This window comes from Mauremys mutica, chromosome 23 (genome assembly GCF_020497125.1).
Source record: "Mauremys mutica isolate MM-2020 ecotype Southern chromosome 23, ASM2049712v1, whole genome shotgun sequence".
Taxonomy (NCBI): Eukaryota; Metazoa; Chordata; order Testudines; family Geoemydidae; genus Mauremys; species Mauremys mutica.
In genome coordinates, this window is record NC_059094.1 from 20,495,843 (window position 1) to 20,637,139 (window position 141,297).

Here is a 141,297-nt window from a genome sequence, read left to right on the forward strand (position 1 = left end):
CGCCCCAGGCAGCTGCTTCCTTCGCTGGTGCCTGGAGCCCGCCCTGAGCACACAGGTACACAGGTAGGGCCACACCCAGCTGCAAACACAGACTGAAGTCAGCTCTGTGTGAGAGGATTAACCCAGCATTCACATGCACCCCCCCTTTGGGGAATAACACAAAATAATACTGTCTTGCGTTGTACAGCACAAGCTCATAAAAATTCGCCCTCTCCCTCAATGTGAAGAGAAATATGCACAACTTCTCCCCCCCCCGCAGTTAGAAATTGCACAAACTGGGTTTAATAAACAGAACAATTTTATTATATTATAAAAGGCGGATTTTAAGTGATGATAAGGGATAGCAAACAGAGCCAAGCAGATTACTAAGCAAATAAAACAAAACACGCAAACTAAGCTTAAGATCTTAAAGAGCCTGCTTTCAAGACATAATCTCTCACCCGAAATGTTATTTTAGGCAAGTTGCAAAGTTTCTGTAGCTTAGAGTTCCAGTTATCTCCTCTCACAGGCTGGACCTCTGCCTCAGCCCTGCCTTTCCCTGCAGGTTCGTTCCTTTGTCTCTTCAAGTATTTTCAACAGTCTTTCTTTTTGGGTAGGCAATGGAGAAGAGAGTCCAGATTAACCCCCTTCCCAGCCTTAAAAAGGATTTTCCTAAGGCAGGAAACCTTTGTTTGATCCCCATCCCCTTACAGAGGAAAAGTACCAGCAGTGTCCAAGGCATTTTGTATCAGGTGATTTTATCACCCAGAAATGATACATGCACACAAATTGGATAATCACATTCAGCAAATCATAACCTTTCCAATGATATCTTACATGAGCCATCTTGCATAAAGTGTATCTTGGTCATACCATATTCATATCATAATCATATTTCTATGAAGAATATGGGGTGTAACGTCACACTTGCTGAACCAACTGGCTCAGAGGGACACACTCACTGCACCTGAAAGAGATTGCAGGATGGAAATTAGATTAAAAGGCCTTCCCATTTCTAGCAAATAACTGCAAGCCAGACAGGGAGGGGAAAGCCACATATACCCCTAAAGGAGCCCAAGCAAATGGCGGCTGATGAATAAACACACAGCACTGCAGACCCCAAGCATTCAAAAACTATGAGTCAGGGCCCCCAAATCATGAGATTGACCTAAAAATAATGAGACTTGGGAGGGGAATTGAAAGGGCGGGAGGTCTTTTGATTCGCTTTCTGGTTTCCGAGTGAGGGTGCACTCGGGTCACATGTTCAAGCTTTTCTTTCTCTGCAACCATGAGGGCTAGAAACTTACTTTAAAAAGAAATTGAAGCTGGTATTCTCTTCGACCCACATGACTTCAGAAGCTGGGACTTTGAGAAAAGCCCCAGGTACTGCAAGACATGCTATAAAATCACACAAGTCTTGGCAGCACTGAATATGTCATAACATTGCACACATTTATTTCTCTCCTTCCTGTGAAAGTTAAATGCTGCCTTTTGATGCGACCCAAACTCGTGTCTCTGTAACTGTAATCGAGAGGTCACTTGTCTCTGTAGATGTCCTCCTCATTGAACTGAAGGAGGGATTCACCTCTAGGATGATGCTGACATGAATGAATGCCACATGCTCAGAGCACAGACAGCTGCTAGTAACCAGAGCATTGGTCTAGCTCCTGTTCAATGAACCTATGGCACTGGGACGTGTATCTGTACCACAAGCTCAGGGGATAGCCAGGTCTGTAAAGGGGTAGCAGCCAGAAGTGCTGACTGGATGGTGAAAGCCTGAAACTACTGTACCATGTTCTTTCCCTTCCATAGATGACACCTTTACAGATAACCCAAACTGATAACGCCCTGCATACCCAAGGGACCTGCTAGGTATAGAGCCACAGAACAGAACAGAACTTAATTGGGTCCATTTGATTCCCAAGATCAGTCTGATTATGTCTTTATTTTTGTTTAAGGAAAGGAGCCTGGCCTTTGATTCCAGAAGCCATCGTGGAAGCCTCTTGATAGCTTTGTAAAGGCCTCTTGCCTAGGGCTTGTCTGTGCAGCTGTGCCGCTCTAGCACTTTGGTGAAGTCACTACGGACAGGAGAGCGTCTCCCATTGGCGTAGGCACTCCACCTCCCCGCAAGGCAGTAGCTCCATTGACAGGAGAAGCCCTCCTGCCGACAGAGCGCTGTCGACACCAGGAGTTAGGGCGGTAACCGTCGCTCAGTGGTGTGGCTTTTCCACACATTGCTAGTGTGGAGCATGCCTTAGGGAACGTGCAGTACTTGATTAACTTCACCTGTGGGGGGAGGCAAATGATTTTATAATACATAGGCCCAAAGCTCTGAATCAAGATTGAAAGTTAAAGTCTCACCCGGGCAGAGAGAATTCTGATTAGATTCTAAACCATTCAGCTCTCTCAAAGGCAAGCTGACAAACTCCTTGCTGTTACTCCAGCTCGCTAACACTTAGCCAAACACTTAATAAAGAATGTCATTCTGCATGGACAGATTCTGTGAGCAAACCTTGGCCAGAAACCTCCATCACTTTGGAGAAAGTGTCAGCCTCAATTAAGCAAAGTAATGTCATTGGCAGAGCCAAACCTACTGGGAAGCTACGAAACGCCGGCTCTGGCTTTGTAGGCGATTTGTTCCCTTGACAGGTTTATCTCATTACCCAGTTTCCATTTAGCAGGAGTTTTATCGTCTGTAACATTTGTGCATAACAGAGTCACCCAATTAAAATGTTATTCCCGTTAATGGCTCTGATAGTCACATTTCAGTGTTTGCTGGAGCGTGTTTTCGTTTTCTTCAATACATTTAATCTTTTATCAGCTGTTTATTTAGAATTGTTTCACTTGAGACTCCAGTGCAAATGGCAGCAGGCTTCATTCTCCACCACTGGACCCTCCCTCTGCTCCCACTGCCATTCAAGGACCCAAAGACCACAGGCCAACAAGATCATGATTATCATTCAAAGCTATGAGCTTGCTCCAGAAACGAGATGAGCATCTTCTGTTCCTACTGACTGCAATCAGAGTTAGCTCAGCACTCCACAGAATCGGCCCTTTATCGCAAATACATCTCACTATAAAGGTATTGTTAGGGAGCCAAGCGCCATGGGATCTATCACCAAACACATTTCAGACTTTCTTCCTGGTGAGACACGTTCTGTACCTGGCGCTGCCCATGAGGGTCCAAGTGCTCAGAGGAAATGGGTCAAGTTTCCCCTTGAAATTAGACCTGGCTTGATTTTAAATTCTCCTGGAAAGCCCCTCTGCATTGGATACCAGCAAATCACTTTGAACATATTCGAGGTTTATCAGCTTTTTATTGCAGAACCATATTCCTTACACAATGAACACACACATGCCATATGCACGCATGTACTATAGGTACACATGCACACACACACACACTTCATAATCAAACGACTCTCTCAGAATTACCTGGCACTGCCTGCCGCCATCACTGTTAGAATACACAAGTTAAGCAAAGACAACCATGGTCTGTGTTTAGCTCAGAGACCTCCAAAGACTGCTTCAGTGCTCCAGGAACTGGTGTTATGGATTCTCTACATGGCCCCCTTCATTCTGAGTCAGCAGTGAACTAGTATACCAGATCAGTGTTGGGGGGCTCTGTGCTGCTGGAGCTGTTACCTTTAGAACAAAGCCCAAGCTTCAGGCAAAGACAGCACAAGCCAGCCATCTATGGTGCACTGGGGGAAAGTGCAGGCTTCCTAGGCTGGAGCTGTTGAGGGGTCACTACTCCATCACTGAGGAGGAGAAGGGTGCTTTTCAGAGGAGAGGGCTGTTATCTGGTGCATGAGAAGGCATCACCTCTGAGGAAGGGAATACAGAGTGAAAGTGTACTGATGGGAGTGGAGAGAAAATAAGTGTGGCACTTTGCATATCAGTGAGTTGAGATAGGAGACAAAGAGTTTAAATGTGACTGACAAGGCCTTCATCTCTTGCAAAAGGTTTCTATTGCACCTCATAATCTGAAACAGCATTGGGTCTTCAGTGCTCAAAGAAAGGATATAACCTGTGTGGGCAGAGTTTGGTTTGGGCCCTAGTTTGGCAATTGGCTGTGCATGCCAAACCCCTGCAGGCTTCACTGGGACTCCATGCAGCACACGGGCTGCCCAAACAGCATCAATAATGCAGGGCTTAGGCTGGGCCCTTCCGTATGTTAAGTGCTATCTCTGCTAAGTGCCATCGTGTGCTCCAGAATCTTCATTATAAAGTCTCTAGCTATAATATTTGCAAAGAACCCTCAGTAACATGAATGATGTGTAACTGATGTAGCAATGTCTGCCTGAGTCTGAAGAGAGCCTGAAACAAGAGCTCTAAGTGTGACCCGCCCCATTCATTTTAATGAAAGCTTAGCACGGATGTCCAGGGATGATTGCGTTAACACTGACATTGCCGACATCATTGCTCCTGTGATACAAGAACATGAGGGTCCCGAAAGTGACCTCTCATCCCACGGCCACAAGCGGGTGGCATTACAGACCAAGCCATGGCAAGTGGGCCTCAGCCTGGGTCACAGGTGTGCTAGCAGGCAGCTTATCCAGCCCACGGTCGGACCCTGTTTAAAGCACAGACCACGCCCCTGCAGGCCGGAATAATGCCCAGCCCCGCCCCTCGACAGCACAATCCCATCTGAGGAACAATAATGGGAGGCGTGCAGCATGGAAGGAGTTAATTCAGAGCAGGTCCCCACGCGTCCATGGTGCTGCTGGGACTGTACCATCCAACGGGGGGAGGGGTAACAGCCCCTCACTCTGCACAGCAAGGAGGCCTCTCTAGCCCTCTCCCCCTCCCCCCGGCGTATGTAGACTGTTCCAGGACTCCTCGGCCCACCGGTGGATGGGCTGCCCCAGGCTGGTTGATTCTGCGTGTGTAGGGCCTGCCCGCACCAATTCCGGCCGGAGCGCTTCCGCCCTCTGCGGGGACGTTTCTGTGGGATTCGCTCAGGCTGTGGAAGCGCAACGCCGCGGGCGGGCGTAGTGCGGCGCTGCAGCCCCGGCGGAAGCCAGCAGGGGTCCCCACCGCCCCGGTTGGCGGGCGGGGACGGCTCGGAGCCGGGCCCGCAGCGCAGAGCGGAGCCGCCGCCCCGCTGGCCGGAGCGTGGAGCGGCCTCGGCCGGGCCCTGGCGCCTGCGGCCGGGCCGGGAGCCGCGCCTGAGCGGGGGGGCGGGGCCGCTGCTCCCCTGACCGCGCTTCGCCGCGTCTCTGCAGGGGCCGCCCGGGCCGGGCCCCGGGGGGAGACCGACCGACCCCCCCCCCGGGCCCGCCCGACTGACCGACGTCCCCCCGTGACCAACCCCCCCCCCCGACTGATCGACCCCCCCCCATGACCGACCTGCCTGACTAACCAACCCCCCTCCCGCGCTGGGTCTGACCGACACCCCCCCTCGTGACCGACCGACCGACCGACTCCCCCCTCCCCCTCCCTGGGCACGACTGACTGATCGCCCCGACCCCTCTTACGGGCACAGCCACTGGCCAGCGCTGGCCCTGACCCCAGCCCATCCGCTAGCCAGGGGCTGGCTGCCAGCCCTGCCCCCTCCCCTGGTGCAGCCCCTGGCGCCATGGCCCGGCTGAGGCGCAGAGCCTGCATTGCCCTCTTCCTCTTCACCCTCTTCATCTTCGGCACCATGATGGGCCTACGGACTCTGAAACCCTCTGACGGCTTCTCAGACCTGGCCCCAGGGCTGGAGCTGGCGCCCATCGCAGAGCGAGGGGAGAGGCGCTCTGTCTCCCATGAGGCCATCTCCCGGCCTCAGGCGGCTACCAGCAGTGACGCCAAGGCACCAACGCCACCCGTGTACTACGACCTGCACATCTTCTACTACATGTGGTACGGGAACACCCACTTCGAAGGAAAGTACCTGCACTGGGACCATGTCATGGTGCCACACTGGGACCCCAAGATATCTGCCAGCTACCCCAAAGGGCGGCACAGCCCCCCAGAGGACATTGGCTCTAGCTTCTACCCTGAGCTGGGGCCTTACAGCTCCAGGGACCCTGAAGTGCTGGAGGAGCACATGAACCAGCTGAGAGCAGCAGCAATTGGTAAGGATGCCCTGACATATGTTTCATCATTGTCTCGTCAGTGCACCCTAACACTTTCATAGATGTTGGGTACCAAACAAGGTCCCAGTCCTACAAGCTGACCTGTGCAGGTGAGTCTCTGCATCCATGCAGCACCCCAGCGAAGCCACTGCTGTTCCAGATGCAGACCTGCTTGCTGGAGCTGAGCATTAGACTTTAAATCCATCGGGGTAAACACGGTAATATTTTTAAAATACTGGAAAAATAACTCAAACTGCTTTAACCCCAATTCAGAGAGGCTAGCATCACAACTTTCAGTGTTCAGGTGCATATATCTGAATTTTCATCCACAGTGAAGTTTCCTGACAAAGACTCAGTTGCTTTTTACCTTTAACCCATGGTGAAGGCCAGATGGTGACAAGGGGGTTAAGTTAACAAGGATGTAAACACCAAGGTGGGAGAGGAGACATTGAGGGTGGTACAGGACAAAGCAGTTGCAGTAGGAATAATGGGAATAATTTAAAGGAAAATTTAGGCTGAATGTCAAGGAAAATGTACCTTTTAGTAAGTGTTTCTCCAAATACTTACCTGCATGGGATTGGCTCTGTTCAATATCTTCATCAACGACTTAGATATTGGCATAGAAAGTACGCTTATTAAGTTTGCAGATTATACCAAACTGGGGGGATTGCAACTGCTTTGGAGGACAGGGTCATAATTCAAAATGATCTGGACAAATTGGAGAAATAGTCTGAGGTAAACAGGATGAAGTTTAACAAAGACAAATGCAAAGTGCTCCACTTAGGAAGGAACAATCAGCTTCACACATACAGAATGGGAAGAGACTGTCTAGGAAGGAGTACGGCAGAAAGGGATCTAGGGATTATAGTGGACCACAAGCTAAATGAGTCAACAGTGTGATGCTGTTGCAAAAAAAGCAAACGTGATTCTGGGATGCATTAACAGGTGTGTTGTGAGCAAGACACGAGAAGTCATTCTTCCGCTCTACTCTGCGCTCAACTGGAGTATTGTGTCCTGTTCCGGGCACCGCATTTCAAGAAAGATGTGGAGAAATTGGAGAGGGTCCAGAGAAGAGCAACAAGAATGATTAAAGGTCTAGAGAACATGACTATGAAGGAAGGCTGAAGGAATTTGGGTTTGTTTAGTTTGGAAAAGAGAAGACTGAGAGGGGACATGATAGCAGTTTTCAGGTGTCTAAAAGGGTGTCGTCAGGAGGAGGGAGAGAGCTTGTTCACCTTAGCCTCTAAGGATAGAACAAGAAGCAATGGGCTTAAACTGCAGCAAGGGAGGTTTAGGTTGGACATTAGGAAAAAGTTCCTAACTGTCAGGGTGGTTAAACACTGGAATAAACTGCCTAGGGAGGTTGTGGAATCTCCATCTCTGGAGATATTTAAGAGTAGGTTAGATAAATGTCTATCAGGGATGGTCTAGACAGTATTTGGTCCTGCCATGAGGGCAGGGGACTGGACTCGATGACCTCTCGAGGTCCCTTCCAGCCCTACAATTTATGAATCTGTGCTTAATTTTACTCATGTGAGCACTCACAGTGAAGTTAAGGGGGCTGCTTGCATGACTCAAGTTAAGCAGGTGAGTGTTTGCAGGACGGGGATGCATAGTTACAAACCCCAGGACATTAAAAGGGCCTTTGGCTGAGTGCAAGGATCTGAGAAACTTTCATTCTACAAACCAGAGTAAAACTTCTACACGAAGACTTAAAAAGCACTGGTTAAAACTGATCAAAAATGCAGCTTGTAGCAAAGCTATTCAAACTTGACTTTTAAAAATTGGCAAACTATGCCTTTTGCCTTCAAAAAAAGGGAAAGAAAGTTATTTAAGACCGCTAGAAGGTGTTGCTGGAATGAAAATAGTACTGATAGGTTAGGTTTATTCTGTGCTTGCCTTAAAGGCTAAGTGTTTTCTTTTTAACTTGCATATTTTGCTGTGTAGCTTGCAAAGTGTAGTAGTTTAAATACAGCAGAGCAATTATGTACTGTATTGAACAGCCTCATGAGCACTGGTACCAAAGTGTATATTATGAAGAGATCAGCTCATTCCAATTTCTGTGCTATACAGGATCACACAGGACAAGTGAATTCCAAAATTAAACAAATGCTGTAAATTGCCAAAGCTGACTCTTGAATGGGGCAAACATCCTAGCTCTCATGAGACTTTGATTCTAAGAGTTCAGGACCTTTTGGCTCCATTTCAGTGAGTCAGTTAATGACACCTTTATGTTATCATTAATCAAAGAGTGAGCAATAGGAAGTCAGTTTGTGCCAGTTCATCCTAATTTGGCCTGGTATTAAAGTGGCTTTGTTTGCCCAGGATTCAGTCTCACAATCACCTGAGAAGCAGCTTGCTAGCTTGGGACTGTTAAGCACAAATGACATTTCAGCACCCCGGGCTGTGGACAGCTCCATTATTAAATTACAGGGACAAAAACCTCCTTTAAAGCCAGATGCTTTTCCTTTGAGAAAGGTCAAGGTGTAGTGTTGAGCAGTGTTTTGTCAATTAACCCTTTCCTTTCCAAATGCAGTGTCTTTGTGGTATAACAGGATTTAAAACACCTATGCTGCTGATCTTCCACATAACTAAACGGGAACCTATTATTAATACAGACTAGTGTCTTTCTACTATGCACTAGCTAAGGCACTTAAAATTGCTCCTCCTGTAGCACTCTGCCATGGATGGTGCTATTGAGAAGAGGATTGAGACTTTAACTTCATCCTGAGGAATTCTCAAGTTGTTACCCTGCTATTAATTATACCTAATGGTGCCGACATCCTGCAAATGCTTAAGGACAATTATAACCATCTCCATGCACCTGGGTATCAAAACAGAGGAGCCAGGCTGGGTAGAGCTGGTGGTTCAGACCCTCCTATTTTAAGGGGTTTCCTTCCTAAATCTGAGGTTTAGCTGCTTTGACAACTAAGCTTAGAGGACTCTGTGCAATTGTTAGACTGACTAGAAATAAGTTTGAGTTCTGGTGTTGCATGGGAGAGGCAGAAGGCAGGATTTAAATATCAATGCATTTGCTTGGTCCTGATCTCCTTCTGCAACTTCTTGCAGGAGTCCTGGTTTTGTCTTGGTACCCACCTGGCCTGGCAGATGACAATGGGGAGCCATCAGACAGTCTTGTGCCATTTATCCTGGATGCCGCACACAGATATGCCATAAAGGTAAGGCTGCTCTCTCTTGTTGTTTGAAGCTATTAAACTAATTGCTCAGATTAACCAGGAATTGCTGCTGTGCTTCTTCAGCAGGAGCCTGCTCTGCAGTCTCAGTTGCTTTGTATTATTTTTAACTGCTCATTATGGGAGGCAGTGGGGAGTCTTTATTTTGCAACAGCTGAGCACAAACTAGCATCACTTCATGAGAGGGATTTACAGCTTGTTCTCACAAATATTAAAACTAATTTGGGCAAAGCTACTATAAAAACCGTTTTTGCACCGGCTCCCAGGGATAGGTTACATGCCCTATTATGATGGACCAGACCCGTAGTCTGTTTCCTGCAAGGGGGCTGCTGAGGCAGCTTCTGGGTGGACACTGTGACCTCTTCAAAGGGTCTGGGACTTACTGTCACCAGGAAAGCATGTACTGTAAGATTGCTGTCACCATGTCTCCATGATTTATTTTGAAGGTTGCTTTCCACATCCAGCCATACAAAGGGCGCGATGACCACACTGTGCATGAGAACATTAAATACATCATAGACAAGTAAGTGCTTGCCCTTCAGTAGCTGCCATAAGCGCATATTTCAGGCCCAACTCTGTGCTGAGATATAGTGTGTCAGGCCAACCATATCTTACTTGCACTAAACTTCTTACTTAGCTCACATACAGAGCGAGCAAGTTATGCCACAGGGTGCTGTAGCAGAGAAGTTCAACAGCATCACACAAAGGCTTATAAATAGCCCTTTACCTATATGTGATCCTCAACAACCCTTGTAAAGTGAGTATATTAGCCCCAGAGTCTGTCGAAAAGACCATTGCCAGAGATGTTAACAAGAAAATAAGATTTAAATGCTGGGGGATAAAGAGCATTTCACTGTGGGTCACTAACTGGAATGCAGGCGAGCCTGGCAGTAACCAAAAGCTATTCCCATCCACTGGTGGATCTCTCGCCAGTTTGTAAGTGGGCACATGTCCACGGGGCATTTATTGGCATGTCGATGGTGATCATGACTGCCGTGTGTCTCAAGTATAAGTTAGTCTGACGGAGTCACTTAGGGAATACAACAAAGCTCTCCTGTTCCTCCAGCCATTCCCTCAGCGTGGTAAAGTGGGTCTGAAATGTTCATCAGTCCAGTGCAACATCCTCCCCTTTGTTGGTCTAACCATGGGCAATGCAGCTGAACCATTCTGGTAAACGGTGACACAGGGAGCATGCAAAGGCCTAAACTGAAACAACCAGGGCATGCAATTGAGCTGGGCTTCAGGCTGCATTTGCCTTGTAATGGGCATACTTGCCTGCTAGTCAGCATGGGGCTTGCTCCCCAGGCTCCTCTCACTCACTGAAATGGTCTGTGCTTTCTCTGTAGGTATGGAGCACATGCAGCTTTTTATAAGTACAAGACCAGTACAGGACAGAGCCTCCCATTATTTTACATTTATGATTCTTACCTGACACCCCCTGAATCCTGGGCCAACCTCTTCACCCAGTCAGGCTCTCACTCCCTCCGCAATACCCCGTACGATGCAGTGTTCATAGCACTGCTAGTGGAAGAAGGACACAAGCATGATATTCTCGCTGCAGGATATGATGGCATGTACACGTATTTTGCATCCAATGGCTTCTCTTTCGGCTCATCCCACCAGAACTGGAAAGGTATCAAAGCCTTCTGTGACTCAAACAACCTGCTGTTCATTCCCAGCGTTGGCCCAGGCTACATCGATACTAGTATCCGCCCGTGGAACAACCACAACACTCGCAACAGAGTCAATGGAAAATATTATGAAACGGCTCTGCAGGCTGCACTCATGGTGAGGCCGGAGATAGTCTCCATCACTTCCTTCAACGAGTGGCATGAAGGCACTCAGATCGAGAAAGCAGTGCCCAAGAAGACACTAACACGCCTGTATCTGGACTACCTGCCTCATCAGCCCAACATGTATCTGGAGCTGACCCGCAGGTGGGCAGAACACTTCAGCAAGGAGAAGGAGCAATGGCTGATGTGATTATTCTGCACAGGAAGCCTTCAGCCAGCCTGTCTTTGCTTTATGAAAAAGGTCACAATCAGTTGTGGGGTGCTTAAGGTGCAGTTGGGAAAAGCATCTTATGGGTCACAGTCTCTGGTCAGGGCTGGTGGGTTTGTTCAGTTGGCTCCAGCCCTAAGGCTGGTTTGAGCACTAACTCCACACTCACAGGAGGAAATGTTAGTGAGCAGAGGGGTCTCTAAGCAGCAGTCTGGTCCATTGCTGCTGTGAATTTGGTACAGATGTCCCTTTTTAAAGCCCTTCTGGAGCTGAACTGGCCTGTAAATGACCAGGCCAGGGAGGGAATGAGCAAGAGATCAGTTTTTCTTACAGTGCATATGTGCAGTGTGGTATTTTAGATATTAGCTGGGCTCCTACCCCCAGCATGCATTTTATCCTATGCCCTTCACCAGTTGCCTGCTGATTACACTCCACTAGCAGCTCTGACAGTGCACTTCCATTATTAGCTGATTAAAGCAAGGAGTTAATTGTTCCTCAAAATTGTTTATTGTAGAAGAAACAAAACCATACAGTTAGCTACCTTTTGGGTGGTCTCAGTGAGCCACTGCATCCAAATAACTAAAAACAATTAGAGCTGGAATGTAACCTATTCTGTGTATTGGCAACCAATGAACTGAAATGATCTGTACTAAATGCTCTTTTAGTGTTTCACATGTTCAAAACCTAGCCTTAACTTTGTTTTATCTCCTCTCTAGAATCAAATCAAGTGCAGCCACTTGCAATAAAATGCACCTACAAACACTCATGTGTCCTACCAGAAGGAAGTTACATCACTATAGAATAAATACTGGTTTTTGTAACTACAGTACATGCAGGCCCTTCTAAATTTGTTGTTTTAAGAACTCATTTCTACTTGTCTTTTTATCAATAAAGTGAGATGTGGCAGCTTTAGATTGGAGTTAGTGCACAAGGCTCTACCTTGTCACATTCATTATGCTTAATTTATACAAATCCTGACTTTTGCTGCACAGTTAAAGTACTAGTGGTTTCATTTTTCTCTGTTTAATGCAAGTGATTGAAAATGCTCTATCCAGCATATCACTCTAGGTAAAGAAAAGTATTAAAATCATAGATCTGTAGGGCTGTAAGGGAGCTCAAGAGGTCATCTAGTCCCATGGTTCTGGCCCCCATTTTAATGGGAGTGCCAGGGCTGGTATTAGACTTGCTGGGGCCCAAGGGCTTCAGCCCTGGGTGGAGGGTGAGCATTTAGTCTGAGCCTCTATTCTGGTGTCCATAAGACATTTCCATACAGCTTGCAGGCATTTCACTCTTGTGACTGTTCCTTTTAATTTCTATTTAATTAGCTTCCTCATTTTTGGGTAGTTCCCCTTTTGAAGTTAAATGCTACTCTGGTTGGATTCTTTGGTATTTTTCCCCCTACAAGTTAAACTTAATCACATTATAGTTGCTATTACTAAGAGGTTCAGCTATATTCATATCTTGAATCAAATCCTGTGTTCCACTGAGGACTAAATCAATGTGGGTTCCAGGACTAGCTGCTCCAAGGATCAGTCATTTATGGTGTCTAGAAATTTCATCTCTAGATCCTGTCCTGAGGCCACATGTACCCAGTCAGAGGGTAGTTGGAGCTCCCATTATTATTTTTTTATAACCTCTGCACGTTGCACAATCACTGGCACTAGCCTGCTCCCACGATCAGTGGTGTGTTCCTACTTTACACTCTTACTAGTCAAGCATAGAATCTCTTTGGATAGAAATTCCATGGTAGAGTTTGACTCTTACAGTTTTTTGTATGAATCTGTGTTTTCTTTCACAACCTACTCTGTTTGTATAGATTTTGTACCCTGGTATTACCATGTCCCATTGAATATCATCATTCCACCACATTGCTATGATACCTATTATATGAATATCCTATTTAATACTAGGTACTCAAATACACCCATCTTTGTATTTAAACTCTTGATGCTCATAGAACCTCTGCTTATTACCTTTGATATCCCTTACCAGGTGTAACTCCTCCTGTCCCTTATCCTTGCAATTAGAATCATAGAATCTCAGGGTTGGAGGGGACCTCAGGAGGTCATCTAGTCCAACCCCCTGCTCAAAGCAGGACCAAACCCAACTAAATCATCCCAGCCAGGGCTTTGTCAAGCCTGACCTTAAAAACCTCTAAGGAAGGAGATTCCACTACCTCCCTAGGTAACCCATTCCAGTTCTTCACCACCCTACTAGTGAAAAAGTTTTTCCTAATATCCAACCTAAACCTCCCCCTCTGCAACTTGAGACCATTACTCCTTGTTCTGTCATCTTCTACCACTGAGAACAGTCTAGATCCATCCTCTTTGGAACCCCCTTTCAGGTAGTTGAAAGCAGCTATCAAATCCCCCCTCATTCTTCTCTTCTGCAGACTAAACAATCCCAGTTCCCTCAGCCTCTCCTCATAAGTCATGTGCTCCAGCCCCCTGTCCCTCCATACTTGCACTATTCTTTTGTATTCCTGCACAGCACTTTGTCCATATTTCCACTTTAATGACCTGACAATCAAAAAGGAATCTTATATAAAGAGCTCCTGATGCAAAGTTCAGTGCATGGTAACACCCCATTTAGTGCAAGAGTGGAATAAGTGAAAACCTATCCCCATGGTTGTGTCTCACTCACAATAGCATCTGGGTTCTAAAGCCCTTGTTCATCTTTTTCAAGATTTGGTAAGAGTCCAGCTGCTCCATGCCTTGCTGCATGATGGGCCTTGTTTAGCAGGGTAGTTGCTAGTCAAACCCTCAACTCTACAAAGAGACAGTAGGCTGCACAGAGATTAGTCTTAGAAAGATGAAAAGCCACCACCTCCAAAGGTAACTGTGTATGTACAAAATTCACACTTTAATGGCACTAACACAAACATTGCAGAGATCCAAACACCTTAAATCTAAGCATTTATAACAGAGAATTGTTTCAAAAACTAACAGTTTGGTCACCAGTTTTTAAACACTAGTAAATATCCTCATGAACAGATTAATTTCATTTTAGTGTTCCCAGAAGAATAAATACTGGCTCAGACCCTTTTGGCCTTCTCCTGTTGTTCTAACAATCTCACTGAATTAAGATTTATAAAAACTACAGACTGATCCTTGTCCACGGGTCACCTAAGTAAAGCAACAACTTCATGGGCGATGAAGGGAACAGTTCATGAGGGACTCAAAAGACTGCACTTTAGGGTCTATCCTGTCTTCTTTTACAAGGAAAAAAAAGGAATAATTTAGTCTAGTATCAGGATTAGCAACCATCACTTAAAAGTAAAACTTAGATGACTTGCAAAAGGGATGCTTTTCTGATAACTAAAAAGCAGCTGAAAGGTTTCTCCTGTTTGGCACCATTAGAAATATCAGGTCTAGACTCACTACTTTTTGCTGGAGAACAGTAAGATTATGGCATCACAAGAAAGTGATTACACCAAAATAAAAAGCCATTTTCCTTTCAGTTGCTCTGCTATTTAAGTCAAACACTCAGACAGGTGGAAGAAGGATTCTCTCTACTAAAGGAGTCAAAGCTCACTCCTGCAAAACAAAGCAAGAGGAGACTGTGCATTCCTGATATTTTTAAGTAAAACAGAAGAAACCTTAAAAAAAAAAAAACACACCATACACTGTGGTGTGTTTTTAAGTCAAAACAGCAATTGGTTGCCTTTAAATCTGAATCAAACCCAAGTGCTGTACACAGGTATTTCAGTAAAACACTATCCTCTGTCCCATGCCAGAGGCAGCGGTTTGCCAAGATATCGCAAATAGACATTTGTTTATTTCAAATCCTAGTAAACCCCATTGCGCAAGGCAAATGATCCCTTGTATGGTAATCAGGGATATTACACTTGCACAAGGAGGTCAGAAGTACTTGGTTTGTTTCTTACCATGCACAGCAGACCAAATACCCATTACACACAAATGATGGAGACCCAGGGTGAGACATGAGGACTGATACAACCATTGACCTTATTAAACAAGGCCATGGACACTGGCTTCCTGAAGAGGCGGGCACATGGTGCCCAGTTTTACCGACTGCACGGCTTCCAGAGTTTGGTATCTCACGAACAGGAAGGTTCTGATGTCAAGCCATATTTCTTCCCCAGGATTTCAACTGTCGGTGTCAGTGCACTATGGAAAAAAAAGGCAAGTGGAGTGGTGACTAGAAAGGAGTTCCCATTTGCAGGACTCGGGTCCACAGTTTTGTATTTTGCAGTTAAGGGAAAATACGAGAACCAGCTAAGCAAGGTCATCTTCAGCCCAGCAGTGAAAGAGAGGGATATACTATGAACTAGCAAGTTATATCCTGCTGAACCTAGTATCTCTGGGCAGGCACATTAGTCAGGAGATAGAAAATGCTGCACTTTGACAACATTATACACTAACCACTGTAGGGAAATGGGCAAAACCAGCCCCATGTTTTAACTTTCAATTGCATTTTGTTTTACTTAAAGTGGAAACTGCAGCTATGGCCAGCAATGAGTGCTTACCAGCCAGGCCGAATAATGGTATATTTCCCAGATACAGACAAGTCGACCACAGTTGACCCCAGACGACACTCTGGACTCTGGATATCTCCAATTGCACCTCCATCAATGACCAAGGATAACTGAGGCCAAAGGTCTTGGAATTCCTGAGGCAAGAAGGGAAAATTGGGTTCAGCCAACTAAACTTTTGAGGGGTTTTTGTTTTAGTTTTTAAATAGATGTCACAAGTGAAGCTCTGTAGGACTCCAGTGTCAGGGAAGACATTCCTTTCTCTGAGCTTCTGATCTGAACATGTCAAACATTGGAACACAAACTCTCACTATTTTAGGAGCTACAAGTGCCCTCTAAGGATTCTCAGGTTCAGGACCATTTGCTGCATAATCATGTTTAGTAAAGTACACAGGAAGCCTTTAAACAGTCTGCATTTTAAACTCTGCCCTTCCGCAGTCTTTAGGGAGACTCCCAGCCCAGCAGCGGGGATCTGTAGTCTATCATGAAGGGGGTTTGTAGCAGAAATAGCACGGTTCAGGATGAGGAACAACCACCGTGGGAAAGGCCCTGGGGCTTACTGTACAGACAGGTTAGTAGCTTCTCCCCGCTCCTATCTCAGCAGTTCTCCCCAGTGACGAAACCACCCTTACCGAGACGGTCAGCGTGCTCGCCCGAGTACTGATGTTAGCACTCGTTAAAGCCAGTGGTCCTGAGCAAGCCTGTGCCACCTCCCTTATAAAAGCGTGATTTGGAATACGAACACCAACCAACTACAAGAGAAGAGAGTTGGGTTTATATGCAACAGCCAAAGAGCGGATGCATTTACAGGCAATAGTCACAGAGCTACAGGTCAATCACATATCACATTACGTGTAGGAAGCCCTGTTGACTTAAAGAAGTGTGGTCCGACTGGCAGCCTGAGGGCTGGATTTGGCCCACATAATGATTCCATCTAGCTGCTGCCCCGGCCACTTAACAATTTTCAGTTGTGCTGGGACATAACCCAGACAGTGCAGGGGGAGCTGGTACCATTCAGCCCCACAGGCCCCCAGTGGAAAGCCCATAAGGGCTCTAGCTTCCCCCCTCCTGCAGGAGGCTTGGGAAAGTACCAGGGCCTCCAGTTTCCTGCCAGTCCACAGTGCCAGGTCTCTGGCAGGGGCTCTCCCATTGGGAGGTACTAAGGGCGCCCCAGCCTGTTACCTCCTGTGCGGTTGGTGGGTCCCTGGCCGCTGTCTCAGGCATGGCTGGAAGGGGGATGGTAGTGGCTGCTGGGTCTCTACAGCCCCCGAGTCAGCTAAGTGGGGGGCTGGGTCTGCTGTCCCTGCCTCCCTATGGTCAGTGCAGCTGGCATCTCCCACTCCAAGGAAGGGTGAGGGGGATCTCTTTACTGCTGCACTGGCCCAAGGGTCTGAGCACACACACTGAGTACAGCGAAGCCACTGCCAGTCTCCTCCCTGAGATGGGGGTATGGAAGGGGGACGGGGGCCCGCATACCAGTTCAAAACTGTCTGGGGGCACATCTGCCTTGATAGGTCACTGAAGTTCAACTTCTGATCTTCAGACTGTCAGGGAGGGAACTAAGCCAGGGGTCTGAACTATGGACAGCCTGTGGCCCTACTGAGGGAGTTTCTCAGCTGGACAGCAACACCCTCAGCTGCTGCTTCCAATGTTCTGTTACAAATTCTAATGTTGACATTGGGAGTCAAGTGCTAGAAACTTTTTCCAGTTTTATTACTTCTCAACTCCCATTAACACCTTAATGGTACATTCTAAATCCATTAAAACAAGTGACCTGATTCTAGAATCTGGAATTCTATTTCTGGATGTGGCCCACAGTATAAAGTTTGGACAACAAAAAAGGAAGGATCAGTCTTTCTACCAGCTTCATAAGCTGTCTTGAGGTAAGCACCCAGCACATCAAAAACTATGACATTCAGACATTCAGGTGACAAATATATCCATCTTGGCTCATATTCGTTATTGACAGGGCAGGACCTAGCCTCAAGAAGATGTCAATCAATGCTGAATGCCGTGAACACCCAACGAACGCCAGTGGGAAGGCCAAGGAACTACACACAAAGGAGAAGATTGTCACCTGTCAAATAGCAGAGATAGGTGTCATGTCCCATAGACTTACCGACGTGAAAGGGTTCAGGTCTTTATTGAGTCCTTCTGAGCGTTGCAATACCAGGGTCACAGGTCCTGGGAGGAGGTCCTGGAGCAGCTCTTCTGGCACATTGACATGGCAGTACCTATAAAGTATGTTGAGATGTAACTGCTGTAAGATACAGTCACAAGAGACTAACCATCACTGGGAGTGCTGCCACGCTCCCAGCTACCGCCACTCCCTCCCCTGAATTTTTACATTTTTGCTATTGCACAGTTGAGGCAGGTAGCAAAATGCAACAAAAACAGGCTGGCCTTCCCTGACCAAAGCACCACTCAGTGAGAATTTTAGCAGTCCCAGACCCTTCTCTGAGGGAATTTCCCTTCCCTGGGCTCTCTAGGTACATCTGTCCCCGTTTCAATATACGGCACAAGGTACCTGCTCTACTGTAAACTTGTGCTGGACACAGACTTGAGATGTTTAGAGAGGACACAAATTAAAATCTATATTGCAAACTCATCTTTTTCCCCAATGTCACCAACACGTTAGAATAGGGGTCGAAAACCTTTCAGAAGTGACGGGCCGAGTCTTCATTTATTCACTCTAATTTAAGGTTTCACGTGCCAGTAATAATTTTAATGTTTTCAGAAGGTCTCTTTCTACAAGTCTATAATATATAACTAAACTATTGTTGTATGTAAAGTAAATAAGGTTTTTAAAATGTTTAAGAAGCTTCATTTAAAATTAAATTAAAATGCAGAGCCCCCCGGACCAGTGGCCAGGACCTGGGCAGGGTGAGTGCCACTGAACATCAGCTTGCGTGGCGCCTTCGGCCCACGTGCCATGGGTTGCCTACCCCTTGGTTAGATATTAAAACTGAATTCTGAGCATTCCATTTACGTTTGTGATTGAAGCTGCTTGCATTTCTCTCAGCACAAACCATGATGTCACATTAATCCAATTCACTTTTGCTTTTGTTATACACCTCATGAAAACAAAGCCAACTGTAGCTACCTGGAAAGTGCTCAAGGGCTGCAAAGGAAAACTTGCTGAAAAACAACTTCCCACTGCAATGTTCGCAGCGCGTGTTATTTCTGACGGTTTCACAAAAGCTATTTATAAAGATCAAGTGACCCTGCAGTGCCCGGGAGGCTCGTGTCCCGGCACGGCACATGCTCACCTGTAAATATGCTCCACGTCTCCCAGGCAGATCGCCAGCGGTTTGCCCCCGTTGCGCCCCTTCAGGCTGTAGATCTTCCGAACCGCCGGAGAACTCTGGGCCAGACACGCGATCCCGTAGACGGTGTCGGTCGGGACCGCTACCAGGCCGCCCTCCCGCAGCGCGGCCACGGCGGCAGCGAGCGCCTCCTGCCAGCCTGTCGGGCAGCCACAGCGTTAGATCGCGGGGGGCGCCCGGCTCCGCCCCGGGCCGGCTCCTGCCCCGTCCGGCCCGGGCCGGGGGGTCCCGGGCAGGCGCCCGGCTCCGCCCCGGGCCACCTCCTGCCCCGTCCGGCCCGGGCCGGGGGGTCCCGGGCAGGCGCTCGCTCGCCTTTGCCGCGGGTGCAGCTGGGCGCCGCGGATCCAGTGAAGGCACCGCCCGGCCCAGGCTCCTGGGGGCTCCCGCCGCTCTGCGGAGACGAGCCCCGCCCAGGCCGCGATAACACACCGGGCCCCCGACCCCGGGGCCCCCGGCCCGGATCCCCGCCTCCCCCTCCCCCGATCCGGCCCCCGGCTCCCCCCCCGACCCCCCCTGGCCCAGCTCCCCGCCTCCCCCCCCCCAGCCTCTGACACACACCCAGCTCCCCGCCTCCCCCTCCCAGCCCCGGCCCGGATCCGGCCCCCCCCGACCCCCACCTGCCCCGCGGCCCGGCCCCCGACACACACACCCCGGCCCGGCCCCCGGCCCCGACTCACCCCGCGGGTCGCGCTGCGCCGCGCTGCGCCCGGGCCCGGGCAGCGGCAGCGGGCGGTGAAGGCTCCGCAGCCCCGCGGCCCATCCCGGCCCCGCGCCCCCCAGGGTCCCCTCCGCCGCCCGGGCCCAGCCAGCCAGCGCGGCCCCGCGCGCACCCAGCATGGAAGGAACTTCCGCAAGGAAGAGCCGCGATGACGTTATTCCGGTCACGCCCCTTCTTAAAGAGACAGGCCCCTCCGACTGCAGGCTCTGCCCCGGCTCTGGGAGGGGAGCGGGGCCTAGTGGTTAGAGCAGGGGGTGCTGGGAGCCAGGACTCCTGGGTTCTCTCCCTGGCTCTGGGAGGGGAGGGGGGGCTGGTGGCTTGGAGCAGGAGCCAGGACTCCTGGGTTCTCTCCCCGGCTCTGGGAGGGGAGCGGGGGCTGGGAGCCAGGACTCCTGGGTTCTCTCCCTGGCTCTGGGAGGGGAGTGGGGCCTAGTAAAACACAGATGGGCACTGAATTTAGAACGACCCTGGTGCTTTATGGCAATAAAATTCTTGCAGAAGAAACTCATGGAATTTACTTATTGCATCTGCATCAGAGAGCCATAGGATCTGTGCCAACCCCCAGCTTTTCAACAGTCCCTCAGAGGAATCCTTTCAGTGTGCCAGACCCCCAGGAGGTCTCACTCTCTTTGGGGTAGGCCACGAGGCCGCACTGCCTTTGAGTCTGACTGCCTGGACTCCAGCACGCCTGCTTCACACTGTGAGCTCTGCCCAGCAAGTCAACTGAGACAGACTCCTGGTCAGAAGCTTTACACTCTTCAGGGACCAATGCACCTCAGCAAGTATTTGCAGTGACCTCTGGCTGCCTTTCCAAAATGGAGTAGGGTTTACTAGTCAACTGGAACACATCACTGGCAAATCCCTGGGTTAGCCGAGAGAAGTAAAGATGAAGACATAGTCCATTCTGGCCAAGACAGTGCAATCAGCAGCTAAGCTGCTTTGGAATCCATTTCAGCTTTCTCCCTGGACCTTGTCTCTGTGTCTTTCAGTCCCAGGTGAGAGCCCTGTGTCTCACCAAAGGCCAGTTTTTGTCCTAGCCTCTCGTCAGTTTTTGGCCCCCTGTTCTCCTCTAGACCCATGCTGCGATCATGTGTTCTGCTTGCCGTAGTGTCTCAGGGATGTGGCTATGGTTGCACAGTAGGGGCTCCCCTTGTCTTTCCAGACCCTCCACTGATATGGGTCAGTTTCAGCCAGTCTTTTAATGACCCAGTTGTACCAACCCAGACAGTTAGTGACACACACACTCCTCACGTCTCCTGCTCTGCCCCAAGAGCACCTTTTTAACCTCTTTGCATCCACTGGATCGCAAGCTCTAGTCAAGTAAGTCACGGCCCAGCACATCATTCATACAACGATTACAGAACATTCCAGGTTGTCTCAGCATGTGAGGCAGGTGAATGAATTGTTCTTTGCACCCTGTGCTGTTCATACAAGAGGAAACAGAGCGAGTAGACAGCCATGGAGATACACTATCCCCTGACCATGCCAAAGGGTTCGCCGTGGGATGGCAGTGCAGGTTGGGGGTGGGGCACAACACCCCAGAGTGTAGTTCTTGTCTACTCTGCTAGACCTGCATTCCCCAGCCCACTCTCTGGTTAACACCCATCCCTGGCTCCGGTTTCCACAGTGCTTGATTTGCACAGCTGAGTGCTGCCTTTTTCTAGTGAATGCACCAAGCCACCATGCCTCTCAGATCTGCTTTTTCTGAAGCTCTTGAGAAGCTAATATGTAGTTCCAGTCTCTTTTTTCCCTGCCCTGGTAAGTCCAAACATTAAGCCACCTTTGCTTAGTGCACTTCCCAATCTCTCTTGTTATTATACAAGCACAGAAATCATTCAGCATGATCCAAAGGGTCCTGTGACAGCACCATTTAATCTCACGGGACCAGTCACAAAAGTCCTTCCTGGCTTGACCGAGTGACTGTTGTCCCAGACTGGCACAGCGCTGCCTGCTGTCTTTGGAGAGGACACATCAAGGCGGGTGCCACTTTCTCTTCTGGCACCCACCATAGGGACCTTCGATTTTACTACAGCTGACAGCAAAGAACAAAGACCTGTAGAAGATAATTTAGCAAACCCTGAATGAAGGAAAGCAAAAAACAGATTTCTTACAAAGACTAGAGTTCTGCTTGAAGCCTTAAGAACAAGATATAATTAGAGGTGTGGCCTGTTTAAAAATGGAACAAGCTGAGGTTTCAAGGAAAACAGGTGGTAGCAATTGGCTCAGAGAGGCTAAAGAGATTAGTTCTCATTTTCTAGTTAACAGGACCTGCTCCAGCACCACCCTGGGATTTTAATTTGTGATTGGGAGCAGGGGAGAGAAACCCCTTATAACTGATTTTTTTCTTCAGTGTTACTGATCTACTCCAAGAACTTGGTGATATTGGATGTCATCTCCCACACCCAACTGTCCTGATCCTAAGATTAAAACAATCTGCTCTCAACTCTAGCTTGGCAATGGATGCAGAGGAAGCTATGAAACAGGATACTGAGCAGTCCCCAGACACTGAGTCACTGGTTTGTATGGCTGTATGAATGGGTCTGGTTTATGGCATGAGGAGATGGAGGCTGGCGGTAGGGATGAGGTTAGGTTTACATGTAAGAATAATTCAGATTTCTATGTGCTGTTTGTCTCTAGACTTTGTCAAAGCCCTAAAGCAGCATTTTAACATGGACTCAAAGAAAGAGACTGAGCTGGCTCAAGCTCACCACCATGCTTGAGTTAAGGGGTTGTGTGTAGACACAATTCAGGTTAGAGGCAACACTTGAATTAACTCAGTGGTGAGGACAAGCCCTGTGCATGGCTCAGCTGCTGCCCTCTCCAGAGGGTTTATTGCAACACTGATTCAATTTTCATGTTCAAGACCAAGTGTAATTAATGTAACTGCTCCAGTCCTGTGGATTTTACAGGAAGACTTCTGGGCACTGTAGGTAGTTGCCAGGGAGATTCCCACCGGTACTGATGCTGTTTGCCAGGCCTGGTGCAGATTGCAAGACCCTCACTGGCTCTGGATGACAGAGAGACCAGAGGGGTCCCTAGTTACTCTTCCCCAGGCCCTGGAGAACGTATTGTGATGACTCCTCTCCTCTCCAGGTTGAAGGTGTGAGAACCCTGTTACGATCCCTTGAGGTCCGGCAGCAGCGCCTCCTGGCAAACATTGCCAGCTGCGACGAGCTGATGGCAGAGATCACCAGTCTTCAGGCCGCTCTCTGTGTTGAGTATTGTGATCTTCCCCACTTTCCTTGCAGCAGCAGGGCCATGACAAGGTTTCTGTAAAGGGGGCCAACAAGGGCTTTTCCTTTAACATCACACAACTGGTCTGCTCAAGATGGAGCAACTCCTGTAGGGTGCCCTGGTTTCCACAGGCTGTATCACCACATGAATGGCAAGACTGGGGTGGGTAGGTGGGTGTTGCTCCATTTTTTTTTTTCAATTACTAAGTTCATTAGACAATGTTATGAGCTCTGGAAAGCAGCAACTTGACCCTAGTGCTGTGAGGTCTATAGCATCCTTAAATTCTGTGTTAAAGCGCTCCTGGGAGTTATTGGGTTGATGCGTGTGTGTGTTTATTTGCTAGGCACCTGCCAGAACAGAGGGCAGCTCCTTGCCTGTGCAAGAGGAGAACAAGCATTCCTGACATGCTTAATGAGCAGCTCACCTGAGGGCTACTGATGGAGGAAGCCACTACAACTCTCCTTGGCTGTTCCCTACAAAATATACTTGCCCTCTATTCCCTGAACTCTTGACATGTGTTTGGGGTAAGTGCATAGTGCTGTGACCTGCACTCCCAATCTCATGGTCTAGAAATAAATGACAACTCTTTGCTGTAACTCTGAAAAAGCTGCAGCCTGTCACAAGTTAATGCCTGAGGAAAAGAAACAGTCTGACAAGCCCAGCTCCGATCAGTGCACAGGAGCAGTTGCACTGCAGAGGCTGCATCTCACCCTTTGTCCTGCTGATCTGTGTCCTTCATCCCCTCACAACCTTCAGCAGAGGATGGCTCCAGCTTGTAAATTCCTTTCCCCTCATTCCTAGGTATGGTCCTATCTGTATTTTGAATGGGGGAGGAATATTACTATGGAGCAGTGATGCCTTTGACAGCAGGTCAAACTGCTGCTGCTTTCTGCTCCATGAATCAGGCTTCTTTTGGGGATGGAGGAGATGCAGAAGCCCAGCAGCTTCTGGTTCCTGTGTCCCAGCTGCCCTGGTTTGACAGTAGCCATTTCACTTTAGGAGTTTGAGGGAGCTGCTGCCAGGACCAATATGCTTTGATTTACTTCAGTCTGAGACTGGGTGAAAGAGGGTCCCTAAAATAGTCCTGGAAGAATTGACCCACTTGGTGCCTCATACCGCCCCTCAAGAGTTATGCTCCTGGAAAGGCAGGGCCAGGGCTCTGGCTGGAGTGAGATGAACCTTGAGTGTGGCAGCTGGTGTGCTCTGACCACTGCTTTGTACGTAAAGTGTGATCATCTCCCAGGCCTTGTCCTCCCCCATCTGTTTGTTGTATCCAGCTATTTTCTCATCATCCTGGACTTGGTCCCTGTCCTGAAGAGCTTGATTCTCTCTTCAGTTTGTGTGTCAAGCACAATGGGGTCTCAATCCTGGAGCAGAGTTCCTTCATGCTCCCATAACACAAATCCTAGACCACTGACAGTATAAGAGGGCAGAATGCAGTCAGCCCAGCTGCATGGGAGAGACTTGCCCAAACACTTCAGACCTAAATTATTAGGGGCTTTAGGACCCCCTGGTGGCCTTAAATTGGCTCACCAGGAACTTGTTCAGAGGCCAGCAGCCATTACTGATTCCCCTGCCTCTAAAGCAAATAGGTGCCCTCTTTTGGCAGCTTCTGGATCATTTTTGAGAGGCCACTCACTGTGAATGAGCCAGGCTCTCACTTATTTGAGGCTTTTCATTAACATGCAATGCGCTTAGGACCTTATCCCTGGGTCACTGCTAGCTGACAGTTACAAAGGGGTGGCAGGCCAGGCAGCAGCATGGTACAATGGTTAGGGCACTAGCCTATGACTGAGGAGACCTGGGTTGAAGTCCATGCACCACCACAGACTTCCTGGGTAGCCTTCAGCAAGTCCCAGCCTCTCTACCTGTCAAATTACAAGCACCTCCCCAGGGTGGTGGGAGCTCAGCTGCTACAGAAATGGACATACAGAATAAGTACATAAGATAGATAATGCCAAGGCTGGGCAAAGAAGCCTTTCCTACTCGTTCTTCCTCAATCCTTACTAACAGCCCCTGGTCTAGAGCAGGGGTGGGCAAACTAGGGCCTGCGGGCTGCATCTGACCCACCAGCCGGTTTAAGTTGGCCCTTGAGCTCCGGCGCTCCAGTCAGGGAGCAGGGCTGGGGGCCGCTCGATGCAGCTCGCGGAAGCAGCCCTGTGGTCCTGTTCCTATGCGCTCCAATGGGAGCTGCAGGGGCAGTGCCTGCGGATGGGGCAGCCTGCAGAGCCACCTGTCCGCACCTCCATGTAGGAGCCAGAGAAGGGACATGCCGCTGCTTCCGGGAGTTGCTTGCGGTATGTGCTGCCCGGAGCCTCTCCCCATGACCCAGCCCTGATCCCCCTCCCACGCTCCAAACCCCTTGATCCCAGCCCAGAACACCCTCTTACCCCAAACTCCTCATCCCCAGCCAGAGCCCTCACTCTCCTGCCACAGTCCCCTCCCACACCCTGAACTCATTTCTGGCCCCACCCCAGAGCCCTCACCCCCTCCCACCGCCAGTGTTGTGAGCATTCATGGCCTGCCATATTATTTCTATTCCCAGATGTGGCCCTCGGACCAAAAAGTTTGCCCACCCCTGGTCTAGATCCTCTTATGTACCTGAAATTCTAAGAAAGGAAATTTCATTTTCCAAGCTCAATTTGTTTAAAATTCTTTGTGCCATGGCTGGTTGTGTAGCGGCCAATCCATTCTCCTTATCACTTGCCTCTTGTTCTACTTTTATTGCCACTTAGTATTACTGGTTAAAGGTGCTTACCTAACATGAGTGCCCTACCGAACAATTCTATTTTACCTTCCTCATTCCTTCTGCAGTTTCAAATGGATGAAGATATTCATTCCTCAATTCCTGGAAGGTGGGAGTGTGCACTGCTGAACAACTGCTGCATTTCAGGGGTGAATGAAGTGTCTGTGAGGTATTTTAGGGTCTTTGGACAAACACTGTCCCTTAGGATTATTTTGGGGGGAAATACAGCATAAGTATTTACAACAGCCGGTCTTACTCCTTTGCATGCCTCAAACTATTCCACCGTTCCACCTGCCGGAAAGTACCTTTATGGACATGAAGGTCCTGAATCTAAAAACTTTAGTATGGGGGCAGGAGGGGCCGTGGAGAAATCCAATTGCATAGGAAAACTATTCTCTCTCAAACTCCAAAGTCTCAGTGCCCTGTTCTGATGGAAAGGAGAGCAGAGTGCTCAGACTCACATTCCAAAGAAACTGATCAATCCCTTGAGGAATGACTCCAGTACCACAATGTTTAAATAAGCATTTAATTAGGATTCCATTAGTATTAATATTGCTTTCAATTCCAAAAAATGTTAATTTCCCACTTCTTAGCAGATATTTCAAAGTACAATATTAACTTTATACAAAATGAGCAATTAAGCAAACACCATTATTTCACATTTTACATTCTTCAAAAATACAAATTCATATTTACTCTTTTTGGGTTTTGGAGATGCTCTTCCTTTGGAAGTACTGTACCTGTAACTAACATCTTCATGTTGCTCAATGCAAGTACATTTGTTCCCATGTTTCATAGTTAAATAAATTCCTTTAATACCATACACACATACACACTCTTGAGAAATTGATGTGTTTGTTTTTTAAAATCATCTCCAAGACCATTGCCCGGCTCCCAGTACGTGTAAAACACAAGCAGTAAATAAACATCCTAAACTTTTCCTAGATTTGCTGGTCTGAAGATTATGCAGCGATCAAAGCTGAAGCAAATGCTCACCAACTAACCAGCAGCTACCTGCCCTGCTAACTGATGCGAGTCTGTGTAAATAAAGCAAAATGTCAGCTATTATTTTCTCTTCAAAATAAGGGTCAAGTGAATAGCTTCACTTTATAAGCAGGTGGAAGGACACAAAGCTACAGAGCAAGGAAACCTCTGACTGCCAGCTACTGTAGCTACGATACTGCAAAAACACCCTTGATTTTGCTGAAAAAGATCATATGAAAAAAATTTATTGTAAGAAAAAGTAGAAACTGCATTTAGTTGAGAAAGTGTACACCGCATAATGAACCAAATTTTGGCCAGCTTGCACACCATCAAAAGCATGGTGTGGGATTTTTAAACTAGTTCCAAGAACACACACATTTAGACTATGTATGCTACTACATAAATATCCAGTTTAGTTTGCATTTCTCAGTGCAGACACAGAATCCAACTTCTAGGACATATGATTTATATCAAGACAAGATGCAAAAAAGTTAAAAGTTCAGCCCTGTCCATGAGTATTGACTACAGTAACATTTATAGAAACTTGACATTATTTCCAAAATATATTGAGGAAAAAGACAATTAAAAACAATGCAATCAGAAATGTGTTGTGTTCAAGGGATGGTTATTTTTGCCTCAAAGTCCAATTGACTCTATTAACGGCTCTGCCCAGCTAGCTCATATTGGTAAATACTCCGCACTTCGCTCTTTTCATTCATACACTTCAGAGCATTTACAAAGGTGAACGAGCATCACTCTCCTCATTTTATGGATGAGGGAACTGAGGCATAGAGAGGTTAAGTGACTTGCCCATGGTCACACAGCCAGTCAGTGGCAGAGTCGCGACTAGATTACCTGGCTCCCCGTCCACTGCCCTATACAATGGACTGTGCTGCCTCCCATTTCAGTTGCCACCTGCATAATATTGTCCATAAGAGACTAGTTTTTCCATCTCCTATGAGCTCCGAGGCCAATTACACCTTAACGAACTAACAGTGGCCCCCGCCCTCAAGCAGTTCCAGACCCTCAGGCCAGCCATGAGTTCATTTGCCAATGCTTACTTCTAACTGGTACAGGAAGAGTATTGTAAACAGGTTAACAATGTTGCTGCAGTTGCAAAAACAATATTTGATGATTCTGCTGGAGAGTTATTCTCAGCAAAGTAAGGCAGATAACATGACATCGAAAATGATTGTGAAGACAAACTCTAAAAGGTGCAACATGCCTGTCTCGGAACAGTTTGTCACGTCTGTTCATGTTCATTCTGAAATAAGATTGAGGGGGGACATACAGATGAACACAACAAATAAAAACAACCTATTACTTCTAACAGAAGTGACAAGCAGCTTATCCGAAAGCTTGAGAGGACAGGGCTGCTAAAGCACTGTGCTCTCAGTGGAAGTTTTGCATAGATTGGACATTTGCTAAGGATGCATAATTTTGTGTGTGTATAGACAGGGTAGGGTGATAGGTCACAGAGCTAGTTACTACACAAATTCAGTTAGACAGACATAGACCAAACACATGGGACAATGATCTTTAGCGACAAGTATTGCACCAGGATAAGTGCTCATCTTCGCACACCCCTGTTAACTTTTAATCAGAGCAAAAATAAACTTTCTGAAAGTATATACAAAAGAAATTGCAGCAATTGGGTTAAAGATAAAATAACCTAAAGTGCATTTTAGATACTGTTTTGAGGTTCTGCAAACTAGTCTTTCTGGACACAGTCAGCATTACAGAAGTCCCCAATTTGTACATTGTTCTATGTAATTCAGTACCAGCCCTGAACAAATGCTGACTTTCTGTCCCTAGCAGCCTCTACCATCTACAAGCATGAAGAGTGAGTTCTCCTACCTGCAGCTGCATGTTCCGTCAGATCACTGGGGTTACTTACTTGGCCTTCCAGAACTACCAATGTTGGTATTTAGATCAGTTCTGTACTTAAGTTTTGTGTCCATCTAGAAGCCATAGGAACCAAGTAAACCTCCATTAGCCATCGAACAGTAAATGCTTAAACACAGAGCTATATGGAGCAGTGCAGTTCTGCTGTGAAGACTGATATGGAAAAGAATTCACAAATTGTATACATTGTACAGGGCATTCACAACAATCTCAGGGGCCTGACAGCGCACACTCTGGGAGTCTGATGTCAGACTTGGCATTTGCAGGTCCCAAAAGGTAGAAACTTTCCCTTCCGTTTGTCATACTGCTGTGAATTTATTGAGCCAGGGAAAAGCCTCCAGCTGGGGTCAGGGGCTCAGATGGGTCAGCTGTAACTGCAAAGACTGCACTTCCCTGCCAGGCACTCGCAGGCTCCTCCACCAGTCTGCAGGTGATCCCCTCAGCTGGGCTTTTGACTGTGCAGCGTCTCAGGCAGTACAGGAACCGGCGGGGCACGGCAGGGCGCTGGGAGTGCTTAGACACATGCAGCATAATTTAACATTCAGACAAATAGAGCACAAGTGAAAAAAGCAAAGAACATTAACAAAGCAACTGCCTAAGGGACACGTGTCTTTGTGCTGGGACAGGCAAGGTGCTGATTAAAGCCAACTATTCTGCCATCCTTAGGAGCCCTTCTTAGCCTCACCTAAACTGAGAATATTATAAACCATTCCCGAAGCACACCAGGTCGGCTGCACATATTCACACAAGCGAGTAACTGCACACCCAGTGTCCCTGAAGGAAGGGCTGCCAGGTCCGGCGGGTGCCCAAGGTTTCCGATTTAGGGCCAAATCCTGGTCCTTCTGCACTCAATGGCAAAACTCCCATGACCCCAGCAGGACCTGGGATTTTACACTTTTACTTTCTCTCTCTCTCCCTCTCTCTCAAATGCTTTTTAAAAAGCCAAATACCTAAGCAGAGCCAGAGACAAAGGTGCAAGTGCCCCACTGCTGCCAGATTGCTGCCCTGACCCCACACCTCCCACTTCCAAGCTACTTCAAAGCAGAATTTGAAACTGGACAATTGTCAAAAGTTCTTGCAAAGATTCTCAGCTAAACGGATTCAAACCTATTTCATGTGTGTTCAACAGCCCCCCTCACTGCTGCCAGCTGGCCTGCCTGTGTCCCGAGTGAAGGCTGTGAGATGCCAGCCCAGGTCAATCCCTTTGCAGTACTGCCCAGCAGGGTGGGGTGGTGTCACAGAGAGAAGAAAATACTGCAATGCTTTGCCAGTTCATATTTTACAGATGCAAATCTGAGTTCTACAGCAACAGTAGGAGGAACCCATACGCACCCCGGCCCCGCGGTACATCCCACACAACTGCACTAGGAGCCAGCACTTGCTGGAAAGGAAAAGCAGCCAGGGAATTTCCAGTCCTATTGCCGTCCCATAAGCCCTTGTCATTAGGCTAGCCAGGACACAGAGTGTACTGTGCTAGTATTGTCACTGCTCTTCACAGTCACCCATTTCACTGCCCCTACGCCTTCATCCTCACCCCATCCTCCATCTTCCCACATTGTATAACTGGGGGAGATCTACAGACTGCCTGGAAGCCTGCTCCCTTACATCAATTCTGTCTGCACCTAGGCAGTGAGTTTGCAATTGGACAGAACGAGAGATGAAGTCATGGTCCCAGCCTCAGAAGATGGCAGATGTTGGTAAGGCTGCACAGCTCTCCGGAGGGTTTTAGAAGCCAACACCCCAATGTAGTTCATTAAGAAGGAAGGTTTGGCTGCTCTATCAGGATCCTCCCCAAGAACAGATGCTGAGCACAGCTTTGATAAGATGTGAGTAAACAGGAAGAAAACCAAAGGGAGAGAAGGGAAGGGCCTCCACCTTCCAGGAGTTTGTATCCTTAAATCTAATGAACACAGTTGCTCAGCATTATTTGGCCTATGGTCATATCACTACACCTAACACCGTAAACTGAATAAAGAATATTTCATATTCTTTCCTCCAACACAAAAAGACTCACAGCCAAAGCCAGACAGATGGATAAAATACTATAAAATTACATCTTTTAAAATAATGCAGCATAAATAAACCATTTAAAATGAGACTGCATTTATTGCAACATTACAGGCTTTTTGGTGGAAGGGGAGTTTGTGGTTTTTTTTTACCCTGAGTCAGTTAGAATATAGAGTTTCAGCTTGATATGAAAAACTACTAAGTTGTGTAATGCATTTTAGTCAAGAAATAGCCCCATGCACAGAGAGCTGACACTACAGCAGGTTGGAGGCCGATTCAGGCAGGGATTATAGAGTTTAACAGAAAAGAGGAAGCATTTCTGGACTGTTACAGGACATGCTCACTGAATTCTAGTTTACTATATGCTGACAAGGAATCATTGTCAACAAAAGAAGAGATTTACCTGCAAAGTTGCTGAGCTCCTGATGAATTAGATGTGGATTTTTAAAGCTTGACTCATGTTTCTACAGAAAGTCAGATGTTGATCAGATTGGTCAAAACAACAACAGGCACCAATATCACCACATGTGAAACCCACTGCATTCTGCAAGAAGAGGCAAACAGAGCAGGTTCTACACAGGCAGAGGCTCCGACCACATTTCTAAATTAGGAAGCAATGGGCCTGACATGTACTCTCTGCCCTGATTTAAATCAAATGAATGAACACAGCAGGAGCACAAGTACCTCATGTTCTTCTTTAGGAACTCCCCAAAGGTTTCAGTTGGCTTTGCTATTAGTGTTAGCATAATACAAACAGCCAACTCCTCCCACGAACGGGGTGATCGGACAAGTATCCCATGAATAACAAAAGCATCTTAAAGTATCATTCCAGAAAAGCTCCAGATCAGACAACTCCTACTACAATACTACTATCTTCTGCTAGAGAAACGTCATTCTCTGGGCCTCTTCTATAGTGCATGGTCAGTATCAGACACAGAGGGAGACAGAAGGAGATTATAGACCCAAGAAGTTGTAACAAAAGACCCACTCGCTGCCAGTACCAAAAACCCCAAACATAAAAGTGATGTGCAACAGGAGACTGACTGAAACTAAAACCCCCTTTCTTTTTATAATCTTTATGCAGACGAGTAACCTTAACTTCCATGTTCACATATGACAACAAGCAAAAGTGACAGACAGTGCAGCCAAAACAGTTCATATATAATTTAGCTTTTTTTTTTCCATCCTTTTTTTTTTCTTTAAAGATTCAACTCCCAAAGATGGATGTTCCTGGGATGTGACTAAAATGACATCCGAGAAGCAGAAGTAGGCCACAAAACTTCAAAACAAGAAAAAACTCTTGAGCCTTCAGTGTCTGCTTCTAAGGAGGAGGATTTTAGCCTCCAAGTGCAAGGGAGAAGAATCTGGATCATCTTTACTTGGAGAAGCTGCTATTCAAACCAATTTCTTCCTCCCCCTGTAGTAGTGCTTCAATTGGAATCAGATTGGATGGGGTTTCAGGGCTTTGGAGGGACAGGAAGTCGGATACATATATGGCACTTAATGTTTCAGTCTGAGAGTCTGAAGGGTTAGCTATCTGACCGGTGGGCTCACAGGAAGAAGAGGAGGAAGGAAAAGTCTGAGGCTGCAGCTGAAGAGTCGGCTGCTCCAAAGTTTTCGGGTCAGGCGAGGAACATCCCTTCTTACTAGTTGCTTTCTCCTTGGCAGAGTCTCGGCAGGCACACTGACACTGGCAGGCCTCCTCTTGCTTTATAATGATAACAGGAACGCTGAGACCAATCTGCTGAACAGAGTTTCCTGAAGGTGAAATAGACACAAATAGGCTCAGAAGTGAGAGAACTGCATCATCTCAGTGCAGTGAGACAAGTAATTTTTTAGGTTTAATTCAGATGTAAGCTCCTCATAGCAAGAAACGTTCATTTTTGTTTGTCTCAAGTAACATGCATGCCTATGGCGTCACATAAACAACAACAACTATGAGATCAAGAAAAAGGGAAACAGCATTTCAAATGACCCTAACTAAAAGCTAGGAGACCTGTGGAAGCCCAAGTCGCCATTAACCTATGAGCTAAAGCACGTAACTATAAATCTGCTCAGCCCCATAAGAGGCAATGAAGGTAACAGGCAGTCAGAGCTGTGTCAAGATGCATTAGTCCAGCACTGATCACATGAACACACCAAGCTCTTTGCAGCTAGTTACTATTAAGTAGAGGAGCAACATTCAGTCTGCCTAGGTTTCAGTCATTAACTCCTCTTCTTCTAATACAGGACTTGACCCATAGTCACAGGATGAAGTGGGGCCATTTCTTACCTTGCTCAGTTCCTGTGTGGCATTTCACAAGAACGTTGGTGTTTCCCAGCCAATAGCCAGGAGAACCCGTTCAGTGCAAAGGTTACCTGTTCTGTGACACTAGTGTTTAGGAGTCCCAATGTCAATATCTATATTTTTATACAGCACTCAACACCAGCTACCCGAGTGCCAACTTCATGTTTTAAGCCAGCTTTAAGGGGTTTAAGCAGAGTAGTGTTTAAAAATTAAAACCCTTTTCTGTTTAAATGCCTCTGTCCCTTTAAAACAGACAATCCCAAGGGCCTCACACCAGCCTCCCTTTCTCATCACCTCAAAGTCAGCTATTTTCCTGTTCATTCTCATTGCTCTGCTTTCCTGACTAGTGACTGCAGGGAGGGTACTTTCACTTGTGCTCCTCCGTTTATTTAACACTGTCTCCTTTCCACTTTTTAAATCTCATCTTCAAGCCTCTTTAGCCTACGACTGACTTTGTGAAGCATCTGATACTCTGTATGAAAGATGCTAGATAAAAACAAAATATATGTGACTGTATATTTTATTAGATGCAGCTCAGAGGTGGTCAGCCAACAAACGGTTGATGCTGGATGGATTAAACAATGTAAATTATCAGCTACTCCCTCTCCCCTCATGTAAGGATTTAAGGTTGGAAGTGCTCTCAAATCTCAGCGAACACATTAATTATCTAACTTAAGGAGTTACTTTGACTTTTTCCATCTCATACACACATAACATTACAATACCATATGATTTTTAATACAAGAGATAATTAATCAAGACAATATATTTTTCAAATTTCTCCCCAGTATCTTTGCTATTATCTTTAAGAAGGAAACAATGTTATAATGCAAGAACCCCCAATAAGGTCAAACATGAGTCTAAAGTGGACTAGGCTTAAACCAGTACCTTTTAAGAGTGTAAAAAGCTGAAAGTTTTCTTGGACTTTTTAACTAGCAATTAAAACACCCCAACAAGTACTATTCAGGGAGATGTCACCTATTACCAAGGGAATGTCACCGGGACTATAAAAGGGTAAGAAGTTGCATTTCAAATGCACATACCTGTGTTGCCAGCCACTGGTAATGTGGTGGTAAAAAAGACTTTCTCCACTTTTGGAACTTGTGGCTTTAAAAAAATAAAAACACATTTGATGCAGTTAAAATCAGATCTCTACTAAGCAACAGCAAACTCCAAACAGCTGTGAGCAAGAGAAACGTGTATCCCAGAGAAATGACTAGAAAACTGGATTACAAATTAAATAGTTTGGTTTGATATGGGGACTTCCATGTTCTGGATATCACAAAACTGGGACAATGACATAGGTAGTCCTGAGATGCTGAACTGAGGTACTGTGGATTTGCCAGCACACACTGTTCACACTTCCAACAAAATTAATTAATACTTAACCAATAATCCATCTTTTCCATTCATATCAATGGCTCTTTCTTTGTTGGCATTCACAACAGAGGAAGCTTTAGAGACAGCATTGGCTCATTACTTAAAAGCACAACACAAGCTATTCTTGAGGTCACAAACCCACAGATTCACTTAGCATCAGACACATCCTTGTTTTGCAGAAGATTTTTCATTATCCTTATATACAAGGCTCCTCCGATTTATGAGGCAATAGGATTAAGCTACAGAAATGTACAGACTATGAAACGCCTCAATGCTGAAAACACTAGAGAGTTTTTGTGCTTCTATTTTGTCACAAAGATGGACATAAAAATTAAAAATACAAGCTACTCTCAGGCCTCACACTGCAATGCCACAGGTGAAGCAAGTCCATGTCCGCTGTGAGGCCTATACAAGGGAGTTTGTCAGACAATAAGAAGAAAACAACCACTAAACCGTCCTCATCTCTGGGTTTTCCAGACATTTTCTCCTTTGTAAACACCTTTTAAGTTCTTCAGGGCAGGAATTGTCAATTTGTGATCTGTACCGAGCCATTCAAATCACCACTACCCAAAACTGAAGCAGACACACCTGGGATGGGATTGAATCCTGTACCTCTCCAATATACTAAAGTTAGACATTTTTCCATTAAAAAACAGGCCCTGCACTATGTGAGGAACATGAATGTTTTGAACAGTCGTTCAGCGATGTTATGGTAAATACTAACCATTTGTTCTTGATTTTGGGGAGATCCATTGGCACCATTTAAAATCCATTGTAAGTTCTGTTCTCCCATGACTATGCTGGACTGCAGAATAGCAGTGCTCTGAGATGGAGTAATTGTTATAGTTGGATTACTTGTCAGAACAGAGTTCGCACCCACAGGCACAGACTGAACCACACCCGGCAGAGGCTCAGTGGCACTCGATGCTGCTGGAGCAGAGGCTCCAGCAACCACTGAAAGTCCTTGTACAATGGGCTGTGGTGGTGTCGGAGTGTGCGGTAGAAAGTCTTGGTGACTGGCTGCAAACTGTGTGCTGTGAGGAACAGGCACTTCTGGGGACTGTAAAATAGTCGCAGGATTTCCAAACGCAGCTTGCTGTGAACTGGTTCCTATGGAGGTGGGAGCTGGAGGGGGTGTGGAGGTTTGTAGTGCTGGGTGAGAAGGCTCGGAGATGCCAAGCTGCAGTACAAGTGGGAGAGATAAAGATGCTGAATCTCCTACAGAAGGCTGAACAGTAGTTACTGAGTCTGCATCACCGTTAAAACTTTCAATCAAGGCAGCTGCCAAAGGAAACAAAGTAAAGAAGAAATATGAATACACCAAGTCTCACATGGTCCAGAAAAACTACTATTCACTGAACCCTGAGAAACTAAGGCTGACTTGCCCTCAAGCTAATAGAATGCCAATAGCAATGCTTTTCACAGTCAAAGCCCTGTACAAAACTCATTAACACAAGCCAATTAAATAGGGACATTTTAGGGAGCCAGGCCAGGGACTTTTCTATATCTAAATTTAGGAAGCCAATAACATTGTACTCCTGTTAGAGTCATTAGCTCTCAGAAGCTGAAAGTATTTCTATTATAAACCCCCTTCTACAGATGGTTTCATTCATTCAGCCATAAATACCTGCTCCAAGAGAAAACCTAGTACAGAGGAGTTTATAAGGAACATAAGCCCAGCAGCACCATTTTCAGTGCCATAGGACGACACATGCTGCTGCAAATATGATCTCAGTTCTAGTGACACAGTCTCAACACTTCACAGACTAAGAATACTATTTACTTTAAAAATCAAAATAAATTAAACTGGCAATGCTCCCCACCAGCCCTTTCAAAGAGACACCTGTCTGGTTTCTACTAAGGCTTTATATTATCCAGTAGGCAATAATTCTCAGTCTGAGATGCATAAATGGAATTAGCTGTCTGCACGGATAGGCGGGAAGGTCTCTCAAAGAGCACAGATACAAAGTGTACCTGTCTGTTGAGAATCTTCCTGATTTGCTGTATGATCTGGGCTCTGGAACATAGATTCAAAAATGCTTGCTGATGAGATTGTGCTAAGATCTCGTCCATGTGTCTGGGGAGGAGAAAAAGGAGAGAGAAAAGTGTTAGATAACAACAGCTCCCCAATCTTAATAAACTATTTGCATAAATGCCAGTCATCTAGCATATGTATGTTGCAATCGTTTGCTCAGTTATTTTAATGGGCCACCCTCAGAAAGGGCAGGGTACTTTGTACTTTATGCAACTAGCACACAGCATGAAAGATGCAAGTTAGCTAGCACTAGCCATGACGCAAATTCACCAATCAAATGAACAAGCCTTTATAGAGAACTTAAGTATAACCCTGAACTTGACAAACCCCTTAAAAGGGCACAGCTATTCTTCTGTAGCTGTATTTCATTTTAACCCATTGTTTGTAATACTTGGGTAGAATCTGAAACATTAGAATTGTTTATATCAGTTTTACCCCTATCATTTGGGAAACTTTTTCTTATGCACAAGCCAACACAGCTCTGCTTAGTTTACCTCCTAGTCTGTGCACCAGTGTTACCTGTAATGTCAGAACTGTTCTTAGAACAGGATTTGTTAAATGGCTCCCTGAGCTAGCGCCACTAAAAGATACCAGCCCCTCAATAATGTCTAATTCTTCTCTATGCAAGATTTAGTTATGGCCACATTCCTCACTAGATGAGAACAGTTTTAAAGGAATACTGCTAGTTCTGGAGAAAAATCCTTCCTTCTCACTCTGCTGAATTAGCAAGTCTGTTTTCAAGTTACAGGGACATTTACAACAACCAACCAAAAGTCTGTGCTTGAGATGCCAGCAAGGTAGAATTACTTCCTGTACAGACTCCTACAAGTACCTACAAGTCTCTTCCCAGATGAACTTGCCAAAGGATGCAATCTCTTTCAGCAACACCTGGAGGCAACCTAATTAAGTGATTGCATCACAGCCAGTTATAGCCTTCCCACCAATAGATGCAAAATGCAAGTCACAGAAATGGCTGGGGAGGAAAAGCCAAATGGTAGAGACTAGGGCAGTACAAGCAAATGGTGCTAATTCTGACTCCAACATACGGCTCTTTTAACTAGCTGCAAGTGCCAAAAGGACACACTTTTAAAGGAATTGTCCCCGCTTAACAGAAACAACATTGTGAAGAAAAAGTTAAAATCCTATGTAGTATTACAATTACTGGCATCTGCCTCGGTAGTCAGAATCAGATGCATTGTATATGCCAAATTCACCCAATAGGATTGCAGCAATATTTCATAATGACAGATGGTGAAATCCAACTGTAGGAAAGGAATCAGAAGGGCTGTGTACGAAGTGCATGCATTTGTCAGCACATGATGTAATGCATTCTGCCAAAAAAAATCCACTGAACTGCACTGGCATCGTTCCTAGAGCAAGTCGTTGCAATGCCCCTCTCACTAGAGAGGGGCCGTGCCCAGACAACAGGAACAAAATGGGGACCAAAAGCAGATAATACCAAAGGACAGAGCAAGTGAAACAAAACCAACCAATTTTTAATACTTAAACCCTGTGTTCCTCTGGGAGAGGCATGGTTACTTACTGTATTAGAGTTTTCCCGCAGTTCCGAATCTGTGGATATGAGGCTTAAGTCGCTCAGACAAAGTGAGTGGTTTGTATCCTGAAGAGAAATACAACTGCAGTTATGTATTTAAATCAGTATCAGCAATATTGGACATTCCACAGTATTTTAGATCACTTTCTTTAGAGGTACAGGCATCTACACAGCTAGTCCGGCTATTCTGTTCAGGGTAGATAAAAATCAGTGATTTAAAAAAAAAAGAATTGATTTTTAATTTTTTATTTAAATTAAATATTTTAAAAAATTTAAAATTAAATCTGAAATTGACAACTTATCTCAAAGCCAAAACTTATTATAATCTATTTAAATTATTTAAATTGAATGCAATAAATAATATTTAGTACATATTTCCTGCCAAGTTTTAAAGAAAGTCCAAGCCACTGAACTAGTGAAAGTCACTGGCTAAGCACCTGGAATCAGAGTTTGCTGAAGTGTTAAACCAGCTTTTGAGAGCAGTAGCCTCTTCTGCTGGTACAGAGAGAATGTTTTCTTCACCTCAGTGTATTCAACTATCCGTTCAATGACTAGTTCATTCAAAGTTAAGAAACCAATTAAGAGTTGAAAAAGCAGGAAACCTTGTTTTCCTCTTCCAATCTATGACTAAAAACTAGGTGTGAGACAATGAGGTCTACTCATTCTAAACTCCTGAAGGACATAGTGACCAGAAACAATCAGTTTAATTCACTAACTACAGATAATATTTCCTTTGTTTAATAAATCAGGTCATTTTAAATGCAAAAAAGATTTGGTACATTTTTTGATATACTTTGTTTATGTTTCAAGTGCATTTAAGGTAGTTTTATTAAATAAAAAAATTAAAATGCTGCTTTTATTCATTTTTAATTGAATTTGAATTTCTATCCAATTAAAGCTTGACACAAATCACAAGTAAAAATTAATCTAGTAAATAAGAAATGCATAAGCCACCATTTCCTAAATTAAAAAATAAAAATTTAAGAATTTGAATAAATGTAAGTTAAGCTATATATAATTACATAAACAAATGTGTACACATACACCATATCCTAGTTTGCAAAAAGCAGCCCAAATTTAGTGTAAAGGCTATATTTAGTTGCAAATCAACATGTTTTAATGGTTACCAACCAATGAAAATTAACCTTTATTTAGGAAAATAACTAAAAATTATAAATGCAAAAACACAATTAAAAATAGTATTTAAATCAAGGTTTCCTGCTTGCTGATTTTAATCATAACTAAAAATCAGTGACAAACAGCTCTGATTTAAATCAATCCACCCTGATTTTGTTCCTTGATAAGGCACGATCTCTTTTGAAGTGTAAGGCTGGGAATTTCAGAGGTGCCTGAAGAAGTTAAGCACTAAAATCCCACAGATTTCCAGTGGGAGCAGTGCACCAAATACGCTTAGCACAATGTTGCACACACTTTATTGCCTCAGGAACTTCTCCCCAAAATATGGTTTTGTTTCAATCTACCACAAACGCTCTAAAGAAAAAAAGAGAGAAAGCTACTGACCTCAGATACATTGTTATTGGGAAGTGCATTATACAAGTGTCCTTTCTCGTGACCTTTCATGTGACTCTTGAGACTATACTGAGTACTAAAAGTCTTCTCACAGCCATTACTGGGACAGAAGAAGGGTCTCTCTCCTAGAGCAAGCACAAAACACCACACTGATTTGTACAAAACTTTAGACATCTCTTTACAATACATAAGTCACCAAAGCCATTTTGCTTAAGTCAGAATCATCCTCCAAGATATGGCACTAGTTAAAATATGGGAAAACAAACCAGTAAGCTGGCAAGAGTATTTTAAGTGCTCTAACTGCTTCAGCTCTTCTCCCACTATTCTGTACATCTCACTTCAACCACCGTTGTATTACGTTAGATGGAATATATAGGCCAAAGGTGTTAACACAACCCACTCACTGTCCAACACTGAACAGTTTTAAACAAGATTTGGTATAAAGAAACCTCTGCCTGCTCAGTCCCATGGCAAACACACCATTAATAATCCTTTGTAACATTTTATTAAAGATACAGAAAATAATGGCAAACAGTTAAAGCATCTGAAACGTAAAGTAAGGCTTTCATTTTAACAACATCCCTTGTTCCCTTTCCCTTTAGCTGGAGAGAGTTTCTAGAAGGAAACACCTCCCACCCCCGACAGTCTCTCAGATGGCATCAAAGATGATGATAACTGTCCTTTTGGGAAAAAGAGAAGAAGTTAGTTGAAATGGGCTGGAGCTGTTATTGCTGCTGCTGTTAAAGTCCAATTCCGTTTCCTAGAAGACAAAACAAGACAAACACACACAAAAGGGGAACAAAAAGAACAGCAAAGACAGAAAATGCAGCTTTTGTCTTTGATGTTGACTTTCACTTTCAATTTCATTGCTGAAAAACAGGCATGGCCACACGATCTTACCAGCCACTCCGAGACCTGGCAAATTTGTATCAGCATCAGGCTGTTTAGCATATTGCATTTAGCTGCCGTTTTCTGATCACGGGCTCACAGCAGTGTTGGGTGGCTAAGCCAGACTTTTATTACAGAGAAGACAAAAGGAGAGACATCGCAAAGAAAAGAAATCAGGTGAGGCAAGGAACAGGCAGAGGAGTCTCCCATCCCAGGTGGTTTGGCCTTTTGCCAGAGATGCTGGAGAAGCCATCTGGATACCCCTCTCTCAGGCCCAGTCTGGTCAGGTTTAGGATGAAGAGGGTCCAGGACTCCAGCAGACGACATGGATCACAAGTATCAGAGGGGTATCGTGCATCCAACGAAGTGGGTATTCACCCATGAAAGCTCATGCTCCAATACGTCTGTTAGTCTATAAGGTTCCACAGGACTCTGTCACTTTTAACATGGATCACAGGCATTATGGTGACGCTTGCTCCAGTAGCCAATTTCTCACCCCAAAGTCTCTTTCTTTAAGGACTCAAAAAGAGAGTGATGCATGGAATAAAGCATCCCCTTGTTATTTTGTCCACCAATTAGACCGACTAGCCAAAATAAGGTTCCACACACTTCTTGTTTACCATGCATCATTTTAACACAGTCCTTGAATTATATTAGGCCTTTTTGTTTGGACTAACTCAGTCTGTCTCCCTTTCCTACCTTTTCCCATCAACATTTGTTGTTATAGGTTACTGTGACGACATTATGAACTTACACACATTTTTTACAGTTGAGTTAAAAATTAGGGTAAATTTGTAGGCCCAATTATCACAACCCCCCCCCCCCCCCATAACTCGATAAGGAAAGAAGGACATCGCCTCCCATAAAGACATACTCAAGTTTGAATGTCTTGTACAGGTTGCCGCATAGAGACAAGCTTGCAACAGCAACTCAGAGAATTTCCATAACATACCCACATTACAATGGTCCAAGGTGAATTCCACCACATAAAGAACCTCACACTAAATGTTATGCTGAAAAGAGTAAACAATGAATGTAGGACCTGTGGAAACATGTCTGAACAGCCTACTAAACAGTTTTAGTGTCACTTCCTGGGTGCGGCATAATAGCCTTAGAAATAGAAGTCTCCAAATGTGTCAAGTGAGTTGGTGAATATTTAAATTTTACACGTCATTGCTGCATTTGTGAGGTGTGCTGGTGAAATTCAATAGCTGCCAAATTCCTGAGATAGGAAACAAGAAAGGCAGCTAATTAAAATATTAACTGAATTATTAATTGCTCACCACTTTTGGTACAGTACTGGTTTATTTGCTATGGTTTCTGGAGAAGGTTGAGAATTTGTTCTAGGAGACAACAGGAACTGGAAAGATGTCTTTTGTAGTGGATTCACTGGCTGGCTGAGTTGAGTTAATTTGTTCCCATTTGAATGTTTGTTTTTATTAAATGCTGCTGAATGAATTATGATGTTGAAAGATTAAATGTCAGGGTGCCTAGACATCTTTTTTATTGTTCCTTACATCTGAATAAATAAAACAAATAAATAACTGAAACCTGACTGGCAGATCATGCCATTCAATGTCCTTGCTATGCTGCTCTGTAGACTACAGGTATAGGCATTATTAGGCTTATGAAAGTTTGTAATATATGGAGATATACCTATCTCATAGAACTGGAAGGGACCCCAAAAGGTCATCGAGTCCAGTCCCCTGCCTTCACTAGCAGGACCAAGTACTGATTTTGCCCCTAAGTGGTGCCCTCAAGGATTGAACTCACAACCCCGGGTTTAGCAGGCCAATGCTCAAACCACTGAGCCATCCCTCCCCCCAAAACAAAAGAGGCTCAGTTAGAGAAGAGATCCCAGACTTACCAGTATGTGTCCTAACATGTGTTTTAAGGTGGTGGCTTGCAGCAAAAGCCTTTCCACAGCCGTCGTGATCACACCTGAGTGAAGCACCAAATAGAGAAACGTTAGCAGCAGACTTCTTGGATATATCAGGTATAATGCGAAGTCATGCTTCCCATTGGGTGCTTGACTGAACTGCAGGATGCTCCAGATTTAAACTCTGTTAATAGCAGCTATTGGGAGGTATCTGGCTACACATGCTGCACAGATTACAATGTGACAGCAAAATATAAAAGAGTGAATCACCATTTTTTATGGATTACACTTTCCACCATAGCAGGGAAAAAAACAGATTTTGCAGATGTGCTACTCCTCACAGCAGCTTAGCCAGCCTGATCTATCTGGCAACAGAGTAATTCAGTGCAAGTAACTGCAACGCCGTACTCTTCTCACCAACTGAAAAAGCGGCAGTACAGATATGCTTATGTATCTAGCCTCCCTCACTGGACTAAAAGTGAAAATATTTCAGGCAGTTTGTCTCTAGATTCTTACAATGAGCCTCTTCTTTGTAGTGACTTCACTAATTTGCACAGACTGTCAGTTACCAAACTCACCTGCCATTCTCCCCACAGAAGAGGGGAAACTGCCCTCTAGCGACTTACCTAAATGGCTTTTCTCCTGTGTGTGTTCGAATGTGCTTCCTCAAATCGCTGAGCGTCGTGAAGTATTTACTGCAGCCTTCACTTTCACAGTTGAACGTTTTTCCTGTGTGAAGCCTCTGATGTGCTTTCAACCTGCAAAGCATTCCAAAGAAATCCCTCTTACCACATGCAGCACAGCAAGGCTAATGAGCCATATAACAAGGACCACAAGACAGGTTCAAAGGCTTAACAAATTCTGTTTGTTCATTAAATTTATCACTATCAGTGTTTATAAAGTGACAAAGAGTCCTGTGGCACCTTATAGACTAACAGAGTGTTTATAAAGGAGTGCCGTATGTTGTACTCAAAGTACTATACAGAAGCTTTTCAGGGGGATTAAGGCAAAACGCCACCAAGTACACAGGTCAAAAACGTCGGAAAGCACTAGGTGTTTGAACAACGCTGAGCACAAAGGGGACCACACAACTACTTCTACTGCAACACAAATAATTAACGATAATGTCACAAGTGCTGCTCTCCCAGTTCTTGGTTTTGATGGAAGAGGATCTTTTGGCTGATTTGAGATTCTATAGCAGGATTGGGTCTGGAGCTGGGAGAAGGATCCACTCCCAAAACTGCAGCCAGGGTGATCAAACAAGAACTGAATTTGATATGAAAAACAGTGGTAACCATCTGCCATGGAAGACAACAGAGCTGCACGGAAGGGCTCTTACCTGTACAGTGTATTGAAGGCCTTTTCGCAGCCCTGCACATCACACTCAAACGGCTTTTCCTTAGTGTGCACTCGGACATGGATTTTGAGACTATAGGAGGTAAGGAAGGCCTTGCCACAACCTTGTTGATTGCAGACAAATGTGTATTCCCCACGATGTGTCTTCTGATGAGTGCGCAGATTCCCAGCAGTGCTATAGGTGCGAGGGCAGCCCTCAAAGGTGCACTGGTATCTCTTAACCTATGAGAAAAATGCCGCAGAGTTTAAGTACAAAATGTACAATTCAGCTGAACCAAGTTTCTAGCACTTCTGGGATCTAATCCACAGCATGGGCTCCGATAGGCTTTTGCTCTAATTAAAGACAATAAGCTGGCTTCTGACCCCAGAATGATACCAATGTATTTTTTTTTAATTAACAGATGAAGTATCAAATTACTTTGCCCTCCTATTGTGTTATGGGGGAAACTCAGGCAAATCTACAGAAACAGAAGTTTACAGAGTTTAGCTAGTACAGGAACATGAGTCTAGTGGGATAATAAATCAAAGCAAAGATCTAAGTCCCCATATGCATTCCAAATTAATAAACTTAGCCGTTAGCAATGGGCATTCAACTGTGCTGGTATGTTCAGAGGAAGAGGCAAACTGATACATACTTTTCTAACCTGATCCACCAAAGTGCTGAACCCCCTTAACTTCCATAGACCTGCACAGTGTGAAGTACAGTTGCTCAGCATTTCACAAGACTACGAGTCTAATGAAATATTGCTCTATGCTCTCGCTCTCTCTCTCATTTTTAATTTAAAAAGAGTGTCTGAACTTAAATTCAAAATATTCTAAAATGTTCGGCTATTGACCAAGATAATTGTCTAGTTTCAAACACACATTAACGAGTCTACAAAGAGCAGCCTTGCAATCCGTACAAATTCCAAACTCACACCGACATCCCCCAAGAAGGGGCACAAGACCAGGCCCTAGAGGGATAACTGCACTATGCTGCTCCAATACACTGATAGGGAGTGGATCTCTTTCAAGTTACTGTGGATTATACATTGCTTTGTTCCAGCTAGTCTGTATTTTTTTTTTTAACATATCAATATAATTTATAGCACCAACATAGTAAAATTGGGGCATTTTCTTTGCATACATATATAATGTGATGATACTGCCCAAAGATACCACACTAACTGGGAATATCAGCTCAACAAAGCAAAGGTTTGCAGAGATATAACTGGAAAGAAGCTCATGCCAATACAACAGCTTTTAATTCTTCCCACGCAGATTGTTTTGTGAACCAAAATGAGATTATAAACATGGAGCTTTAAGGCGCTAGGCAAGTAACCCAGAATTCCCAACCAGCTGCTTGGATCACCTAACTCACGTCAGACTAGAACTGATAGAAATTCTGCCAAGCTTCAGCACCAAACAGGGAGAGGGTGCATTAGAGGCACATAGTATGGAAGTCAGAATGTTTCATTGAATTGGACTCTCTCTCCACATGGAATAAATCAATTTGCTACGCTAGACTGGATTTCTCTTCAATGGTAATTATTAGACTGACAGCTTTAATTTGAATGCAATGGCTGAGATCTCCCATCAGTCACAAAATGATTCCAGAGCCCCAGTGCAGAGTGGGTGACCGGCAAGTGGAAATGCAGTATTCCAGCAGAGCTTTAGAAACATTTATAAAGACAGAGCAAAGCCACAATACAGTAGGAAGAACTTGCTGCTTTTTCTCTGAAGATTAGTTTAATCACTGGATATAGGAAGATAACTAGGGAAGGACACAAGCAAGCAACCTTCTTATATTTCCCAAAGTGCTACTTTTCCTAAAGCACCCAGTACTATTGCTACGAGAAGAGGCTTTGGGATAATTTCCAAATACAAGGTACCAAACTGTGCAATGAAATTGGGGAGACTGGCTGAACCAGTACAGCCACACCACTTATAGCTTCCTGTCTACACTGGGGAGAAACCAATACCGATTTCACCAGTTCAGCTGGATTCACGTGGATTCCAGGTATCACAACCCGCACATGTAGAACACTTAGGATGGCTGTTATGGGTAGACACAAGGACTGTATGTGCATTGCAAACTCATGGTTTTCTAACAAATTTTTGAAAGCCTTTTCTCTTAGACCAGACAGCACAGCCTGAGACCACACCCATACTAGCTGCTTCCTTTCCCTAAAATCCTGGGAAAGACAAGAGAAAGAAATTTTAATCCTCTCAGTGATTCATCACTTGTCCCTACCCCTTTTCTTTACTACAGTAGATAGATGCAAGAATATTTGAGAATCAGCATTCTTCAGTGTCACTGGGGGGTTAAGGAAGGAAGGAAAAGGGAGCAGGGGCAGATTTCTGAGTATATTATCAGGCTGTAAATGTATTTTGGTGCTACTTAAAGTGATGCAAGGTGACAAACACCGGAAGTTAGGTGAATATGACAAACAGCACAATATCAGCATCAAGAATACTTCACCAATAGCACATCTGGTCAAGAACCTACTGAAAGCCCCTTGCAGTCCTGCCAGGAATGGAAGCATCTGGTTAATGCTTTGCATTGTATCTGGTATAAATTGAATGAGCAGTGAGTCTTCAGTACAGTAGGTAGGGGCTCTTTTTGGTAAAAGCCTTTTAGCTAGTCTTTATTTGGAGATGAGCTTGACATTCTTATGTAATAATGTTTATGGTACCTCCCTCTGCCCTTTTAAAAGCATCACTTTGATGTGTTAAAAAATCTTTATCAGAAAAGGAAATAGATTTGCAGCAGATTCATACACATGCAGAATTAGTGCACACACTCCCTCCCTCCCCTGTACCTTTCAGAATGTCTGTATACAATATTAGGATCAGAGAGAGAAAATTAAAATCAGTCTCTGCTTAAAAAAGATTCTGTAAATGGTGCCTCCTATGCAAAGGTTGCAATAGAGCTAGGAAAGAGCTTGTTATACGCAGTGTGTTGATCTTCTGGAAATTGTATGAGTTATTTTAAACAGAAGTTTGGGGTGGGATTTTCAAAAACATGCAGCACTGGCCTAACTCTGCTCCCACTGAATTGGGGAGAGTCTTATTACTGCATGCAATGAGAGCATTTAGGCTAGTGCTGAAAAACTTTGAAAAGCCCAATTGGATTTTAGAAGCTGGATTTTCCTACAGACTCTAGCATTAGATTCCGAAACATTCAAGACATTTCTCTACTACAGCTTTTAAACAGTTCTATTTCTTTGACAGTTTGAGAACTAAACATTTCGTCCCCAAACTGTTCTTTGAACCAGACCTGTATTTTGCCAAAGTGGTCCCTCCATGTGCTGCATGGATGTATGGAAAACAGGATGGAAAGGCGTGAGATTTTATGTAATAACATTTACTAATATTGTTAAAGAAAAGACAAGACTCTAGCCCAGGGATCAGCAACCTTTGGCACGCGGCCCCCCAGGGTAAGCACCTTGGCAGGCTGGGCTGTTTACCTGCTGCATCCACAGATTCGGCCGATCGCGGCTCCCACTGGCCACAGTTCGCTGTTCTTGGCCAATGGGGGTGGCGGGAAGTGGCGGCCAGCACATCCCTCAGCCCGCACCACTTCCCACAGCCCCCATTGGCCTGGAGCGGCGAACCACGGCCAGTGGGAGCCACGATCGGCCGAACCTGCAGACGCAGCAGGTAAACAGCCCAGCCCACCAAGGTGCTTACCCTGGCGGGCCACGTGCCAAAGGTTGCTGATCCCTGGGCTAGCCACTAAGACTACCATATTCAAAAGTGACCACTGATTTTGCAAGCATCAGGTTTCAATTGTCCCACAAGAGATATACTAGGACTGATTTTTCAGAGAGACAGAGTAGCCAGAATGCCTATAGAGACCTCTGGGAGCTGTAGATGTTCAACACCTCTAAAATGCCATGGGTGTCTCAAGCTGGGCACCCAAAAACTGACATACACCCATTAAAACTAGTGGCCACTTTTGAAAGTGTTCTTGGTTTCCCTCCTTTCCGAGGGCTCTGCCAGCTGGATAATTCAGCACCCAGGGACCTGCAGCGCTGAGCCTCACAAACATGGCCCCTCTGACATTTGTTTTCCTTTAAGGGCATTTAGGCACAGCTCAAGACCTGCCAGTTTGAAAGGTCACCTATGGAAAGTGAGAAACTTGGGTGATGACAGCAAAGCCAACATTCCCTATGGATACAGGGCTCAGTGAACCATAGGCCCCAGCCAACTCAAAGCCTCCAAGGGGGCAGCGCAATCCCACACCACTCCCAACGTGAGACTGTGTACAGAGCACACATTTTGGCCCTATGAGAGTGCTACATGGGGCCAGCTCAGCAGTGAGGCCCCTTTCACTAGAGATGGAGGAGGAGGATTTGAAGGGCAACATTAAAAAACCCCCACAAGACACATTCCCCTCCCCCACATTACATCCCCACCTCTGGATCTCCCAGCCGCCTGCCTTTTAGACTGTCCATCTCTGGGGGCAGCGACTGTTTTTCCTTTTGTTTACTGCACAGCACTTTTGCCAGTACAAGGATTATTAAGTGCCGATGCAAAAGCAAAAGGCCAGCTGACATCTCTCCCCTGCCAGGTATTGGCGACCTGCCTCCTATGAATACAAGCTACAGGGGAGAGGCTGGCACTACTGACACATGTAAGTGAAGGCAGAGGCCCAGGGCCTTTTTAAGCCTGTTTACAGCAAGCAACATGCAGAAGGCTTGATGGCAGTAAAGTGGGTCACAGTTTGCACTAAACCCCTCGGTGTTATAATAATTGTGTTTGGGATTAGGGACACGTTTTGTTTGGTATTTAATTCCTTTTCTCCTGTTTTTATTTATATATACACACACAAATTACATTTGTCACAATTCTCATTCAATCCAGAGTCTCTTGTTGATACAATAGTAGTATTTTACACTAGGGAGGAAAGAAAGAATTATACATTTAATTTCACTTTCCTTTGATGAGATGATAGATCCTGGTCATTACAGTATCTCAAATTACATATACAAAAGCTTCATGCACACCAACAAATAAAAATATGCTATAATACAGCAGCTAGCTGCCAGGGGAAGAATAATCACTTAAGTAGGAAAATAACTGAACTTTTTGTTTTCCACAGTGACCAACATGGGGTTTGAATCCTGTCTGCTTGGTGCTAGGCTGTGATTGTAATAATTTAAGCTACTTTGTGAAAAGGAGGTAAGTTTTTCTAGCATTCTATTAAATTCCTACAAAGACTCATCTTCATGTTGGATTAATGGGGACTGGAGAACTTCAGTCTAAAAACAGGCCTTAATTTACATCTGTACCTAAAACACAAGATTTATTTTTGGCCTTTATAACCATATTCATTTCTAATTGTCTAGACCCCACTGCCAGCTTGAGAACACAAGTGACAGTGATTCTGAAGTGCTGCTATGGTCCAGAGAGGGAGTTAGGGAAGTTCAGTGAATCTCCCAACTAAAACGAAGGCTGTAGGAAAAGCGAAATTCTGTGCATAGAAGTTTCGATTAAATATTGGAATGGGGGTCACTTATACAGCACCTGGAATTCAAATGTATTTTAATGTTGGGCAAATTTACTGTGGAAGCAAGCTACACAGGGAGAGGCTGTCCTAACCCGTTAGTATTAGAGGAATAGAGTAACATAGGTTAAAGTTAGAGAAGGATTAGTAAGGCTTTTGACACAGTCCCACATGACATTCTCATAAGCTAACTAGGAAAATGTGGTCTACAGGAAATTACCATAAGGTGGGTGCACAACAGGTTGAAAGACTATACTCCAAGAGTACGTGGCAGTGGTTCGCTGTCCTAGTGGGAGGGTGAATGTACCGGGTCAGTCCTAGGTCCAGAACAATTCAATAGAGTGGAGAGTAAAAGATGACACCAAGCCTGGAGGAGCTGTAAACACTCTGAAGGAGAAGGATTAGAATTCAAACTGATCTTGACATACTGGAGAATTGGTCCAAACTGAACAAGATGAAATTCAATAAAAGACAAGGCAAAGTACGTAAATGGGGAATAACTGGGTAGGTTGTCATACTGTTGCAGAGGATCTGGAGTTACAGTGGATCACAAACTGAATACGAGTCAACACTATAATGCAGCTGCAAATAAGGCATATAGGGTGTCATATGTAAGACATCATTGTCCCACTTTAGTTGGCAGTAGTGAGGCCTGTGTGTCTAATTCTGGGCACCACATTTTAAGAATGTGAACAAACTGGAGAGAATCCAGAGAGCAATAAAAATGTCAAAGGTTTAGAAAACCTGACCTATGAGGAAAGGTTTAAAAAAAAACAAAAACTGGGCACGGTTTAAGTCTTGAGAAAAGACAATTGAGGAGGGACCTGATAGGCTTCAAATCTGTTAAGGGCTGTTATAAAGAGGACAATGATCAATTGTTCTTCATGTCCACTAAAGGTATGACAAGTAGTAATGGTCTTAATCTGCCGCAAGGGAGATTTAGGTTAGATATTTTAGAAAGTTTTCTCCCTATAAGGGTAGCTAAGGTCAGGAATAGCTTCCAATAGAGGTTGTGGACTCCTCACCATTAGAAGTTTTTAAAGAATAAGTTGGACAAACACCAGTCAGGGATGGTCTAGATTTACTTGGTTCTGCCTCAGCACAGGGTGCAGGTTTTAATGACTTCGAGGTCTCTCCTAGTCCTATATTTCTATGGTTCTATGAACTCCTGCTTTTCAAAGTCCATGAGCCCTGAATGCCATGATAAACTATACAAGTGGTACCAAAGTGTGAAAATGAGACAGACCTTTTAGAAAAAACCACAACGAGGAGTCCTGTGGCACCTTAAAGACTAACAGATTTTTTACCCACAAAAGGTTATGCCCAAATAAAAACCCATTTCTGTTTTTTTTACCCACGAAAGCTTATGACCAAATAAATCTGTTAGTCTTTAAGGTGCCACAGGACTCCTCGTTGTTTTTGCAGATACAAACGTTTTAGGAATCAAAGGAGGAAGGGCAGTTACCAAGTGCTGGTAGCACAGTAACTCTAGACTCTAGGGAAAGGGGTGGTTAGGAAAAGCACCACACACTGAAGAATTCTGAATAGCATGGAAAATATTTAACTACGAAAAGCAGCAGGGGAGGGTGGATCGTGGAAGGAGAGAGAGAGATTGCATAGACAGAAATGAAAGAATCAAAAGCATGCATTGCCACAATAAGAAAAGCAGCCTTGGCATTTACAACAGGAGGGCAACGGATAGCTCTTTGGTGTCACACAGGAGCCATTATGGGGTTGGAGGAGACCTACAGCCTTCAACTCTCAGCACCACAGACTAAACCTCTCCCTTTTTCAACTAACTTCTCCCTAGCAGCGGAGACCATTCTGCCAGCCCTCACCACCCACCTCCAATATAACGTGCTTTACGAGGACATGCCCTTGCCTGCAGCAACTGCTCATGGAAAAGAAATAGTAAAATAGTCCACAATTCTAGACCCCCATCATTGGCGATTTTTAAGAACAGTTTAGACAAACACCTGTCAGTGAATGTCTAGGTATATCCGGTGCTGCCTCAGCACAAGGAACAGACAAGATGACCTCTCAAGGTCTCTGCCAGCCCTACATTTCTATAATTCTATGAATTTTAGCTGTCCTTCATGCAGCTGAAAATGAGGCGCCAGCACCATGCCCACAGACCATCTGAGAATTGCTGCACAGGATTTTCTAGAACAGGTTCATTCTAAGACACTACTTTTGCTTATTTAACTGGATATTGTTTACACACAGGAGCCTACAGGGATTACTCACTCAGTTCTGTAGAGGGCCACAAGCAGAAACATGTACTGATGGCCTCTTATGAGTGGGTACAAACATCAGCAAAGGAACGCCAGTGGGCTAACTGGATGGAAAGGGGAAACACTACCAGCCAGATATAGGGGTTTGTTTCTTATTCCTTGGTCTAGTACAGGACAGCTGAGACAGAGAAAAGGTAAAGAAAACACTGGACATGTTTAAAATGAACAGTATCCTACGCCTAGATAATAGTCATGCACCAGCTTTCAGGGAAGTGAGAACAGAAATTTGTGAAGTTTTAGCATTTTTAAAATACTCGTCCATGACAAGATAGAGAACTGGAAAATCTAGCATCCATGGGAGAGGAGAATCATTGTGCAGAGAAGACAATAGCAATTTTGTATTAGTTAAAACACACCATACAGCATGATTTAGTAACAGCAAGACAGCTGATGCAAGGTATCTTTGCTGAGCATTGCAGAAAGGTTACACATCTGCTCGGCAATTTAAAAAGTTGATCTTATAGTTGTAGTGTTATAGGCTGAGACAAAGCATCAGAAAAGTCTGGCATGTAAAGTAAACTGGTGGATTAAAAACAGACACAGGGTAGGAAAGTGAATTTTATTAGCCTGAAAAAGATGCATTATCTTTCCTAACAGGACTACCAGCTTTAGTACCACTCATTACCACCAATATACATCAGCACTAAAATAAATTGGATCCCTGGTAATGCAGTTTGTCCTGAAGTTAGGGTGCAAACTGCTGCATCAAAAACCTCCATGTGCAGGAGAATCATCTTTACATTAACTACTGCAATACATGAAACTGTTTTACATACTTGTGAGCTACGCAAGATTGTGGGCACTACCAGAAACTATTGACAATCGCTTGGTTCATGGCTGCATATATAAGTAGTGAGACAAGGAACTATACAACCATACTTAAAGCAATACACATCTTTTAGTACAGAAGACATTTGTTTACTGTAGATCAGGGGTACGCAACCTATGGCACGCGTACCGAAGGCGGCATGCGAGCTGATTTTCAGCTGCACTCACACTGCCTGGGTCCTGGCCATGGGTCTGGGGGGCTCTGCATTTTAATTTAATATGAAGCTTCTTAAACATTTTGAAAACCTTATTTACTTTACATTCAACAATAATTTAGTTATATATATTATAGACTTATAGAAAGAGACCTTCTAAAAACTTTACAATGTATTACCGGCACGCAAAACCTTAAATTAGAGTGAATAAATGAAGACTCGGCACACCACTTCTGAAAGGTTGCCGACCCCTGCTGTAGATAAAAGGTCTGTGCAGAGGGGACCAAACATCTAAAATGAAGCTGTCATGCAGCGTACAGAGCAGGAAAAGATGGAGTTTACCAGAAAAAGCCTTGATGCCATCACCACAAATGAAACATGGCACTAGGACACAGCCACAGATGGCAGAACACAAACTCAAAGCAATATCAGTTCTGTAGAAGGCAATGACTATAGCTATGTTGTGTATTCTCTTTGCAAAGAAACGATAGCAGAACCTTGGAGGGTAAGCAGAAGGAGCCTAGGTTTTACACATACATATGAGTAGGGGCTAAGAGGAAGTTAAGTTTATCTTTATTGGCGAAGAAAACTTGGTGGCATATGGGATGGAACATTGTCCAACTAGCTAAATTGTTCAGACTGCTGAGTAATTCAGAACCCAGGGAGCACAAATTACAAGATTAAATTGAGTTCAGGGTGAACTAGTACCAATGAATAGGAAGCTTATGAAACGAAGATGGAAGATGATGCAACTACTAGCTATTCTCATGGGGAAAGTAGTACTAAAGGTAGAACGAGCTGTTGTAACAAAATAGAATTAAAGGTGACCTCCAAACTAAAGAAATTGGGGCTAAGCCCTTTTACTACTTTGTGAATGTTCATAAAGGGTTTCTACTTTCTTCTCTCTCAAATATAAGCAACATCAAGTCATCTTCTCTGTTTTGTAAGGGCCAGCAAACTAGTGTGATAGCTTTTTCAGATCTTAATTGAAGGTGCAAGGGTGTTTAGTCTTTAAAGTTCTTTCCTCCCAACTAGTTGTCAAGTGTTTAAATTAAGCAGACATAAGACCACATTTCCCCAGGATTCACTTTTACTGTACCACTGCTACTAGTTCTGTAGTCAGCTTGAGTCCTCTACAAAGAGTGAAGTAGTCATTGCCTGAATTTACAGTGTATAACAAAGCAGAAAAGACCATGACAAAAAATCTTCTAAGTATTTTAAACACAAGGCAGGGTGCAGAAGCCAGTAACACTACTGAAAATTGGAAGAGGAAATATCCCATTTGAGTCCTAGGCTAACAGATTTGCTGGGTGAGACCTTCTGGTCCAGAAATTCCATCTCTTACCTGAAAGCAACTGCTGCTGCTACTGAACCACTTTCACTTTGCCAAGTGAACGCCAATCAAGGTCCCCTGCTAAACTAAATTATTCAGGCTTTCAAACCCAGATTCCATACTAACTAAAAGGCCCAATTCTGCAACCCTTATTCACAGAGAGTATCTGTTACACAAGTAGTTCCATTGGCTTTAATGGAAATACTCATGTAAGTCCTTATTCACCATAAGCAAGGAATACAGAACTAGCCCGAAGTCTGAAATGCTGACAGATTATATTAACACTAGTCAACTAAAGACACCACAATTCATTATTTTTGGAGATTTTTTTTTGTTTAAACCAAGTCTGTCCAAACCCGCTTTGCTTTCAACACAACAAAAATTCACTATGAAAATCATGTGTTCTATTGCTAGAACCACCCATTTCACATGAGTAAGCTGGCTCAAAATGTCACATTTTAATCAAGTACAATTGTGACTTCCTAAAACTTTACTTGCTGCTGCTAATTACAGTACCTCAGTAATAATGCTATAACTAAGGTTGTGTCAAGCTTCTGTTTCAAATCAGTGTGGGTGATGAAGGTTTAATATTTTAGACATTTCAAATCACAATGGGCTGGAATTTGACACTTAATTGGGATGCAGAAGTTTTCCTAAGCCACACTTGGTACACCCCAGGCTAAGAAAGCTTATATCCATTTTAAATGCTTAGTTTTGGCAATATTTTTAAGAGTTGTGAAAGATTAATCAAGCTATTTAGAAAAAAAAGCCCACTAAAGCACATGCACTATTATCATGGTCCTTATTTTCTAGTCACCTTTTATTACTATATTTAGTGGTTACTGCACTGTCATGAAACACGCTGGGGTTCTCTTCAGACACTAGCAGTTATATAATAAGGCATATGGTCTACGTAGTGAGAGCAGGAGAGACTGTGAATCAGGACTGACACATTACTTTCTTGACTCTGGCTGCTGACTCACTGTGCAATCCTGGGCAACTTATCATGTACTTACCTACACAACCACAGAGCTACTGTGAAGCTAAATCTAATGGTTGAGATTTTCAGAGCAGTTAGTCATATGTTTTCCTTTAGTGTGCAGCTAAATTCTCAGTACCACTTGGGGGGGGGGGAAATCAACAATATCTGCAAAGTGCTTTGAGATCATCAGATGAACAGCTCTCAAGATGGGTAAAGTTCTACGATTATAGTTGGTCACTTACTTCTTTACGCTTGGTTTCTGGGCATTCAGATTGCAAAGTGAGAGTAGCTCCTTCGATATTTCTTGGCATGGGAGTTGAACCCGGATTTATAGTCAAATGAATCTGATCTGGAGAAATAATATGTTGCACATAACCCTGGGACATTCCTTCATGAACTGCTATTAAATGAAATCCTTCTTCATGACCCTCTGGTAAAAAAGGCAAGTGATCTCCACATTGTCCTTCATCCTCATCATCTTCTAATGTCCCATGGTCTTGTTCAATTAGAACAGTTGTCCTGTCATAAATTGTCCCAGATGATGAAGGAACCAGACCATTTTTGTCCACAAACCGCATCATTTTATCATCTTGGGTCAGTTCATCTTCCTCCACTTCATAGTAGTGAATGCTGCCATCAGGACTATTTTCCCCCATGGTTAATGGAATTCAGTGCAGCATCATGACATTAAAATGTAACAACTCATCTGTAACAAGATTAGTACAAGAATAAGAATATCAATATTTAGATAAGGACTTCACCTAAATCCCTCAAGGGTGTGAACTTCAAGTTTATGTTTCCTGTTCCCATTAACTCACTTCCAGAAACCTTGTCGTGCTTTCAGAAAACCAAGACAAATAGTGCAGTTAAGTTTTTATTCATATAGAAAAATACTTTCAAAAGTGCTCCAAATCTTCTAAATTGTATGAGACCTGAAAAGGGCCTAAAGTTCTCTTAGATTTAGAAGAAACATGCCTCCGTAGAGATTGGGCCTCTTGTACCTAAGTCTACTAAAAGCCACATGCAAATCATTGCCAGAGAGCTGCCTTGAAATTATAAAACATGCAAGAATCTCTTTGGGGCAAGACTGTCTTTTTATTGTGTGTTTAAACAGTGCATAGCACAACAGGACCCCACTTCCTGACTGGGGTCTCTAGGTGCAACTGCAAGAGAAACAGTTTCAGCTATTATATAAAGTGCCAGAGTTAATAGGTTATGGTATGACACTATAACAGGATTGTTTCTGTGCAAAAGCCTCACAGACTTTATAAAAACAAGCTGAGGGCAAACATGCCCAGGGCAGCAGACCATATTACTCTTCCACAGACATCTCTTGCTTGTTGCCTAGGGCTGCACTCGCTGAAACTGCATGAGCTTTGCTAACGTGTGAACCTCAGGGCCGGGCTGGAGACAAACGACTACTGGACATAAGACGGCACCAACCACAAGCCCTGAAAAACCACCCCCGGGAGCCAAGCGCCAGAATGAAGCGGGGAACAGCGTGCGCCTATCACCGGCCCTCGGGCGCTGAGCCAGGTGGGCACGGGGCTGCTCCTGACATGGCAGCAGAGTCCGGGCTGGAGCCGGTCCCCCGCGCTCGGCGCTGCACACTCACCCCGCCCCCGCCGCCGTCCCGGGCTGGAGCCGGTCCCCCGCGCTCGGCGCTGCACACTCACCCCGCCCCCGCCGCCGCCCCGGGCTGGAGCCGGTCCCCCGCGCTCGGCGCTGCACACTCACCCCGCCCCCGCTGCCGTCCCGGGCTGGAGCCGGTCCCCCGCGCTCGGCGCTGCACACTCACCCCGCCCCCGCCGCCGTCCCGGGCTGGAGCCGGTCCCCCGCGCTCGGCGCTGCACACTCACCCCGCCCCCGCCGCCGTCCCGGGCTGGAGCCGGTCCCCCGCGCTCGGCGCTGCACACTCACCCCGCCCCCGCTGCCGTCCCGGGCTGAGGCCAGGCCCCCGCCCCCACCTTGGCCCCGGGCTACAGGCCGGGCCGCCCAGCGCGGCCGGCTGACCCCGAGCGGGCTGACGGGCCGGGCCGGGCCGGAGCCAGGCGCCCGGAGCCAGGGGCCCGCAGCGGCGGCCGGGCTCAGCTCGCGGGCCCCAAGCCGCGCTCACTGGGCCCGGCAGGACCCCGGGCCGCCCCTGCCCCGGACGCAGCCCCCAGGCTGGGCGCGCCCCGCTCTCACCAAGCGCCCGGCAACGGCGGCATCGGCAACCTCCCAGCGGCACCATGATTACCCAACGCATCACTTCCGCTTCCGGCACTCGCGGAGCACGCCGAGACCCGCCCCTTCCGGCCCCCGCCCCCGAGGAGGTGGTGGCAGGGGCGGGGCTGTGGGAAAGAGGGGAAGGACTAGGGGCGGGGCCTCAGGGACAGTTGAGAGGGTGGGGCCTCAGGCTGAGGTTTCTTGAATAAGGAGGCGTGGCTAGAAGAGGGGGAGGGGCCTCATATAAAGGGGCGGTGCCAGCAGGGGTGGTCCCAGGTTGGGACCTGTGTGAGGAGGGAGCAGGCTGGTGGCTGCCCTGGGAGTGTAACAAGGCACCGGGTCAGAGCAGGGCCCATCTAGCCCAGTGTCCCGTCTGCCGACAGTGGCCAGTGCCAGGTGCCCCAGAGGGAGTGAACAGAACCGGGAATCACCGAGTGATCCATCCCCTGTCGCCCATTCCCAGCTTCTGGCAAACAGAGGCTACGGACACCATCCCTGCCCAGCCTGGCTAATAGCCATTGATGGACCTGTCCTCCAAGAACTTATCTCGTTCTTTTTTTAACCCTGCTATAGTCTTGGCCTTCACAACACCCTCTGGCAAAGAGCTCCACAGACTGACTGTGCGTTGTGTGCAGAAATACTTCCCTTTCTTTGCTTTAAACCTGCTGCCTGTTAACGGGGCAGCTGGGCTACAACTCCTCACAGGAACAGAAAGGGGTGTGGGGACTCCCGGCAGCATGGCTGCATTGGGCCCAGGTGTGTCCTGGGCTGGGGTCAGGACAGGGAGGATAATGTTTACCCTCCCCTCATTCAGGGAATATGGGGTTTAGTTTAGGGCAATAACTCACTTCTGTGTTTTAACCACTGCACTACTGCCTCGGAGGAGGGGGCACGCAGCAGAGCAGGGACAGTAAGTGCTCAGACATCACAGTAACACCAGGAGTAGGGTTGCCAACTTGCTAATCGCACAAAACTGAACACCCCTGTCCCGCCTCTTCTGAGGTCCCATCCCCTCCTCTCCATCCCTCCTCCCTCTCTCCCCCACCCTCACTCTCTCCCTCCTCCCTCGCTCTCCCCCCACCCTCACTCACTTTCACCAGGTTGGGGCAGGGTGTTGGGATGCGGGAGGGGGGTGAGCTCTCCAGCTGGGGGTGCGGGCTCTGGGTTGGGGCCAGGAATGAGGGGTTTGGGGTGCAGGTGAGGGCTTCGGGCTGGGGTAGGAGGGTGGGCAGAGTATGGGCTCTGGGCTGGGGTTGCAGGCTCTAGGTGTGGCCAGAAATTAGGGGTTCTGGGCGTGGCAGGAGACACCAGCCTGGGGCAGGGGATTGGGGTGTGGGGTCCTGGCAGTGCTTCCCATGGCTCCGAGAAAGCGGCCGCTGGGTCCCTGCAGCCCCTAGATGCATGGGCAGCCAGGGAGGCTCCGTGCACCCACAGGCACTGCCCCCGCAACTCCCATTGATCACAATTCCCAGCCAATGGGAAATGCAGAGCCAGCCCTTGAAGCGGGGGCAGCATGCAGGACCTCTCTGGCCACCCATGCATCTAGCAGCTGCAGGGACCTGGCAACCGCTTCCGGGAGCTGCATGGAGCTAGGGCAGGCAGGGAGCCTGCATTAGCCCCGGACCCTCCTTGCGCCACTGACCAGATTTTTAACAGCCCAATCAGCAGCACTGACCTTGAGCCGCCAGCAGGTCCCTTTTCAACCAGGCATTCCAGTCGAAAACCGGACACCTCGCATCCCTAACCAGGAGGGAGGCAGTGATTCAGCTGCCTTTACATGTAGCAAGATGATAAGGATAACTGGTTGCCAAGGAAGAAGAAAAATGGGCTGTGACACGTGCCCACCTTCTAAGGCGTGGTGGGAAGGGCAGTTTTTTCATGCTCCTGACGTGGCTTGAGCTCTTTCAGAGGAAGGTAAAGGGGTGTTAAGTCTTATTGCACTTGCACAGACTGGAGTGCTGACCTGTTATGGCTGATCATGACTAATACATCATATTTGAAACTTTGGTGCTGCCCAAGAGCCAGGGCAATATACAACAGCCTTTGTCTGGCAACGTACAACTGTGCTTTAACTCCTGATGCCTGGCTCCAGCTTTGTCCTGGCACTCCCTACCCTCTGCTGTTTTGCCTATTACCACAGCCTCTGTGGATCCTTGAGAAAGCCACGTCCTTCAATCACTTGCATCAGCCATACACATTTGCATCATGTTTTATGTTCTTTCTTTCAAGCCACAGATATTACGTGGATGGGTCCCAGTAATGAGCCCTAGGCGCCCTTCCTTGGTGCCTCAGACCACTGCATCACCCAGCTTTCATCTCAGGTTACCTTAGAGCTTCTGGGCTCTGCTCACCAGGTTCTTATTTTATCTCCAGGGAATTCTATCAAAGGTATTTATTGAGACTGCTTTCTGACAGACTCATAGACTTTGTCAGAAGGGACCATTGTGATCATCTAGTCCAGTGGTGACCAACTGGTCAATCCTAGAGGATCTCCCAGTCAATTGCAATCTCCAGTGATAGTGGTGTGGCTGCCACTAAGGCTACCCCAGCCCCACACCGCTCCACTGCAGCTTCAGGGCACCTGGGGCTGGGGTCTCCCTCTGCACATGCTACTCCTGCCTGCAAGCACCCCACAGCTCCCATGGGCCAGGAGAGCTGTGGGGACAGTGCTTGCAGAGAGGGGCAGCGTGTCCCCCCATCCTTCCTGCCGCAGGGGCGCGTCGGCCCCTTCCAGGAGCAGTGGGTGTGGAGGCAGCGTAGGCAGGGAGCCTGCCTTAGCCTCACTGCTCCTGCCACCAACCAGCTGCGGGGAGGTTCCAGACTTGACAGTACACTGTGCAGCGGTTACACAGTAATGTGGTTGCAGATAAGGCTTAAAGCAAAACTGGGATTGTTTTAAGTGTGATTTTGTACTTAGAACTGGCTTGCTTAAAACTAAAATTAGCAAATTCCCAAGGGCAGCCAGTCAGTTGTGAACTATACACAGACCCACCTGTCTGGCATATACACACCTGCTCCTGGGCCTGAGCAGCTCCTAAAGCAAAAGAGCAGAGAGGAGGGAATTTATTGTAGGGTTAACTTTAACCTCTCTTCTCGCCATTGCCCTGGGAGCCATTAACCAGCTCTAACCTTTCTACCTTTCCTTTAGGCTCTGAGCGATGTATTGAACAGAGGGCCTGGAGCTGTATCAGTGCAGATATAAAAGAAAGCTCCCTAGAAACTATCCTTAAAGGACAGAACAATTTTTGACTGTGGGTCTTTTTTCTTTTGAAGTTTAAGAGTAGCAATGATGTATTACAGTGGAGTCGTATCTTACACAGGGGTTAGGTTCTAAAGTCGGCGCATAAGGCGGAAATCGCATATAGTCAAAATTACCCTTGAAAATCCCTTAAATCGCCCATAAACTACAGTATACTGGATGTGGTTGTGTATACAACCCTGTATAGCAATATGTATAAGAGTACATATGCAAAATATAATTTTACAATGCTGTATTTTTAATTACAGAAGGTAATTACAGGGGGTCATCAGGGCTTGATGTCGATCCAGGAAATGGAGGTGACAGAGAGCGAGTCTTAGACAAAGTGGTTGGCTCTGGTTCAGCTTGAGAAGTTGATTGCTTAGGCTCATCTGCTGCTGGCTGTTTTTCCTTGAAAAACATGTTGTCTCTTCAGCTGCTCAAACATTTCTTGATACAGTCTCAAATCGTCCGTAATACTACGTGTGATTTTGAGGCTTCGTTCCATAAAGGGATCGTATTCAGAAATTAAATCATTCAAGTGTTTCACTGCTTGGAACACTTCATCAAATTTATGAAGATTCCAACTTGCTGGCTCTTCCTGTTCATCATCGTCATCTTCGTCTTCTATAGACGATTTTATCAGTTCCTCTAACTCTTTGTTAGTCAAAGTTTCTCTATGGCTCTCAATTAATTCTTCAATTTCTTCCTCAAGGGTGTCAACGAAGCCATCACCACCCACTTGCCTGGCCACGTGAACAATGCATTTCACTTCTTTGTCAATGGTCGGGAAACCCTTAAAATCATTCACACATTCTTTCCATAGGTTTCACCAACATTGTGCATTGACTGTTTCAGGCTTGATTGCATCCATTGCCTGTTTAATATAAGTGATGCAATCGGCAATGTTGAAGGACTTCCAACACTCCATCACATTAAGATTGGGATCAGCATCCATAGTGCTATGTATCTGTAAGAATGCAAGCCTTGTGTACGTGGCCTTGAAATAGCAAATCATGCCTTGGTCGAGAGGTTGGAGAATGGAGGTGGTATTGGGGGGGAGAAAGAATTTCAAAACTGTTATGTGCAAACTGGAGTGCCGCAGGGTGGCCAGGAGCATTGTCTACAATCAGCAACACAAAGTCTTATCACGCACCTGGCTTGTCACCTTAGCAGTTATTGGAGCACTTGATGCCACTGCTTGACTAATTTGTCTCTCTCAAATCTTGATGGCATGGATGCTAGATTTGTTGTGGCCATATTTACGCGCCATGTTGGTGACCGACATACCGTCTCGCAATAAGTCCAACACAGACAGTTTTTCCTCCAGCGCTGGAACAGATCACTGTTTCTTCGGTTGAGCACCAGATGAAGTAGTTGGCTTGCGTTTAGGGGCCACGTTGTACGAAAAATACATATCTTTAAACACTAGAATCACACTCAGCACGGCGAGATGCTCACACTATGAGACACACGAGGGAACTGAGACCGACCGAGGGAACAGCAGATTCACGTCTCCCATGTCACGCTCACTCCGGGGCATACGCTCATTGGGTAGAATCGCCCGCACTATTTACAGGTATCTTGTTTTTCTTTTTTTTGCTGAGCGCGTATAGTTGAATTTGCATAAATTAAATGTGCGTATGATGCGACTCGCCTGTAGTATCATTTTTTGGCTTTTGATTTACTATATATAGACTTGACAATAACAGGAAGTTTTGTACTTAAAGACTGAAGCAGTTGAGACACTGTCCCTTAAATTCCTAAAAGGAAGTGAGTTTTTCCACAATGATTTGACTTTTTTTTTATATAATTAGTCATTACTTTGAAATAGATAATTGCTCCTTAGAAAGTTGCAACCTGCCATTTTCTGGTTAAAGATAATGGTTTTGGGGAATATGGTAAATTAAAAAAAACAGTAATAAAATACAATTGATATGTTGTGCAGCCACATGCTATCTTACTAAAATCATTAGGCCAAATTCACCACTGGCATAAACTGGTACAGCGCCACTGAAATTGTTAAATGGTGAATTTGGCCTCTTATGGTTTAGTGCAGTGGTTCTCAACCTATTTACCATTGTGCGCGCCACATATGCAGCTCTCTGTGTGTTACGTGGGCCACATTCACACAATATATATACACACTACCTGTAAGGCCCTGAGGATGTCACATGGGCTGCAGCTGTGTGCCGACTGGGCCGCAAGCAGCCCATGGGTTGAGAACCACTGGTTTAGTGGAACTAGATAGGTGAGGGGGAAGGTTTTTCCTCCCAACTATTGAGGAGATTGATGGAGACAAAGGTGTAAAAGACCAGGAATTCCTCAAACTAAAGAGAGAAAAGGAAATGGTATCTAGGAGGGGAAGGAAGTAAGAGCGCTTTAACCTCCAAAACCAGGAAGCCAAGTGACAGACCACAGGCTGCAGCTCTATCCAGAGAGGAAGAAGTAGGACAAACACTCATTGTAGCTATTGTTAACAGGATTATAGCATAAAAATATAATTGAAGATAGAAAAAGTTGCTGCTCTGTACAATATGATGGAATATGTTTAAAATGGAATTTGCAAAGCTAGACAACAATTCATCAGTACTGTAATTTCATCTCAGTATTTTCATTGACCCAATATTCTTTCTTAGCACTGAACCATCTCACATTATGCTGGCTATCAGTCACTGCCCTGAAAACAAATAGCAAACATCTTCAGCAAATGAGCTGATCTACATAGGTCTGGATAATAGCATTGTCACAGTCTCTTCATCTAGGTATAGAATTGTTAAATTTCTTCTCATTCACCTGTTTGCGTGAGCGCTAAACAAACCCTAAGCAAGGCTCTTCCCTGCAGTCTACTGATCAGTTTATGCAATGTTAGCAAGAGACCTGGGAATTCTTGTTCTGTGGCTCATTTTTCACTCTGCTTCATGCTTTTAAAGGGATGGGATTTAATTAAAATGAACAGACCAAAACACCCAGACCAGCCAACAGGGAAACAGGCTGAAAGGCAGGCTGGGAGAGTGCATTAAGATGACTATTGTTATTTTAAATAAAAGGAACTTTAAAATTGAGGTTTTAATACAAGTTAAATAATTAAAATACAGTATAAAATGTCAGTGCTCTGTGTCTTATCAAACTTATTTAGAAATTCAATATTTTTTACAACTTAATACAGTGAAAACTGGTTCTACATGTCTGATCTGTATTTAATATCAATAGATTGTACTCTGAATAAAATACTGTAACATTCTGAAGGTGCTACGCTCGGTACAAAAATATTTTTACAGTAACTTAATAGCTTTCTCTAAAAAACAGATTAGCTGCATCTAGAATTCATGGAGAGTTGCCTTCTCTCAAGAGGAACTGCTCGATGAATTGCTGAGCCTTCCTCTTCTCAGTTACATCAGGCGTGGGATGTTGGGGAGGAGGTCGCAGCAACAAGCCACCAAATATACTAGCTGCACGAAAGACAATAAAAGCCAGTCAATAGCCAGATGTCAATGATAATTCCTCCCAAAAGAAAACTGTGGCGCAGTTGGATTCCACTTGGGGATGGGTGGGAGAGGAGGAGGAGTGGGTAGTGCAAAGTTGGCCATCACAATTTTTCCTTTTTTCGGCAGCACTTTTTAATGTTCATGCCAATAGAGGGTGTTTTTTGGTGTGACAATGCCTTATTTTCTGCTTTTCTGGCTGAAGTCTGATTCCTGCCAGGTTACATGCCAGGCACCAGAAACAGCAGATAGCAAGGGCCCACTAATGCAGTCATTTCAGAGAAACACATGGCTTGTTATATGAACTACTACAAGGCCCCACCGAGCAGACTGGTCACTTTGTTCACCTTACCGAGAATATTCACATCCAAGTGGTTTTTCCCTGAATTTCTCAGTAGTTCCCGTAAAAACGCCACCAGATAGTTAAACACATTTTTATGGCACATGGGCAGCATGGAGACAACCTGGAAAGAAAGTAAGAACTTTACTGTGAAAAGCCACCAAGAGAATGGCTAGAAGCTCAAAGCATCAATACAATTACACAAGCCTTAATGATACATAATAAAAACCAGGAGCCCCAGTGCTAGGTACCTTCTAGAGCCATGAGACTATAAGCTGGTTGGGGTTTGAGCCCGTTATCTGCATGGCATAGAACACTCAAACTCCATGTTCATTTAAGGCATTATGTTAACCCTCTGCAGCAGTGCCTGCATTACCTGACGGCTCAACGTGTAATTGTTGGCACAATGCAAGCAGTTGTTGTAGAGGCTGTAGCAGATAACAGGCTCTGGCAGGCTTTCCAGGAACAACAGCAGGGCCTCAGCTACTGAATGGTTGCTGCCGACTGACCCGATGATGGTTAAAGAAAAGGTAGTGCAGTGATCTGGTTTGTTAGCATCTCGGCTGAACCTTTAATCATTGGTGAGGTCTCACCACAACTCCCAAACATGTTCATAGCTGGTAGATGGAGTCCTGCACAGATACAAAAATGTGTATCCGCATCCAATCCTCAAAAAGTGTCTGTGGATATCCATGGATTTGCAGGGCTCTCCTCACCATGGCTCCCCCCTGCCAGAGCCTGGTCAGGGAGAGCCGCATGGGCTGCTGGGGGGAGCCTGCGCAAAGTCGCAGACCCTCCACCTGCCCTGGGCAGAAGGCCTGGGATTCAGGGACACAGGCCGTGGGCTGCTCAGGCCCCCCGCCCAGGGCAGGTGGAGGGACCCAGGCTCCCCACAGCTGCCAGTGTGGCTCTCCGGCTCTGGCCAGGGGGGCGGCTCAGAGCCACAGCCCGACCATGGTAAGAGCCAGGCGGGCAGCCACGATGGCCCCTCCACCTGCCCTGGGTGGGGAGCCCGAGCAGCCCCCGGCCTGTGTTCTTGACCCCCAGGCCTCCTTCCCAGGGTAGGTGGAGGGTCTGCGCTGCTGTTCCTCACAGCTGCCTGCCCAGCTCTGTCAGAGCCCTGTGCGGATACAAAATTTGTATCTGCATCCGCGCTATCATCCGTGAAAATGGTCCACGGCTATAAAGCGGATACCCACGGATTTTCAGGGCTCTACTGCTAGAGTTTGTACTATCCTGACTGATTCCACATAGCAAACAAATGACAGGTATAAATGGTCCCAGTACCAGTCACTATTCTATTCTACACATGTTCTTACACCACGCTAGTCTCTCTAGGATCTGAACACCTTCCAGAAGTATATTAAGCAACGTGACTAACTTCTGTCATGTGTTTGTTCTCTCCTCCTTTCCTCAGGGGAAGATGTGTGTGCAGTGCAGTGTTTTATAGACTCAGACTTTATAAATACACATATTGCTATATGTTTATGTTAGAGAAGAAAAGGTGGGAAGGTTTGGGATGGGCCTTAATTCCTGAAGGAATTCACTCCAGTATTGGGGTGGCCCTAAGCAAGCTTGGTCATCCTGCACTGACCAGCGGTCCATTTAGCAAAGACCTGGCAGACACATTGTGACTTGATACAATCAGTGCTAAAGAAACACATCTCAATTAACAGAGTTCAAGGGACAATACAATGTAATGGAGCACCCAGGGCTGCTGGAGGCTCCAAGTGTAAAGTGGCTCCAGCACAGGATACACGAATCAGCCTCACTGAACATTAGTTCCAAAGGATACGGAGTGTATCGAGCATTGCTGTATCCAAGCAGTCTCGGATCTGCTCAAATTCAGATCTTAGGCCTGGCTGCTGAAACAGGTCTTCCTGCAACAGAAAAATCACAGACGTTGGAGTCACAGAGAGGGAAACAAACAGAATAATCTGTTATGATGCTATTTACTGTAACCATGTGTGAGCCATACTTTACCCAGAGACCCCACAATAGGTGTACAAGGTGCCATGAAAGTCTCTCCAGACTGGTGCATATCAGTAGGCACCACATTGTCAACCGTTCTAGTCCAGGTTACTGTATTGCAGTACGAAACAAAGCAAAGGAAAACAGCTGCTGACATGCATTATTTGGTTCTTTACACAAAGCCAGTCTCCTTCACTCTCAGTGCATTCGAGGGGCTCGTGCCTCTTGTCACACAAGTCTCCTTTATATCTCCTTACACTTGCGAGAAGGGACTCTTCCCACTTCTGGCTAGTGTCCACACTGCTAGCATCAACAAAAGCTGTTAATTTCCATGATGGTCTTCAAAACTCAGCTAAGTGTCCGGCAGAACAAAGGGCAGTTTCTCAAATGCAGACACTGCCTACCTGCTGGGAAGCATTGCGGTACAGATGATCCACCATCATCCACAGCTCTTTGGGGATGTCCAGGGGCTTCTCATCCCGAAAAATGTCATCACTCATCTGTAGCGGCAGCAGGGTCTGCAAAGGAGCAAGCCAGACTCTTACTGAAGTCTGCAAAGCACAGAGTGAGAGACGAGGGTTTCAGAGTTAAGGAACATTATAGAGTAGGGCAGCCTCACCAACTGGTCTGAGTATAGACTAATACAGCACACACAGTACAGTACCCCCACCTGAAAGGATGGCAAACTGCTTCACATACATACACAAAACACACACATTTCCAGTATGGCACCATCTAAATGAAATAACCAATGGGCACCAAATGCACACCAATCAGGAGAAGGCCACTGACATGGAGGTAGATCTCTACTCATAGGAAAAGGGCCATGGGATCTTTAACACCAGGCAAGAGCAGACAGAATCTCATTTTTTAACATTCTGCATGGAACTCAGATAGCTCAAAGAGCCCGGGTGCACTGCATCAGAGAACAGAAGTTGCATCAACCAAGCCAGCCCCTTCTGGGATTAAGGGAACAGGTGGTGTCAACGTGATTATTGGAGATAAACCCAATAGTAATAAAAGGAAACAGGGCGAATGCCCATTAACACTATGAGACAAGGGGGCAGCTGGAGGTTTAATAGCCTGGCACTGAGTGGGGGTTCTACTGGGCTTGGAAGAGCAAGCTTCCCAAAGATCTGAAGCTCCATCATTAACCTACCAGTTCTCGAATGGACTCTGCTGACATGTCCCGGATAGGTTCTCTCATGTAACACAGTGTCTGGATTGGAGACCCAAAGCAGCTGGGCAGGTAATTTCCCATCACAGACAGGAAATAATCCTTCCCCCTGTCAAGGTGCAAAATCAGAATGTCTTCGAGTTTCTCTTCCCCGGAGTTCAAACGTGTAGCTGTTGATTTATTAACAAACAGTTCCAATTCGATAGTCATTTCAGAATCTGCAGGAAGAAAATAAACATATGCTCAGTAAATACAGTCATGAAACTGACAAGTCCTAGCAAATAGCTGATTAAAACAGGGGCCATGACAGACTCCAAACAGAAACAAGCAAGATACTGGTTTATTAATATGGGATGAGTAGTTAGAAGCAGAATCTTCTGGAAGAGTCAGTCACCTGGTAACAGAAAGCCCTTACTGGGGTTTGCAATCAGCCACTCTTTGCAGTAGTTGTCTTCATCCAGTTTGTTGATGAATTCAAACTGGCAAGGCACTTGTCCATTACGGATAGTAAAGGTCTCCACCTGCAGTTGCATGTACTTCACATCCTTGAAGAAGAACTAGGAACAAATATTGCAGCATCATCATCTCTTGCTTCTCCATCACCGCCCACCACCGGCAACTTCCTCAAAGAGCAGGGAAAGGTCTTCCTCTAGAACATTCATGTGTCTCAGCTACTTAATCATTAGTTAATGAGCTATCGGCCATGCCTGAACATTAAACACCCAGCTCCCGATGTTAACTGTGACCTGCCCAAGCTGTGTGTTTCCCAGGAACCCAGGTCATCTGTGCCAATCAGCCTTGTGGGACAAATTCATTGCTGGTGTAATTCCACTGAAGCTAGAGCTACACAGGGGACCTTAAATGCTCCATTTGAATAGATTTTCTGGTATCCAGCCCTCCAAGCAGAGACATTCACGCAGTCACCGTCTCCAGAGGTCTCACTAGTTCGGGGTTTATTAGGTTTCTTGTTTTTAAGAACAAGTTAAAGTGAGAGATGCAGTTATTCCCTCCGTGTTCCAGTTGGGCAGTGCAGGGTGGTGGTGACTGTTTGGGTTTTTGAATGGAAAGTACCTGTTCCCAGCAGCTATGGAACATCTGTGCAAGCAGCAGAATTTTATAATTCACTACAAATAGTGAGCATTCTACTTTGCACTCACTGGTACCAACTGCTTTACATCCTGGATCCCAGAGCCTTTTAGCAGGCCTGGGTCAGGACTCTCATTCACAGAGGGGCAAAGGGAGGCTGAACGGGATAGTGACTTGCTTTGGGCCTCACCATGACTCTGCAGCAAACCCAGGATTAGAACTACGGAGCTCCTGATCGCCAGTTCCATGCTTATTCCTCTAGCTAGTAAACTTCCCAGGAATAGACCCTACGAGTCCTGACTCGTAGCCCCCGGTGCTAACAATTACACTGGACTACCTCTTGGTTCTAGGATTCATTTCTCCCTTGAACTGATGGCCCTGGGAGGGGAAGTATGGGAACATGTCCTACCTCCCTCTGGGAAAGGATCACCGACGGGATGCTGGCATTCTCCATTTTATCCAATGAGCGCACTATTTCCTCAAAGGCTTTTCGGTACAGCTCCTCATTCACAACCTTCACCTGAAAGGGGGAGACACCTCACCAATGGGCATTTACTGTGTCTCTGCAGGAGAATTGTAACAGTCTGAAACATATGGAGCAACCTGATTTTAAAGAAGGCTGGAATACAGAAGCACAGGTAAAACACATGGAAAATTACTGCAGATTTATTACCAAAAGCAAGTTAAAATGGAACCAGTTTCCAGCCTTTACCAAAGAATGCATACAATGCAGGAAAGCGCGCCTTCATGGTCTAATGTGAACTAAACGGGCCAGTGTCTCTGACCCAACATTTGCCCACTGCTGGGCAGGCTTGTGGAAGGCTGCTCCACCTAGCAGATAAAATCAGCCAGCCTGCATTGGGATTGGTTTGTTAAAGTCTGGCAGCGAATTACACTCCTGTCTGCTGATGTAAACGCTGCAAGTTTCCAGGGACATAGATAAAAAGGAGGAAACAAAGCATAAGGGGATATTCATGAACAACTACCTATTTCTGCTCATGGATGAGCTCACCTGCATCTTGCCAGGAGCAACAGGCTCAGTCGCACCTGTGTTTTACTGAGAACAATGGTCCCATCTCAGGGCACTGTTATCAGGGCCAAGCTACAGGAAGCACAAACACAGAAGCAATAGCTTATAAGGGAAGAGAAAGAATCAGGATGGCTGGCCGCTGTGACTGCCTTAGGGAGAAGGTTAGCATTGTTACTACTATGAATAATGGTGCACCTACCCCAATGTCAAAAATGGAGCTCACTGGCTTATGGTCACTGTTTTTCAAAGTCATGTGGCTGCGATAGCTCAGCTGAGAAATATTCTTCCCTTTCCAGAGGATCCGATCACACCATGCTGGGGCACGACACTTCTCACTAAAACAGGAAGCCACAATTAAAGCTTTCCCAGAAGACAATCTAGGGGGAGTAACAGTGCAAGGCAGATTAGAACGTTGCCAGGAACAGGCATCTCTCCAGTGGCAGAGGTTTAGCCGGTGCTCTACCAGGACCTGCAGCTTGTTTCCAAACAACCTCAGTGCAAAGCTGCAGAGGGTGGGTGTGTCTGTCTACGTATTTCTGTACCATCAGTCACCTTTGTTCTTGTTAAGGGGAGCAAGTTTTTCCCCCCTCGACATTATATGAGAAGCAGCATTTAGAGACTATCCTGAATTGCTTCAGACTGGAGGGACTTTGGAAAAAGCAAGAAAGCTCCCAGTTTTAAAATTAAATTTTCCTCTTAACATTTCTCCTTTAACACCATTGAGCAGAATCAAACATTCTGACTCTTGCAGCCAGAATCTACAATCCAGCCAGAACATACATGAAGAACATATGCATCCAGCAGTCTTTTGGGGGATGCATGTAGGTATCTGCAGTAAGAAAGCACTCTTTGTGACAAGTCAAGCCAAGCCAGGCAGGATTCTACTGGGCATCAGCAAATAAAAGATCTCCAAAATTCTGTTTGAAAAGGAAGAAAGTGATGCATTGGAAGAAGCTTCAAAACTAAGGAGATCAAAGTGTTTATTCCTGACAGGGGGTAGGAAAAATCTAGCAGACATCAGAGTCAGAGCAGAGGGGACAGCACAAGTGCCCACAAACCTAGTGATGGGATTCCCAGTCTTCCAAAATGTGTCCAAGGATTTACCTTGGCATTGGACTCAAAGAAACAGTTACTCTCCTGTACAGTAACTGTGGTTCTTCGAGACTGTGTACACACATTCCACTTTAGGGTGTGCGCATGCCTGGAGCACTCCAGCCAGAGACTTTTGGTCAGCAGTACCCATTGGGATGATGCACATACCTTGAGTATCCTCGAATCTTCAAAAGAATGCACGAAGGGCAGGGTGGAGGGGCTCACCCATTCCTTTGCACCGGAATCTTGCTGTTATCTGAAGTAGCAGGGATCAAAGGCAGGGTCACGGAATATGTATTTGTAGAGCGTACCTCGAAAAACCACAGCTACTGTACAGGTAAGTAATTGTTGCTTCTTCACGTGCTTATACCCATGTATATTCCATTTTAGGTAATACCTAAGCAATGCCCCTTTAGTGGTGGAGACTCGGAGTCAACTGAAACAGCAACAGACTTTCCTTCCAAAGTTTGCATCAGCTCTGGATGCTTTGATGATGGCATAACTGTGAGCAAATGCATGTACGGAGAACCATGCAGCGGCTCTGCAAGCGTCCATGATTGGAACCTTTCTCAGGAAAGCCTCTGAGGTAGCCCAAGCCCTGGTAGAACGTGCGGTAATTCTTGCTGGAGATGTCACATTTGCTAAGTCATAACAAGTCCTGATACATGAGAAGATCTTTGTGCTGAAAGAGCTTGTCCTCACATCTGTTCAGTGTGAGCCACAAAGACTCAGACAGGAGCTACACAGCCTTGTTCTGTCAATATAAGACGAGAGTGCTCTGCATATGTCCAATGCCTGTAACCTCTTCTTCTCCTCAGGAGCGGGCAGTTTCAGAAAGAACATCAATAGATTTATTATTTGATTTAAATGGAAATCTGACACCACTTCTGATAGCAATTTCAGATGAGGCCTTCATGAAACTTTATCTTTACAGAAAACCATACAAGGAGGTCCTGCCATCAGAGCCTGCAGCTCCTCTCCTAGCAGATGTTATTGAGTCTAAGAAAGCTGTCTTAATTGGCAAGTGAAAGAGAGCAAGAGGCTATGCTGATAACAGTAAGCTGTGAGGCATGACCGCAAGCTCCAACTGGTAGCTCTAGGAAGACAAAAGGAACTGCGAGATGACGGGGAGGCCCCTAATCTTTATACCCTCAGCTGTAAGCACCAGTAGTAATGGGTATCGCTGACCAAAAATCTCCAGCCCAAGTGTGCTGGACACGCACACACCAAAAGTGGAAGATAAATCTATACAAGCATTTGAAAAAAAAAAATCAGAAATTCTTTCACTTCCTTAGGTCTGTTGGATCTAAAAGCTCTTGTAGACTTGTTTTTACTGCCTTAAACAATGCATACAGGAGCTAATGGACAGGAATGACATGACGGCTGAGGTTGTACACATGGCATACCTAGTGTCCCAGTCATCACAGCCAGTGTCATATTTGTAGGTTGGCTGGAAGGTAATCTTTCCCTCTGTAAAGCCATCAAAGACAGCCTTCGCGTCCATCTGCTTCTTCAACTAGTAGGGAAAAAAGCCAAATAGATGAAAACTTAAATTGTTGAAACAAGTCCTTCTGGAGTCCCGAGTGGGGAAAAGGGCACCATATTCTAGGAAAGTGATAAAAGTGTGTGCAGGTATGTGCACAGATACACACGTCCCCCATCTGTGCACACACAATCTAACATTTGTGCTGCCATTTCCAAAGGAAATCTCCATAGACACATAGGAATGAAAATGGCAGATTTTTCTAATGTTAGAACTTTTGAAGTGTGATAATGGTATTTTATGCAGAGTCTTACATTTCCTGGCCAGGAGGGACTATTACGACCATCTAGTCTGACCTCCTGCGTAACACAGGCCAGAGAGAATTTTCACCCACGGATTCCTGTATCAAACCCATTGTGAAAATGCATATACACACACAAATGTCTTGTTGATTCATGTATCGTAGGTCTCACTGTAATACTAGGAGATTAGCATTTCACTACTTATATTTTTTCTAGATGAGAGACGGAACCCAGGTATTCATGGGCACAGACACACCTACGCCCACCCTTCATAGGAGGAGGAGCTGGGCACCCACATTAACCTTCATGAGAACCACACTGGACAAGCAAATCAAGGGACGCGTAACTGATTAGTTGCGTAGCTTTCACACTCCCCTAGGCAATACTACCTAACTCTCTGAGCAGCCCTTATATCCAATACCTCAAAGGGCTGACTTCCTCCTGCCAGGCCGTGGTGCCCTGCCCCACAACCAGCTATTAAGGAGGTGGGTGGATTGTGACCTGGTGTACGAAGTGCATGCTGAGGCCAACTGAGCCACGGGAGGGACCGCTGCTCCTGGCTCAAACTCTTCTGTGCAAGGACAGCAGCCATTTCAGATCATTCCATGGACATCAAACCAACCAACCCAAAAGCAGCTTCTAATGCTGCGAACCCTGAAAGCCAGGGTTAGCTATTCTGTCAGGGCCAGTGTGCAGGTGATTTTCAGAGCAAACGAGAGTTTCATAAGCCTCCCACTAAAGAGGAGTCATTTTCCTAGGAGCATAGAATGTGGGGCCCACCTGTCCTCTGGGAGGACACGTCTGTACCTGGTCATATTGATAAAGATCTTGAAACTCCTCCTTTTCAATGTGCATCTTCATCTTTTCCAACCCCAGCGGCTCTAACCTGTAGTTGAGATCCCCGAGCCACAGGATGACACTGTAAGGACAGCACACAAGGGTGAAATCCCTGTTTGACAGAGTCAGCTACTGTAGTCTCTACAAGCAGCCAGAAGGGCTTCTCTGTCTCCTACAGGTGTGCCCCGGCTGCCATGCCCCCATGCAGCACTGTATCTCACCCTGCTGACAGTGCTCAGAACCAGGCAGCCTCAGCCACATGTGAAGGGGAAGCCTGATGAAACCACAGCTTCCTGAGCAAGGGAGGGTTGAGCAAGCCACAGACTGCTGCCCCAGGCACCTCTGCAGAAATTCAGCTGCACATCATCAGTATGTGCAGCAATATCCCAATGGCACAGTGCTCTCTGCGCAGAGCTGTTTAGGACCCAGTTAATCCCAAGCACAGTTCTGCAGTGTCTCCATGCTAGCAGGGCTACCTTAGCATCTAGCTCTGTCTGCAGACTTAATTACCAACACTGCCATGATACAAGCACATAAAGGAAACTCAGAACTCGTGAAGAAAACATGCCTCCATGTTAACTGGGCAATTTGGCAAGGCACAGTGCACAGTAAATTAATGTGTCTGGAGCTTCCAAGAGCCAATCCGGCACGTTAGCTTCATCCTCACTCCCTGGAATGAGGTATTTCATCAGGGACAAGCTTCCCAAGGTTCACCAGCGTAAAGGAAAGAAGTCGGGGGCTAGGTCTGCCGGGCCACCATAGCAGACACACAGCAACCACTTCCTGCCCAGACAGTCCCACCACCCAACTGCCGCCTTCCGGCTCCTGTTGAGCCAGGAGGCCAAGAAATCTGAATTTTAACCCCCTTTAACATTCCAATGCAATTTCGTTTCTCTGTATTTAGAAAAGGGGCATGTGTGCATGTGAAGGACTGGGAGGAGGAGGTACTTTGATAGTACTTTTAATCTTCCAACACGCTATGAAAAAAACTAAGCCTCCCAGCCCCCTGGGGAGGGAAGTATGTACTCACCCCATTTTACAAATGGGGAAAACGAGACAGTGACAGGGAGCCATTTTCAAAGCTAGGACTAGAACTGACAAGTTCCTGGCTCCATGGCCTGTGCTCAGACTACTCGACCACACCTCTCAAGCTCCTGCCAGGGAATTGCTTACACCAGAAAGTGTAGCCAGCCACCCTGATACAGCCCATCACTTGTCCCATCAAAGCCAGAGGCCAAGCAGTGAACTGTAGTGATCCGATGGATGTACACCTTGGAAACATACTCATGTTTGTTTATTGTAAGGGGAGGCAAGTTTGGATCCGACTGGCAGAACTGCATCCGAGAGCAGATGTCTTTGAAGTCTTGGTTCCTCCGCTCGTACTCCTCTGTATGAGCTGCGAGGTGAGAGTTCACAATGCACACGCTGGTGTTGTGGAACTTGAACCGTATAGCAACTCCACCTTTGTTACCCTAGTAGGCAGGAAGAGAGACTGGTTGTGAGTTTTCCTGGGACTGTAGGTGAACTAATGTTCACTACTGTTACCCCAGTTTAGACAACCCAGAGGATTTTGGCACAGTCAGTCTGGCTCCAGGGGAAAGAGAAAGGCTCAAAACCCAAAGGAGAATATACACAAACCTCAGAGAGTGAGCCAGCCCATGCCCTTCCATCACTGTGGGAGGGACAGCAAGCATTAGCATAGTACACCATGCAAACAGCAGCAAAGCAGAGCAGGAGGGTGCACGGAATTCGATTTGCAATTCAGGACACGGCTCATATGACAGCACATTATACCATTAAGAGTAAGCTGGTTGGCTGCTTTGGCAAGTAATTAAAACTGCCAAGTAACAAATTGGTTCTTTGAACACAAACCATAAAGAATATTTTGTAAGATGACAAGGCAGCTTTGGGCCATGCTCAGAACTGCCCTCACCATGCAGCATCTCGGGGATTACCAGAGGGTAGGTTCTAAGGGCAAAGAGGTGGTCCATATCATCTTCAAAAAGCTTATGAAATCTCCCCGAGGAGAACCGAACTCTGTTCTTCTGAGCAGATGCCTACAACCCAGCCTGGTTTCCATGCTGATTTCCAACTCTCGAGAGTCAGCCCTGCACTACATGCAATCAGGCAGGTACCAAAGGCGAGATTCTGCGTCACTCTTACATGCCCTGGGAGCACCCTGTGTCTCCCTGAGAGACAGATGCATCCAGGCCTCCTTTAGCTGCAGGAACAGTCATAGTGACTCAGGGCCAGGGGAACAGGTATTCAGGGCCCTCCCAAAGACAACCTCCCACCACCTGCCCATGCACACACTGCATTCCTACCATTCTCCCCATGATTCCAGTCCCCACTGTCCCAGTTTCCACCTCGGAGATATTCAGAGCATGGTCTGCCTTCACGTATAACAGCAGCAGCATCCCAACAAGTCGTACAAGCTTCACCTGAAAGAGAAAGCCAAAGGCATTGCGATAGCCAGGACTGTTTCTCAGGGGAAAACCTCACCCCACCCTGTTGTGAGCTCAAAGTATAAACAACCAAAAATATTAATGTTCCAACACTGTTCTTCCAGGGAGCAATAGTCCTACTACAGGACAGTTCACTGCTTGGTGCTGCTGCTGAGCAGAGGTTGGCAAGTGCCAAGACACTGTCTATCCACTCATCTCAGCAGACCAGGGAGCTCAACTTGCCTGGTTGCTCCATTATGCCCCTCTCTAACCCAGAGTGTGAGGCACAAATGTCCTTAGCTCTCACTACTAATGCTTATGGGAATGTTCTCAGGAGGGTGTGACCAGGTCTAGGAGCCTTGCATAAAAGTGCTATATACCACCCACACTGAGCATTGCTGGCCCGGCAAAAACCTACAGGAGACAGACACACTGGAGACAAACCAGGGGAAAGCAAACACGAGAAGATGCCTGACTGGAAACTGGTTTAAGTTTCAAAACTAACTTCACCCCCAAGCCACATGTACCTTTGCATATTTGGCGTCTGGGTGAAGACTATCAGTTACAGCTTTGAACCATTCTTCCTCCTTCGGTGTGTCATTGAAAAAGAACGCTTCTTTACTCAGATCGAGCTCCTGGAAGCTGGGAGGGAGGGAGGGAGGGAACACATGGATGCATTCACTTCATTTGCTTTAACTCTCCCAGCCTTTTCTGCCGGGGAAGAGATCATTTATACTTTGTGCACTAAATGTGATTTTGGAACTGGAATTCTAATCCAGATATGTTGATTTTAGCAGTGCATTAAGTGCAAAAGTAAATGACCATTAGTATTAAAGTGACTTAACCACAGTGCGGCATAAAAGCATCTAAAGTACACTATGCCAGTAGAGAGAACAAACACTTCTGGAATAAGAGCCACTATAGATAATGCAAACGTCTTCGCTTTTAAACCCTTGTTTGCAAAGCTTTGGCTGGATAGCTACACACGACACATTCATCAGCAAGCTACCCAGAGAAGTTTCTGGAAGGGCTAGTGGGGAAGAAATACGCACCCAACACAGTAAACATCCGGAGGCTCAACATCACGGCTCAGCCAAGGCACGAGGCTCTCTTTGGGTGACTGGCCATTCACATTGTACGTTCCAATAAAAAACCTGCAAAGAGACTTGGGTTCAACAAAATCCTAGAGCTGCAATCCAAGCCTGTGACAGCAACTTTCCTGCAGCATTTTATAGAGTGTATTTACTTTACAAAAGATCTAGGGGGGCAGAGGGATAGCTCAGTGGTTTGAGCATTGGCCTGATAAACCCAGGGTTGTGAGTTCAATCCTTGAGGAGGCCACTTAGGGATCTGAGGCAAAAACTGGTCCTGCTAGTGAAGGCAGGGGGCTGGATTCAATGACCTTTCAAGGTCCCTTCCAGTTCTAGGAGATTGGTATATCTCCAATTATATATATATATATATATATATATATATATAGTTTGGGACAATTTTCTCACTTGTTCTTTTATTCAGGAAGGGCTTGTTTAAAGAGATTTGAACCAAAATAAAGTTTTCAATACTAAACGTCATCTTTCATACAAACGGTCTCCCCAAAACCAGAAGCCATTACAGAGATAAATAATAAACAGAAGCCAGGGAGAGACAAGAATCCAAGGCAAAGGGAGATGTAGCATGTTCAGGTGAGTTCTGAAAAGAGACAAAGAATGAAGAAGATGTACAAAAAAAGGCTGTTTGCTTAAGCAGGGGCTGTTCATGTGACAGCATGCTCCTCTGCAACTGTGTAAATGGAGGAGAGATACAGAAAGGCTGTTCCAGATGGCAGGGGCTAACGTCTATTTTCCCCCCAAATTTCCCATTGCTGTGGATTTCAGGTGAAATTACAAATGTATGAGATTTACTTATTTTAAAATTATGCCTAAAATTGTACTCCCAAGGACAGTTGTTACCTGAAATTCTGGAGATAGGTATAGGAATCCTCTTTCAGTACCAGTTGAGATTTAACTATAGTATCTCTTAGCCCAAAATTCTGCTCTGATAAGATACAAGCGTTGTCTGTAACCATCCCGCTAGAGGATCGCACCATCTCAGTGGTTACATCCATCTTGGATTTACTCTGTCTGAAAGCAAAAAGAGAAGGCAAAACAAGACACTTATACACTCTGTGTGTCAGACAGCAAGCTCATCAAAACACAATTTAGATCTGGAGAAAAAAACAACAAAAAAAACAAACAACCAATCCTCATCCTGCAAAGAAGGGATAATTTCTACTACTGAAAACTTGTTTCACATAAGTCAGCCTGTTTAATCATCTCAGCTGCGTGTGACAGAGCAAGGCTGAAATGAATATTTCTCAAGAGGACTCAGATCTTTTGTACACAAGTGTTCTACCAGTTTAACTACAGGGATTTAAAAGCTGAGTCCATCAAATCAGTGCAGCCTGTGTGTCTAGGCGAGGCCTCACTCACCCTGTTTCTGATGGAATTTAAATGGTGTGCCTTGCTTACTGGGGTGGGGAGCTGAAACTCTCCCCCCAGCTGCCTCCCTCCACCCAGCCCTCCCAAGCTGTTCATCCCGTCAAGGCCAGTCCCTGCACAGGACCCTCCCTGTGTGGGGGTGGGGAAGGGGGGAGTTTATTTAGTACTGTATGGTTTTCATATTATGTATTTAATAATGTTTTAGTGGATGGGATGTTATATTTTTGTTATAAAGCAGCAATCTGGGGGGTCAGAGAAGTGGGAATGCCCTACAGACTAAAATTATTATTATTCCCTATTAAAAAAACAAGATGGGTGAGGTCAGATATTTTATTGAACCAACCTCCATTACCTCACACCCCCCCTTGTCTAGGGTTGCCAACTTTCTAATCCCACAAAACCGAACACCCTAGCCCCGCCCCTTCCCCAAGGCCCTGGAAACGGCCAGCAAGTCCGGCTCTTGCCCGCAGGCACCGCCCCCGCAGCTCCCACTGGCCGCAATTCCTGGCCAATTGGAGTGCGCAGGCGGTGTTCGGGGCGGGGCAGCGCACAGAGTTCTGTGCTCCCCCCTGCCTAGGAATCGGACCTGCTGGCTGCTTCTGGGGCACAGTGCAGTGCCAGCCAGGACAGGTAGGGACTAGCCTGCCTTAGCTCCAGAGCACCGCCGACCATACTTTTAACGGCCCGGTCGGCGGTGCTGACTGGAGCCACCAGGGTCCCTTTTCAACCGGGTGTTCCGGTCGAAAACCAGACACCTGGCTACCCTACCCTGGTCTCTCTAATATCTGGGACGACACAGCTACAACAACACTGCATACTATTCGCTCTCTTGCTTTGCAAATACAGGCTGGCCAACAGGTGGCACTGGTGTGTACCACATGGCTGCCTTTCTCCACAATAGCTTCTTAGTTCAGACACATGAAAACCTCCAGGAAGTCAAGGCAGAAAGTTTTACTGTCTTCCTCCTCCATGGACACGTGAACTCTCTCTTCACTGCTCAGAACTATTCTGGACAATCTATAAATAACTGCAGACATCCCCCACCCTGTCTGGCACGATGCGTCATTTGCCACCAGTGTGCAATGATGCTCTGTGGAGGATGACAGCAGCTAAATACCCAAATATACAATGCCACCATTCCATTCTTCATTAGAACTTACAAGCATAGGTGCCATGCACAACCGATCTCACCGTTTCCTTTGATCAGGAGGATTTCAGATATACTGTACCTAGGGGGAGCTTTATCATCACTGTTATGGCTCCAGCTATGATTAACTACGAGATTGTTTTCATTCTCATTCATGTCTTCAGACCCCACAACTGCTAAAAGAAAAACAAAAGCTTTACACAGAACAAGGGAACATGCCATACAACACAGGACTCACACGCGGAGACAAATACAAGAAAAATCTATCCCACGTTCCCAGAAAAAAACCAAGCTCTTATTTTAAGTGTGTTGCATTCCTCATGGGATAAGAAGGTTAAAAGGGACTTTCCAAATACTGGCTATAATCCCACAAGCACCGTTCAGTGCTCCTAAGTAAAGAAAAAAAAATACAGGAACATTTTGTTGGAGGATTTTAAGAATATGTACACAAATTACTATACCAGTTTTAAAAAAACAAAACATTTGATACACATGGGAGTTACAGACTACTGTATGGATTTTGTAATATAAGAATTGGGAAGGAACCAATGGGAAAAGTAACATTCACCTGCTTGAAAAACTCAGAACAGTGACATAAAACAAAACAAAACAAAACAACAACAAAAAACAGGGGTAAGGGGAGGACACAAGGTAAAAAGTTTGGGGACCACTGCAGTACAGAGAAAAACTGCTCAAACTCCTTGTTTAAAACTCCTACAAGGCAATCAGGCCTCACGACTGGCCTGTTTATAATAATCAGATGTTGCAGAAAAGGAACCTTGAGGAGCTGATAACTGATGCACCTTTGCTCTCATCGGTACCAATTTGTTTCCTCCTGAGCAAGTGCCTCACCACTAGCTTGCGCTGTCACAGGGCTACCCATTATCTCTAGATCCCAGTATAAGGCCTCTGCACTCCCAACATTGCCCAATCCCCCCTTCAAAACCTACACGTGTAATGAACCTTTGTCAAGTCCAAAGCCAGGCAAGAAATAGAGAGAAAGGAAAGAGAAACACACACCTCACGTCAAGGGCTTCCATGTGTCTGCTGAAATATCCATAACAGAGCACAACTCACTAGTCACTTAGTCTGTCCCCACCCTGACCTGCTCAGTACAGAGTCCTTGGTGGAAAGCCAGCCCCGCCTCAGCATAAGCAACATGATAAGCGCCAGATCTCAGCCTTGATACAAGGTGCACTTCACAATAAAGTACCAGGCACTATGCAAATTTAACTCATATATTAAACAAATCATTGTTGTGCAGTAGATCATTTTGCATTCCTCTCCAGTGATCACATTCCATACTTATAGGTGTCAAAATAACTATTTAATTGTGGAGCTGAGTTTTTTTCTGTTTTTTTGTTTTTGTTTGTTTGTGTTTGTTTGTTTTTTACAGCAGATACACAAATATCTTGATATTTTGACACAGGCCCACATGACATTCTCATAAGCAAACTAGGGAAGTTATTCCAAGGTGGGTGCACAACGGGTTGAAAACCCCATACTCAAAGTGTAGTTCTCAATGTTTCGCGCTCAGACTTGGGGGGACTTTAGTGGGGTAGCCCAGGGGTCTGCCCTGTGTCCCATACCATTCAACATTTTTATTAATAACTTGAAGAGGGAATGGAAAGTATCCTTGAAAATTGTGGATGACACCTAGCTGGGAGCAGCTGCAAGCACTCTGTAGGATACTCTTAGAATTCAAAATGACCTTGACAAATTGGAGAATTGGTCTGAAATTAACAAGATGAAACTCAGTAAAGACAAGTGCAAAATACTATATGTAGGCAGGAAAAACTGAATGCATAACTACAAAATGGGGAATAACTGGCTAGGCAGTAGTATTGCTGAAAAGGATATGTGGGGTTACAGGGGATGACAAACTGATTATAAATCAACATTATTAGCCAATTGCGAAAAAAAGACTATCATCATACTGAGGTGTGTTAACAAGAGTGGTCATCTGTAAAACACAGGTGGTCATTGTTCCACTCTACTCAGCACCAATAAGACCTCAGCTGGAGGCCTCAATTGTGTTCAGTTTTGGGTACAATACTATATGATAGATGTGGACAAACTGGAGAGAGTCCAGAGAAGAGCTATGAAAATGAGAAAAGGTTAAAAAACCTGACCTCTGAGGAACAGATTAAAAAAACAGGTATGTTTAGTCTTGAGTAAAGAAGATTGAAGAAGGACCTGTTAACAGTCTTCAAATATGTTACGGGGTTATGAAGAGAATGGGGATCAATTATTGTCCCTGTCTACTGAATGTAGGACAAGAAGTAATCAGCTTAATCTGCATCAAGGGAGATTTAGGTTAGTTACAGGAAAAACTTTCTAACTGTAAGGATAGTTAAGTACTGGAATAGGATTCCAAGGGAGGTTGAGGTTTCTAAGAACAGTTTAGACAAACACCTCTCAGGAATGGTCTAGGTTTAACTTGGTCCTGCCTCCACACAGGGAGCTAGACTAGATGACCTCTTGAGGGCTCTTCCAGCCCAACATTTCTAATTCTATGAAATGGCAGTTTCCAGCTTACTCCGCCTAGTACACAAACCTACAGATAATGAAGAGGGTTTGTTTCTGAGATTACAAATCTAACAAATGAAGCTGGACAGAACAGTTCTGTTCACTGAAACACAGAGCAGAGCTCTTCCGTACTACAATGACTAGGCAGCAAAGCTGAAGATTTTATCACTTCTACAAAATTCTCTCCAGGCCAGCAATTCAAACTAGATACAGAATTTAACGTACTTTACCCAGAGATTCAGAACACACACAGACTAGAAGCAGCTGTTCCCTCAGCTTGGAAATCTTCTTTCTGCCCATAGAACCCTCTGAGAATAAATACACCTGAGGAACAAGGACTAGACTGGGGGAGAAGGGATGGACTGAGGCTAGAAGGATTTCTAGCCTGTGAAAGGAATACCTTAAGCTTCAAGCAAGGGCAGCTGGCCCCTTAAGAATCTCTGTAAACAGCTTAAATCATCATTTAGGGTGAGAAGTTGCTACGCATATCCAATCTCTTTAGTACTGTGCTTTTGTTTATTTGCTAAGTAATCTGCTTTGATCTGTTTGCTATCTCTTATAATAATTTAAAATCTATCTTTTGTAATTAATAAACTTATTTTTGCTTTGTCTAAAACCAGTGTGTGGGAGTCATAACCGGGGGCAGAAAGCTGTGTATATTCCTCTCCACATTGAGGGAGGGGGTGAATTTCATGAGCTTATGCTGCACAGTTCTCTGTGCACCGCAAGACGGTATAATTTTGGGTTTACCCTCCAGAGGAGGGGGTGCACTTGAGTAACTGTACAGTTCCTTAGATGAAGCCTTCCCATGCAGAGCTGATTAAAGCATCTGTATGTTTCTGCAGCTGGGTGTGTCTCTACCTGTACGTGTGCTGGTGAAGGTGCAGATGGGAGCCTCGGAGAGGGCTTGGCAGGGGGGGTCACAGTAATACAGTGTAAAGGGAATCCAGGCTAGTGGGTCAGGCAGGCTCAGTGGTACCCCAGTTCCAGGTGGCACCCCGGGGGAACCCATCACCATATGTTTGGCCAAATAGATTTTTTTTTAAAGTCCAGCTAAGGATGGTTCTAGCTAGATGGGGCAAGAAATTGAAGATACGATGAGCTAGAACACATACAGAGTCTTGAGGGGAAAAAACTTAACTGTTAAAATAAGACCAGGCACAAAAATAAAAGATGCTTTGTGAACTCAGTACAAGTAGAGTGTGCATGGCCCAAACTGTAAACAGGATTTGCAGCTAAATGGATTTAACAGCTAATTAGGCCTTTCCTATTAAAAGGTTGTAAAGATACATTTAAAGCACTGTCCCATGGCAGATCACAAAAATCTATTTGATATCCTAAGCTTGGACCTCTGCAGATCAAATCAAATTAGCTTTATCAATTGCGAACAGTTATACTGACTCAGCTAACACATCCTTTTGATTACAAAGGACCCAGTGTAGCAAAGGAGACCCGAACAGAGTCTCCAGCTCCAACTGAGAAAGGATAAAAAGTGAGCCTTGCTTAGTAAAAATCCAGGGTTAGTCAGGTTGTTAGAGCAGCATATCTAGGCTGGCAAAGGAAGAGGCATAAAGCACACCACCAGCATTCCCCTTAGAAATCCTCCCTCGGCAGCTAGGAACAGCTGAACTGGATTGTACCTGCACCAGAGGCTGTATTTACTCCTGATCCAAACAAAGCAGAATTCTAAGGTGCAAGTCAGATGGAGTCACAGTTTCCCCTTCCTGCCTTCTGCATAAATTCACCATAAGCCACCTCCTGCACCATGGATGGCAGAGGGCACATAAGGTCCTTGCCCAGCTAAACAGTCAATATGCATCTTCTGTGTTCATGTTCTCCACTGCCCCTGCCATTAGCCAATCGGGGGTGGGGGATGAAAGCAACTGTTAGATCTGGATGACAAAAACAACACAGTGAAGCAATGAAACAGCAACTTTGTCAAAGGCCAATCACCCACTCTGAGAATTCAGCATCCAGCTGAGGGGCTTTAATTCACACAAATGGAGATACTATGTTGCTATGCTTCAGAGATACCACAAGAATGTATTTGCAAAACAGCTGTGGTTGTGAAGTGTTCAACACTGGGGTGTTTCTCTCAAATATATATGCAAGGTCTTTCCATGTCAAGCCTTAAGGTGAAGGTGTTTTAAACTTCAGACTTTTACAGGCACCATCTCTGACTGGCTATTCCAGATCTCCCTTCCCCATCCTCTTCCACTCTGTACCCCACAGTCCCCCCCTCTCCCCAGTGATAAAGCACAAGCTAAAAAAATTCACAGTATTTTTACAGTAAGGGAGGGAACAAACAAAGAAGAGGTTCTAAAATTTAAAAATGGAGAAGGTAAAAGAAGGAGGAATGTGAGTTATTCTGAAGCCAAGAATCTCAGTATCCATGAATTTGGTCAAAAAAGCACCCAGATCTGAGCATGGGTGTAAAAACTGTGAACACCCAAGTTCCAATTCTGGCCTCCAAGTCTCTCCCTGTCTCTCTACATCTCCATTTTACAAATGGACAAACTAGTACAGGGCTTCTCCATCATGGGGACTGAGGGTTGCGAGGATTCGTTGTTTGTAACATGCCACCTAAGTAGCAACAGGAAGTCACACCTTCCATCACAGCAAGCTCTGCCCACTTCCAGTGGCAACTGAAAACAAAACCATACCCAGACCTATACATGTCTAATTACATTTCCCTGTTGTGTTATACTCAAGGGATTATTTTCTAAACACATTTTATTCATGAGTCTATGCTGGCAAAGGAGGAGCCCCAATCTGCCCATGTCTTGCTCTGCAAAGCGCAAAAGGCTATTTGCCAGCAGTTCTGACTTTGAGCACCAAAACTCTAGTTATGCCTTGTGTGGTCTCTGTATACAAATAGCCCTCGGTTCCTCTTTCCAGGCTGACATGCTGTATTGCTTTGCCAATGGCCACATCTTCAGATGGGGAGATAAAGCCATGAGAGGGGCTTCTGAGATGCTTGATCAAAAGTCTGAGCAGCCACTGTGACCTTGGGCAGGGACCCACAGCTCTAGCATAGGCATGGTTCATTCATTCTGAAGACAGAAAGCCACAAACAGGGCCACATCTAATTTCCATTGAAGTCAATGGGAGTTGGATCAGGTAAATAGGGACTTTCCAATCATCTACAATCATATACCTAGGTACTTATGTAGCCCCATCACCATAATATCCAAGTGCCTCCCAAGGATTTAAAAACAGGAAGAGCAATCAGGGATAAAGACCATCCACAAGATTGTCTGGAGGGAAGGATCCCTTGAAGAATCTGCTAGACTGACATTATCCTGTGATAAGGCCTCACGATTACCAGTGATTGGAAAGTGCAACCAGGTCCAGTTTCCCTGAGGCTTTTTCAGTCACAGCAAGATACAAACTGCTCATCTCTAGGTCATTCTGGACAACATGACATTGCAGTCCAGATTTAAAACTCCCCTGTAGAACAGGAAGGTCACAGGAGACTGGATGCTCTAAAGCTGAGCACAGAGAGAAGCAGCAAACAGTCCTTGGACAAAATGAGGAAGAGTATGCCGGATCCCAACAGGTCTGCAGATAATGGGGTCAAGTCCCTTCGGGTTGACACCTTTTCTAGTAGTCATTGCAAACCCCTAAGACCGTGCCTGCATGGCTGGCAACTTGAGGTCACAGAGAACCACAGCCTCCAATTGATGAAAGCTTTAAACACCGACACAGCCACTCGATAGCCACTATGAAATACAATGGGACACCTGGGAGCGTAAAGAGAAACGGGCTGAAGAAACAGAGTGCTGCAAGAATCCTGGTGGCCGCTGGTCACCCATGTAAGAGGGCACAGTAAACAGCCTAGAAGTGCCACAGGCCTATCTGACTGCCAGCACATGGAGAGGGAAGAGGACTGCCCCTGCCTGCACCACCTTCATATGACTGACAGGTCAGACTGGAGGAGAACTTTTCATAGAATCATAGAATAGCAGGGTTGGAAGGGACCTCAGGAGGTCATCTAGTCCAACCCCCTGCTCAAAGCAGGAACAATCCCCAGACAGATTTTTGCCCCAGATCCCTAGATGGCCCCCTCAAGGATTGAACTCACAACCTTGGGTTTAACAGGCCAATGCTCAAACCACTGAGCTATCCCTCCCCCTTTTGGTTATTATTTTTAAAAAATGATGAGGGAGAGAAAATCAGCCTCAGTGGGTCATTTTCAGAGGAGAAGGCTGCTTTCCAATGTGGCTCAGGGACAATCACAGCAACCGCAGAAATTCACTGGCCTCTGTCTCCCTACAAGCTATCTGGAGCTCCCAGAGAGCAGCAGCAGCATCTTTCCTTTGCCTTCCACCCCATACACACACAGACCTTCACACTGACCATGAGGAACTAATCTCCCAGTACCTCCCTTATCAGAAACATCAGTGTTAAATCCACAGGTACATATGGGCTTCACACATTCCAGACAATATTTTGTACTAGTGGTGCTTTTCCTTTTCAAATCACTTAGCAAATGTTAACTAATCTTCACAACACCCAAGACATGTCAGTCATGTCCCTATTTAAAGTTGCCTGATTTTCAGAGGTGCTGAGACCTTCAACAAGTCCTTCATGAGACCAGACTTGCCATTTCTGATATTTATAAGATAAAGCCTAAACAAGAAGACATATGTGACAGAGGATCTAGGGCGCGTCAATAACTTACGTTTTATGGTGAGAGCATTTAATACAATATTTTTTAAAGGGTCACATCCTAGCTATCTGTGTCCAGCATGGGCTGAGACTAGGGCCTTGTCTATCAGTATAATTAAAGCGGTACAACTTCCCGAGTGTAACACAGTTATATCAGTATAGCTGGGAATGAGCAACAGGAAACTGATCACTTGATGATTACCTGTTCTGTCCATTCCCTCTGGGGCACCTGGCACTGGCCACTGTCGGCAGACAGGATACTGGACTAGATGGACCTTTGGTCAGACCCAGTATGGTTGTTCTCATGTTCTTATTCCTGTATGGGAAGGGGAGTAAGCTATTCTGGTATAAGACACCTTTATACTGGTAAAATTGTCCACAGTAAGTGGTAGTGAAATAATTATTTCAGTTAAAAAAAAAAAGTCACCCCCTCTAACTTAACCAGTTGGACCAGTACAAAAATCTATGTGTAGACCAAGTGATAGTGTATTCAGCCTGAGGTCATGAGCTAGTTTCTGTAGAAAGGAATAATGGTTCAGGTCACCAGCTGATTATCAGATTTCTCTAACAAATGGAAATTGGGCTTTTGACATACCAGCCTTCCTGTCTCCAGTGTTGGGAGTGGGGTGAGGTAATGTGCTCCCAGAGATAATTAGGAGACAAATCTGGACAAATGCACCACAAAGCCAATGATATGCCTGAGATACATCAATGATATTTTCATTCTCTGGACAGACGACTTAAACTCCCTGATACATTTCCACCATAACTTCAGCAACCCGGTCCATTAAACTCTTTGGAACACTCCCACTCTAGCCTCAACTTCCTGGACACCATGATCAGTTTCAACAATGGTACCTTAGAGACATATATATAAGAAACCCATGGATCACCACCCCCCACCTTCATAGATCCAGGAACTACCCCCAAACACACCAAGAAATCTTTTATCTACAGCCAGGCACTCAGATACCAAGAACATGCTCTGAGAGAAAGTCCAGGATATACACCTTAACACACTCAAAACCCGCCTTTACCAAACAAGGACACTCCAGCAGAGAAGTAGATCGCATCATGGAACAGGCCACTCAAATACCCAGAACCTGCTTCAATACTGAAATATAGAAAACCCACTCCAACCACACACCCTGAGTTGTCACCTACCCACCCCACATTGGAACCCAATTGGGGTATCATCAAACAACTAGAACCCATTTCAGTGGGGAGCCCATCCTGAAAAAAATATTTCCTGATCTGTCTCTTCTGACCTTCAAACAACCCCCAAACCTCATCATCAGAAGCAAGCTCCCCACAGACCAGCACACACCAACTCAAAGCTAAAACAACAGATACAAAACCTACAGACCCAATGAACAACCCCCCCCAACACACCTTTCAAGATCCATGGGTCCTACATACGCCTATCAAAACATGTGGTGTACCTCATCCAGTGCATTATGTGCCCCAGTAACAACTATGTGGGTGAAACCAATCACTATGCTCTCGAATGAACTCACGCAGGAAAATGATAAAAAACAAAACCACCATATCTGTGGGTGCAAACTTTTCACAAAGTCATCACTCTATATCTGACCTCTCAGTCCTCATCCTCAGAGGAAACCTGCACAACACCTTCAAAAGATGAGCCCGGGAACTTAAATTCATAACTTTGCTACACACTAAACATCATGGACTGAATGGAGACAATGGATTTATGGCTTATTACAATAATCTGTAAAACACAACCTCCCTTATTGTCCAATGTTAACAGACCACCTCAACTTGAATTATCGCTTAGAATATGTGCTAACTACTCATGCTAGACTCCATTCGATCTCGTATTTAGCTGTGACACTATGAGTACCTTTTCCAGACATCAGGAAGAGCTCTGTGTATCTCAAAAGCTTGTCTCTCTCACCAATAGAAGTTGGTCCAATACAAGATATTACCTCGCCCACCTTGTCTCTCTAGGAGATAATAGTCATTTGACCATTCTCCCAGCCAGGAGTTCTGATGAAAGACTCTTGTGTAAATGTTAAGGAAGCCTCACCCTAATAGCTTAAGGCTGTGGCTACACTTAGCACTTCAAAGCACTGCCGCGGCAGCGCTTTGAAGCGCTAAGTGTAGTCAAAGCGCCAGCGCTGGGAGAGAGCTCTCCCAGCGCTGTCCGTACTCCACCTCCCTGTGGGGAATAACGTACAGTGCTGGGAGCCGCGCTTCCAGCGCTGGGGCTTTGACCACACTGGCGCTTTGCAGCACCGCAATTTGCAGCGCTGGAGAGGGTGTGTTTTCACACCCTGCTGCAGCGCTGCAAATTTGTAAGTGTAGCCAAGCCCTAATAGACTAACACCTCTGACACAAAAATGACCAGGAGAGGCACCTCTCAACATGCAAGCTGACCAAGTTGCAGAAACTTGCAAAGAGAATCCAGGACACAGCAGGGGAGACGGTATCAGGATGCTGATAAACAGACCACAGCATGTTCAGAGAGAATTGCTATTTGCTTTTCTTTTTCTTCTGTAACAGCTGAGAAAGCCATATTTACTGTAGCTTATGAGACGTGTCAATCTAAACGAGTTAAGAAAACAGTTTTTCTTTTAATTCTATTTTCTCTCTGTTTTTAATAAATCTTGTTTCTATTAACAGTCTCTGTGGTCCAGATAACTTCAAGCAGATGTCCCTGGGAAGACAGAAACCCATAACCTCAAAGGAGAGGTACTGAAGGGTAAAGAGTTTCAAGAACTAACAACCCCCTCTTGGGCCAGGTCTATGCCCAAGATCTATAAACTTTTGCTGGCATAGCTATGTCAGGTGCATGACGAGGTGTGATTTGCCAGCACAGCTATGCTGGTCACACAAGTCACTAGTATAGACACAGTTACACCAGCAAAACTGAGCTATACTGGCAAAGGCACAGTTTTGCCAATATACGTTGTGTCCACACTAGAAGCGCTTTGCTGGTCTTGTATATCAATACAATTCTGTTGGAAAAGCCTTCCAAACATAGGCCTGGCCTCAGTCTCTGTCAAGAGGCATCTCCAAAGGTGTCTTGTGTCGCTATCAGGATGTGATAGAAAAAACACAAAGGAAAAAGCCGCATGAGCTGGCAGTGGGGTGGGTCACTTTTTTGTTTGTTTTAAAAGCCCACTCTACCCAGGCTCCTTTTATACAATCTGGCACAAATCCAGTTCCCTCCTTCTGTTTAAGCATGGACTAATGCTGACAGGTTTTATTCAGTTGTATTTCACAATACCAGCTGTAAACTCAGAGTAACCAGGGCACTATAAAAGTCTAATTCCCTGTGGCGACACTTTCATAAGTTAGCCTCCACCACTTTGCACAGAGCCTGTAACTCCCATCCACTGCTCTGTCAAACTATACTAATATTTTAAGATTCTATGTTTGTGACAAAGAATCCCAAGTACACTAAAATACTGTGCTAATCGAGCTGAAATTGCCTCTGGTGGCAAGTCGCAGGCTTCATTTCAAGGTTTGACACTAATTGAAGGAGGCACTCTGAGGGTTTTACATGCTTATTTAAGCAACGCCTTGAGCTAGAAGTGGGATGTGGTTCCTCTACTAATTCTGCAAAAGCACCTCTGTGCTGACCTATCTGAGCCTGCTTGGCCTCTGCACTCGCAGACAACAGAAAACTTGCCAGACAACGGTACTTCTATGTTGCAAATAAATATCTACAAGGATTTAGGAAAATCAAACTTATTTTATCTGTAACCTGATGCAAATTCAAATCCAAGGTCCAAAGAGCAGACCTTCCAGCATCTGTGTATACAGGGATGTATTCAAATTGACACACAGGAAGTCAATACCACTACATAAGTAACAGAGGCAATATGATTAGGGCCCACGTCTCCTATGAAAAAATCCCTACGAAACATCTCTTTGGTAGACGTGTGTTAGACACATGGCTATGCACTGTGACCTAGGTAATGCAGTGATAGGTACTGTACACATACCTGACAAACTACGGCATTCCGCTACACATAACAGGAGGTCCTATCATTTCTGTATGGCTGAACCAGGGTTTCCCATTCTGAACTTCAGAATAATTTCTGAAACTGTACACAGGTCTAGGAAGATTTAATGTCAGTCACTGGTAGCACATTGACAATCAGGGGAAATAAAACAATATGCACCCTGAATAGGCTGTGATCTAGAAAGGATGCAAAGAGAGCACAACATGCATCTTATAAGATGAGCATGGATATCTTGGGTTTTGAGTGTATTACACTGATCTCAGACTGCACCTTCAGAGGTTTTTATATATTTTCAAAAACAGTGAGAGATCTGGCTGTTCACTTATCCGACTGTTGTGCAATCACCACACACATTGGGTGTGACAGCAGCCCTGAGCGAACCACACAGTTTCTAATATCTTATACCTATTATAATAGTTTGAATTTTAGAAGGCTGATATGCAGGTTCTTTAATAAGATTTATTCAGACAAACACTGGCTGTGCACTAGTGCCTGTACAAGTTTCATTCTGAATTTGTTTTATCAGCCTTATTACGATGAGCCATGAACCCATTAACCACATGTGCATCTTCATGCTCAGAGCATTCTCTTGTGGCATTTTATTAATACATCATAAAAACACAAGACAGCACCTTCCTTCCTGAAAGCTCCCCAAACCCTTGATGGAGATTACTTCATCCAGCACACAGATGCAGCCACTTCTGGGGTGGGTAAATCAGATGTTGCAAAGGGATGCTTCCCCTCAACTAAGCAGCAGCCACAACTGCTCTTTATCCAGCGAGTTGCCCCTCTGTGCAGGACCAAGATGCAGATGGGTTAGGGCATGACAGCTGTTTATAGAGGGACCCCCTGCCTGGCACAGCAAACTGCTTCTGAAGTGGGGTGCAGGGTCTGCCTAAGCCCCACACAGCAAGACCAGTCACTGTTCTGGATTAGAAGGGGAGAGGAACCCTGCACCCCACTGAAACTGCAGGAGAAGTCAGTGAACCAGAAAAGAGGCTCAGGGGGGCTGGGGAAGGGGGGCTGTTGGGGTTGGGATTACAGAGTTCACCGCCTGACTAGGGCAAAGAGACAGGGACCGGCACCGCCCCCCGCCCGGCACCTGCCCCCGACCCCCCTCCGGCACCGCCCGGCACCTGCCCCCGACCCCCCATCCGGCACCTGGCCCCGCCCCCCACCCGGCACCCAGAACTGCCGCCCCCCAGGCACCCCGCCCCCATCGGACACCCACCTCCACCTCCCCGATCCGCCAACCACCCCGGCCCCTACCTTTGCCGGGCCACGGCCACGGCCCTCCGCTCAGCCTCCCCCGGCCCCGCCCACGGCGGGCAGGCCTCCCCCAAGCCCCTCCAATCACCAAGCCCCTCCGCCGAGCCCCGCCCCTCCAATCACCCAGCCCCTCCGCCGAGCCCGCCCCTCCAATCACCCAGCCCCTCCGCCGAGCCCCGCCCCTCCAATCAACAAGCCCCTCCGCCGAGCCCCGCCCCTCCAATCACCAAGCCCCGCCGCCGAGCCCCGCCCCTCCAATCACCAAGCCCCTCCGCCGAGCCCCGCCCCTCCAATCACTAAGCCCCTCCTCCGGAGCCCGCCCCTCCAATCACCAAGCCCCTCCGCCGAGCCCCGCCCCTCCAATCACCAAGCCCCTCCGCCGAGCCCCGCCCCTCCAATCACCAAGCCCCTCCGCCGAGCCCCGCCCCTCCAATCACCAAGCCCCTCCGCCGAGCCCGCCCCTCCAATCACCAAGCCCCTCCGCCGAGCCCCGCCCCTCCAATCACCAAGCCCCTCCTCCGAGCCCGCCCCTCCAATCACCAAGCCCCTCCGCCGAGCCCCGCCCCTCCAATCACCAAGCCCCTCCTCCGGGGCCCGCCCCTCCAATCACCAAGCTCCGCCTCCGGGGCCCGCCCCTCCAATCACCAAGCCCCTCCTCCCGGGCCCGCCTCCTCCATTTCCCCTTCACACCCATCCTGCTCCCATCCACGTCTCTCTATCACTAGCCCGTGCCAGGCTCCCCCGCGCCCTCCGTGCCAGCCAGCGCCCCTCAGAGAGCCTGTGCCAGGCTCCCCCGCACCTTCCCTGCCTGCCAGCCAGCGCCCCTGTCACCTTCCGTGCCAGCCAGCACCCCTGTCAGGCTCAACTTGAATGTGTACCCCCAAATTAAAAAACAGAGAACCAAAAAGTGCCACCGTGGCTAAACAACAAAGTAAATAAAGCAGTGAGAGACAAAAAGGCATTCTTTAAAAAGTGGAAGTTAAATCCTAGTGAGGAAAATAGAAAGGAGCATAAACTCTGGCAAAAGAAGTGTAAAAATATAATTAGGAAGGCCAAAAAAGAATTTGAAGAACAGCTAGCCAAAGACTCAAAAAGTAATAGCAAAAAAATGTTTAAGTCTATCAGAAGCAGGAAGCCTGCTAAACAAGCAGTGGGGCCACTGACCGATCAGGATGCTAAAGGAGCACTCAAGGACGATCAAGCCATTGCGTAGAAACTAAATGAATTCTTTGCATCGGTCTTTACGGCTGAGGATGTGAGGGAGATTCCCAAACCTGAGGCATTCTTTTTAGGTGACAAATCTGAGGAACTGCCGCAGATTGAGGTGTCACTAGAGGAGGCTTTGGAACAAATTGATAAACTAAACAGTAATAAGTCATCAGGACCAGATGGTATTCAGCTAAGAGTTCTGAAGGAGCTCAAATGTGAAATTACAGAGCTACTAACTGTAGTCTGTAACCTATCATTTAGATCAGCTTCTCTATCAAATGACTGAAGGATAGCTAATGTGACACCAATTTTTAAAAAGGGCTCCAGAGGTGATCCTGGCAATTACAGGCCGGTGAGGCTGACTTTAGTACGGGCAAACTGACTGAAACTATAGCAAAGAACAAAACTGTCAGACATATAGCTGAACATAATTTGTTGGGGAAAAGTCAACATGGTTTTGTAATGGGAAATCATGCTTCACCAATCTACTAGAATTCTTTGAGGGGTCAACAAGCATGTGGACAAGGGGGATCCAGTGGATATAGTGTACTTAGATTTTCAGAAAGCCTTTGACAAGGTCCCTCACCAAAGGCTCTTAAGCAAAGTAAACTGTCATGGGATAAGAGGGAAAGTACTCCCATGGATCATTAACTGGTTAAAAGATAGGAAACAAAAGGTAGGAATAAATGGTCAGTTTTCAGAATGGAGAGAGGTAAATGGTGGTGTCCCCCAGGGGTCTGTACTGGGACCAGTCCTATTCAACATATTCATAAATGATCTGGAAAAAGGGATAAACAGTGAGGTGGCAAAATTTACAGATGATACAAAACTACTCAAGATAGTTAAGTCCCAAGCAAACTGTGAAGAGCTACAAAAGGATCTCACAAAACTGGATGACTGGGCAACAAAATGGCAGATGAAATTCAATGTGGATAAATGCAAAGTAATGCACATTGGAAAACATAATCCTAACTATACATATACAATGATGGGGTCTAGATTAGCTGTTACCACTCGAAAAAGAGATCTTGGAATCATTGAGAATAGTTCTCTGAAAACATCCACTCAATGTGCAGCAGCAGTCAAAAAATCCAATAGAATGTTGGGAATTATTAAGAAAGGGATAGATAATAAGACAGAAAATATTATATTGCCTCTATATATCCATGGTACGCCCACATCTTAAATACTGCATACGGATGTGGTCGCCCCATCTCAAAAAAGATATATTGGAATTGGAAAAGGTTCAGAAAAGGGCAACAAAAATGATTAGGGATATGAAATGGCTTCCATATGAAGAGAGATTAATAAAACTGGAACTTTTCGGCTTGGAAAAGAGACGACTAAGGGGGGATCTGATAGAGATCTATAAAATCATGACTGGTGTGGAGAAAATAAATAAGGAAGTGTTATTTATTCCTTCTAATAACATAAGAACTAGGGGTCACCAAATGAAATTAATAGGCAGCAGGTTTAAAACAAACAAAATAAAATATTTTTTCACACAATGCAGTCAGTCTGTGGAGCTCTTTGCCAGAGGATGTTGTGAAGGCCAAGACTATAACAGGCTTCAAAAAAGAACTAGATAAGTTCATGGAGGATAGGTCCATCAATGGCTATTAGCCAGGATGGGCAGGGATGGTGTCCCTAGCCTCTGTTTGCCAGAAGCTGGGAATGGGCGACAGGGGATGGATCACTGGATGATTACCTGCTCTGTTCATTCCCTCTGGGACACCTGGCATTGGCCACTGTCGGCAGACAGGATACTGGGCTAGTGGACCTTTGGTCTGACCCAGTATGGCCGCTCTTATATTCTTATGAAGTGAGCAAGCTGATTAGAGACAGCCTGTGTTCAACAGCAATGAGCTCCACTGTGGGGAGTAGTTTGTAGTTCTGTCGTTGTGAGAAACGATGTTCCAGGCATGACCAGGCTCCTCCCCAGCCAGCCTGGCCGCTTGCTCTGCAGAGATAGGACTTTGTGCAGAGATACATTTAAAAAATGAATGTTTCAATTTACTGAGTAATAGCCTCTCCACAAAGAGAAATGGGAACATCCCGGTTAGAAACCAGGGCTTAGAGGAAATCAGGTCTCCAACAGGCCATAGACAGTCCTTCCCAAGAAGCATTCTTGGAGCAGCCTGTGACTAGGGGTGTGAAACCTAACTGACAGTGTAGATGCAGCTCGATCGACAGCAGAATGCTTCTGTCAAACTAGCAACCATTTCTCAGGGAGGTGGTATTCCTACACCAACATTAAAAAACCTTTTTGTCAGCATAGATACAGTCTATAGGTTTATGCCGGCACAGCGACGATGCTGAGCTATGCTGGTATAGTCTCTGTTGGTCTAGAGGAAGCTGATGAGGCTCTGGGTAGGCATACCGAGACTCCTAGCCATTCCCTGGGCTGGAGTGATGGAGGGAACACCACATGTAAGCAGAGTCAGGATGAGCCCCACTCTGACATCTGGTGGTAAATTATGGGGAGTGCGGAAAGAAGTTTAAAGTGTTGCATTGGTATTTCGGTTATTTGCATGGGCACTCCCACCCCACTTAGCATACCGCAAAGCAGCATGGGATGGTTATTCTCACAGCTGTGGAAGCCCCAATTTCGTTGTTATTGGGGCAGGAGGAATGAAATGTTGTCACCCTGATTGGGTATCTATTGGGTTTCCGGGAAACGGGGCGGGCAAAGCCCGCCCCATGCTAACGGAACCCCCCCCAGCCTAAGGGGAGGTACCACAGGGCCTCAGAAACCCACTAATTGCGGGGGACAACTAATAAAAGAACAGGGACAGGAGTGCAGTCAAAGGGTCATAAGAAGGGAGCCTGACGGGGACACCGAGCAGAGAACCCCGGACAGCGCCCACAGCTCCTCGAAGGCGTCAAGGGTAAATGGGGAACTACAAAATTGTCTTGTGATGGGGGGTTTCATTGTCAGCTGGATAGCGCTTGCTAGATGGGGCACATGGGTTCCAAAACCCATTGAAAGGAGAGAGGCTGGGGACAGAGATCTGTACTTGGTGGTGCAGGCTCTTTGTGTGAGCCAGAAGCACCAGTTCCACCTGTGCCTCTCTCCACTGTGGAATGTCAGAGTTAATTTTTGATTCCCTTAAGAATCTAGATACAGGTTACTGAGCTGAACTCACTGGCACTGGGGCTCCCCTACTATGAGCTGGAATCACTAAGAGCTGAAATCACTGAAGAGCTGGACTTGCTGAGCTGAGAGCACTGAGTACTGTGCTTATGAGTGGGGGAGCCTGAAGCAATACTGTGGAGCAGAGCAGCTGGCAGAGCGGAGTGGAGCAGTTTGTGCAGCCACTGGGTGAGTGGAGCCAAGCAGCTCGTGAGGACGGCTGGAGTGGCTCACAGGACAGCTGGTGGACCAAAGCAGCTGGCAGAGCGAAGCAGCCCACAGAGCAAGCGGAGCTGAGCTGTTTGCGGGGACGACTAGTGGAAGCAGAACCCCACGCAGAGGCAGGGCAGTTGGCCTCGAACCCACGTAAGGTGCCCCTTTCTACCCAGGCTGGGGAGGGGGACCTCTGCAGAGAGACTCTTGAACTCTGGGGCCGCACTGACCCGGGACAGAGACTTTTGGATTGTGGGACTTTTGGGACTGTGGGTGATTTGGGGGTTGCTGGACTCAAGGGCCTCGAGAGAAGGACACGGCCCAATTTGCTGGGGTGGGTCTTTGCTCATGGTTTGACCTATGAACTCTAGTTGAGGTATTTTCCCAGTTTAATGCTTGTTGTTTATCTCATGTAATTAAACCTTTTCTGCTACACCAAGAGTCTGTGCTTGCGAGAGGGGAAGTATTGCCTCCTCGAGGCGCCCAGGGGTGGGTGTAAGATTTTCCCAGGTCACTGGGTGGGGGCTCGAGCTGGTTTTGCATTATGTTGTGGGGAAGGGACCCCTATGTATTGAACCCGGCCCTTGCTGCTATCGTTTCAGCCCGGCAGAAGGGTTACACACACAATATTTTTAACATTGTGATTTTAAATATATAAACATTTTACATGCCTCTAGTGTCTTTCATCTCAAGTCAAAGGATCTCAAACCTAAACCTATCCCAAGAGAAAGTCCACATGCAGGGATCACTGGACCCACCATTGAACAGTAGCCACCTCACGGGTGAAACATGGAAATTGTTTAACAGCACAATAGTACTCCCCTAGGACAGAACTGAAAATGAACTGAACCACCAATCCTTCTGCCCAACATGGCTGATCACAGGAGGGAGTCCCACATGGAAAGATGGCAGCTGTGATACAGCTTGAGTCACGTCTTTACTATGGGGACTATAGCAGCACAGCTAGGCACCACAGCTATGCCGGTATAACCCTGTAGTGTTGACGCAGGCTACAATGATGAAAGGAGTTTTGCCATTGCTGTAGGAACTCCACCTCCCCAAGTGACAATAGCTAAGTCAATGGAAGCATTGTTCTGTGACTTAGCTGCATCTACACTGGGGGTTAAGTTGGTGTAGCTACAGCAGTTTGGGCTGTGGATTTTTCACATCCCCGAGAACTGTAGCTATGTTGACCTGAGTTTTAAGTGTAGACCAGGCCTTAGTCTTTAAGGGAAGGAGGACAGAGTGGGAAACAGGAGTATCCAACAGTTGCTGTCTTCCTGGAACCAGCTCTCTGTGATCTCTTACAGCATTAGCACAAGTCACAGCTTTGGATTTAGTGTCTTGAGCAGTGGTGAGCTGGAGCAGGTTCCCAAGAACCGGTTGCTAAAATTAGACCTCCATGGAGAACCGGTTGTTAAAGGGGCAGGGGGTGGGCAAAGAACTCCGGTCCTTTGGCCGGACCATCCTGTTGCTCCCAGGATTCCCAGCTGGGGAGGCTGAGGCTCCCCCGGCCCTTCCCCTGCTTCCCCCCCAGCTGCAGGGTGGCCAGCCGCCGGCACCAGCTGGGCAGCTCAGCTGAGCTCCGGAGTTGCTTTGAGCTGCCAGCAAGGTAAGGGGGGAGGGGGCTGCAAGCTCTAAGGCTGCTGGGGGGGCAAGTGGGGCAATTTGCCGCAGGCCCTGCAGGGGCCCCTGGCCCCACAAGTATGTCTCCACCTGCCCCGGCCCCTCCTACGCTCCCCCCCCTTAAATCAGAACTTTTTATAGGGAACCGGTTGTTAAAATTTTGGCAGCTCATCACTGGTCTTGAGGATCGATTCTAGGCTACATTTCACTTCCCTGCTCCATGAGTGGGGCGCCCAAGCGAGACTACAATACAGATACTATTCCTACTTGCTATTGAGGCAAAGCTCAGGCATCTCCGCTGAGCCAGCTAGTGACAGACAAGAGTGATGGATTTTGAAGGTTAGTACATCTGGAGGCTTGTAAGTAAGCTGTGTAAATACAAGTGGCAGCAACAGGGATACTGGAATTGACATTCCTCCTACCATGAAAGAAATATGATACAAAGACAAAGCCCTAACCTAGACTTCCACTTCGTCTGCAGCATCTGTACCAACCTATGGATTAACTTCAACACATATATGACAGAGAGTTGTACCTGGGCGGCACCTGCTGATCTCCTGTAGGAACATGCGTGTATGGGACCCAAAAGGCAATCGCACCACCAGCTGAGCATCTTCCGAGCTTATCTGGACAGTCACATCAGAACCTACACATGGCGGGAAGAGGAGAGTTGGAATTAATGCTGCTAAGTTTGGAGAAGACACTTTCGGATTCTAAACACTACTTTAGGTGCTGCATGCACACAAAAGCCACGCCAGCACTGGACATGCCTCCACATCCGCAGTACTCAAATCAGTAGAAAACCACGCCAGCTGCGAGGAAAGAAATCAGCTTCATCACTTCTTTCAGTTTCCTGTATTTGGATGAATTTCTTTTATTTTTAAATAGGATTTGTAAATAATCATCATTATTATTCCTTTAGGCCCTTTCAGCCCAACTGGTCCCAAAACATTTTATAAACTCAAACTAACAGAAAAATTAGACAAGGAATCCCTACCCATGCCACTGAAATACAGTTGCATTTGAACAGTGCTTAACACATTTTGGGGGTGTTTACAATTTAAACAAACAATAATAGTATCCAGCTGACAGTCCAGTGAAAGCTAGGGAGACCAACTAGAACTTATCTTTTAGCAACAATCTGTAATTATTTACAGGGCCAGCTCTACAGTTTTCGTTGCCCCAAGCAGTGCGTGGAATTGCCGCTGCAGAGGGCGGGGGCAGTCCATGTGCCCTTAGGGCGGCAGGCGCGTTTCCACGGTGGCGGCAATTCAGCGGCAGCTTCTATGTTTAGCTGAAGCTGCCGCAGTAGCTAAACATAGAAGCTACTGCCAAATTGCCGCCACCACGGAAACGCGCCTGCCGCCCTAAGGGCACACGGACTGCCCCCGCCCTCCGCGGTGTCAATTCCACGCGCAGCTTGGGGGCAAAACAACAGGGACTGCTGCCCCTTGCAGATTGCCGCCCCAAACACCAGCTTGGAATGCTGGTGCCTGGAGCCGGCCCTGATCATTTAGCCAAATGATTGGTATGAACTAGGGCTGGCAATACACTGGTTAACTAGTAATAGTGTCCAGATTTATAAACTATCCAATAATAGCAAGACAAGCCTCCATCATTGCACAGAGTGTGTCCAATTTGGAGCAGCTCAGCCCGACATTCCATAAGCAACCCTGAGCAAACTCCACAAACCAAAAACTGCAGAATAATGGTTCATACAGAGCTCGTAACCTCAGTATATGGGAATCTTTCTTGTACCTTGTTGGAATCATAGCAACAGAAGAGACTCACCAATGATATGAAGGTCACTGTCAGGTGTAACTGTCGAAAGAGAAAAGCAATTCCATTAGAAAACCTGGCAAGTGATGCCTGGGCCATGCTGCTACTATCCAGGGATAATACTTCATCAATAGCTCAGACAGACAGACCGATCCTGAGCACCCTCTGATAAGGGACAGAAAGGGAGGCAGAAGAAATCAGAAAAGATAGGAGGCCATGAGCATTATTTGGTAACTCTGAGCTCTCCTCTTGCCAGAGCTGGGAGTGCAGAGGATAGTTTGGGTTCCATGGGGTCCAGTGCAGCCTGTTTTCCTGAGAATGTTAATTAATTACACTGGCTTCAGCTGTTTCAAAGTTACAGCAAAACAAGGCAAAAGGTGATCAGTTTCCAAATTTCAGGCAGCAGTAGAACAAAATCCAGATTCTGTTCCACACACAGATCCTCTCTTTGCCTGCCCCCAAGAAAAGATGGCACCTGATTGATCTCTGAGGAGCAGAAGCAAGAACCTCCTTCCAGGAAGTGAGTGAAGGATGCAGAGGACAGCTCTACCTTCTTCTGCTGCAAATCCTTCTGTGATGGGCACAACTCTCTCCAAGCAGACATCCTCAGCTGTTATAGCCATTCGCCGATGAGTGTACAGGAAGAGCCTGCAGGCAACGCACAGGGAGGTAATGCCACCTCCATTCCAGCATCAGCACTGAGCTCCCTGCAAGCATGGTTCAACACCCCCTATCCCAGCACCACACTCATCTGCTAGCGCAGCCCCTGCAGCTCCTGTCCCTGCCCCGTGCCTGCCAGTGCACCCAGTAGGGTGAGGGGGGGGGGTAATTAATTTATACAAGTTGCTGGTGAAAGGTACCAGACTAACAGCCCTGGAGTCTAGGCTCCTCTGATTAAATACAGATCAGGTATAAAACAGGTAGTGGCAGGGCAAACAACCTTCCCACATTACTTTGCCAAAGCCCAACATGGAGAGGGCACCTTTGGGATGGGAGGGGAGTTCATGCACTCTCCATAGGCCATTCAATTCTGGGGCTGCCTGCTGAGACTGCCAGCCAGAGGACCCTGCCTTCCCCATATGAGTGGCCCATCCGACATTGTCTCAAGCACCTACGCATGCTCTCCATGGGTCCGCACGAGGCCCAGAAGCCGGCTCTCCACACTCTCCTCGCTGGCCAGGATACCCTGTACCGCATACAGCTCATGGTCAAGGAGAGCTCATGCCAACAGAGACACAAATCCTCTAGAGCAGCCAGAAAGGCAGGACGCTGAGCTCTCTCTCTCTTTCTCTGAACCTGTCTTTGACTGCAGCAGCCACCAGCTGCTCAGCCTCTGGGCTTCCTTCTGGAGCCTCCATTCACATCCAGAATCAGTTAGGAGCCAGGTGTTCTGCCTCCTTAAAATTCCTCCTGCCATTTCAGCTCAACCCTGGATCCTCCCACCACTCTCTGTCCTGGGCCATTGTGTGTTGTCACTCGCCTCTTGAGAAAGACTCTCTTCCACCTGCGGTGGTGGGCGGAGTGGTCCAGTTCCACTCTGCCCCAGCCATGCATGGAGTTGTAAAGCATGACTGGTGTTTCGGATGAAAGGTGTCAGGGGAAGGGTTTTTGGATCAATTAGGGACCCTAGAATTTGGGCCAATATTATTAGCACAGCACCCAGGCCAGTGTGCCATGAAAAGGACTGGGCCATACAGGTTGTTTTGGATTAACAGATGGCCTACAGGTAATGATCCTGTCTCCACTGATGCTCAGTAACTCAGAGAGGCAGAAATGGGGGACAAAGGAGTGTGATTTCCCTGGTAATTCCATGCCACGTTCACTTATCTACAAAGAAACACTGATGCAAAGGATATGATCAGGCAGGTCTGTCCATCCGCCAGGGTCTCCTGAATAGCAACTGACTGATCCATCCTCCAGGCCTGGAATGCAAAGGGCTGCTGTCAGTGAATTACGTATGTGAATTCGCCAAGCCGATTTAATGCAGCTGCGCAATAACCAGGGCACAAGGTGGTGCCAAGCAATGAAGATACTGCCGCACTAGACTGTGCAGTCAGTGAGTGGGACATGCTGATCTGATCGTGGCTCGGGGTTGCATCAGCACAGGCAGAGTGCCTCAGCCCCAGCCTGTGGCAGGGAAACAGGCCCTGTCTGCACTACAGACCAAGCCATGCTACCTGGCAGCATACCGAATACAGGCCGGTAATCGATGGCTATCTGCAGACTTTGCAATGTAAATCAGATACGTACCAGCTGCTGTATTTGTACCCGATCCTTCCCCTGCTGCCTCCTTCCGGCTAAGGGCTCAGATTGGAGATGCAGACGGGATCACTCCACCTCAGATGCTCCGGCAGCCGCCTGAAGCGGCTTCAGCCAGACTCGCTTTCTGAAACTGTGTCACGAGAATGTTGAAATCATGTCTGCTGCCAGACTCCTCGCAGCTCCGGCCCCCTCTGCAGCTGGAGCCCCCTCTTCTCCTGCAGGCCTCCTCCCCACTTCCTCTCCACCCCGCTCCAGCCTGGCTGCTTTCCCACTTCCTCTCTGGCTTGTTCCATCTGCTCTGGCCTCTTCCTCCTTCTTGGTGTCCCAGATCTCCACATCAGGAATCTGGGCATCAAAGCAGGAGCAGGATTTGAATGGGAGCAGCATTCCAGCTCCTGTGAGCCCTTCAGACTCTCACCTCACAAAGGAACAGGCCGATCTTTGTTCTGTCTCCCAGACACTGGCCAGATCCGTGCTCAGGCCCAGGGGGGATCTGCAGTGATTTCAGATGGATTTCTGTTCCCTTTTGGAGCTAGTTCTCCTGACACGTCAGCAGGTTTTTCTCTCTGCTGTCGGCCCCTCAGTGCAGCAAACAGGACGTCACGGCAAGTGGGTTTTTTCAGTTCATGGCCTTTCTCTGAGAACACTGTCCCATCACCTGCTGGCACCTGAAGCACGTGCCATGTCCAGTGTTTCTGTTGCACCAGGTTAGCTGGTGCCTGTGCCCCTTGCTTTTCTCAAGCTATTTCCTGATTTTCTCAGTTAATTACCTACAGCCAAGCCCTTTTCTGCATATGTTTTCCCAGCCTCACCTCTCCGTGGCGCCTGTCACACAGGGACAGGTGATCAGCCCTCGGGGCACTGTACGGTACCTGGCTGCAGGCTGCCGTTTGACATCAGCAGTCTTCCTTCAACTCCCAGCATTCCTGCTGCTTTCTGCTCCCGTCCTGCACTGAGCCCTCCACATGTAACCCTTTAATTACATAACAAGCAATGTATTATGTCATCTTACAGATCACATATGAATAAATAAATATGTTGTCCTTCCCAGTGTTATCAGAACGCTGCAGAGTCATTAGATAATCACCATGATTTTTCTCCAGGATTGCATTTCCACTTGGACAACCAGAGGAGACTCACTTTCACTTCCTGTGTCTCAGGCACTGGCCCAATGCGGCAATGGTGGATTTCAGACAATGCAGGGGAAGGGTTAAGACTAAGAGCCATTATTACAAGTACATAAATAAACAAACATCACAAAAAGCTTTTAAAAAAATAAACTCAAATGTCTGGCCTAAACTACCAGATAGTTTCCCCTTTAAAAAAGAGCAAAAACATTTCCCCCCAAATGTTTTTTTTTTCTTTCCTGGTACTAAATATAAACAAGCCTCCAAACCCCAAGTGTTTTCTTATATTTTATTTCCTGCTCTGATTAGAGAGTTTGGAGAAGATTTTCAAAACTGACTAGTGATTTTGGGTGCCAAACCCGAGACTCAAAGAAACCTGTGAATTTGCTGAAAGTGCTGAGTACCCATGCTTGGAGAAATCAGACCTAAATGGAGCAATATCCCTGCTTAAAGCAAATCTCATTTCTACAGAGGATTCTGAAAAAAAATTTAATCAGAGCAACGGAGACTCCAGGACTAGCAAAGCCTTGGAAAGATTCATTTCATGGCAAAATTCAGAAGACCATCTCCTTCAGCCGCACCTTACTGAAAACAAATAATTTCCGATTAAAATGCAGCAACATCTTGTGCCACAGCTGGTGTGAGTAAAATGTGAAGCATCTGCTTCATTATGCAAATCAATCAGTGCAGAGTCTCTCTGGGAGCAGGTGCCAGAGCGAGGGCTTGTCTACACTTAAAATCCTGCAGCAGCACAGCTGAACCAATGCAGCAGCACCACTGTAGTGCTTCAGTGAAGACACAACCTATGCAGCCAGGGAGAGTTTCTCCCATCGGCGCAGGAACTCCACCTCCCCAAGAGGCCACAGCTGTGTCGATGGGAGAAGCCCTCCTCTCGACAGAGTGCTGCTCGGGGGTGTGGATTCCCCTGGAACAATGTAGTTATACTAACGTAAGTTGCTAGTGTAGACCAGGCCCAAGAAACCAAACCAAACCCTCTGCACACTAAAGTCAGGAGAGCGTGGCTTCAATTAACAATTGTCGCAATCGAGTTCCAGCTGCATCTGTCATGGCCAAGCAGTTATGCAACAAAACACCTGCCTTTGTTCTGAGCATTCTCTCATGAGGCTGGGGCTACACCCTCCCTCCCATGCTCCCATCATGAGTGAAATAGAGGGAGGGGGTTAATTCTTCAGTGGTTTCTATACATTCAGCATGTGTGATGCTGCTGACAGAGCATTACACAAATGTGAGACCATCCCAGTCTGACGGACAGGGATCTGACCAGAGAGGAGTCACTGCTAAGATGGGAGAGGAGGGGACAGAATGGTTACACCAGCTACGCCTGTGAGACAGCCTTTGTGGAGGGGGAGAGTAGAAAGGGGTTGGCCAAAATACTCCATTTACTTAATGTTATTGGGGGGAAATGATTATTTGAAGAAATTAGGCACATTGTATAGAGTGTTATAAATGAAAGGCTGGTCCCTCAGCAGCACCTGCTGAGCCGGCCCAGGCTGGAGTGGAGGTAGAGGGGTCAGGATATTAGGAAAAAACTTGTTTTGCCAGTAGGCTGCTGTAGATGTTTTTTTCCATCTGCCCTAGAGGGACACTGAATTCCTACAATTCTGCAGCTGTTTTTTCATTTTCCAGGAGCTTGAGAATGTGGCACCATTTCATGTTTCATCTCTTCCAGGTTTTGGGAATGATGATGGTGTAAATATCCCTCTTCTAAGCTAATGCCCCGAGTCGTTCCATAAATGAACAGCAGGAACATTCCTGGCTGTAGGAGACAAGCACACCTGCTACTCCAGAGCCCCAGGCTCCTGCTAGCTCCTCAGCAGAAGCTCACAACAGTGGAAAGGGAGGAGGCAGACTGCAAGGAAAGCTTAGCCTGGGGATCGCAAACCATAAGAAGGGTCTGTAAAATGCCACGGGGGCCGTTTGTGTGTGTAATTTATACCAGCTCAAGTATAAACATGAGCATCAAGGTCTGCCAGCAGCTGAGGTTTGCACCCAAACAATGATGGCAGGATCTGTTCCTCTCAAAGGCAGTTGTTAGCACAGGCTGAATTTTTCCACTAGCACTAAGCAGTGCCCTGCTTATGAGGACCGTAACATATAAACCCCCCACCTTTGGGGTTTGTAAACACATCAGAACAAATCGGCTGTGGACTAGGCTGCAGGGGTCCCAGCACAGAGTAGGCAAGATAGTCATGGGAACGAGGAGTCCTGCACAGAGGAAGGGGCACACTGGAGACTTCAAAGAGTTTGGTTGAAAATAATAACTGAGTCCCCACCCCAGCGAGAGGGAGGTCGCCAGGCACTTCCTAGTTTAGGCTGTAACAGCAATGAAGGGTTTACTGTACAAGTTGTTTCAGCCACATTCATCACCCAAGGGCCTGCCAACCACCCTCCCCCACTGCCCAACTGCCTTGAGTCACTGTCTCCCTAACCTCCCCAGCACGACAAGCCCTGGAGCAGGCTGTAGCCACGGCAGAAGATCGCCTCCAATAATTAAACACGGAGGTTGATAAATATATTTATTTATAACGCCGCTTCAAAGGACAGATTCTGAAAATAGAATAACAGAGTACAACAATCACAACAGAGCTCATGTCAGCACAACTATCAGCAGCACAGTTACCAGCAATCTCTGCCTTGTGGTTTCCAGCAAACATAATTCAGTCACTCAATCAGTATCAGCTACATTTGGTGCAACAGTAGGTTGCAGCAGATTCTTTTACACAGAGACTAATCCTGGATTCAAAGCATGGTTAGAATGAACCGTCCCTTATGATCCCTGCTCCACCTTTATTAGTCACCCTTTAGATAGTAAAGACTCTGGGACTGGCAAACAGGCTCCTAAGACATATGTCCCACTTTTAGAGAAACCCTGTTTCCTCGGGTAAGATTCTAGAGAAGAAATAGGGTGTTCCTAATTCAGCCCGCCCAGGCAGGAGACATTCCATCATCAGTATGGTTATAAGCTAATTATTGAGGTGAGTGCTCAGAAAAGCTACATTGCAAGCAGGTCACTACCCCAGATGGACTTTGCTTGTGCCTGGATTTATGGCAGAATTTTCTGCCATTTCAGAGGCTTCCTCCACCCATCATTCTTATACCTGAACGCACAGGTGGTGGGTGAACCACAGGCTCGGGAAGGATAGCCCCTGACCTGGCCCACTCCTTCTGCCTGGAGACCTGACCCTCCCACTCCCCTTCCCACACCAAAGTCCAGAGGCCCCCCCTCCCCCCTGCCACAGCCACCAGCCCCTCCACCCCCGCCAGCTGGGGTCACCCAAGTACCTTCAGCCCCAGAGAACCCAGCGGGTGGCCCCCGCACCAGCCCAAGATCCCGAGCGGGTGGGCAGTGCACAGCCTCTCCTCAGCCCCAGAGCACTGGGTGGGTGGCACGTGTGACCTCCCCCCCACCAGTCCCAGAGCACCAGGTGGGCGGTGCATGGCCCCCCTCACCCCGGAGACTGGGTGGGCAGCACACAGTCCCAGCGCTAAGGGCCCCCCCAAGCACTGGGTGGCCCCAAACACCCCGAGTCCCAACTGCCCTGTCCCCAGCCGGCTTCCCAGAAGAGGAGCAGCCTGCCTGAGCTGGGGCCAACTAGCAGCAGGAGAGGGTCTTGGGACAGAGCATGGGCGGGGCCACGCAGGGATGTTTGGGGAGGCACAGCATTCCCCAGCCTATTATACACACCGCCCATGCGGATGTCATTCATTCCAGGTAATCCAAAACCTCAGGCTAGTAAAGTCACATGGCAGTAGCCCCAGGCAGCTTCACTTTGTTTGCAAGTCACATAGTCCTACAGGTTTTTGGCAGGGAAGAGTGCAGCTTTGCAGCCTGCTTAATGCATATGCTGTGTGTCTGCTCTGTTCCCCTTTGGATTTCACAGGGGAGAGGCACAATCATGAGGGTTTAAGGTTCATTAAAAACATAAGATTCCAAAAAGGAACTAACTGGGGAAGTTAAAACAAGGCTTAGAGGTCATGTATGGAGCTTGGAAACAGCAACCTATTCCTATTCAGAACTACTAATACGAGCTAACCTCGATCAACCGAAGAATCAGATACCCTAATACCAGCCAACTTTCAAGTCAACTGGGCCAGTGACTGTCAGCAGCGGGGCTGCCACCTCAGACCAAATCAAGGTCAGATTTGTGCTCTCTGGCCTATGAATGGGTGGTGAATACGTACAGCTGGGGAACTAACTACGGCCTGTAGGGCTCAGTGGGGCCGTTGACTAGTCCCTGATGTGGGGCAGCGTTTACTAGGACGCTGGGAGAGTAGCCTAGCCTCAGGAGACGTTCAGACAGGAGGTTCTACAAACTTGGCCTTTAAGAAGATGCCAGTGATTTCAGCCGACAGCTCAGGCCAGTTGGTTTACCGGCCAGGGCAGCTCTTGGGCTAGGAATCCAAGAGTGTGTCTACACTTAAGCTGCAGCAGCACCGCTGTAGCGCTTCAGTGCAGAAACTGCCTATGCCAACGGGAGGGGTTCTCCCATTGGTTCTCCCTGAGAGGCTGCAGCCAGGTTGAGGGAAGAATTGTTCCATCGACCTAGCGTTGTCTACACAGGGGTTAGGTGGGCAGAGCTACATCTCCCAGAGGTGTTTTTCACATCCCCGAGAGACGTAGCCATGTCCGTGTAAGTGTCCAGTGAGACAGCCCCGAGTCCTGCCTTGCCCCCTCATCCGCGTGTTCCCTTGGTTAGCACAGGCACCTTAGCTGCTCTTCAGAAGCACAAGGGAAAGCTCTTCCTGCTCAGATACTCCCACTGAAGTGTTTTCCTACGGTGGGGGAGGACTGGGCGGGGGGTGTGTGCAGCAGAGGACTGTGATTTCACTCAGTCACCCTCCCTGCTACACAGGCAGCTGCTTTACATGCAAACAAGGCGTGAACGGTGGAAGAGTAATTCCCAGAGTGGCTGGAGTTTGCCTCTTCACCCCCATGAGTCAGGAAGAGGTGCTGGCACTAGCGCTCAGAGGGGGGGGGGGTTCACTGGGGGCTGCCCCACAGCCCCTAGCCAGCTCCGAATCTGTTCTGCGGAGGCAGCATAGCCAGGAGTCAGTCTGATGAGCAGCTGACATCACTCCTGTGGCTAGAAGGAAGCATGTGGCACAATGCCGACCCTCTCCACAGGTCTGGGAGCCCCACATCCATCCCCACGGCCAGTAGTTTCCACCCTCCCCTGTATCAAATTGGAGAATCCGCATGGGAGAGACGAAGGGTCTGTCTACACTGCAGTAGGACACCTGTGGCTGGCCCGCGGCAGCTGACTCAGGGTTGTGGGGCTCAGGGTGCGGGACTGTAAAATTCACAGTGTAGAGACTGGGCTTAGGACCCTCCCACCTCGCAGGGCCCCGGAGTCAGCTGACACAGGCCAGCAGTGCTGTTTTACCGCAGCGTAGACGCACCCTGCCAGTTCAGTCAGCTGCACTCACTGGGGTCTGTATTTCACAAACACCCATGGGTGCTACCTACTAACTTCCATGGGCGCTAGCCAGGCCTGCACAGAGAGGAGAAGGCCTGCGGGTTCCAGTGATCTCCCTTCCTGTGACGCTGATTCAATAGATGGAATTTTCTAGCCAACCTTATCTGAATTTAAGAGGTACAGAAACCCTAGATCTTGTGCCAGTTTTAGCCAATATTGTGTGTGCCCCTGAATCCTGCCCTAGTCAGTCTGCAGACTCAGAGGGTCATTGCTTAACCCTGAAGGAAAGTGGAGAGGCTGTAATGTATGACAAGACCCACACCACAGGCCAGGAGTTTCAGGATTGGGGCCAGAGCCACCTGCCCAGCGCCATTGACGTGCACGTTGCCATCCAGTTTCAGGCAGCTAGTTTTAGGGGTAGCTTGGCAGCATTCCTGGTAACAGGAGGCAGCTGCTCCTCTGGCACAGGCTGGGCTGGCGGTCTTGCAGACTTTGCTACATCCAGCCACGTAATTTGAGCCAGTCTTCTTCATCTGCAGGAAGGAGACAGACATTAGCAGTCTTGGGCGTTAGCAGCCCTCTGGGTTCTTGCATTCATGTTAATGGGACCCACTCAAACCCCCAGGCACATCCTCCTGGTTCAGAGGCAAAGGATGCACAGAGTCAGCTTTAACAAAAGCTGCAGTGCCCATATCAAGACTCTAGTCGAGGTCTTGTTGGAATCTGCAAGAGGTCAAGGACAAAGAGAACCACAGAGACTCAACTACTCCCTGCCCCAGGTGTTTGTCCCAGGGAAGTTTGCTAACTCTGTTTTAGCTACTCTGTGGATGAAGCCCTCCAGAGCTGTCAAAATGGCACAAGATCCACAAACATCTCTATGCTGAAAGTGCTGTCAAGAGCCCAGCATCAGCTGTGAAATGGCAGCACAGATGGAGCTGAGACCTGGCCTGGAGCCCTTCAGTCCTGCTCTATTCACCGCTCTAGTTAAGAGGCACAGCTCAGGGTGGTTAAAGAATTGACAAACAAATCCAGTACCTCACAGAAGTCGAATCCAACGATGCATTCAGCAGCAGACTTCTGGGCTTTGAAGCATCCATCTCCATTACAGGAGAAGGTTGTGCACACTTTCCCCTACAAGACAGCCAGGAAAGGCACCGTGAACAACCATCACTCCAGAATGCAGAGCTATCAGAACAAGGTCTGACGTTTAAGTCACTTTCCTTTCGCCTGGTCATTATGAGACACTTGTGTGAGGAGCTAAAATTCACACAGGGAAAGCAAGAGGTCCCAGGGACCCCAGGATCAGCAGATTGCCCTCCAAGAGCCAGGTGGCTCTTGGGCAGTGACTGGCATTGGACAGGTAGTTCCAGCAAGCCCAAATCTGCATTGACAAGACCATCTTTCAGGGGCTGGCAGTCACATTTTACAACATTCACTGACACCCCAAATACCAAAAGATCAAAGAAAAATCAACTCCCAACCCCCAAACGTCGCAGAAAGCTTCGCTAAAATTGCACTCTAGCTGGCAAATGCCAAACCCTCCTCTGCCTCCACCCTTGTGGAGGGGGCTCTGCAGGGTCCCACAGGGATAAGCAAACTCCCAGCCATCATCTGGGAATCTCTTCCAAGAATCAGAGGACTGAGATGAAAGGGTCCTGTTATGGATCCCTCTAGTCAATCTCCCCAGGGGCTGATGCATGACAGTTCCCTACAGAACAAGAGTCCCTTGAGAGTGTGTGTGTGTTCTGCCCCTCCCTCAACCATGGTGTGCGAGAGCTTTGGCCCCAGAGACGGATCCCAGGGTAGCAGTCTCAGTATCTCCTCCCAGTGCCCCAGGACCTTCCTGCCATTCACCACAGCACTGTGAATAGGGCTCATCCTGCAACTAATATTCCAAGCTGCTTGGATTGGCAGCACATGGAAAAGGAACATTTGGCTGGGCTTGTTACCGACCGTATCCTTGCCTGGCTCTGTACGAATCTCTTCCCTCTCACAGAGGCTCCATATTAACCTTTGAGAGCACAGAGCTTGGGGAACATTTCATCCACCGCTAAAAGGCAGCCATTTCTGGGGTGGAACACCACAGTTTAACAGTTCGTGGCAACACTACCCAGCTTAGCACTCCCGTGGGCAGCACAGCTCTGCTGTCTGGTCATGCTGGAAGGCAACACTTACATTTTTGGGAGGGGGCTTCGGGGTGGTAGTTGTGGGAGCTGGAGTGGTGGTGGGCGGCAAGTCACCTGAAACAGACACGAAAGGAGACTGGTGAGACAGGGCTGCATTGCCATGTAGCCTTGGGACCCGGGGCTAGAATCCAGAACATGGCCAGAGACTGACACGCCCCAGTGGAAGCCGCTAGAGTCATTTTAACATGGGGATTTACATTAGGGCACTTCAATACAGGAGATGGGTATTCAGCAGCCTCATTCCAGAACGTGAACCACATCTGTTCCTTCCCACCAATCCCTGCTCTCCCTACCAAAGCTCAGGTGTGTTTGGTGCCTAAGAACTGCCAGGCCAGGCCAGGCCAGGCGTCCATCTAGCCCAGTATCTGGTCTGACAGCACCTTGGAGACAAGTTCAAGGAACCCCCACAATAGACATCTGGGAAATGTCCCTTGTAGGCAGGTTATTTCTTCCTCCAGTAAGGATTGTTCTCTGCCCCAAGCCCTTCTATTTTTTGCCCCAGCTAATGGAACTGTGGATGTTTTCATCATCCAGAGAAGCATCTAATCCTTTGAGAAAAAGTCTTGTCACATCTTTGGACTCTGACATCTTGTGGCAGCAAGTTCCACAGGTTAGTCTGTGACCATTTGGTCACAAGTTTCACCTTGGCACAACGGCAGTGAGTGGTCTGAGGAGTGGCCGAGTGAGCCAGTCACACTCCTAATGAGAATCTGAACAGGTGGCAAAGTCCAGCTATGAGCCTGTGTGCCCCCCACGACCCAGCAGAGCAGAGTCACTCCCTGGGAGGAGACCTGGAATTCACCCAACTTGCTGGCCTGACTAGAAGGGAGAAGCAGGAAGTGCTGCACGATCCTGCTAGTGGAAGAAGAGAGAACTAGTTTGTTTACCCCGTGGGATGGGATGAGGGAAATCAGGATACAGGGAGGCTCTCGAGGTGGCGATTGGGTGACTGCGATGCAGCTAGAGGAGGCAGTAGTAAGAGAAACCCCAAGTGCACGCAACTGAACCACTAAGACAGCTCTGCCCACTCCATCAGGGCTGCGTGACCCCCACAGCTGTGGGGATCAGACTCTCCTGCCAAGATCTTGCGGGATGGCTTTTCCAGAGAAAGCATCATTAGAAAGCTACAGTGCTCCTAGGAATCTGGGGCCTGGCCTTCGCCAGCGATTGTAATTCGGTTAGTTATCCTGCAAGAGGCTTCCTACGTAATCCCTCTGGCCAAACCAGAGCCATTGGGAATCCAACCCCCCACAAGCACCAGAGCTGGCTCCTGAGCCAGACTCTATGGCCTGGGTGGGTTCTAGGCGTGGGAGGGGCAGGGACCCATCACTGCTCCCCATGGCTTCCTTTGGAAGGTTAGGCTCTACTTGCCTCTGCTGTTGTGTCTTGCCTCCAGAAAAACGTGTTGGATGGAGACTGCTGTCACGTAGGAACTTCAGCTACTCTATGGCCTCTATGGGCTTCAGAGTCCCAGCGGGATAGACTCTGATCCCGCACCACACGCACAGAACCGAGCACTCAAGGTGAAGCCCCCTTAGTTGTTAGCAGCACAGACTTTCATGAGAGCAGGTCTGAGAGTCGAGCAGAGGGCCGGGGTTACGCCATGCCTCAGCCAAAGGGCAGGAGAAGATGGTGAGAGTACAAAATAAACCCACCCCTCCACTCAGGTGGCAGGCGCCCCAGGTCCACCCCCTCCATTCCAGCCCTACGCCCTCTGCCTTAGAGAAATAAAAGCCACAATGCAGCAGGGCCCCATGGGAGAGCCAACACACGTCAGTCTCTGGCCACGTGCCATAGACTGAACCCTTCTATTTGCTGGCGGGAAGCAAAGTCTCCTGCTGAGAGTGAGACGCCCCGTGCGGGCCGGGCTGTCCCCGCAGGCTGGTTACCGTAGGCGGTGGCATTGAGTTGCAGGCACAGGGACGAGTTGCAGCACTCCAGGATGCACTTGCTCATGCTGACGCTGTGGTTGGTCACACACATCTCGGTGCCGTTCCCTCTCCCACACTCACTGCTGCACTTGGCTGTGTAGTTTGTGTGGGTGAGACGATAGAGCTGCCGGGACAAGGGAAGAGCCAGAGCCATGTACTCGAGATGCTTCAGCCACACTCGCCCACCACTGCTTGAAAGGGGGGTGGCTGGGGAGCCAGGGAGCTCCGGGGGTGGGGTGGGCTCATCTCTGCACTCCCCATGCCACTGAGAACAGCCTGCAGAACTGCCCCAGGGACTGCTCTGGGCACACTGGAGCCTGGGGGAACCCCCGATACAGCCGGCTCGGACAGCAGGGAGCAATTGGCAAGCCGTAAGGCGAGCTCGTTCTATCCCGGGGAGCAGGGCATGGGAGACAGCAGGCTGCTCCTGCGAGCGCTAAGCAAAGGCAGGTGTCAGAACATAGGAGACAGGACGGGGGGAAGGGGACGGACAAACCAGGGTTATGAGGGTGACAAAAACCAGCCAGAGCAAGAACAAGTGACAGACTGTGCAAGAGGAGAGAGAGAACGAGAACAGGAGCTGGGCACAGGTTATGAGCCCCGGGGTTACCAGGCAATAGGCTGGAGAGGGAGGGAAATATTGTGACTCACACGGCATCCTCCTCTCCCGCCCCCAAAACACATCACAGCAACCCAGGGCCTGGGAAACTCCTGGTCTGTTTAGGCTGCCACTTCTGCGGCACCTGCCTGATCTCCCTCCCCTCGGGCAGGCAGAGCCAAGACATCAGCCAGGATGCTCTCCCACTGTCTAGCAGTGCTGCACCCAGGGTGCTGGTGCGAGCCGGTCACTAATGCAGGGAGCAGCAGAGGTGACTGGCACAGTGCCCGCGCGGAGAACTCCCCTACCTCACAGTGAGACTCATTGTGGCAGGTCACGGTGTCATTGGCATAAGCTTTGTCCTGGTAGCATCTCTCTCCAGAGCACTGAAAACTCTGGCAGGTGAGCTGCAGAAAGAGCACACACACTCCGAGGTCACCTTTCTCGCTACAGACCTGCCACCTGCCCGACCCCACCCATGCCAGCCCCACGCCGGCAATGCACCCAGCAGCGCTCCCCTCAGCTGTCATTTGCTGCTGCCTTGCAGATCGCTCACTCTGCCTCTGGCAGTGTCTGCTCAGCTGCCCTTGGATGGACTCTGTGGTCTCATGCAGCACCAGGAAATCCAGCTTTGGGGGAAGCCTTAATTATCAGCCACCCCCCAGGAGCCCCGGCCCTCCCAGCAGAGCTGCAAAGGAACTCTGCTCTTCTCTCGGCCCCCACTCACACCCCTCCCGCCTCTCTAGGCTCCTGGCAGAAACCCTGGACAGTACTTGGCCAATGGCAGTTTCCTTACAGGTGTGTCTTCTGTCCCATTCGCAGAGTGGTTGGAGACCATAGATGTGCTGGACATAGGGGAAGTCTCCAGAACAGAGGGGGTGATGACCATAATTATGGTAGGAGGAGTAGTGCTCTGGTCTGGAAGATATAAGGTTTCCGAGTGATAAGTCATCAGGAGGGAAACGTCTCTTGTGCTCATAACAAGTTGAGAGCCAGGTGTCCGGAGAAGCTGCAGCCCTCCCCTTGCATAGCACGCTGCCTGATGGGCTGTACAGAAATCGGCAGGGAAATCACGTGTGGGATATGGAAGGTACCAGAGGGGAAATACTCTAAATGTGAGTGACTGGGGAGCCAGAGACGATGTGTGGACAACACTCCACTGCATGACTACTAGCATCAGCGATAAATGAGAGGCTGATTTTATAGCTCCTCCCTCACCGCTGGGACTTCCACTGAAGGGGTGAGCCTGGCCCCAAAACCCCGCTCACCAGTGACGCTTTGCCTATGGAAAAGTCTTTCCTAGAATTAGATCTGCCTCAGAAGGGAACAGGCTGGTAGCTGGGGAGGCAGGTTAAACCTGGGGTTCCTGGAGCTCTAGCAGCTGCAGCGCACGAGTCAGAAACGCTGAGATTTTTCCTGTGTGTGGTTTCCCTTGTGCCCCCACCATAAACATCTCGGACAGGGCGGGGCAAGTGTCCAAACAAAACCTGTTGCTGTTGCCACCTTTAACGCAGTTTCCCCAAAGGGAGCCTAGAGTTCTCCCCATTGGCCAGTCTGCACCTCACCTGCTGATGCAACAGGATTCCAAGAGCTAAAATGCAGAGTCAAAATGCAGAGCAGGAGGAACCCTGGAACAGAGAGAGGAGATTGCACAGTGCTGAGCTTGGAACACCTGCTGCCAGAGTTACTCTGCCGCTGAATATGCTGCATTAAGGAAGTGTCAGCGTTCTCACTCTTGGGCTCCAAGGCCAAGACATTTTGAGTCATCAGCTTTAAAGGTCCTGGCAGAAGAGGGTGTCTGGGAGGCACAGCGCTCACCTCTCTCCCACCCAGAGGAGTCTGCACAGTCCTGTGCATGGGGGGGGGGGGGAGGTGGTCGTCACCCTGTTGAGTCAATGGGCACAGCCTGTGAGCAGGAAATGCTGCAGGAGCCTGAGCATGCTCTGGAGAGAGCAGCTTTAGCTAGAGAGCCATATTCCCTCCTCTGGCACAAACCCGTTAGCACTGACTGTCCTTGGACTGCTCTCTTCCCAGTTCACTGGTTTTGCTCATTAAGAAGACTGATTAATCACTTGTCAAGGCAGCATGAAGGGCACCCCGAATCCAGGACTGACCCCTCCAGGATAGCCCCAATGCCAGACAAATGCCTGTGGAGGGCAGAGGGGGCGTGTCGCAGACACAGAACAGTAATGCTGTATTCACTGCTCAAGGGATGGGGTGAGCTGTAGGCATCGCACAGTTTACAGGAAACGTCACCAAGGCAGCAGCATCTGCTTCTGGTAACTGAGCAGGATGCAGCCCTGAGCCCTGGGCCATCAATTCCCAGCAGGAGCGCACTGTGCATGGGCTGTGACACTGCCTGGGGAATGCCAGCGCTGGCCAGGGGAGTGAATACCCTGCCATTCCTCGTGCCACACAAGTGACACAGCCATTGTCTAGAACTGTAAGGGCCCAGGTGAGCCAGGAGAAGATATTATTTGTGGGCCCTTTGAGAGGCCAGAGGGCCTGGGCACTGCCAGGAGAGCAGAGGCACCTGCGTGGCAGATCATCACAAAGCTTCAGCCCAGCAGAAGACCCCTCGTCGCACTGCTGAGTTACCAGGGCAAGTGGCGGAGCTGCCTGGTCCAGTGATGCAGGGTGCCCTGGTAGCAGAGCCTCTCCCACAGCGCGGGGGGAGCTGCCTGCTGTCTCCGAGACCCCTGGCAGTCGCCACCCCACTAACAGCTGCTCCCTCCACAGTGCGTCAGTGAGGCTCACACCAGCACGTCCACCCGGTCACGCTGGACAGTGCACGTGGCGGCCGTGTGTGGGGCACACACTGTAACAGGCTGCAGGAACCGCAGGCTGAGACTAGCTTAAATCCCGTGGCCAGAGGCTTTGTGCAATGCCTGGGATGCTGACCACACGGAGGCATTGCTCTGGGACACTGCTAGAGCCAGCTCCGGGGTACATGGGCCCTGGGTTTTCAACTCTCCCCCAAGAACCCCCCTTGGAGGCAACTCAGCTTCCGCGCTGCCTTATTCCTCCCATTCGCACTGTGTGGCCCATGCCCTGTGGCGAGACTGGGTTTCGTTCATGAGCGGTTCCAGCACCAGCTCCCCAGCAGCCTGGAGGCAGATGTCAGGGGGCGGCGGAGGAACATTTTCTCATTTAGCAGGTTTGCTTTCAACAGGCTGGGATTTGCTCCTGAAATGAAGTCACCTACCTCGGCCTGGAGCGACCCGGCGTTCCCCACCTGCCATCTTCAGCCTGGGAGGCGCTCACACAGCGGAACCCTGGGGGCGGGGAGGGAAGACAGAGTAAGAGCCGCGTCTCACTGCCATGGGACCCAGATGTGAACATAGACTCCAGCCTGCACCCATGATACAAACTGCTCCGTGCTGACCCGGCTGCAGCCCCCTGTGAGCCATAAGGCTCCAAGGCCAGCGGGATTCGGGTTTATACTTTCCCAAGAGGGCAATTCAGAGCATCTCAGGACCTTGTCACATTTCAGTAACTCTCCATGGCTGGTCGTGGCCCTTCCCCGGGTCGTGTGTTTAGAACACCAAGGAATTTGGGCCAGTGAAGCCCAGGTCTGAGCTCTCAGTTGTCTGTGGTCAGCTCTCCTCATGGGCCTCACTATCTCCAGAGTCCAGCACCTCCTGCCCCACCACTCGCCAGAGCATCATGTGGGAGAACCAAGCTCTCCATTGACATTACACTCCTAGTCCTTGTGACGGAGCCTGCCCCTCCTGACGGGTGCATCATACAGCCCAGTGACACCTGTCGGGGCCGCGTTCCAGGTTAACAGCCTCCTTATCTCAATCGACTTTGCGTCTGAACCAAACGACATGCCAGTGTCAGCACGGGGTGTTTTTTCACGGCATCATTTCGCGGACGCTCTGGCTAGCTCACAGTCTTAAACTGCCTCCCAGTCTGCCACGGCGCCCAGCCTGGGCCAGCAGCCAAAGCCCCCGTCCCCTCCAGCAGCTCCACACTGAGTGTCAGGTCTGCAGCGTGCTGAAGACAGACGTAGGGGCACGAGTTTAACATCAGGCTAACGCCGCAAGGAGGCCTAAGCCAAACGGGCAGCAGCTGATCTCATTCAGAAAGAGTTTCCTGTTCCCACCAGCCCTGCCACGGCTGCCCCCTCCAGGCTGCTGCACTGAACGGCTGCTGGAGCCAGGGGGCTTTGCTGCTCAGTGTGGATTATGTGGTGCCTGTGGCTACACCCAGGTATTTGCAGATGGAAGTGGGGTCAGGGCCTCCCTGAGTGTTGCAGCTCCACCCAGGGAGCAGAGCAGCAGCTCCTGGCCTGCAGGGGTGCTGGAGAGACAGCTGGCTGGAGAGCCCTGCAGCACCTCCCACCTGGGCTCAGGCTCCAAAGGGAAGTGCCCATTGCCGGCATGTCCCCGGGAGCCAGCACAGAACTGCTCCTGCAGCCCAGCTCGGCAGGGGCCAGCGTTGCCCTGATCACAACCCGAGTCCTGGATTTAATACACAGAGGTGCTACCGGGGGACAGTTCGGGGGCTGCAGGCTGGTCAGACAAGCAAGTCAATGCGGCTTTAGCAACCCTGGAGAGCTCCCCATGGCCGTAACTACCAAAGAGGCAGAGCCCTGGCCCTGGGGTGTCTATCAGAGATAAAGAAGAAGAGGGCTACACATGGTCACAACTCACAGCACTGGCTAGTTGTGAGAGTCACCCCAGGGAACAAACACAAAACTCCGCGCCTGGCAGAGGCAGAGCTAACCATGGGCAGGTAGCAGACAGGAATCAGAATTCAGCCAGAGACCCAGGAGGCCTCAGACTCATCACTCCACTATAGCTATTCTCCAAGGTTCACTTTCAACCGGTCCCTCAAACCCCAGAGCTCCCCGGATGATTCTGGCACAGCTCACGCTGTGAGTTCTGCCCTTTCTTCATTTCACCAGACGTTTAGTCCAGCTTCCCACTCAGCCCTCCTGGGGGGCGCAAGTCCCCCACTGCCGCACCAGAGAGGCAGCTCTCCCTTTCGCAGGAGGCTCTAACCGAATCCAGTTTGACAGAGGTGTTCCCAGAAACACCCAGGCAGACTAAGCAAGAACAGGCAGCTCCACTCAGTTCACCCGGCTCACCTTCACCCTCGCCCCAGCTCTGCACCCAGCCCATCTCTCCCTTTGCTGAGCCTGGGGACGTCTTAATTAGGCTTCCCCAGTGGGCTCAAGCTGTTGGCGCCTAATGGAGCTCAGGCCTGGGTCTCTGCCCCAACCGGTGCCTGCTGGTGCAGCTCCCACCTCTCACGCTGCTGCTCCCGCTTCACCCAGGGACCCTCGTCACCCTCACTGGTTCCTGAGCTGAGGGGCAGAACTGCAAGAAATGCCCCTGCCACCACCCTGCTCAGGCGCAGCAACCGGGGCCCTTCCAGTCACCGTGGCAGCCACGGCAAGTCAACAAGAGCAGAAACGGGCCTCAGGGAGCAGGGCTCCACGGAGGCAGACGGTCAGAGAATCTGCCCACTTCCCAGAGCTCCCCTCAGGGCCTGAGCTTCCGCAGCCTCGCAGCACCATGTTAATCCGTGCAGAGCGCTGCATGGGCAAGGGGCACTCGTCCCAGAGAGAACCGCACGGCCCTGAGCTACAGGTTATGGCTGCCTCCAAGCCAGCGGGACAGTCCTGCCTGGTGCCTGCAAGGCATCTCCAGCCAGGCCAGGCCCTCCCTCCCTCCCTCACAGCCACCACCTCCTCCCCACTTCCCTCAGGCACAGCGCTGCCCAGACTGGGCAGAGGTGGGGGGCTCCCTGCCAGGAACGTGCACTGAGGCGGCCCATGCTGAGTTCTCTTCTTGTGCGGCCAGTGGGGCTCCTCGGTCTCTGGGCTAATGACCCAGCCCCTTCCCCCCTACTAATACCAACGGTAGGGCATTCCTGGCCACGGTCGTCCAGCAACAGAGCCACGCTCTGCTTTTACCCTCAGAGGCTGCCTGGGCTACATGGACGAAGAGCAGGAGTTGGGACGAGATAGATCCTGGGGTCTCTCAGTGCAGATTCTTGTCCTCTGTAACACGGCAGCTAGGGGAGCGGCACAGTGCACTGTGCAAACCCAGGGGGCTGGGGTATCATACTGGACATTTAGGAATGTGGTGATGGCAGAGATTGCTCAGCTGAGCAATGTGAGCGCCTAGCAGACGCAGCACTGGGAAGGATGCAGGCTCAGGCCTGGAGTCTCACCTCAAACCTGGCACAACCATCATTTTGTTTCCCGTAAGGCTCCCCAAACTCATCAAGGCTGCCATGGCAACCAGCCAGCAGCATCGTCCAGGGGCTCAGAACGAAGTAAACACACATGGGATCCCCCGTGCAGCTCGGTTGATATAGCGACATTGTGTTTGCCTAAGTCTCACAGGTAATTCGTAAAGCTGCAAACAGACCCGGTGAGTGGCAACGCCTATGGGTTACTGTGCTGATAGGCATCGGGCAGCAATTAGCTTCTGCTATTCAAAATAAAGATGTGAACAGCTGGGGAAGTGGGGCCTCTCTGCCAGGCATGAGTGAGCCTGTAACTATGGTGCTAAGGGCTCCCACACAGGAAAGGAGGGGGCTGGTGATCCTGCACTCCTCACCCAGCTCAACCCTCTGAACCCTGCATTGGGGAACACCTGTCACACTTCTCCTTGGGCAGGGATGAATCCTTGTAGAGTGAGTACTGGAGAGTGTAACGATCTCATCTTTACCCAGTGGCCTTTATGAAGAACCACCCCAGGGCTGCTAAGAACTCTCCCTAGAGGAATCACTTCACCCAACTTTAAAGTGCAACCAGCTCTGAGACACATTTCACAGCAAATAGCAGCACAAGAGTCCAGGGCAGCAAGGGAAGACAAGTCCCTCCCTCATCCACGTGAAACTGCCGCAGAGGGGAGTTACCCGGCCTGCAGTTTGCCAGGACACTGGGACTTACACGCCCCAGCTCCCACGAGAAGGTCCAGTGAGCTAGAAGACAGGACGGGTAGATCTTGCCATTTGTTACAGCATCAGTTGAGTTATGGAACACACTGGACTTGCATCTGGGTTCCCTTCACTATGGACCAATAGAATTAGCAGCCTCACTCTCCCCCTCTCTCCTGAAGAGCTTACTTGACTTTTCACCTTTCTCCAACTGCCAAAGCCGCTTTCCTGGTGGATGGGCTGATGGGAGGTCTTGTGCTGTGCAAAGCAGACCGGAGCGAGCGTAACAACCTCTGAGCACACACTCATCTCTGACACAACAGCTTCATCTTTCACTAGTCTGCAAACCTGATGTAAAGCTCCTGTAACTGACCCTTGGGCCCCAGCTTTAGGACATCAGTAAAATATCAGCCAACTATCAAACCAAGAGCCAGAGGCTCTGTGCTGGCCACAAGGGACCATGGCCCCAGTTTACATCTCATCCGAAAGTCAGCCCTACGCCCAGCTCGTTAAACCTGCTAAGTCCCATTCTGGCCCGTCCCCGTTTGTTACCCCATTGAGAGCCCCTCCCGGAGAGAACAACCGTGCGGAATTCATTAGGTGGCAGCGCCAGCCCCAGAGGCTAAGGGAACCCGGGCACAGGCAGGCCATGACAGGCTGGGTTTAGCTCCGCTCACTGGCTGACGTTCCCGCTTGCCCCGTGCGGAAGGCTCAGGTGGGATGTCCGGGGCACACAGGCCTTTGCCAGGCCCCTGCACATGGGGATTTTCACCTTGAATGGACAAGGGAAAATACTAGCAAGAAAAATGCCTGTTTCCAAAAACATCCCTCCTGGCCCCTTGGGGTTTAGCAAAGAGCAGCACATGGGCCTAACTGATGTGGAACATTCACAGCTAAAACAGCCTCCACTGATGTGAGAGGGAAACACTTTGGATTGTAGAGAGCTGAACTGTGGTGCCGAAACTGGAGAACATTGGACTGACCCCAGGGTAAATGGCCACATCCCTTCTGCAGTCCCTTTCTCAGCGACAGGCATAAAGAGAAGCTGTCTCCTACCCCCTGGCATGCCCAAGCCGTGCATTTCCATGACAACGATTTTAATGAGGCCACCCTGGCTAGCTCCGAATACAGGCTACTCAGAGAGGCAACCAAGTGCAGGAATCACTGCTGCTGAAACAGCAACACCGGCCAGGCACATGGGCCTTGCATGGAACACCCAGTTTACACATAAAAGCACCTCTGCCCTTTGTGCAATGATGCCCAGATAAAGGGTGTAACAGGCTGGGGCCCCAAAAGCCACCCAAGGAACATGTGCAGAGACATTTCTCCTCCCTCTGCTTGTTGGACGGGAGTCTGGTTATAATCAGTGCAGCAGTTTTGGAGCGACACAGCCAGCTCAGCTGGCCCCATCCACCGTGACACGGCCAGATACCAGACCGAGCGACCATCGCTCAGATCCAGCAAGGCAGGGACACTGGGCCCGGTGCAGTGGATCAGTGAGGCGAGACAGGCCCACTGCTCTGATGAAGGATGGCAGCGCTTGTGGCCAGAACTGGTTCATTATGGGAGGTGCTGAAGCAGATTCCCAGCACCATCACTCGGTGCATTCTGGGGAGCAGGGGCCCCCCTCAAGCAGCCCTTCAGGGGTCACCTTAGAACAAGTCCAGATGCTCCCACCAGGTCTGTGTGTGGAACAAACCCATCACCCTCCTACTGCCAGCTCGCTCCTTGGAGCACACCTGGAGCCCCAGCTGGTCCTACGGGGAGGGGGATGGGTTCCTCACGCTGATTGCAGGGAGCCTAGCACGAGATTTTCTACTGAAAATTATTTCTTTTTTACAAGTCTTGCTGGTTGCCTCTGCCCCTGCCTCCACTCACAGCAGGAAGGGATCACCCCCAGCTTCTAGGGAACTAGGCAAGCCTGTTGCCACCAGTTACGATTTTATCAGGAGTCTGGCTGTATTTGGTGTTTCTCATAAATCCCCAGCTCCTGGAGTCCAGCGATTACGTGAGGATCTCAGCTTTCATTTACAGTAAATTTCTAGCTCTCGCGCCTGTGAAAGAAGCTGAAGCTGTGAATCCTACAGGCTCAAAGACCAGACAGAAATAAAAAGAACCCAATTTTTTAAAAAGCTCTTGATTTTGAGGGCCTGGCTCATCCTTTTTGAGCAGCGAGGGTTGGCAGAACATCCTCAGGGTAATCAGAGACATCCACTCCAGCTAGCCCCGACTGCAGCCACTTGTCCAGTATGAATGAGCTGGAAGCCAACTCCGGGTGAGGTTCCCCTTCCTACCCCATCCCGAGCCTTCGAAACAAGGCAGAACCTAAGCAGCTCTTGCATCTGGGCCAGGGCAGCAGACCTGGGCCATTCCAGGGTGGAGGCTGGAGCTCACTTCAGGAGGAGAGCAGGGAGCGATCAGAAGGAATGGAGCAGGCTAGAAATCAGCTCTGGGCTCATGCTGAGCCGAGCTCTGTTAGGATCCGAGTCAGTCGAAGTCCCGGGGCCACGGCAATGCACCCAGAGGATCTCTGGCACTCTGGGGCTGCACGGTGAGCTCCAGTGGGGAAGCCTGGGGGGGGTTTGATAGCTTTGGTCCCTGCTTCCCCACAGGCTCTTACCAAAAGACCAGCCGCCCCTGAATAACGCACAGAGGTGCTGGAAGTCTCCTTCCTCACAGCCACACCCGGCTCCAGAAGAGATTACAATGAGTAAGAGTCAGGTCCAACCACCCAAGAAAGGGGGCTTCCTCCCAAGGCCGGGCAGGGGAAGGACAGCCCATTGCATCAACTCACCCTGCCTGTCTGCTCTCCGCAGTGGTGATCGCCCTGCAGGGAGCCAGAGTGGGGAGGGGGGTGCCTGTGCTCGGCACTAATTACTGCCTGAGATGCACGCAGCACAGGTGCTTCACTGGTGCCTGCAAAGCAGCCCCACCTCCCCGCCCAGGAAGAGTGGCTCAAACCATTAGCCAGTGAGAGGTGTTTGTTACCTGATGCAGAGGGCTGCAGGGTCCAGGGGAGGGAGACAGGCACAGCTCTGGGCTGCATTAACCAGAGAGAAAGGAGTTCTCTGAACGTGGACATGGCGCATGAGCCAACCTGTGTGACAGCAAAACTCCTGAGGGGCTGCAGGTGGGAAGAGTCAGGGCAGCACAGGCAGTGAGTGAGCTCTGTCTCCCTCCACCCCATGGGCCCTGCAGTCAACAGGAGAGCGAGGGAGGCAGGGCAGCTTCCACATGCACTTCACGGGTCCCTACACAGGCAGCTTTCCTTCCCTGCCAACAGCAGCGCGTGCACTCTGAGCACCGCAACGGGCACTACGGGATCCACCCTGCCGCATGGGCAGAGCATGGCACAGGACGAGTGGCCAGTTTGCTATCTCATCACACCACCACTTTTCCTGCCGCCAACTCCATCCCCCCTCCACAGAGTCAGAGGGAACAAGACGGGGGCTACGAAGAACACAACTCGGCCAAATGGAGCACGTCTCCATATGGGGCAAAGACACGGCTGGGCAGGCAAGCTGGCTCCCAGCCCCCCACGCTCAGTGCCAAGGCCAGGCAACCTGCCCTGGATAACGGCCAGTCCCGCTTCCAGTGCCTACACAGGTTAATACAGCCTCACGTAGCCTGTAACAAGCAATCACCTTCTCACCCAGCTCCACCCTCTCAGTTAGGAACAGGCCAGTCACATGGACGACTCCTCATGGCAGCACTTCAAGTTCCTTTCACTTGGGAATCTACTGTCAGATCACCCACGGTACCAGGGAGTCCTCCACACCTGTCAGGGGGCTGAAGGGACAGATTCAGCTTCCTTGTGCACTCAGCCCAGAGCAAAGAGGGCTAGTAAGAGGCACCTACCCCACCATGACACTAGGATTTAGCGCAGACAGACAGACAGGCCCTGTCCGAAGAGCTCACCCTCTGACCCACAGCCAGGGAGAAGCCAGGCCCACAGGCTCACTCACATCCAGTCGCATGTTCTCTCAGAGGACAGTGCAGAGCAGCTAATAGGCAGCCCCTAGGGCTTAGCAGGTGCCGTTCTCCCAAGGCAGGTTCTCGAGTGGGGCTGGGGACTTCTCATTCAAGGAGATGAACTGGTGGCCCCAGCTGGCTTTCCCCACTTCCACCAACTGCCCAGCGCACAGAGCTCTCCAGGGCTCGTACAATATAAAAACAGTCCACACTGGGTCAGACTTGTGTCCCCGTGTCCTGTCTTCCAACAGGGGCCTCTGCCAGATGCTTCAGAGGGAACAAACAGAAGAGGGCAATTACCAAGCAATCCATCCCCAGTCCCCCACTCCCAGCTTCTGGCAGTCAGAGGCTAAGGGACAACAGCGCACGGCTGCATTTCTCATAAAACCCAGAAGTCCAAGTATGGAGACCAAGTGCCATTATCAGGGGCAGCCCCTGGGGACACCACCCCCATGTGCTGCTGAATGTAACAATCAGCAGAGAGGGGAGTACTGGGAACAATTTTGTGGCTCTCTGCTCATAGCAACTGTCTGATCAGCCGATCCTTTTTCACCAGTCCCCAGCCAGCTCCAGCCTTTGTACACTCTGCCAGGGCAGAAGAGGTTGTCCTGACAACCATTAATCACTGTCCTAGGTGCACATGCTATTAGGTTACCTGTTCCCTACTCTGGAGCTGGAGGGGGATGGGCGCAGATGAGCCCTATTGTTTTAATCCCAGGTTCTTTGGGGAATGGGAAGGTCTCTGCTGCAGTAGCTTGAGCCATCCCATGGGGCAGCTGTTCCTAGTACTCTGGGCCTGTGAGATTTCAGTCCCGATTCTTTCAGCTGCCTTGGCACAATGGTTCTGCTGCCAGCCCAGGCGTGAGCAGGACTCGGCTGTAGCGCTGAAGGCTAGGAACAGAACAAGGAACGGTGCAGGAGAGCCCGCAGGAGGTAGGTCCACCCTGTCCCTGATCATAGACGGTCACTGCGAGTCCAGAACAGAGCTGGGATTAGTATTTGTGACCCAGCTCTGCGCTCAGTCCCCACCCCCTCACTGGGACCGCGATGCCGTTGTGTGCGTTACCAAGGGGCGCTTAGCTAAAGCTGGTATTTTCCTCTGCTCTTGGCATGACGTGTGGGGCTTTTCCTGCTGGATACAAACCTCGCGCTGTTATCCAGGGCTCTGCTGCTTTGACACTAAGGGACTGCAGCGAAGTCCACACAGGGACTGCTCCAGCCTGCCCCCCATCGGAAACTGCCTTTGCCTCAGCACAGCTACTGCCGGGATCTGAGCACAGGGGCAGGCTGTTGCCTCTTCCCTAGCTCATCTGCAGCCATCTCCAATGCCTGCCCACCCCAACACGGGAGGCCACCTTCACTAGATTTCACCTCCCTTCAGGGCCAAGAACAGGGCTGGAGTAATTACAGTAATCAGCCTGCCCAGCCAGACCCAATTAGCCTTGATTACTCACTCCCTTTCTTCCCAGACCTGCTCACCCTAGGGAGCTCTGGCCACTGGGATTTTAACGGAGCAAAATGAGCCAAACAAGCGTGCCTGGCAGGCAGAGGAGCCCAAGGGAAACCCTGTACTTCTTGCAGGTGTAGAATCCAAGCCCCAGCTGCCTGTCTCAGGACAGCAGCACTCCCACCTCCTAGGAACATGCTCTCTAGTGATTCTCCATAATTCTGCCTCACACCGTGAGCACTGGGCAGCAGCTAATCACTGGTACAGTCATGCTCTGCACTTCCCCCTAAGGCATCTTGTGTCACCAAGCTTGGGGCAGAATCGCAGTGGCTGGAGACGGGCTGAGGGTTCGGCTCTCTGGAACAGCAGCAGCCCATGTCCTGGCATTTCCTGATGGAGACACCCCTACAGGGAAACTCTTCCGCGCCACACCAAAAGCATGAACTTTCCCTGTTTCTGTCACACACTGATCCAGCCCATCAGGCTACAGTGCCAAACCGAGTGTGACCCTCCACTCTAGCCATGTTCCCTGTAATCCAAAATGGGTTTGGTCCTTTCCATCCATTCATCTGCTGTGAAGTGACAGATCAGCTTGGTGTGAAGCCTGTTTCTCTTAAGCACAGTATGTGACTAGTCTCCCTGTTTCAGTGGAAAGCAACCCAGGCAGGGGCAGCTGCATACACTGTGGCATCAGAGAGGAAGGCCAATGGTGCCAGGTTTGTTTCTATTGGCAGCACATCATTCCATATTAAACTCACAGACATTAAGGGTTCCTGTTTAGGGATCAATACTGGATGTATCTTAAGAGGGGTTAGCACCTGAGATTAGGGAATTACTCCATTCAACCATGCTCCAAACAACCTGGAAGTTGAGCTGTGCGTATTCACTGCATGAGACCCAGGGGGCATCTCACTGGCTTAACCACACCTCCTCCTGCAGTTTCCAAGTTTCCTCCAGGACAGACTCCTTTTCCCCTGGTAACTGAGGGGCTTTGCTCAGACCTGCTCCAAAGCCTGCTGAACAGCCTGACCTTTCCCCAAATACGAGAGCTTTACAATGGCTGGCGAAGCTTGAGCACTCACTGAGAGCAGCTTTCAAACTACGAGATCTGTACTGTGCTGTTACATCATCTAGCAGCTAGATTCTAGCCAAGTACCAGAGCAAGCCAAACCACACATGCAGCCAATCAACAGCAGGAATTTCAAACACAGGCCAGCTGTTCACATAGGGGAGAAAGTCACAAGCTTCTGCAGGAAATTCTCAAATCAATTTGAGAATTCTGGCCAGTCCATAAACAGAGTGATGAAACTGCACAAGTTACATGCTAGAGACGACTGGCCTGTACCAGCTTCCAAGACTGTGGCTGGGGTGCCCTCTGCTGAATAATTCTGCAAACGCTTGCTGGGACTCGCTAAACTGACACTGTCTGGCAGGCTGCATATTTGGATAATGATGCCACTTTGCCAGAGAAACTGCAGAGCCGACTGTCACAGTTCAGGGCCACTGCACCTGTACTTCCCTGCTGTGTTCCAGCAAAGGCACCCGCTCTTGGCTTCCAGCTCCCCAGTGGTTGCCTCTCCTAGATGGAAATCCATGACTCTCCCTTCTGACTGGGGTATTTCCAGGCAGCACCATTCCCTGGCCTTCACTGGGTTACCCCATCAAAGAGAGTCCATCTAAACAGACCTGCCTGCTCTCTCTTCAGAGACAGCTAACAGTGCAATTGGTACAGTTACAAGCACCACATAGGTCTCTCTAGGCAACCCTACTGTATTCCTGAGCAATACAGAGAAACAATAAAAATAGTGAAAGAACCCACACATATTCTAATAAGCTTACCAGGGGACCCCCCACCCCCAAATCCTAACATGGATTCTGGCAGGAGCAGTCTTCCTTTAAATCCTAACCCAGGGAATTTTGTGTTCACAGGCTCAGCTTAGAACAAGCACACCCATAACATGTTCAGTTTGCCCTGTATACAGATCTGGAAACTCCAGACCAAAGACCCCTGTAGCAGGTAATTAGCATATAATGAATCCTTCTCCCCAGGCCTCATCTTCAAAGGGTTGCCTTGGAGGAGAGAATGTGCATTTCCCTCACCCCAGGGTATTTCCTAGGAAATCCACTTCACATATATTGTCCCCAAAGACCTCTGAATGTCCCAATCCCTTCCAGTGAGGGCATTAGTCTCCTCTCCCTTCGAAAGAAGTCCCCACCAATCTCACATAACATTTGCATTTCCAATACAACATCCCCCAAAGGTACTAACCCTAAGTAGGGTTTAACTTCATTCAATAAAGTTTGTTCGGGGTGTTGTCAGCCTGTCACACTGACACCCACCTTCGCTCTCTGGGAATAGGTTAGTTTAGGACATTCTATTGTGTCTTCCTCATTTCAATCTGCCACCATGCTCTCAGACAGCAATTACCCAACAAAACACACCCTACGCAGAGGTTCAGGCATAGGGTTAGCCATACTGAAAATGGAGTTTATCAAGCAGGGACCTGATGCAAGCAGCTTTATCAGGGAGAGACGATGCCTCCCTTGCATCCCCTGCTTCCCCTCCCCCAGGGCTGGATGAGAGATTTCTTTTTTATTCTCATGGACATACACTGTTTGACACAAACACTCGACCACCAAATATTGACCTGGGCTCTCCCCGCTGCAGGAGAGGTTAAAGCTGCCTCATCCCCGGGAAAAGAAAGGCTGCCCCTCCCATTATTCATTCCAAGCAAACCCCTGCCCAGCCTCCTGCACCTCCCTCCTCAGCTCAAGCAGCCTCACAGCCCACTGACAGCCCAGTGCTCAGGAATGGGCTGATGCTAACACTGCTTTGAGCCAAACAGATGTAGTGCGATGGGGATATTCAGAATGTTCCATTTCCCAGCAGTTCATGTTACATGTTCAGGAACAGCAGGACTAAAAAGGAACCTACACACTTGACTCATATGCTGCCATTACTGTGGTTAAGTAATAGAATACGAGACTGGTGGCTGTTTTCTTGCAGTACAAGGTCAAGGGGACCATCTAACCACCGCCAGTGCAGAAGCCTCCAGACACTCACTCCATTGCAGCCGATGCTGTCATATTTTTGATCAAGAAAGGGAGGGAAGAACAATGCCCCTAAAAACTCAAGAATGCTGACAGAGCTGGAACCCGCCTTTCACACTACCTGCTGCTGCTCGTTTTCCTGCAGTGCCACTCACACTGGGTAGCTCACCAGCTTCCTAGTGCCCAATTCCTCCTACAGTAACTGCATGGATAGAAACCAGGACTGAAAGGGAAAACAAGAGTCTTATTCACACAGCTCAGTTCAGAGTCCTGTGGACCTAGTGCTCACTTTAACTTGGGATGTTCACAGGTGGTTTTTAAAAGAGTCAATCCCACCAAAGCAGCTCAAAGAACTGGAGAATCAGAGAAGAGATGCTATTACACTGGGATCTCTAATAGCTGTGTGCATGAGAGATTCTTGGTATTTTCATCGAGCTGAGCTCTTCCTTACCAGGCTACAAAAGGAGAGAAGTTACTCAGGACTTCCTACACTAAAATCAGTTTATTTTTGCAGTATCTTTTAGTATAAAATACATTTTGGACCATCACGACTCTGTCTTGCACAAGAAGGAACTTACTAGAAAGTGATTCTACAAAGTGTCCTTGAAATGTATGTTCATGCGGAACAGAAAATGCAAAAGTACGGAGAAGAAAGCACAGGGCTCAGTGTGCTTCACCAAGGGCCTCAGAGGTGCCAAATCCTCCAACCAGAGAAAGTTACAGCAGCCCTTGACGTTTCAAGTCTTCATAGGTCTTTTTATTCACCACATTCCCACTGGAATCCTCATATTCCTCCTAGAAGGGAAGCGAGAACATTGGTAGTATCTGGGCACGGCATGAAATAAGAATGGGAGAGTGCAACAGTAACTGAGGTTTAGCACCACCAACAGCAGCCTGTCAGCCCCTCAAACTAAAACAGACTAAGATCCTCCGCTTCTACACATCTCCACACAGGGTCTCTCAGCGGACTCCCAGAGAAGGATAAATATTGGTTTGCAATGAGGACTTGGCTGGAGCATGCTAAGTTGTTACACTGCCTGCTGCAGTATGCTGTCCACTCTATCACAGCTTAGCTAGACTCAGCAGGACAATGGCAAATTCTGTAATAAATTGGATTTCACACTGCACTGTACGCTCATTCTATAAACAGTCTGCTCCATCGTGGTAGGTCCCCTGGCCTACAATGGAAGGTTCTTAGTTACAATTTTCACAGAATGACTCTATGGAATCTCTCACCATTTAGATACCTCACTTCCCCCCGCCCCTCCCCCTTTCCAAACAGGAAGGGTTTAGACACTGCAGAGGGACGCTCTGAAGATGCCTAGCCAGAGAGAAGGGCCGGTGTCATCCTAACAAGCAATGCATTCCCAGCCAGGCATGTGCAGCTCTACACAGTTCCACCAACAGGAGCTCTGTTTCAAGCAGGGGGATCTCCAAACATACTCCCCAGCATTCAACAGATTCTCCAGGGAACTGGTACCTCTTTTGCTGGGACTAGAGGTTATGCAGGGTAACAAGAGAGATTCAGCCAAACAGTAATGGCCACACCTGAACACTGATCCTCAGCTCACCTCTGTGTCAGGCTGCCATCTCTCCGAAGCTTTCTGCTGCTTCAGCTTTGCCCACACTGCGAATACAAAGTAACACTGGATCAGAATGCCACTTCCCTTGAACTATCAGCACTTAGTCTAGCGCTGTATGTACACTGCTGGCTCTTGAAACACACTCCCCTCAGCATCACTGGCTGACACCGACTGCACAGATTACTCAACAAGAGAAGCTGGCCATGACAGCCAGGTAGATACCCGAGCAGCAGAGAGCCTCAGACAGGGCTGATGGTTAATGTAAGACACTATGTTTATCTGACATAGTGGGCTTCTTAAAAGAGTTGCACTAAATGTGCTTTGAGTTGCATCCTAAGGAGTTTGTACCATGTGCAGCATTTCTCACCTGGTGTAAAACAAGCTGCACTTCAATGTCAGCTCACTAGACCCACTGCAGACACCCTTCCCAACCCTGCAGTGCTCAGTGACACTGCAACCACCCCCCTTAGAAGCAGGAGGCAAGTTTGCCTCAAGCCAGCTGGTACGGAAGCTCCTAAGGGAAGGGAGGCAGCAAGCTGAAGTAGCAAGTGTAAGGGGGAGAGTTCTGATTGGATGAGCTGAAAAGCCACTTTGGAGAGGAAGGGAAATAAAGGGAACCCTAGTTCAGCTGCACTGAACCAAAGCCAGAATGTTTCATGGGGACCTGTTCCAGGGGTTCTCGTGAATTTTGTGGTGGCCCCAGAGTGCTGCCACCAACTCTTGCTGGTGGCCACTCTGACGATTGTTCCTAAAATACTTAATTAACTTTAGGAAAAACAAATACAGATGCGCCTATACATGTCCAAATCACTGCTTTGCAGATTCTATAATAAAAACAATGCACAGTTGTCTCTATTCTTACTGGACCTAAACAGAAGAGAAACACAGTTAAGGTGCTTTGCACATTCTTGTATTGTTGTTGTTGTTGTTGTGTTTCTTTTGCTTTTTGGCTGCTTTTTGTTTAGCTAATAAGCCTGCTGCAGTGAAAAGTGATATTTGTATGTTTGTTAATAATCACAGCAGACTTACTAGCTAGCTGGGAGGCTATGAAAAGTGATATTAACAAACATACAGATTACAAATATTGATTTTCACAGCAGACTTACTCAGCTCGGGCAAGCCAGGGGACAAATTAAGCCCTGGATAGGGAGGTGGGTAGGGAGACAGTGGGGACAGTGGCAATGCGGGAGGGCGGCGAGCTGAGGGCTGGCACCCGCTGCCACACAGCCAGGGCTGGAGCCTGCCGCCCGCCACCCCAGAGCTGAAGCCCAAAGCCCTAGCCTCACTGCCCCAGGGAAGGTGGGGAACTCACTGCCCCCCTGCTCTTCTGGCATTTGTGGCTCCAGAGTGGGGCAGGGCCCAACCCCTGCTGGTGGCCCTGGGGGAGGTTTCATTGCTTCCCTCCACCCCACCTCCCACCTTCACTCACTGCCCTGGAGGCTGTGGCCACAAGAAACACCCCTGGTGGCCGCATTTGAGAAATACTGACTCAGGCTATGTTTACACAGCAGCAGGTAGGTGCAACTCTCAAGTGAGTGCACTAAAATAGCAGGGTGGCTGCAGCGGCTGGGCCGAGCTAGCAAGCGTACGTCTATCTGAGCTGGGAACGGCACTGCCCAGCTGTTGTATAGACATAGCCTTAACAGCAAAATTAAACTCCTCTTTCTGGGCTTTACCGCTGTGCCAGGCAGAGATTCTATCCGACTCTCCCTTCCTACTCCAGAACTGCCAGAGTAAGAGGTGACACAGTTGGCTCCCTCTTGCTTCCAGAGCTGAGAGAGTCAATCTCTGCATATCTCGGTTGTGGCCAGGCAACTTCGCGCTGGCTGCTGCCCTCAGCAGGTACGTGCCCAGAGCAGAAGCTTTGCATTCTGGCGTTGACTCAAGTACCCAAAGCCAACATCATTAAGTTATGGCCAGTTAAAATGCTAACGCTTCGCGCTTGTAACAGGATTTACCTACAGGATTGCCCTGGCTGATTTCATCAGGTCTTTCCCTTCTCCCTCCTCACCATGGAGGCACAAAGGAAGAACTTCATGAATTTCAACTGAGTGTAATCAGCCTCTTGATTATCTGAAGGAGATTCGTGTCCCCTAATTGCAATTGGATGATTGAGGTTCCACCATATAAAAAGAGTTACACCCCCCAGTGAGAACATTGCCAATGAAGAGGCATTCAGCCAGCAATCACAGCAGGCAACAGATCCCCACACGTGCCCAAAAGACCAGCACAGATGACAACAGACTCCACCTGCTCCCAGTTCTGAATAGAGACGTGCCAACATCACTTACAAGAGACTGCATCTTCAATCTGTGTGACATTAGCAAAATGAGCTGTGTTGGGAATGCCCAGGCATCTCATCCCATGAGCATGACGCCACTCCTGGAGGCAGAGCAGAAAGATCAGTATACAGGAGAGAGTTATATATAGCCCACAAAGTCACAGCCTCACACTTAAAGTAAGTCAAACCTGTCTGAAAACATTAAAAAATTAATGCCCAAGGGGACTGGAACAAAAAGAAAACAAGAGGAAAAACTATTTCTATCCATATTTTCCAGTTTGTTTCCTTTGACTATATACAAGATTCTGTCAGTTCCCCTTTTATGGGGGCTTTTCACACAACAATACAAGAAAAAAAAAGTTTCATAGAAAAAGGAAAATTTGATTGTAAATCCATAAATATTAGTAATGGGAGAACTTGAAGCTACTTTTACACTATTTTTTTTAAACTGACTACACATTTCAAGTTAATGGTGTCTAATCAGCTTATGAGAATTTCATAGTATCAAATCTTAGAACTAAGCTATGATCCTATAATAATAACAACAAACAAAAACCACAACAGTTTAAAAGCAGTTTATGATTCCACGAGGCTAGGTGCCCCCCAGGAGTGCAATAACAATACAGTATTCACATGCTTGGGCAAGACTGATTTTCAGCTAAAAGGAGTCTGACAAAAGTTCATTGAGACGCAGGAGTGGGGACTCCCCTACTGCTGTGTTTCTCAAACTTGGAATGCTGCTTGTTCAGGGAAAGCCCCTGGAGGGCCCGGCCAGTTTGTTTACTAGGTCCAGCCGACTGCGGCTCCCACTAGCCGCAATTCGCCGCTCCAGGCCAATGGAGGCTGCGGGAAGGGCGGCCAGCACGTCCCTCGGCCCATGCCGCTTCCTGCAGCCCCCATTGGCCTGGAGCAGCACACCGCGGCCACTGGGAGTCGCGATCAGCCGGACCTGCAGACGGGGCAGGCAAACAAACCGGCCTGGCCCACCCGGGGCTTGCCCTACACAAGTGGCGTCCCAAGTTTGGGAAAGTGCAACAGATGCAGTGCTATAAACTCCTGAGCATCTCTGCACAAAGTTCACTTTCATTTAAATGGCACATTCACCATCAAGGGTTCTCATCAAATATTGCAGAAGTGCAGGGCTAAAAACATGCCTTTTTAGGCCCATTATAATTAAACAGTTAGTAACCCCAAGGAGAGAAGCAGCATCCAAAAATAGCATCTCACAGGTTTTCAGTGTAGGATTCTCCTGGTGCTCAGAATCTCAGTACTAACAAAACTAGAATCCACTTACATTTATAGCCCTTGAAAGACCAGTTTGCTCCTAGGTATATTTTAAAAGCTATTAAAAATCTGTTACTTAGCTTTGGGTTTTATGGAACTTGTTTCCTCTATCAGCTTTGCCAGAGAGCTTTACAGTAAGGTGTTTGTCAACATACTGCCAGTATCTAAAGCAGTAGCTACCAGATACTCAGCAACAGCTCAGGCACTGCTAGACACTGGAATTGGGGTACCCGAGGAGGGAGACCCTACGACCACCAGGAGCAAATGGCACCTGAGTGCCTCTTCAAATGGTACAGCCCTGCAGTCTCAGCCCCAAGCATGGGCCCACCTCCTGGGACAGGATTTAAACATGCCCTTCCGGCCCACAGGTGACAGCTCCAATCACCAAGACTCCATCCATTAGTTACATATAACTAGGATTACCTCAGAACCAACTGATGGGCTAATGCCAAAGCGTTACTTACCGCAAAGTGCCGCTGGAAAGCTTTGGGCCCCCGGTAGGTGTAGTTACCACAAATCTCACAGTTGTAGTTGATGTTCAGACCATGCAGTTTATATAACCAATAGGGGATAGGCTGAAAAACAAGCCAGGCAAAGCTTAGGTCAGATTACAAGACAGGTGGTTTGGATGCTGTGAAAGATCTCTGCTCTGGAGTGCCTGGGGAGCCGGTCTCACCTTGCCATCCCAGCCAAGAGGCAGATTTTTAGGGTTGTAAATTATTTCATTCTCTTCATCTTCACTTTCGCTCTCACTGATCTGCTCCTCCTCTTCCTCCTCTCTCTCTTCCCCTGTGCGTGCTTGTTTACGCTGCACGTTCTCATGGGTGAGATGTCTCTGTTCCTATGATGCAGGAAAGCACGCAGGCATGAAGAGTTATGCATGAAGCCAAAGACGGCAGCATATGTGGCAGCAAACAAACCAACCAAAAAACGTGTGGGGAAAATCACAGGAGTATTCACCCTTCTTGTGTTAAATCCCCTCCACTGGCTTCATTAGTGCCTGTGCCACAACACTGCATTGATTTGTTTGCAGTTGAACAAGAGAACTCCACCCTGTTTTGTTCAACCAAACAGTCTGAAAAGTCACTGGGTATAATGCAGTTCTCACCAAGAGACGATAGTGGAAAGCTTTAATTACAATCACTTCCAAGCTGCTTGGCAATGGTGGCAATCAGCCTTCTAAGAGTGACCACTGAAAACTGTGACAAGAATATGAAGCTGAATGAAGGCAGCACTCACAGGGGCTTGCTGTCTCTGTAAAATCTAAGCTCTACAAGGAGAAAAGGCTGCCCCAAGGGCACTCATGACTGTGCTGTCTGGGTTACAAAGACTCACGATATGCCATTCACAAGAGAGGCAGAACCAATGCTCAGCACCATTGTTGTAGGAGATGGATTCTTAACTAGAAGCTGACAGGTTAACAAACAACAGGAATAAGCAGTTCCAACCCCCTGCCTTGAACATCTTCAGCTTTGTACAGCACCATCCATAAAATAACCCCTTCTGTACATGGAGTTTAAGAAAGGATGAGACTGAAACATGATTGAGCTTGAAACAACTTTTGAGGCACTGCATCTGTAAAGCTCAAAAACCTTACCCCAAGAATTTCCACATACTCGTAGACCTGAGCTTCCAGGAACGCAAGGTCTTTGTTCCTCTCTGTGTCCCTGGAAATACAAAGGGGAACTTGTGAAATCCTTTTCAAGCACTGCAAATGCTGTCCATGCACCCGGTTCCTAAAGATGCATTTGATTTGTAGCTACTAAGAAAGTGGGAAAACAAACATCAACCACTCCCTGTAGCCTCTGCTGCACATGTACTGATCAGTCAGGCTAGACCCACTGACCAGCTAACTCAGTCATTTGGCCCCAATATGCAGAGCATCCTAATGCTCCAGAAACATCTCAGCTCTGCCACTGGGGCAATAATGAAGGAGGTAACCACCGAGCAGGAAACTTTTAGTCTAAGTGAAGGGCCAACCTGGGTATGAAACTTTAGAGGACTCACCTTTTGCTTCCTTTTGTCTTTGGATTCTTGGCAAACAAGGAAGAATCAAGGGCTTCCAAGGATTTGCCTTTTGTGCTGAACAGCCTCTGAGCACGCTCTTCCAGAGTGCTGGGGGGAAACAGGGAAGGAGGTGAATCTAGGGTATAGGTTTATTTTTTAAGTAGATTGGTTTGTGCTCACATAATTATGTTTTTAATTACATTATAAATTAATCATTCAGAGGTCCTGAGATTATAAGAATAAGCATCATGTTGAGGAACATGGCTTAGGCACTGCTTTTGCATCAGGCTCTTGAGGTCCTAATATTCCGCATTATGTATTAGTCCATTATGAACCTCAGACTTCAGAGCGAAGTATATGATGAGAATTCCTTGCGATACTTTCAGCATTGTCTTGTATAAGAATTATTACACAGATCTTTGGAAAACAAACCCATGTCCAATGCAGAAACGTTAGACAAACAGCTCAATAACTGAAACGAATCTAGAAAAAAGCCACAGCTTCTTACCCGCCACATTTCAGACCCAAAGCCAGTAATGCAGATTTTAATCTGTCCAGTCCCAGGGAGGCCAATTCCTGTACAATTAAAATAAACCAATGTACATGAGCATTGCTTTCAGGTGTTAACAACAATATGATCCAAGTGTGTCCATTTTAATTCATTAAAAAAATCCAACAATACTCATGAAAGCACTAAGGTGGCTCTCTTCTACCCAGATCAATGACATCTATGCAAGAGCTTGCCCACAGCTATGATGGAGAAAAATGCTTCCAGGTTACTGGTATCTCCAGTGACAGAAAGCAGAGGCCACCTACACAGTGAACTTGCCATTTACAGTGGCTGTGGCCTGAGTCTCTCATTCCCACAAAGAGAATTTTTAAAAGGAACAAGGTGGACGGATCCCACCAAGATTTTCAGTATAAAGTGCTTAACACAGAGAACATACCTCCCAAGAGGAAAAGGCTGAAAGATCCAGATGGGCTCCCGCATGGGTAAGTGCACTGCTGGTCTCTTTCTGCCAAGAAAAGCCACATAAGTTGCTAAATAGATCTTCAGGACATTACATAACATTTGAGCAGTAATACCAAAATATCCTCCCTACTTCAAGAACAATGATATCGTTAATAATGGGGAGATCTCAGCACTAAACTGAATAAATCAAATACACGGGAAACCTCCAGATAACTGGGAAGACAGACAGAAAACACTTTAGCAGTAAGCTGTGTCTACTGTTCTGGGACACAACCGAGCTACACTACACTATGAGACTGTTTACCTTGACAACCATTTTACACACCATGACACTGTACCCAAGCTGTGAGAAATATATCAGCATTTCACATGTGCATAATGATTGCTCACCGGCCAACCAGGGAACGTTCCATTGTCCCACTTCTTCTCAAACTCATTCTGAATCTTCCCAAAAAGTTCATTCTGATCCAGTAGTGGCTTCACCCGATCTGTGTAATCCTGCAGGTACTCAAGAAGCATTTCAAGATACCTGTCAGAGGAAGAGCCAGCTCAGGTAATTTGGTATCAGAGTTTGCACAAGATGAACACATTAGACATTTTTGCATCAGACATGCTGAAGCGCATGAGGGTGACACCCCTTGCCCCACAATTATACAGGGAATATTCCCACTATTTCCTTCCTTCCCAACAAATCTCTCTTCTACTGAACAAGCTCCTGGCTGTTAAGAACAACCTCTGGGTAACAGATTATTTCACCAGAAGCTTCAGTCCGAATAAAACATCAGCTGTTTTACTTTTTAGATTACAGACAAGATTCACAGTTGACAAATACAGCACATAGAACCTGACAGTCTCACAAACACACACGTAGGTGTAATTTAATTTCACATCTGTTAGTCTTGTAAACAGCAATTCAGTAAGAGATGATTTGTCTGAAATTGAAAAAGGCTCAACATTTACACAGAAAAGCTTGCCTGCAAAGTGTATGGACTCAAAGAAAAAATAAAAATAAATAGCACGAAACAGATGGGGGAAACGACGAGAGAGAACAACATTCGCTGGATGTTTACACTAAAATAATTAGCAATGAGTGTGGATTGTTGATATTTCTCTATACTACAAACATCACCATATTTCTCACATATTTAAGCATACTTGTGGCCCAAACTGTTTTATTCCTTCCTTGGCAGATCCCCCCCGGTACAGTCATTCCAGAAAGCCATAGATATCTACCAAGGTTAAACCATGGTTCTCTAACATGGGTTATTCCAGACACACAAGCCACAGTGTACTACATTCTATCATGATCTGGGTCCCAGACATGGCTCTGTCCATAAGTGGGGAATTTTAGCGAAGTGTTTCTAATAGTGCTACCACCACTTTAACAGCATCAGCAGGAGCCCTAATGTGGGACAAGATTTTGGTGTCTTCCAATATTTTTACCACCATGTCAGTGAACCCTAGTTACACAGCCACATTTAACCAAAGGATTATTTGAGCATGGATAAAACATTATATTTTCATCATTAACTTGACAAATAGAGGAGACAGCTCACACCCCTCAGAGCTATTGTTTCACATTCGGTTTGCAAACCCTGCATCGGTTATGTTTGGACAGTTCTCTTCACAACCATAAAAGCTAAAAGACATAGGATGCGACTTTCAAAAGTGCTCAGCATTGGCCTAAATCTGCTTCAGTTGAAGTCAATGATAAAACTCCCTTTGACTTCAAAGGAGCAGCGAGGCCAAAACTTAAGCATTTTTGAAAATTCCAAGACACTGACAGCTTAGATCCAGCTGCACATTTCTGAGAGGGTGTGGACTCTGCAGAAAGTCCTTACTTTATGAAACGTTAGAACTACATCTAAGGAGTACCCAGTCACATTCCCCCCAGTGAATTTTCATCTTGACTGTGAATGAATGTTTTTCACAAAGCAATCACTCTGTATTTGACCTCTTGGTTCTCCTCCTCAAAGGAAACCTGCATAAAGCCTTCAAAAGATAAGCCTGGGAGCTTAAATTCATAACTTTGCTAGATACTAAAAATCATGAACTGAATAGAGACATTGGATTTATGGCTTATAGATTGTTGTAATAACCCACTAAACCCTCTCCAGCTTTCTATCTCCCTCACCGAACGACTGGAGAGGTATTAACAGGCCACTTCACCATGAGTGATCCTTGAAATTTGTTAACTACTTATGCAAAACAATCTGTTCCATCTTGTATTTAGCTGTGAAGCTAAAGTACCTTTCCCAGGCCTGAAGAAGAGCTCCATGTGGTTCAAAAGCTTGTCTCTCACCAACAGAAGTCGGTCCAATAGAAGATATTACCTCACCCACACGGTCTCTCTAATATATTGGGACCAACATAGCTACAATAACACTGAATACAACAATGGAAGATATTGAACTGAACATGAACAAAAAGGAAGCAAAACTTAACAGCAACATCTACTCCCTGAGCAAATGCAAGGAATCTCATCATCCCCAGAGATCTCACCATCACTTACAACTCCATATCTGCAGAACAACTCTGCTGAAGGACTTTGGAAAAACTGAGGAACCATTTACTGCACCTCAGATACTCCAGAAGGGACCCCCTCAAACAAGAATTAATCCCATGCTCCCACATACTGGAAGAAAAAACAAACAAACAAACAGGAAACTTACCTGAAAATCACTCAATCTGACTTCTCAGGATAGGTATACACAGGGATAAAAGTCACTGGCCCCAGCCAGCTGACCCAGGCCAGCCACTGGTTTTCTATACCCATGCAGACATACCCTCAGTCCTCTCCTCAAAGGAAATCTGCACAACACCTCCAAAAGAGAAGCCTGGGCATTTAAATTCATAACTTTGCTAGACACTAAAAATCATGGACTGAATAGACACACTGGATTTATGGTTTATAACAAAAAGCCTATAATCCACTAAACTCCCCTCCACTCCAGGACTGGAGAGGCATTAACGGGCCACTTAACATATATTTCAAGGGACCAGTCAAGGGTGAACTACTTATGCTAAACAACCTGTTCCACCTTGTACTCAAAGTGTAACAGCTAAATACATTTCCTAGACCTGAAGTCGAGCTCTGTATATCTCAAAAGCTTGTTTCTCACCAACGGAAGTTGGTCCAATAAAAGATATTACCTCCGCCACCTTGTGTCTCAATGAGCGAACATTTGGGAGGCTGTTGTTTTAGTGTTACAGCAGTGAGATCCTGGCATAAAGACAGTGTCAGCATACAGACGCTCAGAACAAGAGGTAGCAAGAGCCAACAGGCTCCATGCTGATATGTTACCATATTTAAATATTCTGGATACACACAGATAATCCATACTCAGCATTTAACATTGTTTCATACACTTCATCATGCCAAATTAAAGTACCTTGGTACTCTTCCACTGAAGCATCATCACGTAACTTCTTACAGCAATGACTTAGTAAGTAACAAGAAATACTCCTACACTTTCTCCTGTAACACCGGGGAACTATATCCCTAGGCTGTTGCAATATCAGACACAAAGCCCTGAAACCCAGGGTTGTTCCTTCTACAGAGATGAATGAATCCTGCACTTACAGCACAGAATCGGTAATTTGTTTAAAAAATATAAAATCACAAATTTGCATAAGCTTTGCTTGAAAAGCCACAAATCAGAACTGGTTATGAAAGCAATTTCATCCAGGCCTTGAATGCACATCACGGAATTTAATTCCTCCTGGACAGTCTGTCATGGATGAAGGGCCTACCTTTTATATTCAGCATTTTTTCTCTCTTTGGGAATATCGAAGAGTTGGTCAAATGTGGATAAGTATGTGATGTAATCCAGTTTCTGAAAATAAAGAGGCTGGGAGTCAGATTTTACACACAAAACAACCTAACAATATATCTCCAGTCACTCACTGGACCACAAGAAATGGTATCTTTCCACACCTCCATTCTGGGTTGCAGCATGCCACTTTTTCTTTCTCATGCCACCTTAGAGACCCTGGACTATTTGATAACAGAGGGGGAAAAAAGGGAACAGCCTCTTTCAAGACCACATCAGTGGAGAGGCCTGTGAGAGCAGCTGTAGATACACCTGCACGAATGGGAGAGCCCAGGAAAGGGTCACTTAGAATTTAAAAATCCTTAACCTGCAGCCTCCAAAAAATAGGCACCTGTGTAACATGTAGGTGGAAATGAACTATTTAAAATGACCTCAGAAATGCTCGGCTCTGACCACTCAATAATAGATGTTTGAGTATGTCTCCTAAGCAATTATAGCCTCTTACCTCTGATGATTTTAAGTTAATGTACTTGAGGTAACAATCATGAAGATCCAAGTACCGGCCATAACCTTCTTCATCTGTGAACTCCACTAGATCTACAGAAGACACATTATGCAAAGAGCTTTATTAGAAATACTGAAGATCGGAATTACTGCAGAATGTTCTCATTTCAAGTATCCTTCGTGTCAGAACCATCTCACGTAAGCATAGCTTGTAACTGCAGCTGAATACAAGCTATGCTTACATGAAATGTTTCTTAACGTTTCTGCAGGTTCTAAACATAATCAACTAACTGCTCCTTTACAGTAATACACTAGATCCACCCTCAAGCGAGAGGCGCTTTTACAGCAGAACATTCCAGAGTGGATAAAATACACACATAGGCACCTGATCTGAGAGTAACTTTCAGAGGGTTATTAAGGAGAGAGATTCAGAGACATGCAAAGCCAACCAGACAACTCACTAACTAAAAATAAGCAAGCATGACATTTTCGCTAGATCTAAGTTTAAATATGAAACCACGGACTTACTTTGTGCCTCTTCACTGGGGTTCTCTCTGGCTTTCAACAGTTCCTCAAATTCCACTGACATCGG

General features: G+C 47.4%; 6 protein-coding genes and 1 long non-coding RNA gene across 18 annotated transcripts in view; 2 read left to right on the forward strand and 5 right to left on the reverse strand.

Annotated features, from left to right (window-relative positions):
• The first annotated feature begins 5,426 nt into the window (after positions 1 to 5,426).
• On the forward strand, positions 5,427 to 11,732 carry MANEAL (mannosidase endo-alpha like). The gene is made up of 4 exons (XM_044997712.1): positions 5,427 to 6,044; positions 9,114 to 9,223; positions 9,685 to 9,761; positions 10,585 to 11,732. Exons 1-4 carry the CDS (start codon positions 5,561 to 5,563, stop codon positions 11,219 to 11,221), a joined length of 1,308 nt encoding a protein of 435 aa, XP_044853647.1. The 5' UTR covers positions 5,427 to 5,560; the 3' UTR covers positions 11,222 to 11,732.
• Positions 11,733 to 14,082: 2,350 nt separating this feature from the next.
• Positions 14,083 to 19,909, reverse strand: YRDC (yrdC N6-threonylcarbamoyltransferase domain containing). 2 transcript variants are annotated; one of them, XM_044997715.1, is made up of 6 exons: positions 19,891 to 19,909; positions 19,004 to 19,199; positions 17,854 to 17,968; positions 16,367 to 16,486; positions 15,729 to 15,871; positions 14,083 to 15,369 (listed from the first exon to the last, which is right to left on the reverse strand). In XM_044997715.1, the coding sequence occupies exons 1-6, from the start codon at positions 19,895 to 19,897 to the stop codon at positions 15,300 to 15,302; spliced, it is 651 nt and encodes a 216-aa protein (XP_044853650.1). In that variant the 5' UTR covers positions 19,898 to 19,909; the 3' UTR covers positions 14,083 to 15,299. The 2 variants fall into 2 exon arrangements, with proteins under 2 accessions (XP_044853650.1, XP_044853649.1); XM_044997714.1 differs by having other exon boundaries at positions 19,738 to 19,897.
• An 849-nt stretch (positions 19,910 to 20,758) lies between these two features.
• Positions 20,759 to 24,198, forward strand: LOC123355352. 3 transcript variants are annotated; one of them, XR_006575080.1, is made up of 4 exons: positions 20,759 to 20,773; positions 22,129 to 22,294; positions 22,872 to 22,991; positions 23,356 to 24,198. It is a non-coding gene; the product is annotated as an uncharacterized LOC123355352 (long non-coding RNA). The 3 variants fall into 3 exon arrangements; XR_006575081.1 differs by lacking the exon at positions 20,759 to 20,773 and adding an exon at positions 21,522 to 21,536; XR_006575079.1 differs by lacking the exon at positions 20,759 to 20,773 and having other exon boundaries at positions 22,112 to 22,294.
• A 2,084-nt stretch (positions 24,199 to 26,282) lies between these two features.
• MTF1 (metal regulatory transcription factor 1) lies at positions 26,283 to 56,951 on the reverse strand. Its single transcript, XM_044997973.1, has 11 exons — positions 56,835 to 56,951; positions 54,890 to 55,353; positions 43,548 to 43,786; positions 42,835 to 42,966; positions 42,197 to 42,270; positions 39,433 to 39,566; positions 37,900 to 37,977; positions 36,296 to 36,398; positions 35,046 to 35,602; positions 33,985 to 34,048; positions 26,283 to 32,412 (listed from the first exon to the last, which is right to left on the reverse strand). Exons 2-11 carry the CDS (start codon positions 55,301 to 55,303, stop codon positions 32,030 to 32,032), a joined length of 2,178 nt encoding a protein of 725 aa, XP_044853908.1. The 5' UTR covers positions 55,304 to 55,353; positions 56,835 to 56,951; the 3' UTR covers positions 26,283 to 32,029.
• Positions 56,952 to 63,143: 6,192 nt separating this feature from the next.
• Positions 63,144 to 102,520, reverse strand: INPP5B (inositol polyphosphate-5-phosphatase B). 9 transcript variants are annotated; one of them, XM_044997807.1, is made up of 24 exons: positions 102,463 to 102,517; positions 101,639 to 101,780; positions 101,245 to 101,310; positions 100,504 to 100,583; positions 99,939 to 100,036; positions 99,401 to 99,430; positions 98,145 to 98,255; positions 78,978 to 79,140; positions 77,290 to 77,460; positions 76,393 to 76,494; positions 75,868 to 75,982; positions 75,221 to 75,337; positions 74,181 to 74,368; positions 72,867 to 72,978; positions 71,681 to 71,790; positions 69,382 to 69,517; positions 68,562 to 68,672; positions 67,482 to 67,623; positions 67,049 to 67,284; positions 66,294 to 66,407; positions 65,714 to 65,798; positions 64,295 to 64,422; positions 63,931 to 64,042; positions 63,144 to 63,545 (listed from the first exon to the last, which is right to left on the reverse strand). In XM_044997807.1, exons 3-24 carry the CDS (start codon positions 101,299 to 101,301, stop codon positions 63,421 to 63,423), a joined length of 2,643 nt encoding a protein of 880 aa, XP_044853742.1. In that variant the 5' UTR covers positions 101,302 to 101,310; positions 101,639 to 101,780; positions 102,463 to 102,517; the 3' UTR covers positions 63,144 to 63,420. The 9 variants fall into 9 exon arrangements, 8 of the variants coding, with proteins under 8 accessions (XP_044853742.1, XP_044853741.1, XP_044853740.1 ...); XM_044997806.1 differs by having other exon boundaries at positions 67,461 to 67,623; positions 78,978 to 79,137; positions 102,463 to 102,515; XM_044997805.1 differs by having other exon boundaries at positions 67,461 to 67,623; positions 102,463 to 102,515.
• A 5,687-nt stretch (positions 102,521 to 108,207) lies between these two features.
• On the reverse strand, positions 108,208 to 114,551 carry LOC123355221. Its single transcript, XM_044997445.1, has 7 exons — positions 114,496 to 114,551; positions 113,727 to 113,848; positions 113,239 to 113,337; positions 112,291 to 112,456; positions 110,391 to 110,455; positions 109,251 to 109,346; positions 108,208 to 108,748 (listed from the first exon to the last, which is right to left on the reverse strand). Exons 2-7 carry the CDS (start codon positions 113,817 to 113,819, stop codon positions 108,488 to 108,490), a joined length of 780 nt encoding a protein of 259 aa, XP_044853380.1. The 5' UTR covers positions 113,820 to 113,848; positions 114,496 to 114,551; the 3' UTR covers positions 108,208 to 108,487.
• A 14,238-nt stretch (positions 114,552 to 128,789) lies between these two features.
• Positions 128,790 to 141,297, reverse strand: part of SF3A3 (splicing factor 3a subunit 3) — a 16,751-nt gene continuing 4,243 nt past the window's right edge. The window contains exons 5-17 of the mRNA XM_044998101.1: positions 141,234 to 141,297; positions 140,707 to 140,798; positions 140,182 to 140,264; positions 136,819 to 136,957; positions 136,403 to 136,471; positions 135,964 to 136,031; positions 135,456 to 135,563; positions 135,046 to 135,115; positions 134,125 to 134,289; positions 133,913 to 134,023; positions 132,175 to 132,265; positions 129,872 to 129,927; positions 128,790 to 129,095 (exon numbers count right to left, since the gene is read on the reverse strand). The exon at positions 141,234 to 141,297 is cut by the window's right edge and continues 9 nt beyond it. Of these exons, the coding sequence (XP_044854036.1) occupies positions 129,018 to 129,095; positions 129,872 to 129,927; positions 132,175 to 132,265; positions 133,913 to 134,023; positions 134,125 to 134,289; positions 135,046 to 135,115; positions 135,456 to 135,563; positions 135,964 to 136,031; positions 136,403 to 136,471; positions 136,819 to 136,957; positions 140,182 to 140,264; positions 140,707 to 140,798; positions 141,234 to 141,297 (1,194 nt within the window). The 3' untranslated portion in view covers positions 128,790 to 129,017. The remainder of the gene's footprint in view (positions 129,096 to 129,871; positions 129,928 to 132,174; positions 132,266 to 133,912; positions 134,024 to 134,124; positions 134,290 to 135,045; positions 135,116 to 135,455; positions 135,564 to 135,963; positions 136,032 to 136,402; positions 136,472 to 136,818; positions 136,958 to 140,181; positions 140,265 to 140,706; positions 140,799 to 141,233) is intronic.

Coding starts and splice junctions, on each gene's coding strand:
- INPP5B (XM_044997805.1), bottom strand. CDS start 101,301: ATGGATCAGTCAGTTGCTATTCAGGAGACCCTGGCGGATGGACAGACC. Junction 74,369..75,220: donor CTGGAATCATGGGGAGAATG/GTAGGAATGCAG, acceptor CCTGCCTACTAG/GGTAACAAAGGTGGAGTTGC. Junction 67,285..67,460: donor TAAGGGCTTTCTGTTACCAG/GTGACTGACTCT, acceptor TTCTTCCTGCAG/ATTCTGAAATGACTATCGAA.
- YRDC (XM_044997714.1), bottom strand. CDS start 19,897: ATGCTGGGTGCGCGCGGGGCCGCGCTGGCTGGCTGGGCCCGGGCGGCG. Junction 16,487..17,853: donor ACCTGAACCCTTTCACGTCG/GTAAGTCTATGG, acceptor CTTCTCTTGTAG/TTGGTTGGTGTTCGTATTCC. Junction 15,872..16,366: donor CGAGCACGCTGACCGTCTCG/GTAAGGGTGGTT, acceptor TTCTTGCCTCAG/GAATTCCAAGACCTTTGGCC.
- MANEAL (XM_044997712.1), top strand. CDS start 5,561: ATGGCCCGGCTGAGGCGCAGAGCCTGCATTGCCCTCTTCCTCTTCACC. Junction 9,224..9,684: donor CACACAGATATGCCATAAAG/GTAAGGCTGCTC, acceptor TTTATTTTGAAG/GTTGCTTTCCACATCCAGCC. Junction 9,762..10,584: donor ATTAAATACATCATAGACAA/GTAAGTGCTTGC, acceptor CTTTCTCTGTAG/GTATGGAGCACATGCAGCTT.
- LOC123355221 (XM_044997445.1), bottom strand. CDS start 113,819: ATGGTCATCACCCCCTCTGTTCTGGAGACTTCCCCTATGTCCAGCACA. Junction 113,338..113,726: donor ATGGGACAGAAGACACACCT/GTAAGGAAACTG, acceptor CTCTTTCTGCAG/CTCACCTGCCAGAGTTTTCA. Junction 112,457..113,238: donor ACAATGAGTCTCACTGTGAG/GTAGGGGAGTTC, acceptor TTGTCCCGGCAG/CTCTATCGTCTCACCCACAC.
- MTF1 (XM_044997973.1), bottom strand. CDS start 55,303: ATGGGGGAAAATAGTCCTGATGGCAGCATTCACTACTATGAAGTGGAG. Junction 43,787..54,889: donor CAGAAACCAAGCGTAAAGAA/GTAAGTGACCAA, acceptor TTTTTCTCATAG/GTTAAGAGATACCAGTGCAC. Junction 32,413..33,984: donor ACCAGTGGCTGGCAACACAG/GTATGTGCATTT, acceptor TTTCACCTTCAG/GAAACTCTGTTCAGCAGATT.